Source organism: Alosa alosa, chromosome 3 (genome assembly GCF_017589495.1).
Source record: "Alosa alosa isolate M-15738 ecotype Scorff River chromosome 3, AALO_Geno_1.1, whole genome shotgun sequence".
Lineage (NCBI taxonomy): Eukaryota > Metazoa > Chordata > Actinopteri > Clupeiformes > Clupeidae > Alosa > Alosa alosa.
Genome location: NC_063191.1, coordinates 23,146,697 through 23,290,875, shown reverse-complemented (window position 1 = coordinate 23,290,875; position 144,179 = coordinate 23,146,697). Strand labels below are relative to the sequence as shown.

The 144,179-nt window shown below is 44.4% G+C and overlaps 5 protein-coding genes across 12 annotated transcripts; 1 reads left to right on the top strand and 4 right to left on the bottom strand.

Moving 5' to 3' along the window:
• Positions 1-30,830: 30,830 nt before the first annotated feature.
• Positions 30,831-34,720, bottom strand: cdca7a (cell division cycle associated 7a). Its single transcript, XM_048239501.1, has 10 exons — positions 34,624-34,720; positions 33,735-33,875; positions 33,496-33,618; positions 33,152-33,367; positions 32,962-33,039; positions 32,618-32,803; positions 32,209-32,343; positions 31,929-32,078; positions 31,684-31,820; positions 30,831-31,570 (listed from the first exon to the last, which is right to left on the bottom strand). The coding sequence occupies exons 1-10, from the start codon at positions 34,633-34,635 to the stop codon at positions 31,534-31,536; spliced, it is 1,215 nt and encodes a 404-aa protein (XP_048095458.1). The 5' UTR covers positions 34,636-34,720; the 3' UTR covers positions 30,831-31,533.
• Positions 34,721-34,846: 126 nt separating this feature from the next.
• map3k20a (mitogen-activated protein kinase kinase kinase 20a) lies at positions 34,847-59,844 on the bottom strand. The gene is made up of 20 exons (XM_048239376.1): positions 59,697-59,844; positions 56,636-56,846; positions 55,768-55,855; positions 52,820-52,921; positions 52,544-52,609; positions 52,332-52,360; positions 52,051-52,188; positions 50,714-50,809; positions 50,309-50,383; positions 49,717-49,823; positions 46,892-47,027; positions 40,876-40,920; positions 40,740-40,770; positions 40,491-40,630; positions 40,276-40,338; positions 40,092-40,187; positions 37,225-37,341; positions 36,954-37,028; positions 36,647-36,797; positions 34,847-36,301 (listed from the first exon to the last, which is right to left on the bottom strand). The coding sequence occupies exons 2-20, from the start codon at positions 56,792-56,794 to the stop codon at positions 35,598-35,600; spliced, it is 2,418 nt and encodes an 805-aa protein (XP_048095333.1). The 5' UTR covers positions 56,795-56,846; positions 59,697-59,844; the 3' UTR covers positions 34,847-35,597.
• A 316-nt stretch (positions 59,845-60,160) lies between these two features.
• On the bottom strand, positions 60,161-93,540 carry rapgef4a (Rap guanine nucleotide exchange factor 4a). 4 transcript variants are annotated; one of them, XM_048239384.1, is made up of 31 exons: positions 93,285-93,540; positions 89,782-89,924; positions 89,470-89,558; positions 88,517-88,663; positions 76,930-77,002; positions 75,717-75,781; positions 73,544-73,594; positions 73,294-73,400; positions 72,446-72,567; positions 71,662-71,845; positions 71,127-71,211; positions 70,965-71,025; positions 70,673-70,749; positions 70,025-70,171; positions 68,351-68,460; positions 66,860-66,945; positions 66,616-66,694; positions 66,094-66,244; positions 65,859-65,947; positions 65,740-65,770; positions 65,425-65,503; positions 65,181-65,327; positions 64,001-64,098; positions 63,539-63,664; positions 63,216-63,394; positions 62,702-62,792; positions 62,498-62,548; positions 62,039-62,126; positions 61,788-61,852; positions 61,515-61,569; positions 60,161-61,248 (listed from the first exon to the last, which is right to left on the bottom strand). In XM_048239384.1, exons 1-31 carry the CDS (start codon positions 93,365-93,367, stop codon positions 61,121-61,123), a joined length of 3,087 nt encoding a protein of 1,028 aa, XP_048095341.1. In that variant the 5' UTR covers positions 93,368-93,540; the 3' UTR covers positions 60,161-61,120. The 4 variants fall into 4 exon arrangements, with proteins under 4 accessions (XP_048095341.1, XP_048095342.1, XP_048095343.1 ...); XM_048239385.1 differs by lacking the exon at positions 73,544-73,594; XM_048239386.1 differs by lacking the exons at positions 88,517-88,663; positions 89,470-89,558; positions 89,782-89,924; positions 93,285-93,540 and adding an exon at positions 81,135-81,442.
• A 6,373-nt stretch (positions 93,541-99,913) lies between these two features.
• On the top strand, positions 99,914-124,698 carry ppp1r9ala (protein phosphatase 1 regulatory subunit 9A-like A). Of its 5 annotated transcripts, none has more exons than XM_048238697.1 (21): positions 99,914-100,209; positions 100,384-100,484; positions 100,773-102,770; positions 111,834-111,966; positions 112,165-112,285; positions 113,088-113,192; positions 113,679-113,805; positions 114,309-114,470; positions 114,705-114,758; positions 114,997-115,226; positions 115,424-115,520; positions 115,791-115,929; positions 116,360-116,508; positions 118,208-118,541; positions 118,755-118,812; positions 118,902-118,973; positions 119,368-119,578; positions 120,699-120,743; positions 121,568-121,684; positions 122,281-122,469; positions 123,003-124,698. In XM_048238697.1, exons 3-21 carry the CDS (start codon positions 100,938-100,940, stop codon positions 123,162-123,164), a joined length of 4,338 nt encoding a protein of 1,445 aa, XP_048094654.1. In that variant the 5' UTR covers positions 99,914-100,209; positions 100,384-100,484; positions 100,773-100,937; the 3' UTR covers positions 123,165-124,698. The 5 variants fall into 5 exon arrangements, with proteins under 5 accessions (XP_048094654.1, XP_048094653.1, XP_048094652.1 ...); XM_048238696.1 differs by having other exon boundaries at positions 100,384-100,493; XM_048238695.1 differs by lacking the exon at positions 100,384-100,484.
• Positions 124,699-124,798: 100 nt separating this feature from the next.
• Positions 124,799-129,248, bottom strand: pdk1 (pyruvate dehydrogenase kinase, isozyme 1). Its single transcript, XM_048238700.1, has 11 exons — positions 128,665-129,248; positions 128,438-128,579; positions 128,113-128,184; positions 127,841-128,025; positions 127,480-127,575; positions 127,253-127,330; positions 127,071-127,147; positions 126,843-126,941; positions 126,316-126,426; positions 125,891-126,004; positions 124,799-125,809 (listed from the first exon to the last, which is right to left on the bottom strand). The coding sequence occupies exons 1-11, from the start codon at positions 128,771-128,773 to the stop codon at positions 125,669-125,671; spliced, it is 1,224 nt and encodes a 407-aa protein (XP_048094657.1). The 5' UTR covers positions 128,774-129,248; the 3' UTR covers positions 124,799-125,668.
• Positions 129,249-144,179: the final 14,931 nt, after the last annotated feature.

Below are 144,179 nucleotides of genomic sequence, written 5' to 3'. Positions count from 1 at the left end.
TAATATGACCCTGCTTCCCTCTCCGTCTAAGAGTGTAAGAATGGCTCAGGCTGGCTGTGTGTTATCCAGGTATTGGGTGGAGTGAGAGTGATAGCAAGGGGGTGATGGTGGTGGTGTCCTTATGTCACATCAGTAGCCATCTCCTTCAGCCCTCACTTATATTCTATGTTTTTGGTGATGTGTGGTATGTTTGTATTGAGTGGTTTCTGCAGATCTCTGGTGAAGTGGCAGATTTCTGTATGTGTGAGTGTATTGATTCCGTCTACAAATTTGTTGGCCTTGGCTGTGCTGTGAGACTGATAAGTTGCGCTGCTTCAGCGCCGCTCAGGAGAGCTGGACATTTCTGCTGGACCTCCAAGAGATAAGCTGCCAATGCAGGCGCATCGCCTTCAGCAGGCCCTCCAGGATAGGGGAAGAAATGTGAGTATGATAGCATACAGACAGACAACATTTATATTTACATCAGACAACTCTACAATATGTGCTACAAAAGAACAAAATGAATTGGTGCCCAAAATATCACGTTTATTTTGTGCATCAGAATAGATTTTCAAATGGACGCAATTGAATGTTTTGTTCCACAGAGGTGATGAAGAGAAACCTAAGATCACATGTTCATGCATGGGCCTGAGTGAAAGCTATCTGACTACAACCAAAATCTCATAACTGAACGGTGTTTCTTTTCTCTTCTCTTATTGAAACAGTAAGAAGAGAAAAATACTCCTCTTTTTGGTCAAGCATGCAGTTACCCAAACCAAGTCACACAAACCATTTGTGATTAGGCCTGATTGAGTTGGATACGTCCTTTCATTATGTCTCTTCAACAACAACAAAAAAAAAACAGGATGTGTCTGTGGAGGGCAGGCTGATAGAAAAGGCATTTGCACTTGCTTAGCTGCACTCGTCTAAGTGTGTGGTTATTCTCTTCTCATTCAGTGTCTTGCTTTGTAGTTTGGGAGACGGCACCGATCCCCTGCAAAAGGATGCAGAGTGAGGATCTAAAAGCATGGAGGTCTCAGTGGATGCAATTTAGTCTCTGATTTGGGACAGAGAGGTATAATTCCATGTGTTCTCTAACATACTTTAGGTTGTTTGTGGTTTGTGGTCCGTAGACCCAAATGTGTGTTTTTTGTGTGGGCTGCAGAGCTTTCCTTTCCAGGCCTGCTCCTGGAGATTTGCCATGTAATTGCACTAGGTGTTTCCACTTTCTTTATTCCAATTCATGTGCAAAGCACACAAATAAGATAACTATGGAGATGCCGGGGGCCTGTCGACAACATGCACAGTAGCATAATAACATAAAGGCATTTTGAAGCTCTATTTCTGACACAATTTCAAAATACGTGTGTACCCAGGCCAATTTCACCAGAGTAATTTGAGATGACAGGCGATTTTTTTTTTTGTCATCATCTTCACCTGATGCAACAGTTCTACATGAAAGAGGTGGATTTCATCTCCATTGCTCATGCACAGTAAATGTTCTTATGTCAGACATTCAGCATTTAACAGAAAGTACAATTTCCATCTGCCATTTTGTGAGTATAAGCATGGAACCGACATTGCTTTTAAAAAACATTTCACAGTAGAAATTTCAGGTGTTGTTCTCTTTGTTAGGGTGCATCAAGCAGTTTTTCGCCCTTCACTATTGCGGACAGTTGTGTATATGGGAGTTTGGAGCGAGTTGGGAAGGACGGGAGCTCATGGATGTAAGTGCCTGTGGGCCCTCAGGCCGACTCCAAACACTCTGCGCCTCTCTCTGCTGTGAAGTAGCTGGCCTTGGCCTCTCTGCATTCCCAGCACACGTTTGCCCTTGATCAACTGCAGAAGGCAGACAATGAAGCAGATCATTTTCCCCAGGCATGAAAACACAGCATGGATCAACTCAATAACCTGATATTCCCTGTCTACTGAATATGGCCAATTTTGTAGCAGGTCAGTGATTATTTTTTTTAACTCCTCCTTTTTTTGTGAGTGTGTGTGCGTGTGGCAGAGACAATTTGGTGACCTCCCCGTGGAGTCCCAGCAGGGCAAGAGTGGAGTCAGAGCGTGCCAAAGTCTTTCTGTTGACATTGGGCTTTTTAAAGGGGGCCCCCTGCTCAAGGTGAACTGCATCCTGGGGTGGCTGAGGGTGCCCATTATGCAAACGGGGCAAGTGGGCGAGCAGCGAGCGAGCGAGAGAGAGCAGGCGAGCGGGAGCCACAGACAGGCTTGTTGTTTACCTCAAGTTTCCTGCCATTACTTGTCATCAGTGCTCAACAGAGGTGTCTGGGTGGGGTGTTAAAATGGAAAGGAGAGGAATTTACAGGCAGATAGAAAAGAAATGACCCAAACTGCGAATGTTTTTCTCATCCTGCTTTTCTCTCTCTCTCGCTCTCTATCTATCCCTCTCTCTCTCTCTCTGTCTCTCTGCAGAGAGAGATGTGTTATTTGTGAGGTCTAATTAGGTGTTTTCTTGTTTGGTGGAAATTGCCGGTTTGCATCACTGTTCACTTGCAGAGGAAAGCATTTGAATAGTGTTATTCTATGTCATTGTTGTTCATTTAAGATGTTAAGTGATGTTCCGATTGGTGCTGTCGACCTTTGCTCTCTTTTGTTTCATCTCAGCACATGAAATCAATTTGGATGAGGATTTTGGTACACTTCCGTTTGAAATATTTATTTATCCATTTGGATGAGGATTTTGGTATACTCGCATTTGAAATATTTACTGTGTGTATGCAGCCCTCTTTGTGTCTGACATGTTGACCAGTGAATTTTGAGTGAAGTTTCAGAAGACAAACCTCACCCATCACCAGATGCTTGTCTGCCTGAGTACAGACCTTTTTTTTCTCTCTCTATTTTTTCCCTTTAGAGACTGACAAGAACCATTCCAAGAAATGTTATTCAGTCAGTCATATAAAAGAAAAGTGAATTGAGCGGTGAAAGGAATAGTCTCCCTCTCTCCTTTTCTCCATCCCTAAAATGTGCATTAAACGGTGTCAGCTGAATCTCAGGGGGTCAGCGCAGAGTCCCCATGGATACGGCTGCCTGCTGTAGTGGAGGAGGCTAGTCCCCCCACACCACCCCCTACCCCACCGGGTGGCGTTGGGCTGATGGCTCTCCATATCCTGCCGTCATGTCGGTGGCAGCTTTGACACAGGTAATATGCATGCAGCCTGACAGTGCCTGAGACGTGCGGCGGCGACAATGATGTACATATCATTTTCCTCACTGACTGATTGAAGACTGTAATCTGCACAGGACTTTCTCTCTGATTACACACGTCTCACCGAGCAAAACAAGGGCCAGGGCGCCGCAGCTGGGCACCGCGATCTGCCGCCGGGCTCCGGCCCCCCGACGAGAGGACTGGCGCTCTGCCCCCAGGGGCGGGCACAATTTTCATCCCATTTCAGTGGCGCCGTCGCTCTCTTGCACGCAAGTGGCAGATGTGGTGGTGGTGGTGTGTGTGTGTGTGTGTGTGTGTGGGTGTGGAGGGGTGAGTGTGTGTGCACGGCGTGGACAGTTGGTCAAACAGTGTCTGTCGGGGCGGATGACACTAGGTGCGCCGATTGATTGCGACTCTCAAGGTCGCGCTTGTCTCACTGACAAGACGTACACATTTCCTCCAGGTAGAACGAGGGGGAAACTTTTTTATGAGCGAGGCAGCTCAGGGCTGCCGTCTCCAGAGGACAGAGGGGTGTGGACAGGGTCAGCGCCCTGTAAGCGGAGAGCCGGCTGCCACCGCACCGACCCCCACACCCCCTCCCCCACTGGGCTTCATCTCTGAGCCAGTCGCCCCCTCAGCGCCAACTCTCCTGACCACACCAAACTGCGCCGCTCCCACAGTTAACCTGCAGCCAGATGTCAAGCGGATCAGCAGGGACACTGCCGACTGATATACATGGACATCTCTCGTCAGAACAAAAGAGCAGAACTGACAGCCAGAGCAAGCCCATTCTGTCGTCTGGCACAGAGTACACGGTACCCACCTCCCTGTCCTTATAACCTTGTCTCCGGCATTAGTCTCTTCTTTTAAATGACAAAAGATATCTCTGCCGACAATGGGTCACTCTGTTACAGAGGGAACCTAGCACATTACACTGCGAGTCCCAGGAGAGTAGTAATGGGTTCTGGGCAATTGACCAACCTGACACAGTTTAGTGCACATCCTCTGACTTAGAGCTGTCATCATTACCACTTCCTTCAAGGTTCCCTCCACTGCCCTGCCTCTCTGCCTTTATGGGCATGCAGAGGAGGCCAGGTAAGGCGTGGAGGTAGCTGCTGGCAAAAACCTACCACCAGTCCCACTCTGCTTCCCAAGTCATTTTTTAGTGTGTTAGTGAACAGCAGGACTAGAGGAAGTATAATGTGATTTTTAAGGTCATGAATTTGCATTTTTGCTCCCTAATTATGTTTTTTCTAATTATTATTTGTTTGGAGCAATGAATAGCCTGGATATCGCAATATCAACTCATTTTCAGCTCTTGTCAATTCAGTCATATTTGGAGAGGATGCCTGCCAGTTTATACTTATTAATTATGATCACATTTGCACGTATGTACCCTATGTACTGAACAGGGATGATTGGAGCTCGCCAGGGAAGTACTGTAGAGTAGACATGCGATTATGTCTTTGACTCGAGGCTTTTTTTTATCCGTTTTCCTTGTCAAGTTTTGTCCTCCACCCACACTTGTCTTATGTTCTACATCCAAATGAGCAGCTTGAAATAAAGGAGAGGAACTTTACATTGTGCCAGAAACGGAATGGAAATTACGGGCAGTGTCAGATAATTGAGCTTGTCTTAAGAGACATGTTAATAACAGGCAGAGATGCGGAAGACATGTCACTCTATGCTCGGGGTGACAGACTCTATCCGCTGTTGATGAGCTGTTTAGAGGGGAGATTGTTCCCTGCAAACAGCATCGTTATTACGAGCTGGCAAGCTGCTTGCATGTGTACCCAATTCAGCTTGAACTGACAGAATCCAATTGACCAGGACATATTCATACACTTTATTTTCTTTATTCTCACCAACAATGTGCATAATTACTGCAGCTAGAAAAACTGAAAATAGAAATTCGTGGCGTGCAGTTCACAGGAGAACAATGCAGATGCTGTCACACTAAGCATTTCTGTGTATTGTCAAATTGCCCTCACTCCTATTTACACTTACTGGGATAATGCTCCTATCTCAGATCGTCTGCCTCAATAAAACAAGAGATGCAGTGCTAAACTTTATGCATTCTGTTTGTGTGGAAGCTGTCCAGCGATATGCCTACACACAAAAGGTGTTTTAGAATTTATTTTTCCCTTGTCATTTCTTTAATACCGAAATGGATTTTTTTTCTTCCATTTGCTCACTCATACAACTCCTGCTGCAGTTTGTCTTTAGAATAATTTGTTGGTATTTAGATTTTTAAAATATATATATTTTAGTTGGACAAGTGAGATCAGGTCAGCTTAGAGAAGGACTTATCTCCACTGTTCTGTCTTTAAGTGACCGCGTAGATGCCCTATATATCCTGTAGTATATGTCCCTCTCTAGCATCACTGTTAGAATGTGGCCAAGTCCAGTTGAATTCACAGAATTTCCCATGACTCCCTCCACACGGCGGAGGCATGCACTCTCCCCAGCGCTGGCCAACAAGGCCTCTGTTATCTGGGGGAAATGTGTCCGCTCTGAGGTGAGGCCGGCTTTGTGCTCTCATCCAGGCCACCTCTCTCCCTTTGTTGCGGTAACAAGCTCGGCTCAGGCTCCAGCGAAGCGAGAAATTGTAAACTCTCCAGAAAGGCCCAGCGAGAGATAACGCTGCAGTGTTTGCCACCAATGCGCTTGGGGATGGATCAGATAACAAGAGAGTCCCACGCCAGAATGGGAGTGATGATACCACCCCCTCTATGGAGAGTCATGTTTAATCCCCCCGCCTTTGTATTCACTTGCAAATACCCCTGTCACCATAAATATGTATTGAAGCTTTCTCAGACACTGTTCAATACGCATTTATCAGATTTGTCCCCTTTTTTTACCTGCTCATTTTCCACCGTCGGACCCACTACTGTGGGACCACTGAGCTTTAAGTGCCTTTTTAAGATTTGGCATAATAACTCCTGTCTCAGTTGTAGGCATGTGCTCCTTTTGTGGAGAGAAAGGTTCACCAGCCAGTTGAGTCAGCAAAGGTAGAAATACAAGTAGTGCCCACAGCTTCCTTTCACTCCAATTTCTACATCAGTGGTGGTGAGCGCTCTGGATAGATGTAGTGGGTCTGATTTAATAAAATAGACAATAGATGGTGCCTACTTGACTACCCAGTAAAATGCTCATAAATACATAGCTTTGTTGTTGCTGTTGATCAGTATGGTAAAGTATGGGTATGGTGATTGTGGTACTCCCTGAGATGTTTTAATGTATAGGCTTGGTTGTTTGGGGTGATATAGGATTTTGAGAAATATTATGTATGAGAAATATCTAAGATATAAGACAAACAGTGAAATGGGGATTGTGACACAACTCAACAGTGAAAACAAACACATAAATATTATGATATCCTCCTGAGACCGAATCCATAGACCCATGTCCTCTGTAGTGAACATAAGTTCTAGATGCATACCCCTTTACCCCTTCGAGCTATTCCATCAACTGTGGTATTTTAAAGAGGACATCCTGGGCTTTCTAATGATATATCATGTGATTAGCTGGGTTGCTGGGAACCTCCTCTTTCTTGTTCTCAAAAATGGTTGACAAAACAAGCACATTTTATGAAAGGAGGAGAGATGAGTCAAATAGTGTCTTATTAAGCATTCATTATGATGGCAATATATGGTCTTGTTAATAAAAATGTCAGGAATCATATGATTAATTTTGAGTTAAAGGAACCATATGTAAGATTGTGCCCAAAACTGGTACTGCAATTACTTTCAAATTACTGTAGAGCGTTGTGTATCCCCTCCCCCTCCCCGCTGACTCGAGGTTGCCAACCCAGATGCCGAAACACTACTGACTTTGTGATTAGTCGATAGGTAGAGGGTGGCGCATCAGGCCAAAACACAACATGACATGACAAAACACAAAATCAACATCAGTTGAGGGCTGCAACTTCACTTTTTAAATGACAATGTCTTGGCCGGACTACTGTTGTCAGTGATATAAGTATTTGAAATGAACATGATTTCTTAAAGTCTAGTGACATATCAGGGCCATTTAATGATTAATTGAAATACATTTCTTACATACGGTTCCTTTAAGTTATTTACATTTTGAAATAATAGTGACTTCGTGAATGTCCATTATAATGGACACCAGGACCAAAATATTTTGATTTTTTGGGAAATTTAGGAGATCATTTGTATAGGATGAATAAGGGGGGGTCAGATTTGGAGCTCTCAGGTGATGAGTGAGTGAAACAGATATGAGGACTATGAACCTGTGCCTCAAGAAGATAGCGAGGAAGAGTAAGACTAAAAAATGAAATATCGCAGATGAAAGAAAAACATATAAATGAAATGAACAATCCAGAAAAAAAAATACAACTGTCCAAAAAGGCAAATAAAGTAGTCTAGAAGGATAAATAACCTTTCCCCTTATATTTGGTTAAGTTTACCCTTAATTTAATACCACTAAAAGCATAATTTGTCCATTTTTGTCTATTTTTATGTCTACCTTTTCATACTAAAACGGTCCTTTTGTCCACCACAGGGGACATGCTATAAAATTTAAAATAAAAAAAAAAAAAAAAAATTGTAAGATGTTTTTTTTAATCCTAAATAGAAAGGAAATCACAACAAAAAAGAAATTGTTGGACACTTTTTTTTCTTGGTTCCCAGTATATAGGAGTATAGTAGTAGAAAGTAGTGGGGCAGGGCATCCGTGGCCCGTATGGATGAATTTCCCCTTGGGGATCAATAAAGTATCGATCTATCTATCGATCTATCGATCGATCTATCGATCTATCGATCGATCGATCGCCTGGGGGAAGATGGTCCTTCCTTTTCTCATTTCTGGCCTTGAGAGAATGGAGGTGCTTCCCATGTAGCCTTTGAAATGTAGTGAACATCCTACGTGATTCTATTTGTCCTAGAACGGCAGCGCCTGGTATATATGCTGTGTAACCCATCTTGTTCAGAGAGTTACTATTGCTGTAGGCTACCACATGTTTTCAGAAATAACAAACACTATTGTGGCAGTATTGAAGGTCTGCAGCTATGTAGGTAATATTTAGAATTGTCTCAGCCTACTGAGGTGAGATAGGTGCTGTGTTTGCTTTTTCACTAAGGTGGAGATATGTGATGTCCATGACAGATACTCAAAGATGTGAACTCCAAGGTATCTGAAACTACTCCCTCTCTCCACAGGGTCGCCTTAGATTTTTGGTGGTGTATAATGCATACTCTGCTTTTCCCTCCTGAGGTCCATCACCAACTCTTTGGTTTTGGAGACATTGAACTCTAAAATGTTTTCTTTACACCACGATGACAACATCTCAACTTCATTCAGATAGGTTGTGTCATTTTTGCTAGATACGAGTCCTACCTCCACCAAGTTGTCTGCACATTTAACAATTGAGTTGGAGCAGTGAGAGGTTATGCAGTGCATGTGGCTAAGAGTGACAGGTTTGGTTGCTGCCTAATCAATAGCACAAGTAATCATCTTCTCCTGTGTATTACTAAAAACTATACTGATGCAAGACACAAAATATTACAGGACTTTTACCCCATCTACAACATACACATACACACATACACACATATACATACTCATACACATACACACATACACATGTACACACACACACACACACACACACACACACACACACACACACACATACACACACACATACACACATACACATACACATACACATGATACACATACACAATAGCAAACACACACACATATAGATAGATGTAGCATATAGAATATATGGCAGTCTGTAATTAAGTGCATACAAATACGAGCACAAATACGACCATAGCATTTATCCAATTCAATAAAGCTCATTATGTGAGCACCTTTTTATTGCAATGTCTGGCTGGCAACAAGGCTCTCTGCTGTCTAATCGGAGCGTAGCCATCTGAAACTCATTATGCCCCGGAGCGGTGTGGTGCGGTGCAGAGAGGCCTTGTGCCGGAGCTGCTTCCATTAAAACGGTGGAGCAGGGCCTGTCAGCGCTCCGCCGCGGCCCGAATCAAGCTGTCAATTACACAACGTGTTTATGGAAATTACATGTTTGTTAACATGCTGGAAAAATGTGCTCTCAGCTCGAGCAGCATGAGAGCACGGAACAATTTCTCTCCCAAGTCACCTTTCAGACTGATGTGGGCGATCCTCATCAGATCACTGACAAGGTGGGCATTTTAATATCGGCCCCTTGAGAATGGCAGTGAAGAGAGGACTTGCAGAAAGACTTTGCTGCATATATGCTCTGAATCTGTAGGCAACAGAAGGCAGCTTGTTCTTTACCGTTTCTATTGTTCAGTCTCTTCAGCGCTTGCATGTGTGACAATGTCAGCCATTCAGCGGAGCACAAGGCTCCATCGGCGTCCTCTGAAAAATGGATCCTGACACTGTCCGATTGTGCAGGTATTTGAAACTGCTGCATGCGTGAGATCAGAGTAGATGATTTCTGTCAAGACATCCAACTCCATTTGAAGCGTGATGAGGTGGGCCGGCCTGGGCCAGGACTCCGCTAGAGAGGTGGGAGCGGGATGTCAGCCTCTGACATTGTGTGAGATAATTTAACCATGGCCTCTCCCTGCTTCTGCATGAGGGAGTGCCAATGAATTCATGAGGGGTGGTGGGAGTCATTTGCAACAGAAGGTGCTGTGACTGTTATCCCATCCTAAAGCACTTCATTTCAAATACCTGTCAAAACTGAGAAAACTATCCATATGTAATGGATAGAAACAATTGTCTTAAATATTGTGCATTGCATGTACAGAGAACAAACTGTACCGTTAAGGGTTGCCTGAACAGTGACCAGAGCTTTGTACTCCTATAGGGCATCTCTGATGTGTTTATTCATGTAGATTACTCAGCTGAACTGTTCCATTATTGTCTGCACACAGAGACCCTCATTTGGAGGCACCAGGAGATCGTGACATTGAGAGTATTGACAGGCCTGCCTGAGACATGCTTGGCCCAACTCATTGCTCAGAGGGTAATTGTGTTGGAGCAATTACCTCACTAATGCATTCTGAAAGCATCCAGGAAAAATAATTTCCTCGTTAAAAGGGCATTTTGTGCTACTTACAGTGACTTTGTGACAGCATATTTTGATTTTCCGGCACTTTTTTTCCCCCCGTTGCCCCTTGTTTGAGCTCTCGCGCGCCGTCCTCTTAGGCGAGACCCGCAACACCTGCGTACCAGTCCTCCTTACTATGGGAAACACGATGGATCTAATTTACACACACAACCTGGGTGCACGGCGAGTGAGGAGGCAGAGTTGTGCGAGATGTGTGCGAGATGTGTGCTCGGCGCCTGGTGTTTATGAGGACCAGGGGCCCCCACAGTAAGACATCCCGCGCCCCCTCAGGAGCCGTAGCACCTGTCAGGTATGATCACAATGCCCCTGGGCATGCGAGTGTTCAGTGAAATTGTCATCACACAATTATTCTCACCATTACTGCCCCGCGGGCGAGACTCCACACAACGCACCGCGCCGATCGGCGCCGCATGGCTCTGATACTCTCACACGCCGCTCAGATTGGGCTCCATCGTGGCCTTTTAAAATACGCGCACATCTCACTTATATATAGTGATAAAGTCATCTGGACATGATCTACTATAATTTAATCTCATTGAGAGAGACTTGCTAAAGCTTTCTGTTGCTGTGTGCCCTATAGATGCTGGCCCATACATTTGCACCTTTTTTTGACATTGACAGGCGGGTTTACTTCAGTATACTGCACGCCGGGGTGGGGACAGGCGGGTTTACTTCAGTATACTGCACGCTGGGGGGGTGAGTTTGAACATCAGCATGTGCATCACTGGTGTGTCCACTGGTGTGTGGTGTTGTCTGTGGTTGTGTCTCTCTTCCAGGTGGCTTTCAGGAGCAGAAGAAGGTATAATCCCATAACACCATGCCTGCAAAGTGCTACTTATAATCTGTGATGAGTGTATAAAAATGCCTTAGCCTGGCTAGCGCCACCACTTCTCAATGAGACGAGGTCTGGGAACCAAACGTTAATTTTCTCGTATTTGAAAAAAATGCCCAGATCCGTTTATTGGGTGCCACGGATGTCTATCAAATGCGTCTGTGCATAGCTCATCATCGTCTTGCTTTCCCCCTTGTTCTGTTATTGGTCCCCTATCTCAGGCGAAAATTTGCTCCATGGTCTCCAGGCTGCCTTAGCAGCGTGAATCAAATCGCGCGCAAGGCAGCATGGGAACACCCAGGCTAGAAATGCCTTGAAACACATTTGGAGTTCTGAAAAAAAATATATTTTCCATTTGTGAGGATGGTAAACATCCAGTTGACTAAGAACAGATTTATAATGGCATACTGATGAGTGTAGGTTATTTGCATGTTTTGATTATAAGAATGAATAATTGACCACCAACAAATTATTGTTGCTTATTATTTGTGTCTTTATTTATTCATTTAGCCCTTATTTACCTGGGTAAACCAATTGAGAGTCAATTAATAATTATTTGTGATTATTCTCCAGCTGCCAACAGCGGAAAGGATGTTGAGAAAACAGAGAGCATAACAAACTAAGCAGTGTTACAGGTGCTCACAGGTGACTTTCACCATCATACCTGCTTGCGCAGTTAGATGTATATGGGATAGGTGGGTACGCATATATTGCTATTTGGTCTTGGTTTGATTGGTTTGTCAAGACTATAATGACCTCATTTATTATACTCCTGATGCCATAGCACAACAGGAATGTGAAGCAACATCAGATGTTTTAAGCATACTCCAGATTCTAGACTTTCTCCAAATCAGTTTTCCGGTATATTTTTTATGTCAACCTATTCATTACACATTTGGATACAAGCTTGTACAAGATAAAAACAACCTTCATGTATACAAGGGCAAACCACTCTCTCTGGCCATAGAATCTACAGGCCCACCCTCCAAGCACAAATGGTATTTCAGTAAGGTATAGATAGCTCTATATATCTCCACCATATATGTCCCTGTCCACTACTGTGAGGACGGCTCAGTGGTTCTCCGGGCTGATTCCGGCACCCTGGGGCCCGTGTGAGTGGAGGTCGATAGCCAGTCACAGCTCAAAGCCTTCACTCAGAGATAACTCGCGCTGAGGCCTCAGAAGCCAGCCACCATCACATCAAGCCATCGCAACGTTTCAGCTGGCGCCTGTGCAGCCGACATGTCTCATGTCTCCCAAATAGCCTCTACTGGGCTGATTTCATTATACACAGCCATTCCACAACGGAGCCGCTATGCTAATTATTTATCTTGGCACAGTGCGGTTACCTTATTGTACCGTCATCCTCCAGATGCAAGATCACTGAGCACAAGTAACAGGGAGTGTGTGTTGTGTGGGTGTGTGTGTGTGTGTGTGGGGGGTTGTGTGTATGTATGTGTGTGTTCAGGTAAGGCTACCAGATTGAGTTTAACAAGCCAGATGGGTTGTAATTGTCTGATCAGTCCAATGTTTGCAGGTTTTTATGCCTTTTATTACGGCTTGTTTTCCTTACACGCAATTTAGCTTCCTGGTTTCTCTTACTCTGGGGAGGCCAGGTATGTCCTGACTGTGCCATGGCATGCACACACACACACACACACACACACACACACACACACACTCTCACACACACACCCACACACATCTCCCTCGAGGCAAACAGACGGATGTTATACATGCAAACACACATACACATACACACACGCGCACACACACACACACATATATACACATACGCTTACACACACATACACATACACGCACACACATCCTGCAGGGAGTGGAGCGTGACCTGGCGTGGGGCTGCTGGGTGGTTGACCTGACAGAAGCCCTGTCCTCCCCGGCCTCCTGCCACACTGCTGTGATTTCACCGCCCGCCACAGAGCCTGCCGCACGCCAGCATATGGCTCATGTGCCCTCCCTGAGCACCGCCGTGTGTGTGGACAGAATCGGAACATATTTTCCCTGTTTTCCTTTTTCCCCCCTACTTTTCCTCCTCCTCCATGCTTACATTTTCTTCTCGTCTTTTTTTTTCCCAGATAGCGTTTATTTTTCTCCCCTTTCCTCTCTCGCTCTGCACGACATCTACAGTGTGGTTATGTAGATGACAACACACAAACAGGGGTTTTAAAAAGCCACATTTATTTATTTATTGATGAGTTTCAATTAATTCCCTTCTTCTCTCTGTCACCTGTGAGGCTTGTGGTGTAAATATTGAAAATCTACATCAATGGACGTGAATATGTCAAATGTAGCTGAGGTTTATCTCCACAATGGAGCTGATGGATACGGTGAATATATATGAGTCTGAAATGCCAGTCCTGATGAAAGGCTGAATACTTGTCACGTTCCCCTCACCTGATGTCTCTCTTGGTTTTGTTACAATGTCTGCACAGCAGGGGCTGCTGGCACGAGGGGGGCTCCTGTGTTTGTCAAGAGCAGCGATAGGGAGGCAGGAGCATTGAGCGCCTCTGCAAAGGTGAGGTGGCAGAGAGGAGCCTGAATGCTCCTGAGAGGCAGAGCGATTTGGAGCTGCTTAAAGTTCAATAGCTCGCACAGGAGGAAATTTGGAATTTTGCCTGTTGTCATTAATCAATCTTAGAAAGGTGTAGCTTCTAGCATTTAGTCTGTAGGATATGCTATTATGAGCCTTGCACACTGGAAAGACTATGGGGGTGTACTACATTTTTGTGTGTGGTAAATTTTTGGTAGGTTACACTATATTTTTCTTTCTTCATTCTTTTCTGGGATATTAAATGACAGTAAAAGACAGTTCCAGAATAATTGTTCTCCCAAATAGAAAAAAATACATTAGTACCTTTTAAGTACAAAATGTATACTTGTCAAATGTAGCAGAGGCATGAATAGAATTGAAGCTGTTTTATGTTAAATGATGGATAGCTCACTCTCTCTTTCTCTCTCTCTCTCTCTCTCTCTCTCTCTCTCTCTCTCTCTCTCTCTCTCTGTATGATTGATTCTCCTCTCTGGCTTCTCGCCTGTCTGATTGAGTTCATGTTCTGAGGTAATGATATCCTGAGATGATCACTCACCTACCTGAAGCTGTGATGACATCCGAGTTTCAGACTGGATGGGTTACATACCAAGCGAAAACATGGCCACAGGTTACGCATACATTTCCTCTCACATATAAAACATGGCATGCCTTATGCATGCCTCAAAATAAATGATTAAAATGCTGTGCTTCTGCCTGAATCTGAAGTGTAAAGCATATAGTATTTTCCTCTGGCTTCATTGGTGAACAGCTGTCTTGCAAGCATGGCATTTCCTGCTCAATTTACACCAGTCTGCCTCTCTCTCTCTCTCTCTCTTCCTCTCTTTTTCTCTCACTCTCTCATTCTCTTTAAATTCTGAAGTGGTGTCAGAGATTGCTGTGTGAAAGGGTTAATGTCTCACTTTTAGAACCCACTGGCTGGCTTTGTCACTCTCCTCTTTATCACCGTAATTGAGTCACTTTAACAGTGCTTTTGTTTCTTTTCTTAGGTATGTAATGAGCTGGATAGATACTCAACATGCTCAATCAGAAAGAGCTAATCTGGCTATATTGTTTGACAAGTGTGTTCCTTACTGCTCAGAGCAAGTAAGATGTAATCTAAAAACAATTATGCCAATTCCTGAAAACAGTATGGTGCAGGTAAGTAGTGCTTTTTGCTGCCTTCGGGTTAAATTCAATGGCCTCTCGGTAGCCTGTACAGCAAATTCTTCTTTAAGGAGTTAGGGAAAGTTTTACAGACTTACGGAACTACTTCTCAATGCCGTTGTGGGAGAAGCTGTCATACCATGTGTTTTAAAGCGCTGCAGGCTACTGATGAGAATGCTTGTTATGGTTTTTTTTTTTTTTTGCCACAAAATTACTTTTGTCATTTAAATGTAAGGTATTGTTTTAACCATTATGTTGCACAATTTAAGACCTGTATCCACTCTCTCCTTCACAGTCCGTGTGGATGTGGTCTGTGTGGAGTGGCCTGTACTGGCTCCTGAGTTCATGGGCCTTTGTAGTGATGCTGTTTTAGTAGACAGTGAATGACTCTGCTACTTAATTACTGCTTATTTCTCTTTAACTATGGCATCACAAATTCCTTCTCCTGAAGTGGTTAAGACGCCTCCTTCTTTGAACTCCAGACCTCCATTAGCTGAGCTTCCTAATTCTGCCGCAGGTAAAGTGCCTCATTTTTTGAAAATGGCATGTGAATAGCCTTGAGAATGCGCTTTGGCATTTCAGTGGCACTGATGTCAGATTGGAGAGGAGCTCAAGGTTGCAGAGGACTACAGCTCATCTTACCCAGATTTAAACCCCAGGAGGGCCTTTAAATTTTATCACTCCTGATATTTGTTCTCAATGGCAAATTAACAGCCTTCCTTGTGCCATTCGGTTTCTTTTCTGAAGACAAGGTTCAAATTCTATCTAACTGCTTAGATTTACTACTTTTCTATTTTTCACACGACAGAATCAATACCAAGACTGAAGTGGAGGAGATAAAAATTTATGGCATCTTGCAATTTAATGGTTGAAAAGATGCAGTTTGAAAGATCATAAATTGTGAAGGAGTTTATGCTTCATTGCCCTTGATTCAGTGCTTGCTGTTAGAACTTGATTTGCGAGTGTCTGCAAAGTGTGATTAACGAGGCGATCAATGTGCACCGCGGCACACTACGGCACTCCTAATGCTCTTCATTAGAATAAATAAAATAAATTGACTGCGGCTCTATAAAAACTCTGTAATGGTTAAAAATCAAAAGAATGTCATCCGGCCAAGTCCGCGATTTGGCTGCTCCGGTAGCGGCGGCCACCCTCTGTCCGACCCATCACTCCTGACAGCCTCTTCCCCAAACCTGCAGGGGCCCTACGAGGCGCCTGGGGCCAGGCAAGTGGAAGTGGTGCTGGCGGGGGTGAGAGGGGATTGTTTAGTTGACTAGTAATCATATGGCACAGGGGCTTTTTGCTCTAAAAACGTTTGGGGAGGGTGCTGGGTGGCTGAGGGAGGGAGGGAGGGGGCTGTGCAGTTTGAGGAGTATTAATGCATAAAATTGTATTTCAAGCTGATAAACGGTTTGCGAAAGAGTCTCTGTGCAGATTGCTCTTCTGGTGGTGTTTTGTGTTTTTGTGTATGTGTTAGAATGAGGCCCCATTGTCTGTAATAACATTCACCAGGAGGATTTATTCCTCTTACTTGGCTCACCTACTTTCAGGAAATAGGCTTTAAAGTAGTCCCACAGACTCCAACAGCCAGAGCATATTGTTCCGTGGGGGACGCAATGTTTTACAGGTGTTTTTCCACCCAACTTTGATGATATTGTGTCTCCTGTGCTGTGATCTATTACTAATCCTGTCCTCTCCTGGGAATTGACTTCCTCTCTCCCATTCGATGGACTGACCTCATCTTCTTTGTTTGCTTTGAATTCTAGCGATTGACTTTTTGAATAAATTTTCCATTAGCCGGTTGGAATCAATGGGTAATGAGTCATTTGACATACAACACATTCTTATCGGAGGCCATATTGATATTTTCATTTTTCTTCATTAGCAGATCCTCACTGACAATGAGGTCTATAGGTCATGTTGTCAGTTGAATCTGCTGTCTGACTGCTGATGGAGTGTTAATTATTCAGACCTAAAGCCAATGCGCAATGCAGAATGATATTTTCAATGCTCTCAAAAATTAACTATTAAAAAAACAGTGAATTAATTACTTGTGAATCGATAAATGTGTTGTTGTTAGTACAATACCTCAGTCACGGCCCTTTCATTGAATCCCAAAACAGATCCACATTGTAAAACATATTCCTGAACACTCTTTTCCACAAGAATTCTTGATTGATAGCCATCATTGACGGCTAAACCGCACTAGCCTGCGTCATTCACAACACACTTCTATCCATTATGGCGTCCTCTCTGACCCTGGCCACCGCAGGCTAAAGGCTTTTGTTTTGTATGAGCTGAAAGGGTGCAATAAGCACATTGTGCCGTAGCCTGACGAGGCCGGCGGGCGGCGGGCGGCAGGCAGGCGGTGATGGCGGTGAGTGGCCCTCGGCGTCCTCGGCGTCTCACCGGGGGCTGCTGCGCGGGGTGACTCACCTCCCCTCCTGCTGGCCTACCAACCTTTATTAGCGGGCTGCCCATTAGAGCTGACCTGAGTGCTCGTTCTGCATGGAGACACCTAATTGCATGCTGCTGCAGAGCCTGTTCCCCATTGGCTGGCTAATAAGCGCAGGTTCCTGATGAGAATATGCATGAACTGTACATGAACTGCAAAAACTTTCTTTCCTCTGATTTTTTTCTTCTCTCCTTCCCATCTTCCCCCACTTTTAGTTCCGCTCATTATTTTAATCACATCAGATCTGGCGCTTCTCTGAATTAAACACACGTGCCGTCCGCAAGAACGACGCGGACCTGTGCAACTTTACAAATATGAATTAAAGATGAACCCCTTCCTTATTTCAAAATTATTCCATTAAGTGTATGTTAAATGGTTTACAAATAATCAGTAATTACTCAGATTTTCTTTTTCATAATTTGATAGTAAATCTTCATGCATGATAACACCTCCCTAGACCATCTCAAGAGATCTTTTAAAAAAAAAAAAAAGAAAGAAAAACATGTACCCCAAAAAATAACATTCTAACAAAACCAGACATGCCTCACTGCAACATTCATGAGCATGCATGAGAAAGACAACTCCAAAAAAAAACCCATCTGCCTGGTCATCCCCGAACAAGTCAATTCTGCTTTAAAAAGAAACAGAAACAAACAGAAGAGCCCTGCTTTGCAGGACTTGCCGAATCATAGTTATTGAAATTATTCACATCATTCATCAAATTCCTCTCGCCGCAGTGACTTGCCCTCCACGGCTGTTTTCATGTGGCGCTAGCTGTGGCGGGCCTGCCTGTCTGTGCTCAGTGTCAGCACCATGGCCGTGTGGGTGAGGGTGTGCTGTGGCTGGGGTTATTTGGCTGTGGCGCTCTGTGGCGTGGGGCCCCCAGGGGCCAGTTCGGCAGCCGGAGTGGCTAGGTGTCTATTCTCTCACTGTTTTTTTTTTTTCTCGTGGGCTCTCCCACATCATATTCACATCAGGAAAAAAAAAAAACCCTGAAAGCCAGACATGGCAGCCTCAGAAATATTTCATGGGAGAATTTTGGATACCCTGAAGTAATTACAGAAGAATCCATTTTAAATTTATGCTTCTTTTTGTTGTTGCTCCTTTGATGATTTCCCAGGACATTCCTTTTCTATTCGGAACAATGTGTCCAATGCTTTGGCTACGTGTGTTTTTCATCCTGGCTCAAAACACTGTAAATAAACTGTGTCCATCTTTTAATGCAGTTCTGAATAGTTAACAGTGGAACAGAACACAGACAACTGACACGGTCAGTGTTTGAAAGAAGAAATATCAGAATTGTCTTTCAAATTGTTTTTTTTATAACAAAGAGCATTTGTTTTTTGGCTAGGACACATGGACAATTGACTCAAAATGTTTTTTGTTTTTTAATGATTGAATGTTGAATGCCCAATCCTGCCCAAGTATGATAAACAGATGTTTCCAGCAAGGGAAAGCCACAAACGTCAAAAACATCTTTGGCACCCTGGTATATTGCAAACACAATACAGTGTGTGTGTAATTGGGAGTTGTTTTTACTCTCACTGAGCTCTCATTTTTAGCCCCTCACCAGTCAACCATAAAGTGAAACCTCTTCATATAGATAGTAGACATATTTTTTCCTACATCAAAGTCCTTGGAGGATACATTTAGTTCTAAGACAGTTAGAATATATGTTCAATAAGGAGTGAATTGACAATTAGAAAGTACATGGCAAACATGATACCGTATGTGCAGAACTGAGTAACAATGTTGATGCGCTACTGTATTTCTCCTGTGAGCAGTTTAACAACTTTCAAAAGGTTCTCTTTGGGCGAAAGGTTCCTATATCCATTAAGCCCTCGTTTCCTCTATACTGTGGCCCTCACCTCCACGGAGTCTGGATTGAATCATGCGGTGTCTGAGCCCTTCCACACTGATGGCCACTGCTGCTCGAGAGAACACTTGCCATTCTCCTCTCCTGCCTGGCTGCCGCAGGTGAGTGGGTGGAGGTGGTCGGAGGTGATGGTGGGATGTTAAGGGTTGAGGTGTGGGTGTGTGTGTGTGTGTGTGGGGGGGTCTGATATAATCACACCTCGCTTCAAACTTTCACAAACACACTCCTCATCACAGTGAAGTGGTGGGGGTAGGCAGGGGGTGCAGGTCAGTCGAGCTGTGAATAGGCCTCATCAGCGAGGGTAAGGGATCAAATCTTCATATTAGTTACACTGGAGTCACCTTCAGCGACCCAAGGAAAATAAGCAGCTTAAAGCAATTATTTGCAATCAGCAAATGTGCGATTCATTATAAAAGATTCCTTACCCTGATATAATTTGCTATTGTTCGTGTGGAAAAGCCACACAAAAGACTTTTAAAAAAAGTATTATTGTGGAGTGCAGAGCTTTTGCTTGTTTAAGATACTTTTAAACCAATGCAATGAAAGTCTGATTAAACTTTCATATTCTGAAACACACTGGCCTTGAAGTGTATTTGAATACCCCGGCTTTTCATCTGATTTGTAAATAGACCTGGACAGAAAATGGCAGGCAATCCACTTGTGGCACCGTGCAGAGATACTGTACATTGGACTGCTGCAATATAATTGCACCGAATTTGTAGAGAATAGCAGCATAGTTTTGAATCAGTCAATTGCAGCTGTTTATGTTCTTGCCATGCAGAGAACCATTCACAGGAAGTAAGCCTCTGATATATCATCTAAATGTTTTAAATCACAAAGAGGTTCAGCAATGTGTGCATTTCTGTACACCTGACTGATTTTCTGAAGTTTACATCATCCTCTCTCTGGTCTCCCTGGTTTCTGCAACTTGCTAATGAAGGAGAATTATCTCTCTAATCAGCATCTCCCCCATGATGCTATATGGTGACTGAATATGTCTGTCTTAAAGATAGTAATGTAATTAAGCCACACATTTAAAGTGCCCTTATTCTATGCAATTAACCAGCCAAACTAAACTAAAATAACTAAAAATATATAAAACTTAAATGCAAAGGTCCAATCAGGTGCTTTGATTTATCAAAACAAATACTTTCAGATTGCTTGACTTCCATTCAACCATCTAAGCCAAGACAACTATGATATTACATATGGCAGTTTTATCAAGGAGAGAGAGTCCCTCATATCTCTATATCATAAAATACATACATATACAAACATATATAGGTCTTTAAGATGGGAAAGCAGTACATAGACAGGATAGTTGTTCACGCAAGAATATAAAAATTGTCTGTTTCTCTTTAACAATAAGATAAACAATACCAGTTGGTATTTTCAGTTAAACTGTTAATGTCACACAAACTCTTCATATTGTAATCAGTGTTTGTAAACAACACTGGCAAAACATTTACTGGGGCACAGATTCACATGTGTTAATTTAGGGCTCTCTCTCTCTCTCTCTCTCTCTGTCAGAAACTGTGTTCATTGTGGAGAAAATTCCCCCATTCAGTTTTAAAAGCTTGTTGGCACCCCCTCTCCAGCTCTGGGCTGTGCTAAGCCAGTGAGGAAGACTTTATAAAAGTCGCGGCGGCAGCATGCGCAAATGTGAAAGCAACGTGCAGCAGGATGCGTTGCCATTGCCGGGCGACGGCTTACAATGGGGGATAAATAATTCATGAGGGAGGAAATGAGTCTAATTAGCAGCCAGTTTGGGTCCTTTGATAAGGCTGAGGCCTAATTCTAGCAGGGCTTCAGGAAGCTCTGTCATCAGTCAGCCCTGAACTGATGAGCATCTCCCCCACACTCCAGGACGAGCGCTGGTGCATCCGACTGTGTCCTGGAGACAAACTTAATAACCCCAGCAGTGGGGCAAACTTTTACCCTCCTCCCGCTTTCCCCCCATCACCCCGCTCAACCCCCCTCTCCTCCCCCAGTCCAGAGACAGGGTCCTGCAGGGCTATTGTGAGTTGCTAGATGTGTAACGATGGGGCAGGATCCCCTCCTTAGGCCTGTCCATCACTCTGACAGCTTGGGAGGATGGGTTCTCTCTGTTGTGTTTATGGTCATTTGTTTTTGTTTGTTTTGTTTGGGTTTTTTGCTGGTGGAAGCACTAGGGATCCTGCACCTGCATCAGAGAATACTCGCAAAGTTCTGTCCTTGATTAAGCTCAGTGGATGGAGATTTATTTTCTGTGTGAGGCACTTGGACTGCAGAGGTGATTTGCAGTCTTTGTTAGCATGAGCAATTCAGTCTCATTGAATCGGTGCAAAACAAAGAGGCAAATGGCATGTTGTGCAGGTATATATTTTCTAAGAGTGAGCTTGTGTCATTGAAGCATGTATCATATTTGGTGTGTGTGTGCGCGCGCGCACGTGTGTGTGTGTGTGTGTGTGTGTGTGTGTGTGTGTGTGTGTGTGTGTGTGTGTGTGTGTGCGTGTGTGTGTGTGTGTGTGTGTGTGTGTGTGTGTGTGTGTGTGTGGGCTTGTGCGCGACTGCGTGTGTGTGTGTGTGTGTGTATGCAGTGCTGAGGACCACTGAGGCCCACGGTGTCAGGGGTAGGCGGGGAGCGCCTGTCAGGAGTGCACTGGGAAAGATAACAATAAATGGCTAATAATGACACTTAATGAGCTTGATTAAGTTGATTTGTTATGGAAAAAATGAAGCAGCAAAGGGTGAATGTAGGCGATGTAATAAGAGAATCATTTTAATAGAAATAAATTCTGTGGGGTTTTGAAACACAATGGGACTGCTGGGAAATTAGCACAAAGAATTGCTAGATTAATTCTTCATAGACATTTCAGATTCTTAGACGAAAGAATTATGTTTCCCAGTCTACCTATCTTGCCTAGTTTGAACTTTGAGGAACTCTTTTTAGGGTGCATTTTTTCTTAGGTGCATACAATATTTAATCAAATTCATTTATCCCCCATTGGGTATATAAAAAAAGTTTACCTAGTTTCAGAAATTGCTTTACTGCATTTCTGTTTTCACGCTCGCTATGTAATTTTAGATAATCTACAGAGCTGATTCCATTTTCCCCATTTAATTTGATATATGTGGAGATGTGGCAGTTCTTTTATACTTTTGTGGCAGCTCACACCACCGCTGAAATATAGAAATTACCCCAGGCTTCCTTTCAGCTCCCAAAATGACTTGGTAAACAAAATGGAATATACGCTCAGGAACTTTCCGCTTCTTCATTCAGGAGTAAGCATACCCCCCTTTCCCCTCCTACTTTCTTTCAAAAGTGACAAAAGTCTGCTCCAAGTCTGATCAATGCACGTTCAATTAAAAGAGTACCTGTTGAGGCACATTTCCAATCACGCTCGTCGGAATGAGCGCATTCAGTGTATTCATCTCCAGGCGATATTCTCCCTTTATGCCAGCGTGTGCCGCGGCCTTCTCCAGAGGGACCCCAGTTAATTGAATACATTAAAGGGCTCAGAGCCAGGGGCCTTATTTATTTCCTGCTTTCCTCAGACTTGTTTAAATGAGACCCACTGCGGTTGATGACCCACCCTGCGCCAGAGTCCACAGGGTTTCCTACGGTGGGAGTTTGTTGTTTGGCAAGCGCAGGGAGTGCAAGCCCAGTGTTATCCACAATCTTATTTATGGATATTGCACCCTTGAGCAAAGACAAATTGCAGGCATCGGGCCATAATTCCGGTGACAATGTGTCAAAATAGAGTCGGAATTCGGCGGGAGGACCTCCGAGGGGCCGTAGAGGGGAAGAGCAGTCACTGGGGTGCTCTTTAAAAGATGTGCCAAATTCTGGATCTCCTCCGCCCGCGGTCTCACACTTACGCTTCGCTCTGTCCTCGTTGTGGAAGTGTGTAGCCGTCCTGTTTTAGTTCCTCCATGACCTGCCCTTTCTTAAAAAGCCTCCATTTCCCCAATCCGCCATGTCATCTGTCAGGTGCTGCAAACACCATCATTTGTCCTCTCTTGCTGTACCTCCACACCGCCCCATGTTTTTGGGCAGTTTAGGAGGAGGACTTCCTGATAATGCCTTTGAACAACTTCAGCCACTTATTTTCGTCCCCACCCCAAGCACTTTTTTTTCTGTGTGTGTGTGGGGGGTCCAAACCTATTTAACCAGTGACTGTAACGCCACCATTATCTCATTAGCAGCTGAGGTGAGCTGTAGCTCCAGCCTGCGAGTTCTGTCTGAGACGCTCGGAGAGGAGAGGAGATGGTGGATGTCATGTCATGTGTGAAATGCAGGCGTTGGCCCTCTCTCTCCCCAGAGGGCAGCAGCACCACTCCAGCACCACTGGTCATTACTCATTGTGCTCTCCTCCACCATCGTCACATTCATCACAGGTAAATAGGAAACGTACCCCTCAACGCCTGTGCATATTAATGCCATGACAAACAATTCATCTTTGCTGGGCAAAATTAATACCTGTTATGTGGCATAATTGTTCATTTTTGTCACTTTTCTGTGTTCAGTGTTTTTTTTTTTTCACTTTCCCAATAAATATTCTCTGATCCTGTGAAGCCCCTGTAGGTATAAGACAATGACGGTCCACAACTTTCAAGAAAGTTTAATACATTTCTCTGACCCGGTGGATTCACTGTCCTCTCTGAACACATACACACTGTATGGGTCACACTACTTGAGTATGTGCAGTGAACATATGCATGCACATAAAAAGCATGATGATATGCATATGTTTTGTTTTGTGTTGGTGAAGTTTCGGATGTCAGATGTTCAGATGCCAGTTCAGCAATAAGACACTGGAAATGTCAAACATCTTTAACATGTAGACATGTCATTGTTCAATTGTAAAATATGTTGGATAAAAAAAAAATAAAAAAATGTGCAAAAATAGCAAATATATACAGTGTAGTGCTTAGGTGGCACCCCAAAACATTTACCTGACATAAATTAAACGAAAAGCATCTCCTGCATAATCAACACAAAGCACTCTTTCCCCCGGTCTGCTACAAGAAGCCTTTGAACACCAGCAGAATTCTCCTCTGTTCCCTCCTCTGTGAATATGTAAAACACTGATTTGAGGAAGGGAATGCCTTTTAATGTAAGACTAAAGCAAGTTTTAAAATGAACATGGTGATTAACAGCAAATGTGCAGGGCATTTATACAGCAAGTCGGCAGGATAATGAATAAAGATCCATGCTTTAGACCCAAATTTTAATTTTGCTCAGAATGTGCCTGATGTAGCCAGTATTTAATCACCTTACTGACAGGAGTAACTGCTTTCATTTAACCTTGACTGAAGATCATGAATTCTAACGTGTTTAATTGGATACATCATTTAACAGAGTGAACAGAGCAAATTTCCCCCCAATTCAAAGACTCTGATTGACAGACAGTGGCGCAGGGGCCTGCCACAATTAAAGCTGATCTGTATCCGCTGGCCCTGTCACCCTGCAGCAGAAGCAACGGGACTCTGTTTGATCATTGCTGCCGAGCAACTTTGCCAACTTCACCTTGTTTTGAAAGGGTTGATGGCTGAAGAAAGCATTTAGAGGTGAGTGTGTGTGTGTGTGTGTGTGTGTGTGTGTGTGCGTGTGTGCGCGTGTGCACGCTAGGGGAGGGGGTTATGAAGATGGCACCACACCAAACGTGTCTCTTTGAATGCCCAGGCGGCCTGCCACCTCTGGCCTGCAGGCAGTTATCGCCCTGACAAGGACGAGCTGAAGACAACAGTGGAGGTCTTAACGCCATTATGTTTATTATCCTTATCACCGTCCTAATTGAAATGTTTCAAAATCGTGGAAATGACAATGCCGCCTTTTCCAAGGCATTGGAAATAATGACTTTGTCTCATATCCCTCTTTTCACACAATTGCCCCTATGATGTGTGAAACTGTGTCAAGAGGTACACTGTGAAATGTGTTTCAGACGCCTAATTGTTTTCTTGCGTCTGACTCTAGAGAGAGGGAGCGAGAGAGAGAGGGAGAGAATGGAGAAAAAATTAATCTGCATGCCAGACATTTCCTCTGTGTGGAGAGCTAACCAGCCAAAGCATGTTTGGTTAAGGAACCAAGCTCCAGGGTTTAATTTAATATTTTGCAATTACACTTTTTTGCACAAATGTTAATGTATTATTTAAATGATCATAGCTGTGGGAGATTTCAGGGCTTTTAAACAAGTCAATGCTCCTGAGATTTCCAGCAGTACATTGCTTTAAATATGTTGAGTGTTTGGCTGTGTTGTTCCCTGAGCTGATGTTGAGATGAGTGTTGCCATAGTTATAGATGTGTTTGTAAAGGATGGTGACACTCCATCTGGCCACAGGCAGAGACACTTGGGGGTCCCAGTAATAGAGCACCCAAAAACACTTTAGAGAGAAAAATCAATAGTATATGCCACCTGGATTGTACTGTCATCAGTCTTCTCTAAAATAGCATACAACAGTTAGTTTTTTTCTGCGAAATACCACTGTAGATTTCCAACATTTGCACTTACAGTGTTTCTGACTTAACTGCATTACAAGAATGGCGGTATTCACCGTTTGTTGTGTGTGTGTGTCATTGTTTTTCTTTTTCTTTTTTGTCTGTCTCGTTTCCTGGGATGTGAGTTTATACTAGTCTTCTTTTTAAATGAGTCTTTTAATCCCAAATTAGTCTGATTCACCATCTGGGAACAAAATTTGTTAAAAATTCCCACAATAGAAGGCAATGCTTATTTGATTAAGGAGCCATAATAAAAAACAGCAGCTCTTGTCTCCTCTGTTGTTTCACAATAACGGAGCTGAGCATGTGTAGTGTCTGAGTGGTGGGTGTAATCTGAAGATTACAAAGAGCTCTCCCATGCTAATTTTCCTTCAGCTCATCTTTTTCTTTTTCTTTTTTTTTGGTCTTTGTTTTACTTTGGAGTGGTCTCTTTAAACGTTTGAATAGCGTTTCTTGTCATCCATCCTCATTGTTGTGAGCCTCAATGACGTTGTTCTGCCGAACATAATTGTCACACTGCTTAAACAATTGGAAACATGTTCTGAAGCCTTAGTCTGAACGGTATTACATTCAGTTCTGTTTGTGTACCATCATAGAGAAAGCACGCAGGAGCATTTCTATGGCACTTTGTCCCACAACCACTGTTTCATTCTGCTGTTATTCCCTGCTACCGCTGTAGTAGATGTTAGTAGATCACTGATGTCATCTGTTACATGGTAGTTATTTAACATTTGATCTTTGTGACACCCATAGTTCACAGGTCAGGTTCAGTTATTCTGAGGATGAAGGACTAAGTCAAAGGTCACAGTTGGGTCATGGTCACAAAGGTGTGGAGAGAGAAGGAGAGAGAGTGCAGAGTAGTCTCTCTGACATACTGCAAGTGATAGGTAAGGTGATCCCACCTCCTGTAATAATGAATAGAATTAAGGTAGACAGATACTGGTGATTTGATTTCCTCCGCCCCACATTTCTGCTGAGTTGCTGAGAGAAAGCTGAGTCTCTTCTGGCAATACCACACTTGACTTGACCCTTTTTTGAAACAAAGGAAGCTGGGACAATTGAAGTACATTACACTGGATAACAATGACAGGGTCTTGCATTAAAAATGTATCTGCTGTTGTCAACAAAATGCAGCACTCGAAAACTGACACGTAACCACCTCATAAATTGAGCAAATTAACATGAATACCAAGTTAATTTTGCACATCAGGCAATGTATATAATATTTCTATGACTATATATATATAGTTATAGATTGAGTTTGTTGTTTTAGATACTGTGGGTATTTCAACCTCCTCTACCCTTACACTATTGTTCAAAAGCGTTGATTTCTTGGATTTCAAATATGTGTCCTCTATTGCCCATCTCATGGAGTGATTTCCATACAATTAGAAGGTATTCACTGTAATTAGTTACTGTCGATTGGTTTTAAAAATTGATATTAGGTTCAGATATATGACATTGGATGTCAACAAAGTTGCATCAGACTAGCTTACAGTGAAGGGCTCCTCAGTGAAGCCCAGAGATAACGAGCAGCGAGGAATTGTGTATTGTAGGTTCTGAGGAGAGAGTGCGAGAGTCCGTTAATGAGGTAAAAATTAATGAAGCACACAAGCACCACCACATCACTGCAGTTGGAGCTTCTCTTCTGTAATGTACCATCTCAATAAAAATCAATTCAATGTAGCAGTCCTCTCTTGTGGTGAGATTAAATGTACATATTAGAGCCTTGCCCTCCTCAGCATTGTAATTACCCTCCCCCACAACCACTCAGCGGGGTCAGGGAGTGTTGGGCACGCACTCCCATCTTCCTCTGCTGGGAGTCGGGCAGAGCCACAGAGTTTCTCACCGCCCTGAGCCTGCTGAAACACGCCAGCGATACTGTCATCATAGGCAGGCGCCAGTCTGTCTCTATCAGTAGCCCAGCCGCACACACACACACACACACACACACACATACACATACACACTGCCCGTCCTGCAACTCGCTTCCGACTACAACATCTGCCCAGTGAACAGGGCATGTAAATGGGCGGCTGATCTGAGTGATGAAGAGGCCATTGAGACGAGGAACAGTGAAGAGGCTGGGCTGGTCCACTCTCCCACTCATCACTCCTGCTGTTCTCTGCCCACGGACTCATCTGGATTTTAAAGGCCAACTGTGGAAAAAAAAAAAATGGTCAGAAATAAAATAATAATCATGAAATTACAATTATTATAGTAGCAAAACTGGGAAATTATTAGATCTGCTATTAGCCTGGGGTGTATTCTCATAAATTTGACAGTAAATAGGCTACACAGTCAATATAAGGGTAACGGTGCTTCATTTTAGCAAATCAATATTTTGCCTATAAATTAACACTGTCTGGCCATAACATCAACAAAACAAAAAAGGAGCATTAATAAAATGTATTAATAAGGTACAGCTAGTGTACACAATGTGCTTTTAAAATATAATATGTTAAATATAAATCATTTGAAAAATGAAATATCACAAGAAAGTGGAAGAGAAATGTGATACTGTTGACATGTCTTTGTATAGCCTTTTATGTGTACATTTAGACTGTAACACATTATGCTGGAATAGAGACGTAAGATCTTCGTACAAAGGACAGTAATATAGCAGTTTTCTTGTACATGAAATTCAGTACATCACAGGTTGTTGAAAATCTTCCAATCTTTTTATCAGTGCAGTTCAATAGACTTCAGCACAGTCTGTAGCTTATGGGCTGGTTCCAGTGTGCCGGCCTGCTTCTGACTGATCAGTGAATGCAGCCTTGGCACGGAGGAAGATGTCACAGAGAGAGAGAGAGAGACTGCCACTGCTGTCAAATGAGAATTCTTTACCCTATACATCTTTTTCTCCTGCTTCTTCGGGATGGACATGTAGAAGAGAGAGAGAGAGAGAGAGTGAGTGAGAGAGAGAGAGAGAGAGAGAGAGAGAGAGGGGGATGCTTTCAAAGGTTGGTATATAGTTTGCATTTAAAAAGTGACAAATAGTGCTTGCTTGAAACTTCATAGCCTTTGTGAGACAAGCTTGTTGATTTGTGGATTACTGCCTTGAGCTGCAGACTCTAAGCAACTGCTGGAGAAGTCGCCTGTATTAGAGCTCCCCCTTCAGGTCTCTTCCGGAGGGGGCAGTACAGTTTTGTGAAGTAGCAGCAGCATTCTCCAAAACAGAGTAAATAATCTATTGATAGTGCTTTGATGTTTTATGAAATCTAATAACAATGAGCTCATTCTTTTTTAAATTAACCATGTGTTGCTGATCATATAAAGTAATATTAGGCCTATTAGTTAGCCTATAATAGGCTAACTAATAGCAATGGGTCCATAGTCCAATACTGTGAACATCCTAGTGCGCATCTGGCTCTCCAATCCTGTAAGTGTTTCACAGATTCAAGGGAACAGATGCAGAAGCATACACACAAAACAGCAGTCTCGAGCTTAAATGCTTCATGTTCTCTGCCACTCTTGTGCAGAAATGTCACTATTTATAACGTCATCTTATCATGCACGCTCCTATTGACGGCCAGCAATGAGTGAGTGCACTTATGCCTTCCTTTGTTAGGGTGAGTTGGCAATTTCCTTGGAGATGGAACAACTGCGGGCAGCCTCTTTCTTTGATAATGCCCCTGACACCAGGACGAAGCCGTTCCCATCAGCCCTCAGAGCAGGTAAGGATCGTGTCATGAGACTCAATGCCACATAGGCCTACCTCCTGTGTGCAACATAGCAGGGTCAAGACCAGTGATTGTTTGTCTTCTGAAAACTTTTGAGTCTGATTTCAGAATAAAAAAAATGTTAGTACCCTTTTTGAAAAGTATAGCGCCCCCGCCTTTCAAATGTTTGACTAAGCCTATTTTGTGATAAAGAGCTGTTCAGTTATTTAGGTAGGCCTACAACATCAGTATTAGGCTCAATTCTGTATCACTAATGCATTGCTATTTCTATTAGGCTACGCAAAACCAGAACAAAGCAGAAAGGATAACAAACCACTGATGTTATATGCGCACCATCCCAATATACCTCCATCTTAAAAACATCCCGTTTCTGTGACAAAACACTCAGAGGGGTACTTCCAGTCACCTGAACAGTCCAGATGTGGGCGATAAGACCCTCCGCGTAGGCTGCAACGCGCTACTCGCACCTGCTCTTGTTTCTACTGGTGTTTCCCCGCAGCAGTGGGGCGACGCGAGCGGCAGCGGTCTAATTACAGCGTATCGGGATCAACGCTGGCTGGGCTGACCCACGGGCCCGGTGCTGCTCAGCCAGGCAGGGCTCGTCGAGCTCTCCAGCCCCAGTCCCTCCTAACAGGTACCCGGCCTCCCGTCGCCATGCGCTACTCATTTACTGCTACAGTGGTTTTCATAATTAGCGCCGCAAGGCCTCATTAAATCCGCTCTAATGAATAAATATTGTATTTCATAGCCTGATTACCAGATCAGCTCGATGCTTGAGCGTCGTAAACAATTATTTCCCTAAATATTCATCATCCCAAAGTGGATGATCATTGGTATTTAATACCAGTATTTTCAAGTGCATCTTTATTATGCAAATAATAGTTTTTGAAGCATTCGTTTCCCACAGAACTAAAAAGATTCACATTGCAAAATAATAGGAGTTAACTCTTTTTATCACCGTGCAGTCTGTCACAGGCATGAAGGGCAGATAACGTTGACAAGTATAAATTCACACCAACACACCAGGGGTAGACTGCAAATATGAATTCGACAATACCCTACCTCCATAGATATATAATAAAAATGCCAATAATTAAGACAGGCTACTTAGAAATAGAATATAGCCTAACCTAATAGGCATATTGAAAAAAACTGTATGTTGTCAATAAGATAAGCAATAATGAACATAATGTTGTGAGCCCATAATCGTGCTGTCGCGTTTAACCTTTAAGCATTATTACCGTGAGTCGTCATAACTTGACATGTTGTTTGATGCAGGGGCAGCTGTAATTACGCAGGTCAAACGCTGTGCATTTTCTCAAGGGTAAAACATCAATAAGAGCCAGGTATCCTCCATGACATCTGGTCTAGGTTGAGCACATTAACATGCAATCCCAACACCCAAATGGACATAATGTCCATACTTGAGCAAACCCTCTCTGAGGCAGTTTTGCCATTGGCACATGAGTGACACCTAGTTGAACAGGACTATTTGTGCTGAAAAGCACCACTGGAAATGGAAACAGGGAGAAATCAGAGCAGAGGAGGAGAGCAAAAGTGCTTTAATAGGAAAAAATGATTTACAGGTACGAGATTCCCATTAGAGAACTGCTAATTGTTTCCACACCATTAGTGACAGTTATCTAATGAAGGATTCAAGCAGGCGCTGTCGTATATCACGCGGCTCCTCTCGGCACTAGAAGGAAAGGGTAATGGTCCAGACTCACGATGCCCTCTCCACCCTGAGCACCTCAGGGGCAGCAGGAGGGGGGACTACTCAACAGAGGAACGTTGGCAACGAGAAATGTTTTATGAACAGAAAGAAGAAAAAAAACACAGTGAACCTGTGTTTTACAAGAACAGTACTAACATGTTAAAAATTTTTAAAAACATGTCCATATCAGATTGCTTTAAAAGTACAGTTTACGATCTCTTAGGTATTCTTTCTTTTTTAATGCTTGTATTGACAGTATTGTCAAAAGGGAATTAAAAAAGGTACAAAAGCAGACTGTTACCACTTTCCCTGGGGCTAGTCTTTTTCATTCTTTGACAACTTTATACATTTATAACAATGTAAGTTAAAAAACATTTCATGGTAGGCCATTTTCAACAGTCTACACTGTGCAACTTGCACACTGTTAAGACAAATCAGTGGGTGATTCTTTTAGTCTTCTCTAACTGAGCATGCAGAATGGTTAAGAACTGATAGAGAACTGTATCTAGACTCAGCAGGCAGACATCCATCATTTACTTGCTTTCCTCTTCCTCCAACTCTTTTCTCAGGCTGCAAGACAGAGATAAACGGTTCAAAAACATTGTCGACAACATTTTGTTTTTTAGAAAGTAAGTTCAAAGGAAGGTAAGCGTAAGTAATGTATCGATGACTAGTCACCTTACCTTTTCAAGTAGGCATGGACATTGTCATAGCCATGATACTTGGCCAGGTAGACCAGTACACCTGTGGCGCAGCGTCCCTCGCGCGCTCTGCAGAAACTGCAGTTGCAGATTCCTCTGCATGGCGGGCACAGCCACTCCTGTGATGGGAAAACCAGATAAGTCCGCATGCCCACAGTTCACATGGCAAGACTGATGGGAGACGCTAGCTAAAGAGGTTGTGACACTGCATGTGCTGTTGTACTCACTGGGTCCAACAGGGCATTACGAACTTCCTCCCCATAGCGGTTGCGGAGGCAAGGCCCACAGAACTGACCCCTCACACCCACGCACTCAGGGTTACGGCAGTTGGTCTTGGTGTCCGTAGTTTTCTGCCGACACTGGTGGCAAGTGGAACCCTGAGGAGGATTAGTGGGAAAATAATTTATGATTGGTCAAATAATCTTGGTCACATTTGGTTGTAATATCAATAACACTTTGAAGTCTACGATCAACAACGAGACACATAGCAGAGAGCAGAGGACCCACCATGGAGCTACTGTAGACCTTCTCCCGAACGTTGTTGCAGATATTGTCCAGCTCAGCCTCGGTGATCTCCTCCACCGGCCTGACCGTGTGTGGGATGGCCATGATTCCATTATAGCTTCTCCTCCGCGGCTCCCTCTGAAGACATCAAGCGTTTCAATTATTTAATCTGGCATACCTCACAAAAATGGAATTATTTAATCTAGCATACCTCACAAAAATGGAAATAATCAACAGCCCTGCATAACAGCTATCCAAATCCAAGACTTGACTTAAACAGGTAATGATCACGTCCAGCACAATTTCCCAACTATTACCACACTAGTACAGGCTACATGTTCGAAACTAGTAATGAGTGAGCGATTTATCAACTACACATTCACAAAGGGCAGAGTGGACAAAGATCACATACCGGCTCGTCCACCTCTTCGTAGTTGCGACTCTTGCGCACCAGGCTGAACTTGTCCTCGGGATCATCGTCAGACACAGGGCTGGGTGGGCCATCCACCTGTGACCGTGAGCGTGTGTGGATGCGTGAGGTCCGCTCAGGGTTCTTCCTGGTCGGCCCCCCCAAAGAGTGGCGTGGGACACGTCGAGGCTGAGGGGAGACGAGAACATTAGTCAGCAACAACTCATGGCAAGAACTTTTAGGCACAAACATGGATTAAGTGTGTATGGCTAAATGTGTATGAAAAATGGCTAAATGTGTATGATTTTGTGTATAATTTCAGAGGGTGCTATTAATATTCAACTTACCGTATTGGTCATGGGTAGGGAAGCTCTTTTGGGAAACAGCCCTGGGACTTTGTTGAGCTCAGCCATTAATTTTGCAAGCTTAGAGGGGACAATAAAAAAAAAATAAACATGTGAAAATCAGTCACAGCTCTTAATCACTTCAAAACTATACCGGTTTATCCACCGGTCAGTTAAAGCAGTCAGCACTTACCATGGCTTTGTTCTCCTTGACGTTCAGAGCTCTCTTGGTCAAGAAATCATCCTCAGCATCAGAGTCAGGGTCTTTGGTGGCTGGGCTGGGCCCAGACGCAGGCCGCTTCTGAGCACTCTTCCTTGGGGGGAACTTCAGGGCCACTTTCAGCGTGTGGGAGCGTCGGGATCGCCGCTCTGGCTCTGGCTCCACTGAGTCATTGTCAGAGTCCACATTCTGTCAAAGGAAAACGGTACCGAACCAACAGTTACGGCGTTATCGGTCAGCTCCTCACTATCTGACACTTTTGTCTAAAGATGAAGAAATCAAGCAGAGTTGCATGTTGTCAAGTTGCTACTGCTCACCATAGCGTTCATCTCCTCATTGAGGTTCTTGTCTTCAAAGCTGCTGCGTGTATCTTCCTCAGAGGTCACCTCAGATGCCTTAGCCCTCCGTGGAGAGAATCTGGTTGGTTTTAAGATCTTTCTCTGCACAAAATTAACCACAAAGATGGTAGTTGGTAGTTGGCAGATGGTAGATTAGACAGCCAAAATCAAAATGAGAGTAGTAATAAATGGTGCAATTTCACCAGTATGTTTATTACCGTATTTGCAAACCCATCAGAACCGAAACTGTCACAGCTGTCATCTGAGGAAGAGGATGAGGTTTCTATGGGTACAAGAGACATGTTCCTGTAGCTGCGGAGGTTCATCCTGGTGGCTGGGGGCTGAACAGTCTGTTGCTTCTGAAATGGCACATTTAAGAAGTTAGGGGTTACAACAAAGCTCCATGATTAGGGTGAAGCCCAACATCTTCTAAACTAACATATGCAAACGATAACAGAGCAGCGTTGTCACTAATGTCTAAGACTATCTTGATAAGAACTAACTGAATGTTAGTAATTCAGGTGTTATTATGTTACTATTAACATAACCTAACGTTATATCTGTTACAAGGTTTTAGTCCAACTTAAGTGCAAGTAAAAGTAATCGAGCCGCCAGATATATTATCGATAGGCCTGCTCTAAGTTACTTGTAATATCTTTATGATAGATTGTTTTGTCAATTCGATTTAAAAAGCGAGCGTCATGTGGTTGCCTTCCAACACAGTAACTTCAGACATCAGAATGAAATCAAACGTGAACGGACACAGAGGAAAATGATCCTTTAAATTTGTCACCAGCCATTTGTCATCATCCAAGGCTAACAAAGTGACCACAGTCCGTTTACAATAAATGACATAATGCATTATAACGTGACACCACGAAACTATTTGACACGTAATGACTTCAATCGTCGTAAGTGTGCAATACTTTCCAAGCTATATTAGTTGTTTTAAAAGGCAGCTAGCTGCTAACTTTAACGTTAACGTTAATCAGCGTAAATTTACAGACAACTTGGGCTAGTTACATTAATGTATGCAGACTCATTTGACGTTGTAAAATGCCAACTACGAAGTACAAAACTGTTTTCACACATTTAAAAAAAAATTACCTTTGATCGCATTTTCCTTTTAGCTGTTTTATTAACAAAAGAGAAGGAAGGATATGGGTCCAGGCTCCACCAGTGAACTCTTGAAGACTAACTAAGTTTCGCGGGAATGCCTGAAAGAGGTGTACCACTTTCCCGCGCCACGCTTACGTCCTGACAGTTATGTAAAATACTATTAAAACATTTTCATTACACAAACAGAAAAACTTATCATTTATGGGGGGAATGGGATTTTTATTGTTTATATTTGTATATGGACATTGAAAACACTTACAATTTTTTTTTTATTTCAGTGCACAATTATACATGTTGTGGTACGATTTCATTACATGTTTGGCCCTTTCGGTGGCGCCAAATTATCCTCGATAAATCTGCATAACAAACGACCCAGTAAATCTTTAACTCTGATCGACCTACATAACTAAAATATAAATAGCCTATTACATATTTCTTCATGAAATGCCCACCAAATGTGTCCAGAGAAAATCATTTTAAAATAATCATGTATAAAACGTCTGAATAAAATGAAGTTTGACAATGAAAAATATATCTACTAATTTTGATCTGGAAAAATAGGCCAGTATCCAATGCTGATCTTTTTCAGTGTCATATTAATCGCCTATGACTTAAAAGGATACATTTTTGAAAACATGACTATATTTAAAAAGGCAGAAAACATAATCAACAATTTAATTGATCACATATTAAAAGTCAGTCTTACAATGTACAAATGAACCTTCAATTTCCTGCGTTGATTGTAGCTATAAAGACCTGAGACATGGTTTCTAGAAAGTTTGTGTTTACAAATTAGCCATATGTAGCCAAAAGTTGACTTTGACACTGAATTATCTTCAGTTCAAAATAGCTGTTCACAACATTTTATCCCTATTCATATTGTTGGATGAATACTGAACAATGGCTTTCAAGTTTCTGTACAGTAGCCTTTGTTGATGCTGGTGAGGTAAACTTAGTTATTGTCAGTTCCGTCCACGCCCACCACCTCGGCCTCTCCTCCCTCCTCTGCCCCTGAATGGCTTACTTTCCAGCTGCCTCTGAGGCTTTTTCTGACGCTCCACTTTAATCCAACCCCCATCATTGGCCTTAACCTCTGGCTCCTCCTTTGGGTTGTTCGTTGGGGACATGCCAGGTATCATCCTTGGGATCTGACAGATTGCTCCAACACTAGAATTAGACCGTGGCCTCCATCCATGCTGAGCATTTCTTGATGCCTTGAGTTCAGGGGTGATGGATGACTTCTTGGGTCCAGGGGAGGTGGGTGACTTCCTTACATCTCGGCCCGACACGGGAATGAACGATGTGCCAAAATATGAATTTCTTGGCCTGTGCAGGGCACCAGCACTGAGGGGGCGCTCGCGCTCTGAAGCACTCTCTGACGTGGTGCTGGATGGGCTGCTGCCCTTTGACCCCAGGTGCAGGGTGGAGAGGCGGGACGAGAGGCCTGCTGTTGGAGATGAGCACCGTGAGTCGGACCTCCACGGGGACAGTGGGATGTGGTTGGGCGAGCGCCTCACCGCAGCCGCATACGAGGACTGGTTACCATAGGCAGACAGGAACTGAGGCAGAGTCATGGTGCTGGGGCAAGTAGGGGGAGTGACAACCGCTATCTGCCGGTTCCTTTGCTGCTTCATCCTCAGCCTGTAGATCCATTTAGGATCAACTCCTAGGGGGGGAGTGCAAATGGGTCATGAATTAATCCTACCATTACGCTAATGACAGCATCTGACAATTACAAAGTTATGAAACATTAATAATAGAACAGGAGGATGTGCTGGCTCAGGTCTTTGTCTAAGATACGTCTACTTGCCTGAGATTCTGTGGTGACAGAAGGAGTTTAATACTGTATGTTTTCGGTGACAATGATGAAGACTATTAGGGTCTTTTACCCTAATGCTAAGTGCACACCGAGCCGATTTCAAAAGCGCTAGTTTTGATGTTGACTGACTATTGAATCGACTTAAGTGTGGCCTATGTGTGGCAAACAAAGTTGCGCTGAAAGGCCAATTACCAGAGTCTGACCGGCTCCTTGGGTTCCCCTCTGCTTTCTGCTGCCCTGTCTCGATGACCAGCTCTACGGTTTTGATGAAATCCGTTCCACCCATGGGGCTCCAGCGCACTGCATGGCTGTGTTTGGTACACTTGGGACATCTCACATCATTCTGAGGGCACAAGGGATTAAAATGGGAAGCCATTTTGTAATGTGTTATGGTAACCTACCTTCAGCCTCTCTAAACCTACTTACTGATGCAGAGAGGAAAATGGTAGAACCTCAGAACTATTTGATGTGATTATAAGTGAACATTTAGCCTACTCACCTCATAATTCACAGTGCAGTCAACTATTTGGTTGTCAAAGAGTCCAATAACCCACTTATCCATTACAAATGGTGGCTGCAAAATATGTGATAAACATGGCAAGTCTGAATATGGAATGCAATGTAATGTTTGCCAAAATACTTCCAAAATTATCCCACTATTTTCCAAACTGAAATAGCCAGTATTAACTGAATTACCACAATTTCTAGTAATAACAACCTAGTTCTTGAATTAGCTTTATGGTATTTTGTTCCATGTTTTGACCTCATACCTTGGCCATTTTTAGGACATTCACATCTGATCTGTAAGAATTGAAGGTGACATCCTTGATATACGTCACTGCCACCTCATCTCCATCCAGCTCCATGTACATCTTCCATTTGCAGTCCTGAGGAGACACAAACCCATGAACAAGTGAACACATCACACATCAGTAGTTGTACGTGTTTGACAGCCCTGATGTCCTTCTGGCAGCTCTCTCAGAGTCTGGAGCCAGGATCCGACTCTGTCTCTCTGTCTGGCTGCCCTCAGCTCTGCTAAACCAACAGCACAACCTAGAGGTGGAGCTCAGGTAATGTTGAGCTTGAAGACAGGTTTCTCCTCTAAGGTCCCCAGCATCAGACCAGTGAAGAATTCAGTACAAGACATAAACACAACACATGAACACGTTCTGACGTACTGAATTATCTTGGAATAACGGTTAACGGTTCCTCTTCTCTTTCAATTTCGTCATATTTTGGAAATATAAATTCTATTGTTCAAGTGCATTATATGATTAAAAAAAGGAACAAGCAAGTTGAACTGTTGTGTAAACATGGCAGTATGCTATACTGCACCATCACAGAAGACTCTGTGCAGCTCACATCTGACTCAATGAGCCAAAATGAACACATGAGCTAGAGGGGATTAGAAAAATCTGCCACTCCTTCACCCACCACTGTGCTTGCTGACAAAGCAGTAATGATTGTCTCATTCTCACTAACCACCCGCCCGAGCCACAGGTCATGGCTTAACTACACAGGGACCGTGGAGCGGGCCAATCTATTGTGTGCTGGGATCACAGGGGGAGACATCAGAGGAGAGGTGCTAACACACTCGTCCACCGAGTCGCAGCCCACTCCTGCACGCTCCCCCGGGAGTGAGGTCGCGGAGGACGGGGAGGATGGTGGTGGTGATGGTGGTGGGGGGGTTGTTGTCCCTCAAAGCACCCAGCATCAGGCAGCTCCCCCTGGCTTAGAGATGGACTGGCAGCGCGGTGGCCAGTCCTGGCCCATCACACCAAGGGTCCGCGGTCCATCCAGGCCTAATCACTCCAGCAGAAACAATGTCTGGTAATGATGCCCAGGACCGCAGTGCGTCTAATGACAACTCATACATAATTCAGCACCTTTCACTTGGCTGCGCGGTGATATCCTCATTAGCAGGGGACCCTCGGTGCTTGTCAGATGGTGGCCGCACACTCGCAAGGCCCTCATTTTGTCTTTGAGAAGTGCAGCTGCTTCCATGACACCGCCAGCAAAGTGGGACGGGGTAGAAAGAAGAAAAAAAACGATAGAGAGCGGGTTTGTTTTATTTAGTGCAAAAAAACCTTCCAGTTTGTAAAAACAAGGCTGACATGGAACCTGACACCAGGCAGGGGAAAATAATTAGCTCTCATTTTCTCAGCCTCCTGTTTCCTTCTCCCCGCTGTGTTTTCTACCCACTAAACCACCACATGTCAGAAGAAATGGAGGCAATTAGCAGGCTCGTTTCAGCCCCGCCGAACGCACTGAAAGGGGACTATTTATGATGGGACAATGAACAGCTGAAAGATTAAATAACATTTGCCTTTTAAAAAGAAAATGACTTCTGACTAAATGGGCCATTTTTGATTAAATTCAAACAGCAAGTGGAGAAGCAGCCTTTCTCCAGCATTTGAGACTCTAACAAAAGACTGCTAGCATGTGGGGGTGGATGAGATACATCGCTTTAGATTAAAGATTTATTTATCTGTTGCTTTCTATTTGAAAAAAGAGGGGGAGAAATGTCTTCTGAGCGAAAAATGTGCTTAGCGTAACAGTGGTCAATATTTGACAGGGAAAATAATGGGCATCTTTGGTTAAGGAAAGGGCAACTTCAAGAGAAGAAGCATGGCGTTCTTGACACAGCAAAGCGTCCCAATTCAATGGCAATGACAACTTATCACAGTGTGACCATGCGAACAAAAGGAGACGTGTTGGAGAGCTGTTGCATGGATGATATTACAAAATAATGATTGGCAGAAAAACACACCAGCCTTAGGACAATTAATAGAAAAGCCAGCCTAATTATATGTTTCACGTTGAGAGTTTTTCACCAACATTTTAGTTTAAAGTGCAGGGTTACGTCTGGCTTGTAGCTGGGAGCACCTCCATAACCAAAGTGGTTGTTGACAGCCAGGCTGTCTGAATTTTCTGCCTTCATCTCCAGAAAATCAGAAAATAACTCACACGCTTTCATGATGGGTGACAGATAAAACAAGCAGCATATTTCAAAAACAAAAAACATTAAAAGTCGTCGTATCATTTCAGGGTCTGGCTACTTTGTAGGCAGGTCCCAACCATTCCCATGCTTTCAAAACAAGTGCCCCTAACACATTCCATGCACAAGGTCTGTGCATGATAGACTGGTTTGTTATTTTGTGAACTTCTGAACTGTTATATTATGTACAAGGGAACACACAAGTGTTTACATAATGTATCCGAGTGCACCAAGTGTTTATGCAAGAAGATGCATCTGTTTGCATTGTATATAGCATTTCATTTGTGCAGTGTGCATGGTAAATATCTTAATAATTCAACTGTTAATACCAGTTGCTTAATTAGCCCATAACTATTTTGTATAACTTTATAATGCAGATTTATTGTAGTAATATTTAAATAGCTTATTCTGGAAAAGCAAACAAACATCAATTTTCTCTGCTGTGAAGCCAGTTCTGAACCTCATAGTCTTAGTTTTCTGCACAGATATGAAAGGAAATAAAATATCCCTTTGGCAACATCATTCACCTTGATGAAACCAAAGATATGACCTGTACAATCACAAACATCAATTGTTCAACTGTGCAAATAAAGGACATATTGCAAAGTATGTATATTTTCAGCTTAACTGTGCACCTACCGACTGGCTTGTTCCTGCTTTCCAGTGGTAACCAAAGACCAACTCCAGACTGACAATCTTACTCTTTTCCTCCTCTTCCTCCTGGGCCCACTCATCCTTAGGATGGCAAATCACAAACATTATGTAAACAACACATCTGTTGTGTACGTGTCTCTGTTCTTGGAGTGGCAAAAAAACAACTTACCTTAACCAAAGGAGGAAAGTGGAAAAGCCCAAGGTAATCATTAGCCAACTTCTCAATTTCAGTCTAGCAGACAGGGAAAAAAAAACATCACCACAATCAACATCAAACACTTCACTTCTGTGGGGAGAGTTGTGCTCTAATGATCAACAAGAGTTGGCATCGGGTCGGGCAGTGTGTTTGTGTGATGGACTGAACATGGTGAGTGGCATGGCTACCTTGAGGTGGATGATGTGGCCTTTGGACGTGATTCCCATGTCCCTTATGTCCGTCTCGGAGAGCAGCAGCAGTCTCTTCCCTGTGATGTGGTTCTTCTTGAACATGTCGGCATACAGCAGCATTTCACAGCCCCCCTCACCTAGGAGAATAGGGAAGAAACATATTCACACACACACTCACAGTATTTGAAACGCATATTACATTACTCTAAAGCCTAACCAAACATGTAGCTTAGTACAGTAGCTTACCGGCACCAAATATCTGCTCCATCCAGAGGTGCTGTAAGTATAGTAATGAATCAAGTTCAACATATTTGGTATAGATCACTTAGACATTTAGAATACAAAAAGAATAGGAAGCAATGGCATGTCTAATGATACTAACCACATGATCTTCTGTCCAGGCATGTATCTCAAGGTTAGGGAGTAACTGCATGTGGAAAAGAGGAAGAGAGAGAAGGACATAACACCAGGAGCACAGATCTGAGACACATCTTAGGTCATGTCCACCACGTCCACGTGTGCACATCAGCAAATCGGATGAGTGCATTTAGAAATGGCCAACATTCACTGAGACTTCCCATTTAAAACCAAGAGCCAGCCATTAGTATGTGGGTCTAGTGTCCTGTCACATTCCTCACTGCTCATTTTGGTTAAATGGGGCTAAATGCTCGCCAGACAAAATAATAATTTCATTATTATAGCAACGAGGCTGCTGCTGCTGCATGTGGTGACAGGCATGCTTCTACATTTAAAAAAAAAACGGATAGAGGGGGAAGATACCAGAGATGAATATCTAATCTTTTCATTCCCACTGGCTTCACATCTGATATCTCAGCACCAGACGAGAGCCCACTGTCTATCTTGATGGCTGGCATTGAAAAGGGGCGCGTTTCGTAATCAATGCGAGCCTCGTCTGTCTGCTCCACTCTGCAGCGCGACCCTCCAGCCCAGCTGCATGCCATAGCCCGCTCCTCTTGCACGCACACACCCACATAAACACACACACACACACATACGTGCGCGCACACCCCGACGGAAGTAAACAAATTCAAAAAACTCTCTGCAGCTGCCAAAGTTCCATTACATTCCACATGGCTAATTAAAGTGACATAATATTGCATTTCGAGCTGCCATATTGTATTTCACAAATGACTTGCATCGCGTTTTATTAAAAATCTAACGCACAGTGTTGACGATGGGAAACAGATCTGTATGGAGAGTGGGGAGGGAGTTCTGTCGGCGCACATAGCTCAGTAATTGAGATTCCTTTCAGCGCATTGCAGAGCTTTAGCAGTTCCCATCCTTCAGCACCTAGTGACACAAGAGCAGAGCCTGCCTTCAAGCTGAAGGCTTCCAACCTTTCGTGGCCAGAATGTCACACATGCACAAATCAGGAGAGGAGCCTGAGGCCATCCCAGTGGTCTTCACAGTGTTTATCACACAAGTGTTTACTGTAAAATATGTGCACTATGGAGGGGTAAACTTTTGAAAAAGTAAGGAAAAGGCACAACACTGCTGCTTTACAGAGTCACCTACTCTGATAAAGGCCTAGCGGCCAAACGTCAGCACGCCAGCCAATAAAGTGGTGACTGTAAGGCAGCAGTGCTGCACTTTTCTTACTTTTTTCAAAAGTTTAACCCTTAAAAAGCTGCATCTGCAAAAAAAACTGCCAACGTGTGCAGGCCCTTTCTGACATTATGGAGGAGTAGCAACTATCAGTGTGCAGAGGGGGGGTAGAAAATATAAGTACAAACAGGTGTGCAGGACTGCAAGTGAAACAGATCAGGGATCTGTATACTTGATTTGGGAAACAGTGACTTATTTGATTTCATCTGATCAAAAACAGTATGTGGACATTCTCACATTCCCAACTTCATAGGGATTTACATGACTCAACATCTGATCAGGGATGGATTTCGAGTGAGACGGAACACAATATCTCTTAAACAAAGTGTTTATTGAAAATAACTTGTAATAAAGTGACAAAAAAGCTTTTGAATAAATATATGGGTAAGTGAAAAATCTTTTACATAGAAGAATAAACGGAAGGCACTGCAACTTAATATAAGAGTACAAAAGATCATACGAAAGTGGATCGGGTGTCCATTCAGTTATCAGGTGTATCAGATGAAAATACTACAGTTAAATAACAGCGGTAAGAGTCTTTCTCAGGAAAGTTAATAACAGATAATGGTAAAAGACATGGAAAAAACCTGTGTACCACAGTGTTATTACTAAAGCTAAAAAATAAAAAGCAAAAATGTGTGCAACAGAAACAAACAACAGAATAATAACCTCAGCATATACTACTTCACTACCTCACACAAAGTCTTTCTGTAAATCACAGAAAGAATCACACACATAATACTAGGCCTAGTTTCTATATGTTCTCATGATCTTTTGTTTGGCTTGTTCAACTTCTATGACATTAATGCAAAATCTATTGTGAATACAGTGTTTCTCAAATGTACCTTGCATTCCATTGCTGCAGTTGATTCCTTTTAAGAAACAGCTTTTTGGTAGGTACATATAAGCTGCACAAAAGGCAAAAACTACCTACAGCAAACTAAGCAAACTAAAGACAAACAATAATATGGATGGGACATGGGAGTATCTCTAGGGAGACTATTTTGTATCATGCCTTCAAAATAGCATTAATGTTGAAAGTTTAGAAGCATGCTTAATTTGCTTCACTACACCCTTAAGACAGCAAAATGAAATGGCGAGTGATGGAAGATGCTTATCACAAGGGCGTCGACCAAACTTTGGCCTGTGTTAAAACCACTGACAGACACCGAAGGACAGCACAAGACAAGGCAAGCCTTTTTTCTCTGCAAATGTCTAGATAAATACACAAATGACATCTCAAACATAATTTCTCTGGTAGGTCATTAAACCCTTAACAAAACATACATTCGTTTCATTTCAACATTGGTTTAATTTCAACATTGCCCAAATGTGACGGGGAGGAGATGTGACAGTATAGTGCGGTCACAGTAATCCTGTGCTGTTCCCTACTGATGCCTCTCTGAGTGCATTGTGACAAAGTGAGCTAAATCAACCGCCTCCTCACAAAGCACACTGTGATAGTCTCAGCACCAGAACCATGCACTCTTCTGATGGCCATTACAGTGGCAAATGGCTCATAGATGGTCCACAGAGGCTGTCTGACAGCCACGGAGCTCTGCATGTCAATAGGGCATGACACTTTCATGCTCGGTGAATGAAAGATTACAATGGAGGTGGGGGAGGAAAGAGGGGTGGGGGGATATGAGCACACAATCTCGCCAGGCAAGTGGGAAACTTTCTGTAACCGTCGTCGGCGGAAAATCTCTGGGAAATCTCGGCCTGTTGTCCTGGCGAGAGACTCCATCACACCGACCGCTCTCACAGCACAGCACAAATTGGCCAATCTTAATGTCAGCAAAATGTCACTTCATCATAAAAGCATCGCCTCGGCGTCGGAACGCACACACTGCTCTTTCTTCCCAGCATGCCGCTATGCATCCAGTTCATTTGGCAGCAATGACATCCATAAGGGACACGCGGACAGCGGGCGGCTCCAGTTGACACATAGCAACCAACATACGGCACAGCTGATGGCTAAAACGCCCTGCTAAGCCTCCTGACTTTCAATCGTTTATAAAAAAAATAATGACAAAGTCTTCAGATGAGATGAATTTAGAGGGTTTAGACAGGGTGAGTTAGACATCATGAAAAATAACTCAGTGTTCTTTTTTAAGGTGGAATGGACCTCTCCCCACCATATTAATATGAAGCAGTTTTAAGGCTTGCGCGTGTGAACGTGGAACATATAGCCCGACCAATATGGGATTTTAAAGACAGATACCGATTTTTGAGGATATTTCAAAAAACGATAAACGATAAATCGGCCGATATTCATTTTTAACAATGTAAAAATGTGTTCTAATATTTAGCATATTGAAAAGGTGTGATCAAGGTGGGACATTGTATTTAAATAGGCCCAACTATCTGTTATCCTAATGAAAAGCTCTTATACAATAAAATAACTATTATGAATAATAGTGTCAGGTCTTTGTTCTTATCTGTGATCAACACCACTGCCACAATAACTTTCAAGGTATTTTCTTTATGCTTTATGATGGCTTTTTACACACAGTTAACAGCATTAAACAGTGTGTAAAATCATAATCATTTAGAAATACATAAAAAAGATTAGTTGATAGTCATAGTTTGTGTTTAAAAGGGGAAGTGAAAGCTACATGTGTACTATAAAGTAGCAGAAATAGGGTGAGCCCCTACCAGACTCCAACCAACCAGAAGTTGAGTAGAAGTGAGGACAAACTGTCTAAAATGAGGGCACCCCCCTCTGACCCTATATATATATATACAGTATATATATATATATAAGTATAACCGTTTTTATGTTTCACAAATACACCATCAATCAAGTTAGCCTCATCACTCAACCAATGCTAACATTATTTTACTGTTGGATGAAATGTTAAGATGGAAAGACAATACTGGAAATTTAGATGGAGGATCATTATTTGGCTTTGCTTTAGGCCTACTTAATTTAAAAATAATCATCGTCCGATACTACCGATGGAGCGGCAAATAGCTGATATTGGCACACCGATTTATCGGTCAAGCTCTAGAACTCAATGCAAGAACACTGTTTTGACACAGGCCAAAGTGATTGATGTCCTGCACTCCAGTGGCTCCTGTCTGGACCCACCACAGATGTTACTGATGCCATTTTAATCACTGTCGTCTGACCAGCTGAAGTCCCCCAGGCCCACAGCCATGGTGATCTTGCGGCCCTGCCGGACCACGGTGGACCGTGTGGTTGAGTTCTGTTTGGCCTGCATGTTGACCTGCATGCCGGAGTGCAGCACTGGGCCAGCCACGTCCAGCGCAAACATGTCATCGAAGCCCCGCATCATGGACTGGAGGCTCAGCTGGTCAATCTGCCCATTGCTGGACGCAGAGAACTCACACAACATCTCCGAACTTTTCGACTCCTCCGTCTTAGACTCAAAAAATGACTCAGCGCTAATCTTTCTGGCCAGAGGTAGGAATTGCTGAGAGAGGACACAGGGAGGAAGAAAAGAACAGAGGGATGGAAAGACAGACAGACACAGGGACAGAAAGAGAGAAAAGTGGATTAGTGCCAAACCATATCACCCAGGAAGAAAGCACCCACATACAAGACAAAAGAATATTAGAGAACAAGAGACATTTTGAGAAACAAATAGGATAGAAACTAGAAGTAGATAAAAAGACAAGACGGTGAGGTAGTAGTGATAGCAGGGTGAAAGAACACTTAGATTTGGCTACAGTAAATGTATTCAGCATGGCAATCAACAGCCTCCGACACATGCACAGAGAGAGATCCAGTCCAGATATGTTGCTGCATGCAAATGCCATATCTACATTACAAGTGGCGTGATTAATGATTCAGGTCCCTGTGAGACAGAGAGAGTGTTCTGAGGTGTTGGGCTTGAAAATATCAAATCATACACACTCAAATCCTCCACAATGCAAAAAGGACACACAATAATGGCCATAATTAGCCCTTCCTTGCACATGCACTCCCAGCTGGTCTCTTTACGAAAGCTTGGGTACCAAACACATGATGCACACACACACACACACACACACACACACATGCACGCAAAAACACCCTGGTGTACATGTGCAAACTCATTCTCACAATCATGTGCATACACACACACACACAAACACAGAATCCCATCTCAGTGGACTGAAATGCCTTCTTCTGTGATACAGCCAAGCCGACCCTGAATCTGAATGGCTTTTTTCCATCCACGACACAATTCCCATGGTGCACCGCTGGCGGCTCATGCACTCTCTCTCTCTCATATCCAACAATGATGAATGCAACCGTGCCGCCCCCTCCTGCGTGTGCTTATTGTCTCAGTGATCAATGGTGTCCCACCAGGCCATTCCATCTCAAACTTTTCCACACACTCTAGGCTACTGACACACGTGTGACTGGTGCTCGGTGATCATGGGGAGTGTGGGATGACTGGCTATTGACTGCATGCATGGGTGTGTGACATGCATCAGTTTAAAAACATGTATCTATAACCACATGTGTGTGTGCTGTGGGGTTATGTTCTGCACAATGTGTGTGTGTGTGTGTGTGTGTGTGTGTGTGTGTGTGTGTGTGTGTGTGTGTGTGTGTGTGAGTATGTGTGTGTGTGTGGGGGTGTGTGTGTGTGTGTGGGTGTGTGTGTGTGTGTGTGTGTGTGTGTGTGTGTGGGGGTGTGTGTGTGTGTGAGAGGTGTGTGTGTGTGTGTGTGTGTGTGTGTGTGTGTGTGTGTGTGTGTGTGTGTGTGTGTGTGTGTGTGTGTGTGAGAGAGAGTGTGTGTGTGTGTATGTGTGCTCACCGGCGTGTTGGACTGCTCAACCAGCTGCCTCTCCCACAGTTTGAGGCGTCGCTCGCGCTCCTTCAGCTCCTGCTCCTTGGTGCTCAGGTCGCGCTCCAGCCTCTTCAGCCGCTCCAGCGTGGCCTCAATCTCACACCTGCACACACACACACACACAGAGACGCCGCACCATCAGCACCACAGTAGAATACATACGGCCTCACACACACACACACACACACACCCATACACACACACACCCATACACACACACAGAGACACCGCACCATCAGCACCACAGCAGAATACATACGGCACACACACACACACACACACACACACACACACACACACACACACACACACACACACACACACACCCATACACACACACACATACACACACACAGAGACACCGCACCATCAGCACCACAGCAGACTACGAACGGCCACACACACACACACACACACACACACACACACACCCATACACACACACAGAGACACCGCACCATCAGCACCACAGCAGACTACGAACGGCCACACACACACATACACACACACACACACACACACACACACACACAGACAAACACACACACAGACACACACACACACAGACACACACATACAGTACACACACACACACACACACACACACACACACACACACACACACACACACACACACAAACACGTCGGGCCAGAGGGGGATAATCCACAGAAAACTAAACTCTTCCTTTGAGCATTCTGCCCACCATCTGGATTTACTCATTAGCACAGTTCTTGAATGAGAAAACGAAACAGCAGGTGGCTGTGGTGCACATACTGAAAGAAAACAAAAGCAATATGCAAAGGACTACTTTATGTCTTCCAATACATACAAATTGCATCTTACATACTGCATATATTACGCTAAATATCACAACACGGAAAATGTATTGAGTATTGCTGAATGCTTTCCATAAAAGCAAAACACTGAATGTTGTCTGTAAAGCAAGTTATAAACAACTGTGTATAGTTTGCCACACAAGCCTTTCATATAATTCATTATAATACTTTTTTCAATATAATATGTCATGTTTTTATCAGTATGTTGTTTATACTGGTTTTGAATGTGGTCCAACATGTTGGGGTTCAGATTTGTCCACAAGGTGGGGCTGTAAGGGGCCCTCTGCACCAATTTGCTCTCCCACGCAATTATTTATAAAGCGCTGAGTGACGCAGGCTGGACGTCCCAGACCTGATGGCTCCACCCTGTTGCTGCTACAGTAGCCCCCTCCTCTCCTCTCCTCTCCTCTCCTCTCCTCTCCTCCCTCTTGTCTCCCCTGTCCTCCTCTTGTCTCCCCTGCCCTGCTCTCCCCTCCTCCTTTGGCTTTCTAGCCATGCTGCACACTTCAACCATGATTGATCTCCTTGCTTGTCACTTTCCCGGCAAGGGCTCTTGGTATTTCTCATCTGCCCTCGACCCTCCCTCTCTTGCTTGTGTGTGTGTTTTCAGGACAAATAATTCCCTGTCGCCTTTCCTCTCTTCTACTTCCTTCTCTTTGATCACTTCCTCATTCTTGGTCCCACCCCTCAACCCTCCACCCCCCTTCCTCCCTCCTGCTTCAAACAGCTGTGAGGGCCGCTGGGAAAGGAGTTCCCTCCTCATGCTCCCCTGGACCGTTTCCAGCCCCAGTGCCTTAATTTAGACGGCCACCAGAAACTTCAGAGCAGCAGAGTGACCAGGGGCAGTTTCCCAAAAGTCACCTGACTGAGCGCAAGCCAGAGATCAGCTGAAGAGATCATAGAACACCCCAGGGCTGCGACTAATAGACTCTAAGATAACAATACACAGGAATCCCATTCAAACACGGCAATAACAACAACACATCTGGGAAATGTCAGGAAAATATTCCTCGCTATGACAATAAATAAAAATGGGCGAAGGAAAATCATTTTGTTATTAACTATGCTATCTTTGTTGATTTTGAAAGTTGATTTTCCGCTCTGAGAGAGTGATAAATAAGCTGTTATTGCGCTTGCGAGGGAATGCCATGAGACTCATCAGATTAACCACATTTGTCCAAGCCAGCGACCCCAGGTCAGAGGTGGGGCCTGGGTCCGCTGCTAATCACCATGCAGGCCCACTGCCTCCACAGCTGCTGGGCACAGACGCTCGCAGTCCCATGAATCCCAATTAGCCGCAGTGCACTCATGTTCCGAGGCGCGCTGTCCCCCCCCCCCTTCCCTGGACGTCCGCTGGGACCCACGAGGCGCCCACTGCAGAGGCTCCGCCAGCGCTCGGGCATCTGCTGCCCGCTGGCTGCCCTAATGAGGAGGCACGACCGACTTGCGGCCGCCCGACAACACAACAAACACCTGGCTCCTCCAGGTGGACGAGGCCGCGGCAGAGCTCTCTCTGACAGCCCAATAAAACCCCAGTCCATTCAGATTTGAGAACCTGTGAATCCCGGGCAGCACACCTGTCGTCTCCTTTAGAGTTTGCTCATCCACCCGCGGCAGGACTCTGCCAGCCTGAAACGGCTCAGGAACCCATATGCGCTCCCACCCACACACACACAAGTGTCCCACTGTGGGATGGAGCTGAATACAAAACCACCAAGATGGGTGCTTCTCACATCTGGAATCTGGGAGCAGATGGTGTGTCCCTCACCTCCTCCCCCACCTCCACTTTATTAGCTATATACACTTAGCCACATTCTCTGACTCCTCTGTGTAGAGACTAGAGTGGTGCTTCTCAACTCATAGTGACCCCAGCAGGCCTGCGTCTGACCTGCTGCTGCCCAGTGTGTGTGTGTGTGTGTGTGTATGTGTGTGTGTGTGTGTGTGTGTGTGTGTACCTCCACTCTGCCTTGTTGTTGAGGAAGGAGTTGCACTGCTCGGGCAACTGACTGTCGTTCCACATGGCCTCCAGGGTCAGAAGGATGTGCTTGAACGCCGGCCTATCCTGCGTGCACACAAGACCCACCATCAGAGACGGGAGGTGAAGAGCGCTAGTCCATCAGCTTCCGTGACAGCACATCAATTTAGCTCTGACCTTTAACCACAACTCTATGCATGTAAAGGAAGTGGCCGTCTGACATGGCCAACACTGCTATTGCTGCTGAGTGATAGGGAGGCAGTGTATAGCGTTATTAAGACAACAGAGGAAGGAAGCCTGTTAGATCACTACTGTAATGAACATTGGCCAACCAAGCTGAAGTAATCTGCTAAAGATAGACTTCACCCCATACTTGTAATTAAACAACATATTGACGGAGTGAGAATTCTGTTTTGATAGTACATTGCATAAGCCTTTCTCTGGCCATCTGCCATTACTATTTCAGGTTATTTGATCAACAATAGAGCTAAATGAACCAACATGAATAAGCACAGTGGAGCACAGACTTCTGGTGTCAGCGTGTGCTGTCATGCGGCGTTTCCTGCCCGTACCTTTGGGTCAGTGATCCAGCAGTTCCTCATGAGGCGGGCGAAGCTGGCAGGGCAGCAGCTGGGGATGGTTAATCTCTGGAACAGGGCAGACAGAGTTGGGGGGTCACAGGCCAGTAACAGCACCGCAGCAGCAACACAACTTAGCCAACATGTCTGCTGCTGCGTCACGTCACCATGGCACTATTCGCTAAATACAGACAAACAGAACGTTTCTGTTCCCAAACTTAGCTGCATTTAATGGTCTGATAGCTGTGGCAAGACACTTTTTATGAAGTGCCCTTACATTGCATTGCACTCTCAATTCAGGGGAGAGCACTAAAACACTATAAGCACTATAAAATGCTGAGTTTTATGTAAAATATTTCTTGTAGGCCAATCTTGACTGTGCAAGTCATCAATAGTTACTAAGTTACCTCGTTTTTTTTCCACGACCAGCCAGGCCACTTGCAAGCCCTCCAGCCCTTTAAAGGGAATCTCCCGAGTGAGCATCTCCCATAAAACCTTGAAAAGGCACACCAAAAGATTAGATGAAGACTATACAGTCAGTCTGTCCTCTCTCTACTGTTAAAAAAACCTGGTGAGTAGACTGGCTCAGTGACAGTTCTCTATGTAGTCATACTGACTCACTCAGACATTCCCTGCCGTAACAAGTGCAGCCTGGGTGGACACACACACACACACACACACAACCACATACACCAACATCAACCACACACACACACACACACACACACACACACACACACACACACACACACACACACACACACACACACACATTCTTTGCATGCCCTGACACACCTTTAAAGCATACTTGCCAACACTCCCGTTTTTCCCGGGTTTCCTGGGTATTTCAAGGTCATCTCCCGGCGCCCTCCCATTTTGTTATTTCTCCCGGAAAACTCCCGTAATTTACATGACCATCAAACATAATTTTAAAATATGTATTAAATACACCCTACACATACACAATTACTTACTTTCAATTTAAACCTTTTTGTCGTAAAACCTGGCAACCCAAAACCCAAATAGGCAAGCGGGTGCAAACTGTGCAGCCACAGAGTCTTGCAAGCAAGCGGGCTAGTTGAATAGCCTACTTCACAACTAGCTGTTGTCAAATTGTTAGGGAAGAAATTTTGTGATTAACACATCACATAAACTGTTATTGGGTGTTGTTGATACACAAAAGGAAACTTGTGTCCTCGGAAGATAATCTCACAGCAGCTTTGGAGGTGGTGGATACATAACTGGCATGCGTATCTGTTTCGGTAAGGCTAAAAGCAAGCAAAATACAATGCTGCAAAGAGTGTATAAAACATGTTAAATATGCATACACTGATTCTGTGCAAACACCGGAAACCTTTTGGAAAGCTAAATGTTGGCAGGTATGCTTTAAAGGAATCACTTGAGCATACATACACACAAACATCAGGCATACACAGCAGACCATGCAGTGAATACACACCTATATTCATGTGACAAAAACATGTGTATGTGTATGTGTGTTTTTGTGGATTATTTCTTTTTACTGTAATTAGTGTTCATTTAATTAAAACTCCCTGATTTCCATGCTATTTATTGTATAAATAAACAATAAGTAAAAGAAAACAGCTAAGTGTCCTAATGTTTGACACACTGAGATTGAGGCTTTATATGGATGACACATATGAATCATTAGTGGCGATCATAAGAGTTGGGGACCAGTGACCTCCGAGATGACGAGGCAGGTCGTGCAGACTCACCACACCGTAGGAGTATGTGTCACACCTCTCACACACAGGGAGACTCTGGATCACCTCTGGGGCCATCCAAGGAAATGTCCCCACCAGGGACATGTGCGTGGTGTGGGACAAAAACCTGGAGGCGCCGAAGTCACAGATCTGGGATGTGGAGAAAAATAAAAGTGAGGAAACATTACACAGTGCACCATTCATTTCACCAGGCCATAAAATATTAGGTGGTTATACTATATCAGTGGCCAGAAACAGCAAAGGTATTCTACTCGGCTGTAGCCTCAGCTTACCTTAAGTACTTTATCTGGTGACATGACCACTGCAAATAAATACACAAAGTGCAGGTTAGGACCACAAGTCAGTGGGGAGGCAAGACATACACTTTTCCTCTGCAAACCAGGCTCTATTGAATTTTAGTTAGTTCACTAAGTCCAAATAAACATCTGCTGTCTGCACACAAACAGTGACTGTGGTTAGGGTCGCTGTGGCTCTGGAAACTCACCATTCCTGGACTTCAGGTCCCTGTGGATGACTTTCACTGGGGCCTCCGAGTGTAAATAGTGCATTCCTGGGACAGTAAAGAACATTTCGGCTGTCAGACCTCAGCCGTCGGGAAGAGCTTATGAACCCAAACCATGAGTCAGTTTCACAGATGCTGGGATTGTCTCTGATATAGTATATCACAAAGTCTATATAAAACTACTCAGATGAGAGTAAGGAGCCTGGGGTCACACAGAAACAGTGAATGATTGAGTGAAGGGATCAGCTGTGGCCTCACCTTTGGCTATGTCCATCGCCCAGGTCATGATCTGCTTCATGTCAATGGCCTCGCTCTCATCACTAGACAGGAACTCATAAAGAGACCCTCCGCTGGCATACTCTGACAGGAGACATGAAGGACAACACCAACCTCAGAGACAGCTTCTACACAAGACTCATTATGGGTAACAAAATACTTCTTAGTACTAATTTATTAAACAAAAAAAACATGGATCAAACATGAATTCATCTTAGCCCAACGACTTAACTTTGTAACTGAATACATTTTCTTGTTAACCTAAAAGGCACAGGGAAGGTTATGATGAGATAAATGTGCTCTGCTACTGCAGCTCCCCAACAGATGAGCTCATCTATCACTGTGCCCTGAGGAACCCAGTTCCCAAACCCAGTTTAGCAGCCTGTGGAGCGCCTCAGGCTGGAGATACAGACTCTCAGGGCAAACTGCTGTCAGTCAGTCAGACAGACAGATAGGTGAAGTACATGGTCAGAGTCTGACAAGGTATCAGCTATAACACTATAACACACTATAACAGCTCACAAGATCAAAACGGTATGAGCACCAAAGGGCTCTATCTTGGCGATATAAAACTCATTGTTATCACGACGCAAAGCGCATTCCTATCTTACACTCGAATTTTTCGCCATGCGCGTCTCATTTATTGAACAATGCGCTCAGGGGTGTGACAATTAACAACCTAAGGTGTGGTCTGACCGTCTGGCGCATTATCTAAAAATTGCTATCTTACACTATCTAAAAAGCATTACGCCACTGACCAAGAAAAATTTGGTCTATAGCGAAAGGCGCATATGAAGCACAGCTGAAGACTCACTGTCACAAGATGTAAGTAGCAACTCAGGATAAATGCAGGATAAATGTCCTTAGGTTTTTTATTCAGTCATTGAATATTATTGGGGTAAGTGTTGCTTTTTTCAGGCTATGTTTTCGATGGTAACCCATTGTCAGTAGTGAAAGTAATTAACTGTGTATAACTGCTTTGTCGTTGACTATGACACTACGGTGAAGTTAGTTTCACTTTGCCAGTGAGTTCAAATAATAGACGAGTGCAGATGCGTGGGTCTCTGCTAGGTTTTTGTAAAGCATGGTTTAGTGGAATAGATTCCATAGATTCCAAATGCGCCGCTGACTATCAAAATACCGATGCGCTGTTTAAAGTTGCGCTGCTTGCTGTTAAAGGGAATGACAGATGTCATGTTCATTGGTTTAAAGGATGTTACGCCCACAATACACCCATGACTGATTAAGAAACATAAAAACCGCCTTTTTGCGCCAGGCGCCCGACATTTGATAATGTTTGATAACAAAACCATCCCCAATGTAAACTGGACAAACCCCTAAACTATTTGCCAGTGACCATGCGTTTTAGATCGCCGAGATAGGACCCAAAAACTTTTATGACTGAATTCTACTGATACAACTGTCAGTTCACACAAATATGTTATATGACCCTAACCCTACACCTATGTCTTTGCAGTGACTCATATGAGTGTGTGTTTTGTACTTTGCACCCAGTACTGGTACTACAGTGCTGTATAGATGCAACATTTTTCTGCCCACGTGTTTGAAGATGAACAGGACAGGGAAGTATAACGTGCAAGTTAGCTTGACAGACGCACTGACAAGGAATTCAATATAGAACATGCACCTAAACAAGATCGGAAACCAATATAACTAGTTCTGCAATAAGTGCACAAGCATTGGCTGCAAACAGAATAGTTTCCATTTGGACTGCAATCACTGAGAATCCCTGGCATATTTCACCATATGCCATGCTGGTGAACTGCCATGCTCATTTGATTAATGTTCTCTCCAGATAGATATTGTTTGCTAGAAAGAAGAGCCACTGGCCTCTGAGATATGAGAAGACAGGCGAGATTTATAACCCTGCTGATGACTGTGGAAATGTGAGGGTCAGGCGAGTGGTAATAAACTTTTCTCCTTTACCTGGTGCTAATTAGATTTGTGCTTTGATAAATAGAGACGGCCGCTCCATGACGACCTAGGCTGGATCTCTCAGAGCCGCTGTCGCATTGGGGTTGCCAGACTCAACTCAAACCAAAATTGAGTGCAAGAGACTAACATTGTTTTCCTACTGCATCACATGTTAAGGAAAGCCGCATTCTTCAGACCCAGGAGACCAAGCAAAGAGGCCATCAAAGCCACATCTGTTTCCTTCACTGGCTAGCCTCTGATACTCAAATACGGGTTGTTGTTCTCCATGCACTCCTTTTGTTCTGGGCACACACATTATTAATGCTGTAATGTGATCTTGTCCAGGAGCTCTCAACAACACACTGTCTTCATGGCACAGCCTGGGTTGATAATTGGAGAAGAGCGTAGGCCTGTAGCATGGGGCAACCTGCTAGTTAGTCGTAGCCAACTGTGACCCAATGTGCATATCATCAAAGCTGTCTTTGGACACTGTCGAGATAATGGTATTTGCTGTATAACCCTCCCCCCACCCCCCTATCTAATAGGTCACTGTACATTCAGACAAACAGCGGGGGAATTCTATCTATGGCTTCATCAATGAAATTGTTTTGGTTGAAGATTTGCACGTAAACTACAGTGCAAAATAAACATGCAGTACACTATTAGCATAGCAACCCAAAACCATTACACTACATCAGATTTGAGCTATCATGCCAATGTGCTTCTTTTTCCCACTCCTAGTTTGATACACGCTTGATGTGTTGTTGAACTGTAGAGCCTCATTACATGCTGATGAGTCACTGTGACAGCATGTTTAATCATGTTTAGTCATAAATGGTGACCATCCTTTATGTGTATTAATTAAGTTTAGCAAACAAAAAGCATGTGACTATGTATTATACAACCAGTTGCTGAATTTATCATTGACCAGAGATACCACAGCCATGAAAGGGTCTTAGAAAGTCTTTGGACTGAACAAACGAAGATGAATTTACCAGTGACGATGCCATAATTAGGTGATTCAAGAACTGCCCCATAGAACTGAATGATGTTTCTGTGGCTGAGCACACTCAGGATTTCAGCCTAAGCAGGGAAAACAGGAAGAAGTCAGAACTAACGACACACAAAAGTGTACAGAAACAATAAGAAAACATCGGGAGCCAAGTTTAACTAACTTCTAGCATTGTATGTCATTTGCAAAGCAGACTTTTGCTGTACTTTGAACAGTGATAACAATGTCACTACCACCTGGGGATCATAGACTATGTCAGAGTAAAGACAAAGAAAGCTTGGCCTTATAAAACACCCATATACTGTGGCTCATCAGATTTCTTCACAAAAAAAGAAAACTGTACTGCTAAATACAAATATATTCAGGACATCTACGTATAACATTACTGATCTTCTGCACCCTAACATTTCATAAGACATGAACATATCAAAACTTAAATACACTGTAGCCCTTTGAGTTCTCACAGTGCTCTCTCTCTGAACTCACAAAAGGCAGATTTGTCTGAAATGTGTCCTTTTCCCCCCCTCTGCATTCCTAAAACAAGCTGTCGCTTTGAAAGTCATCCCAAGACTCTTGTGACAAACCAGTGGCTTAATTGAGACTAATATGATCTCATTTGGTTCTAATTTCCTCTGAAAGGAAGCAGTACATGGGTGTCTGTGTGCACAAAGAGGAGGCTCCTGGAGTTGAGCTCTCGGCCTCCTTCCACTGAGGGGGAGTATAATGACTGTGACTGATGGGTACAAAAGTCACTACAACCCACTAAATAGGGGGAGCAATTAAAATGATTATCATACTGACAATTAAAAAAACTATATGAAAAGGCAGCAGCAGGCAATTATGACTCCCACCTCGTTTTCGATCTTGAGGAGCTTTTTCACTGCCACCTCTTTGTCCTGCGAGATCCACCTGGCTCGGTAGACGCTGCCGAAACTGCCACCGCCGCAGTTCTCGTAGAAGTGGATGTCATCGAACTTGATTTGCACGAAGGAGGCGCTGAGAGACGACATCTCATAATGACACAGCGGGGAGAAAAACAGCCCCGCCGCACTTCTGGAGGACCTGGGAGAAAACAGAGGGAGAAGAAGTGAGGGAGGGAGAGAGGGAGAGAGGGAGAGTGGTGGGTTGAATTGAGAGAGGTCTCTCTGCAAGCTGCTGAGCCCAGCAGAAACTCCCAATATGTCCCTCACTCCCTTTCTTTTCATCCTCAGGAGCCAGTTCTCCTGTAACACATTACTTACCCTGAGGTGGCACACGCAGCGAGTGCTCAGGAAAGGGACGCTCTGTCTGAATACCTCAGAACAGAGACCCAGCGGCCCAACACTCCTGCTCCCTGACTCACCCTACGTGCTATTGGCTAGACCTGTGTCTTGGCCTTGTGCCTCCCCCTGATGTGTGTCTGTGCTTTACAGACCCTGTGGTTCCTGACCCGACACCTCTGTCACTAGTGACTCACGGCAGACCGTAAGCACTGAGTGGGTCAGGGCCCTCCACCACCTAGTATAGGGCCCATGGCATTCAAGGCATGCAGTGACACAGTGCTGCGACCATGCTTCCATGCTTGCATGCACGTTCACAGCCAGTGACGAGTGTCTGCGGCACAGTGCTGAGCTGTCTCTGCTTACCGTATCAGATTGAAGCCTGGAGTTTTTTAGAGGGGTTGCTGGAGGCCCCATGCGACTGAGTCCAAAATAACTCACAGCACCCTATGACTCGGAGCTGTGCAGTGTGCACCTGTATATATTTACTTCGGTGTCCAATTTTCAAATGGCGAATCAAGATGAGTGAGCGTGCTATGCATATCACATAATAACATAGTCCAGTGCACATCATCAAGTTAGAATGTGTAGAATTAACATGCAATTATCATTTTACGGGCGACACACAAAAGTACGCTTTTGTTTCTACTGTACATAAAAACCTAAATACATTTTATAAAAAAAGAGAGAATCCCCATATTACAGGAAATTGTTGCCCTGTTATTGTCCATGGGTTTCACATTTACTGTGAAGCAATTATGGCTTTTAAGAGGCTGTTACCTGGGCCAGAATGAGGATTGCTATCCAGCTCAGCAGGAAATGCTTCCATTGTCACAGAGGGGAGCCAATGCTTTCCAGTGATTTACAGCTATTCCATCTATATTTAGCCTCCCAACCAACCTGGTCCCTGAAGCTACAGCTCAGTGACTGCTCTCCAAACACCACCTCTTCAAACACCAGGGTTACTGAGGAAGCTAGAAAGCTCCAGTCCTACCAGGCAAACATTACACTGTAGTCCTTTGGCCCTGACATGTAGATATTCATTTGATCGTATGGTTTCCATTTCAGACGGATACTGAAACAGAAACCATGTGTTTGGGTCTGAAATAGCATATCACAGACACTAAAACTACAGTACACTTGGGGTGCTCTCTGTACAAGAATTCCTTGAGGAAAAGGACTAGGCATACTGCTACAATGACAGCGTCAAATATTCCCACCCATCCTAATGGTTTAAACTGCACCTGAATGGCAGTATGGTGCTTCCAGATGTCGTCACTGTACTGAGACTTTGAGACACAAGATACAACTGGAGGGTAAAAAGCAAATACTTTCTCACTTAATTTCCCTATTAATCAGCCGATTTTCGGATTAACAACTTGAAATGGGGATCTGCTACCAGCATGGAAAGAAAACAATGTTTTGACAGTCAACACAATTTCAAACTAAGCGTAGGCTACACTACAAATGCATACCTGTCAACACTCCCGTTTTTCCCGGGTTTCAAGGTCATCTCCCAGCACCCTCCCGTTTTGTTATTTCTCCCGGAAAACTCCCGTAATTTGTATGGCCATCAAACTTCATTTTAAAATCATTGATCCATTCAGGTTGCCAGATTGTGTATGAAATACACCCTACACATACACGATCACTTAGTTTCAATTTCAACCGTTTTGTCATAGGCTAAAACCTGGCAACCCAAAACCCAAATAAGGAAGCGGGTGCCAACTGCGCAGCCTGAGTCTCGTCGTAAGCAAGCGGGCTAGTTGAATGGCCTACTCCAGAACTAGCTGTTGTGAAATTGTTGGGAATTTAATTGATTAACACATCACATAAACTGTTATTGAGTGTTGTTGATACACTGAACTTGTTCCCTCGGAACCAAATCTGACAGCAAGCAGCTTTGGAGTTTTGGAAGTAGGCTGCAGGCAGGCAGCTGGTGGATACATAACTGGCACGCGTAAGGTAATGGTAAGGTAAAAGCAACGACCGAAATGCAGTGTTGAAACACGTGTATGAAACGTATTAAATATGCAAACACAGATCCGGTATAAACACTGACCCCCGAAAAAAAAAATCTCCCGTTTTTGGAAAGCTAAATGTTGACAGGTATGCAAATGTATGGCCTCAAAAATCTCAAGGCTCCAACATTGAGTCACAAGGTTACAGTCCACACGGCATCCGGATGATTGAGGAAGCTAAAGGAAGGTTTGGAAACATCTGATTTACACTCGTAATTCTTCAAAGTAAAGTTGCCACTCATGTGCTGTGACTATGAGGTCCTACATAGCTACTGCAGCGCACCTGTAAGGTTAGACTTGTTCCTATTCGTTGTGCAGTTTGACAGAACTGTAGGCTACTCCACCAGCGTGGGATATCTCAACTTTCCACAACAAATGACCTACGACTCACCTATAAGCATGTTCAGGAAGTGAATATGTACATTAATGTGAATATGTACATTAACTTAGCCTACGTGAAGCAAGTTGATAGACTATTGATACAACTTAAGATAGGCTACATTTGCGTGGTGTGTAGGCTTGCATAGCCAAGCAATTACCATTATGCATAGACATTAGGCTATTATGTAACCACCCCAAAACGATACGCAGATTTCATTTCTAGGATTAAACGATACAAGGGTGATACATACCAACTCGTCTCAGTAGGCTAGCTCTCTATCTCTGTATGTTCGACAGTGCAATGCCCGCTGATCGCAACCATGAAATCTCCCAGCTAATGACCAAACTTTCTCCGGTGCCGGGTAATTTCACGTATTGCTCAACTATTTCTTCCCACACACTGGAGTTGCCAAACAGGACTCATATCAATAACGCCAGCTCATTCTGATGACAACAGCTCCACTCGATGGCTAGAAGTGGCATATCCTTACACTACAGGTTTGGCAGGCCGACCCCTCTGGCTGTCATGACTAATGGCACATCATGTATCACTGAGAACAAGCTTTGTTTCCGATTATTGATTCTAATTACTGGTAATGTTTTGAGTGAAGAACTATATTCAAAATGTCAACCAAAACAGTGACAACATCACGTGACAGCTGAAGGTCTATTCAGTTGTAACAAAGTTTTAACAAAATTGTCCCCACAGGTCAAATGTCCGTAAATACTTTTAATAGGTTTACATTATTTACAGAATAGCCTAGGCTACATCTTGGTAAAAAGTTTGCAGACAGTTTTCCACAGATTTTTAAAATGTGCTCATATTTAATCTGTCTGATATTAAACTCATTACATGCAGAGGTCAAAATAAATAAATAAACATATTGTTTAAAAATGTGTGAGAAAACAACCACAAAATTAAAGTACTTACAAATATAACACCATTTACAAAACACATATAAGAGAGTTAAAAGGAAGGCTTAACACACCAAAAAAGATTGTACAGGAGCTAGAGCTCATCAGAGAATCAGTAAAGGTGAACAAGAGTTCACCTATGAAAGCCTGACAGCATTTTCACCAGCATCAGATCTGAAGGCCTCGGTAATCTGTGGAAGACGTTCTGCCAAGATTACCGAGGTTACGCTTTGCTGCCCCCACACTTACAGTAGATCGGACCAAACCCTGAGACTATAAAGTGTGCTCATATCTGATGCCAGTGGGCCACACAAACAGGAAACATCCACTCTCACAACTCTTTTTAACCAAAGCAGGGTCTGCCCGGGTGCCGTGCAAGAAGCAAGACTAGTTCAGCAAGTTTCATTACTCTTAAAAATGAAACAGTAGTGTTCATGGTGAATGTTTCACCACAGGAATGGAAAAACAATACATCAATATAAACAAACAGCCAAAATATGTCTTCATAATGACTTATAAAATATCATTAGCTTCTGCTAGCAAATCACATAGAGCTGATGCAATATGGCTGTCACCAGAATCACCCATGGTGACGCAAATGGGTCCCTTGAGAGCGGAAGAAGAAGAGGATGCTTGTCATGTGGCGTGTATACAGCCTGTTGTTTCTTATTGTTGTTGTTCTTATTGTTGTTGTTGTTGTTGTTTTGGCAGTAGAGGTGAAGCAGCATGGGTACAATGCTGGACGTAAGGCGGCCGCGCCTCAGGTCCTCCGGGGCTCCAGCTTATGGGAGAGTTGTGAGAGAGTCCTCTGGTTGTCGATCACGTTCAGCTGGTGCACGTAGCCCCGCACATCCTGGTGGTTCTTGTTGACCTGAGATGCGTCCAGACCTGAGGGGATGGAGGATGGAGAACACTGAAGGAGTGGAGTGCTGCTGGAATTGCACTGAAGACATTTGCATACCCCAAAATATACACATGAGCAGAAAATATAACTGATTTATCCCACAATGAAACTCAAAGTGTTTAAAAGTGTGCCAAACCCCATAAGAGTTCAATGTGCTCTTGGATTAAAAATGACTGTTTTTCTATTCAGGGCTTTTGTTCATTACCTTGGCCTTGAAAACAAAATTGGGCTGTGAGCTTTGGTCACTTACTGAATGGTTGGCTCCGGCAGTACCTCACTATCCGCACTGTGTTTGCAATCATGCGCTGGAACAAACACACAAATACATTATAAAATCACATCCTGTTAGAAAAAAGCACTTATAAAAAAGCACTTAAAATGCAACCTATTTTACTTGTGCTGCACTTTTCATACAGAAAATCATAGTGTGTTCCCACTGAAATTGTTTAAAAAGAAAAAGCCAACCAAAGTGAAACGGTTCATCAGCGTCAAACTAAATTCATCATGATCTTAAACGACTCACCATTTTCTCAAAATTAACCAAACTGTCAGTGTAAGTCTTGTTCCCTTCATGGGTGAATGTCATATCTGTTGGGAGGCAAAAAAACATGACACGTATTGCTTTCACCGTGCAGTTCTTGCCTTACAAACTAAGACTGATCATGCCGGACACCTGGGGCGAAATATGGTCGGTCCATTACAAATAGCCCCTGATGGACAGCCCCATGGGTGGTACGTGCGAGCCTGTTGTGCTTACGAGCCCACTGGCCTCACCTTTGATCAGGAGAGGCATGAAGGGGATGATGGGAGGGTCCAGCTTGGCCATGGTGAGGCGATAAGCTCGGTGGTTCCTGGACGGGTCCTGGTGGGAAAGAAAGGGGAAAAGAAGTCATCATGGGAGTGATACCCCGCTGGGGCCTCTCGCGCTCACTGGTTAGACACATCACACTGACAACTAAATGAGGCACAATTAGTCTCCATGAATACATCAATCACCCTTAATTACAGGGCTCTCCGGGAAGAATGTGCTGATTCAGAGCTTGCGTTATAAAGAGGGGTCCATTAATATGTGAGTGCGTTTCTGTGCCACGGTGGTCGGCGAATTGAGCCTATAGAAGCCGAGCACGTCCAAGGGCCCGTTCCCCACAATCTATTTAGAGTTCCCAGCTCTCGGCGCAAAACTAATGGAATTCACAACAATAGGAATGGAAATGAAACCTTCACTAGACTTACCATTAAGTTCTCAAACTCCCCATATAACTTCTTGAATTTGCTTGGCAGTTTCTGGCAACATGAAAAGCATTTAGGTGAGACATTACTGCGAGTCGGGAGTGATCTTCTGGCAACATGAAAAGCATTCAGGTGAGACATTACTGCGAGTCGGGAGTGATCTTCAACAGGTGGTGTCAGGAGGTGACGGGAGCCTGCGGTACCTACCTCCCACGTGTGACTGAGGCGGCTCACCGCTGGGTTACTCATGCCCATGATGATGGCAAAGAAGGAGTTGAGGTTCCGGTACTCCTTGCAGCTGAAAGAGTGAAGCACACTGGTCACATGACTGTTCATCAGCCATACGGGCCTAACGAGGTCCTCGCTAATGATCTCATCTCATGCACTGGATGTAGGCCTCTGTCAGATGTGTTCACTAATGAACCAGCCATTGAGAAACAATACATGATACTGTGAAACAGCTTTAGTGGACTTTTATTTGCAAGGCATGGATAAATGTTGGCATACAAATCCTGACATTTTTAGACGTCTGTTTTTGTCAGATGACATTACATCTGTAGGAAATCCAGTTCTGACCCAGTAATTTACAAAACTATACATCATGTTTCATAATGAATACCCATCCAAAATGTGACTTTCTGTGTAGTGCAAAAATGATCGACATTGGAAAAAAACACATCAACTACAGGAGGAAATGGAACAGAAGCACAGCACTACTCACTGAGCAGCGATCTTAATGAACTTCTTGAGGAGCTGCACCCGCTTGCTGAGCTGTGCACACAGACACATCTCCGTAATAACCCAGAGCTGGATCTCATTGAACCTCCGCAGAAACAGGTCCAGGTTGGCCGTGGTCTTCTTGAAGTGCTGCCTTCCCAACGTGTGGTACACCAGCTCAAGCTGCAATGTCCATTTTATGCATGCAGTCACTTAATTCAGTAAGGTAACACAACTGTGACAAGTAAAATACATGCATATAGGAATGAGCTACTAGTGGATGACAGACTACAAGTGGAGAGTGGTGAAAGTGAGCTAGTGCTGCACCTCATGCACACAGTTGAAGAGCTCCCAGTCACAGAGGGTCATCTGGTAGGCCAGGTCCTTGGAGCTCATCAACTCAAATGTTGGTAAGGAGCCAGTGGAAGGACCTTCCTGTTCTGGCAGAGGTGTCTTTAGGTAACACACGCAGAGAGGGAGAGAGAGAGAGAGACGAGAAAAATATAGAGAGAATATTTACAGATAATCTCCTCTTCAGTGTATTTATTAACAGAGCATGTAGTTTAAAAGATGATATTTCTAAAAATAAAATGTAATTCTACACATTTACTGTTACTAGGGGCGCACACTGGAATAAATATTGAAGGTTGGGTGGTTTGAAGCCTTTGTTCCATTCTCCATTTAGGTGCAGGCTATTTTATTTGCTAATGCGTTAGATCCGTTGAGTAAATGTCAGCTAATGTATTTTTTTTGTTCCTTCCCCAGTGCCCCTTCGGGTAGCCTACGCACCAATGAATCGAGCTGGTCCCGAGGGCACGCAAACAGACGTCCATTAACGCTGAGCGCGGAGAAGACTGACACATCACTGGGCTTCAGCACAACCTTATCTGTCCAAATAAATTACAGATCAAAGACAGAAACAGACTCAACTATTATGTTCAGGGTTAAAACACCATTAAAGCTATCTATATCAATTGTTGTAATAAATCCTGACTCAGGAAACATAGAAAGCCTAACAGTGCATTTAAACAGTTCATTTGTAGTGCTCTAATGTTGAACGTATAAACAGTGGGATAGCACAGTTTGGTCATTCCTGAAAAATGAGGTCAACTCAGATGATGAAAGCTGGTTGCCATAACACATTTGTTGACATTGGACCCAGTGATCCCTCATGTTAGATCACCAGTATACTGTATGCATGTTAAAAGAGATGCATTAAAGCCATGCATTAGCTAGACATGTGGACATTCATTTTCATCTGATGGCAAAATAGCTCTGCGAAGATAAGCTTCAGAACACTTGTCATGAAAAACCACGATGATGTGCCACAAAACACACACAGAGACATAGAGCGCGCGCACACACACACACACACACACACACACACACACACACACACAGATGGACAAAGCACAGCAAAGATAAGCATCAGAACACTTGTCATGAAAAACCATGATGAAGTGCCACAAAACACACAGAGATGTAGATATGTGCGCGCACACACACACACACACACTCACGCTCGCGCACGCACACACACACACCCTCTTAAGGGCATGATACTGTTACAGTAAGGGCTTGCATAGTCTCTGCTGTTGGTGGGGGCAGTACAGTGAAGGGGTCACAGGCAGGCCTTTGTGAGGTAGATGAATGAGCTCTGGCACCAGTAAGCGCAACGCTGCTAGTAGCAGCCAGTGGCGAGAGCCTGTAGAATTTTATAAGTTGCAGCAAGTACAGCAATGTTGTGCTGTGATCCTCTCCTCACAGCCATCATGGGGTCAAGTCCCCAACTTCAGCATACACCGGTAATTAAAACAGATGGGACCAGGGTCAGTGGCCAGGTCAGTCCCAAGCTGATGACCGCAGCACCATCCAGGGCCATCTTTAAATAGACGCATCCTTCCCGGAAAGCTCTCGGCGCTGTGTCTGTGCGTTTGATTAGTGGGAGGGTGGCGGTGCCCGTTCTCACCTCCGGCCGAACTCAGGCTGACCAGCAGAAGGTCCTCCGCTGACCCCAGCTTGTCAGCCACGGCGCTGATGACCTCCCTGACCGAGGCGGACACCGAGACCCGGATGGTGGTGTAGGTGTGGTCAATGCAGTAGACTTTGAACAAGACTGCAGACGGTAAAGCAAGCAGGTGCATTAGTGGGGTGCAGTTTGGCCACAACTGTGGTGAAGTTCACATGAATAAAACTGGACTGTGAAAGCGTACTCTCATCATTGCTCTTGATGGGCTGCCTCTTCTGGTGTTTCTCGTCGCCCATGCTGAACTGTCTCAGGAGGACCTTGTGCTGAGAAAACAAACTTTCATTACACAACTGAAATGGTTTGGCAAAGATAACAATATCAATCCTCAGCAGCCAATGCAGATAAAAACTCTTGCAACTGGCATCTTGAATCAATAGTACGCCCTTTATACAAAATATTTACTTTCTCAAGAACTAAACGAGTTCCTATCTGTCTGTATTTCCTCAACATGTTTTACAGAGACAGTTTATTAGGCTCATGCCTGTGAGGTTTTACTAACCTTCTTTTGTGATGATCTGGAGTCATCTGAACTGAAAACACAATTGATATTTGTAAGAACTGAGTAACATGGAGGGGAGTTGTTAATACAAAAAGCCATAACCAGATCTGTCTACCTACTTGTTTTTGACCATCTTCTCCAGCACAGGGAGCTGTTCATGAAGTGCAGGGAAGAGCCTGCCATCATCCGACACAGCTATATACAGCTCCTGCATGGAAAGAGAAAGGGAGAGAGAAACAAGAGAGAGAGAGAGAAAAGAGAGAGAGAGAGAGAGAGAGAGAGAGAACATGAGAATAACCACAGAGGGCAACACTCCCTTGTTGCACTCTAACCCAAATGACAATGACCTCTGACCTCCAGGAAGGCCAGGGAGGCCTCCTCTTCCTGGAGCTGGTCGGCGTGGAAGGTGGCCCACTGTAGGGCGAGGCGGACCACACGGCGCTTGTTGTTGAGGGCGAAGTCCAGCTTCTCTTGCTCGGAGCCCTGGGAGGCCTGGGCATGGTAGGTGCCAGGCAGTCAAGGTGATAATAACTAATGCCAGTGGGTGGGAGGATGCCTTGTGGGTGAGATCTGCGCACACCAGCTGGTGTGAATGGAGGAGCAGCAGCACGCACTACAGACACACTAATGTCCCATTACACCCAGACCTAAGTCTACATGTCGGTAGGCAATAGGATGCACCAATTCACTGAAAAGGGGCCAAACAAGTATTCTAGTGTTGAAGGAGCTATTAGGGAGAAATTCAGAGATTCAGATTCAGAGATTGACTTGTCACACACACACAGTTAGAACAGTATACAACTAGTAGTGAAATGTAAACCTGGTTAACTCCATGACTGTGCAAAATGAGATAAGAAGAGAGTACTGAAAGGATATTGGGCCATGAGCAGGGGACAGAGCTGACCGTTGGGAAGGAAGACAGAGTGCATGAGGACAAAGTCGTCCAGGGCTGGGTCTGTGAGGACAGGAAAGACAGGGAGATAGATGGACACAAAGACAAAGCAGTTACTAAAGCTGGTCCTGGCCCTTATTTCAAGTATATACTTTGTGAACTGTTGCTAATTTTCAGCCCTCACCTGAGGACAGAAACAAACCCACCCGTTTGAATCTTTATTTATACCTGTCTCAGTGAATTGTGAGTCTAGCCTCATAGTCTCCAGGAAGTGCTCCAGGATCTTCTCAGGTGTGCCTGCCATAACAGTGTATCTGCAATGAAGTGGAATGGGCATTTTGAGATTTCAAACACCACCAGCGTGTGTCTTTCCATAGTCTCCAGAAGTACCTGATGTTGTTTGTTATTATGATGTGCTTGGAGAGAGCCTAGCTGTGATCAGAGAAACATGTCTTAGAGTCCAATTAAAGAATTCCTTTCAACTGCTCTGGTTTATAAACCCTATTGCAACTGCAGTCATCTGCCAAGGGATAAGAGAGAAACAAAAATGAGAACCTTATGCCGGATAAAAGAGCAGAAATATTTTGTCACGCTCCCACTTCCAAACCCCGTGTGGCTGTGCTGTTTTGATCCTGTTACATTAAAAGCCAAAAGCATGTGGGACATAATGCCATTTAAACAGACCCCATGAGTCCCTGTGAATTCATTAATGACCGTGTCTGCTGGATAATGCCATGTCAGTGGCTCCATTAGGCAGGCGGGCGCGCTACTCCCAGCAGCAGCAGATCAGTGGGCCAGCGTTGAGGTGGCACTCTGATTACCAGCCAGCCAGCAGCCTAACGAGACAGACGGGGGCGCGTTAGGTGACCAGACGCAAGTTGGGCTCCTCCAGCGGGAAGGAGCAGCCCTTGACACGCCGGCCCCTCTTGCCACCTCGCCTGCCACGCCGCGGCTGATTAGAGGGCGACCCTGACCGAGTGGATGTACCCCCTGAAGGGCCTGCCCCCTCCCCGGGAGCCCGTCTGTCATTAGCGCTAATGCGCCTCTCGCCATCACTGCAGCTCCGCTGGTCGGCCATCAGCCGCCTCCATTAAGCCTGAGTTCAGGCCACACACACGGCGGGCTCCGACAGCCAGGGTCCAGGGGCTTCCTGTCCACCGTCTGAGCCACTGGAGTGTTCCGACACTCTCGCACATGTACGCTTGCCCCCGCAATAATAGCCACACAAATGGAGAGTCCAACGAGAACTCTCTAGAAAAGAAAATCAAATTATATATTACAGTAGAGAAGAGACCACACCTGGATATTGCCCCCCCCCCTCCCCTCAATCCTCTCTGGCTCTGTGTACAGATGCAGGTGCTTCCTGTATCTGATGTGCCCCACGTCTCCTGCTGCCCCCGTTCACCTCTGTCTCCATCATATGCCATACCTGGACCATTAACAGGTCAAGGAGTTTTTCTACATCCATCAGAGGCCAGATGCCTTCCATAAACCCTGAGCCTACTGTAACCACTTGATTCTCAAGGTAAACATTGGAAAATTGCTCATTTAAATTAAATGAATTTAAATGTATGAATTTGTGAGTGTGTGTGTGTGTGTGTGTGTGTGTGTGTGTATGTGTGTGCACATGCATGAGTGAATTAATTGTCTCTGTGTGTGTGTGTGTGTGTGTGTGTGTGTGGTGTGTGTGTGTGTGTGTGTGTGTGTGTGCCTTCGTACTTGTGGTGGGATGAGAAGGCTCCATGGCTAGAGGTGCGGCCAATGGCCTTCTCCAGCACCAACACATCCTGCTCATGCTCCTTCAGACGAACTGTGTTAGCTTCTACATCCTGAGAGAGTATAGACACACACACACACACACACACACACACACACACACACACACACACACAGTAGAATAGCTATTGTACTATTGTACTATTGTACAGCAGACAATAACAGTCATACAGAACAGTCATAGACCATATGCACTGAAAAAACCTGAGGACTTTTTTTTTATTTTATGATTTATTCTAAAGATCTACATTTATAGGCTTATACTAACAATATAATTATATGATAGTGATTATATAATTGTCACAAATAATTATAGTTATTAATAGTAGTAGTAATAGTAGTAGTAGCAGCAATAAAGCAAGGGAACCACTTTACAGAGATAAATAAAACAAATGGCAAAAGGGTATAGTAGCAGTACAGCAAGACACATGTGGTGCTTAAACCCAGAAAATCTTTTGTCATGCGGTATCAAAACATCACCAGCACACAACTCCTCCATCGGCAGATTGGGAGAAAGAGAAAGAGAGATGGAGGGAGAGAGAGAGAGAGAGAGAGAGAGAGAGAGAGAGAGAGAGAGAGAGAGAGAGAGAGAGAGAGAGAGAGAGAGAGAGAGAGAGAGAGAGAGAGCACTGTGATTACACGAGAGTGCACCGTAAGCATACTGGATTAGTCACCTTCTAAACAGTGGTGGAGAGCGAGTAAAAGAGTGAGAGTGTGCGGGGGTCAGCATTCTGACTGTTGCCGGGCGGCCGGGGGGTGGGTCAGCGCCAAGTGCAGATTTAGAGAGGATAAGGAGGACTCAGTGAGCCTCACACACACAGGGGGCAGCCCTCTGACCGGCCCCACCCTCCTCCGCCTCGCAACCCAGACATCCCCAGCACACTACCCCAGGCACTGTGCACTACAACCAGTACAGAGAGAGGATTGTGCTGTTCTTTTTACTTTATGTATTTAACAATCTTTTCAACTGTGACGAATGTCCTTTTTCCTAGGAGGCATTGTATAGTAGTGGGCTGACAACTGTGCAATTCTACGTCATGGCCAGAAGAGGGAGATCAACACCAATCACAGAGCAGTCATTCCTGAAGATGCACTAAATAAAAGCATTCACCTAAAATATTCAACAGAAAATCTCACTTTGAGTAACACATACTGGCACATATTTGAGTATCACATGCTGACACATCTTTGAAAGCACCACATAAGTTCATTTAGCCTTTACTGTGTCATGGGCCAATGGAGTACGTCCCCAAAACTAATCTTATTCATTGTATGCTCTGTGTACAACATACTGCAGTTTAAATAGACCATAATGATCCATGTCTCAGTTTAGAGATTTAGCACATTGAAACAGGCATTAAACACATTACAAATCTGTACTTAATTGTCAAAATAATTTTATAACTGGAAACTGGACACAGATCCACTCCAAAGTGCTGTGTGGGGTTTGCCTCTGCCCTGGCAATCCTGCATGCTTGAGCTATTGTGTGGGGCAGATCAAGTGGGATTTTCCTGAGCTCACGGAATCAAGTTGGTAGGATTACGCAGGTTGACAGCCAGGAGGTGGAGGACCTCCCAGAGCAACAACAACAATAACACTGCTAAACATCCACTCACCCTCAGGATCCGGTTGAAATCCTCCTTGTCCACACGCAAGAAGTGGCAGTTGTCCTCGCGCAGGACAATGGAGGCCGCCCTGGGCGCATCGTTCACCAGAGCGAGCTTCCCGAAATCATCGCCCTCGTGCAGAGTGCACACAACGCCCTGCGTGAGACACAGCATGGCACGGGCTGATGAGGGCCAGGCTCCCACTGCCCACAAGAGGCACAGCATGGGCACACGACATACACTGCACATGAATCCATTATGCAGTAATGATCCATGTAGAGACTTCATACTGCTACTACTACTGCTTTCTAAATATATCTGTAGGGAATTAGCACAAGAAATAGCAAACCTAGTCTAGTATTGAGGGGAACAATATCTTGGAGAAAAATGGCTGTGTCACTGACAATCACATATCAGAAAATTGTTAAGAAGGGTTCCACAAAAAAGGTCTTTGCCAAGAGCTAATTTGCTGCAATGAGAATGAACTGCAATTAGCACCCGATGAACACCTAGTAGTTGGCAAACTGTGCCTAATAAATTACTGGGGAGCACTGAGCAGTGTGCAGATATCTGATCAGTTCCTGCTGTTTTCATTCAAAACCATTAGGAATGGATGGAATAGGGGGGGTGATCATTAGAAAACCTGGAAAGTCTCACCTTCCCATAGATGACAACATTTACAGAACCCTTCAGGATGATGTACCAGGAAGTGCCTTCTTCACCTTGATTAAACACTGGAAGACAGAGAACACCAGGTCAATCACTACAATGCATTATACTTCAGTTTTTGTGAGGTTTGGTAGAACACTGATAATTGTCAGAATGTTATAACCCAGCTGACCATGTAATCCTTTGCTTCTATACACTTCTCCTGGTCTAACAGCACACCACAGTATTATCATGATGTCAACTGTCAAACTAATGTGGCTAATTTGCAGGATCTACTTACGCACAGTTCCAGCCTTAGCATGAGACTCAAAGATGAGCACACCGGCCAATTCCCTTTTGACCTGTAGGAAACGGAGGACCACAGGGGAGAGGATCGTTACACGGGACGAGACAGGACTTATGGCTATGGATGCGCAGCGTCCGTAACAGAAGCCGCACTCACGGTGGTGGAGAGGTGAGATAAGGCCTTGATGTGCAGCAGCTCCTCATAAATGATCTCCAAATCATCCGCTGTCCTCTGGCCCGGCCTGCAAGGGAGGAAGTGAGCGGCAATTTCAACAGGATGATACTGTATCTAATCAATTGGCGGTTTGGAAGGAGGAAAGGAACATTCAATGGCGAGCAGGATAGAGAGAAAGAGAGAGAGAGAGAGAGAGAGAGAGAAAGAGAGAGAGAGAGAGAGAAGGAGGGGGAGTGGATGTGACTAGTTATGTCCATTGACAGAGGACTCCAGAATGCTGCCATACAAACAGTAATATGCACTAGCTTTTTAATATGAAACAACATTGCAAGTACTCCAGGCGATTTGTATTAGCATGTGGTCTGGGAGAGGGGATGTGTGTGTGTGTGTGTGTGTGTGTATGTGTGTGTGTGTGTGTGTGTGTGTGTGCGTGAGTGTGTGTGTGTGTGTGTGTGTGTGTGTGTGTGTGTGTGTGTGTGTTTGTGTGTGTGCATGCGTGTGTGTGCGGGGCCCTTACGGCTTGCGGAGGATCATGCGCATGTGGGCGTCGGGGCCCATCTGGGACAGCAGCAGCAGTGTGTCCTGCAGCTCGTCCTCGCTCTCCTTCATCTCCTCCTCGCTCGGCGGCACGGCGCCGTCCTGCTCGTCGTCCAGGAAACGGTAAAACAGGTACTTGTCCTGGAAGTTCAGCTCCTGGTCCACTGCAGCATAAATCAACAGAGAGGGAGAGGTGTCTGACACACTTTTGTGTTTTAAAAAAGACACACCTCTGCACCCCCGACCCCCCCCACACCCCCACTTCCCGAGAGAGACACCATTTGGAACAGTCTCTGACAGTCTGCGCCAGTATGACACAGAGCCAACTGACAAGCAGTCCACTGGTGTAGGGGAAGCAGGATTTGAGCAGGAACAGGATTTCAGATTTAAGTGTTTTCACCTGCAAATGAAGTACCTGGGGACTGAGGACTGAGCTGACAGGCTTTGGTAGCAAATGACTGTAAACCTTGTGAACAATGTGCCCATGTGTTCTACTAGTGAGGTTAGGCCAATCAGAGCTACAGTCCAGAGAAGAGTTTGTAAGGTGAGTGTGGTGAGGCACATCAGTGTATCTGTGTTTATTCCTGGGAGCTCAGGATGAACTAATGCTATGACAGTATTAACATTGTATGCAAATGTGGATGTTTGTTGGAGTGCTGGGGTGACTGTGCAAAGTACATCTGTGTCCTTTGTGTGTATGAATTTGGGAGTATATGGATTACTTCCGGTGTGTGTGTGTGTGTGTGTGTGTGTGTGTGTGTTACCGTGGTTGAGGACCCCCTCCTCCAGCAGCACCTGCCACATGCCCACTGCTTGGACACGGGAATGCACACAGGAGCTCTGCTGAATCTGCCAGTCCACCAGCTCTGTGCCCACACAGCACTGCCTATGGGCACATACACACACACACACACACACACACACACCACAGACACACACACACACACATCGCAGACACACACACACACACACACACACACACACACACACACACACACACAGACACGCACGCACACCGCAGACACAGACAATGGTGAAGATAGATTGAGCAGCACTGTATGTACACACACACAGCCGGGCAGAAGCAGCATTTTCTCTCAGTGGCATGCGACATGGTAACTCACACTACACATCACATGTGATTACTGTGCTCATACTGTACGTTTGACTGCTCACACTCTTGATAGCTTTTCAGACATGCCACAAATGATCAGACAAATCAGATCAGACTACAGCTAAAACATGGATTGTTACATCTTCTTTCTGAGCCTGCTCAAGTGACATGACAAATCGAATGCGACTGATTCAGGGCTGAAATCGCAGTGTCAGCTTGGGACCACACCTGTCCTTCTAGAATATATTACCGGTGTGCATGTTTTATATCCTATAGAAATGAAATGAACTCTTACATGCTAACATGTTGGACAGCATGGTAATCATGGTGACGGACACACTTGCTGTAACCCACTGTGTGCTAACATGTAACTGGCTTTATCCTACATCTGGTCTATTTGACAGAAACAAGGAGTAGGTCTGCATACAGTATATATCCAATACATCTACAGGGCTGGTGGCTGTGCCCTATGACCCTGTGGCTGTGCCACTGACTCACTTGTATGTCATCAGATGGTACTTCCTGTCTCTGATCATATGAGGAGCCCTGGACAGGATGATATTGCGTAGGACCTTCCCTGCCCGCAAGATCTTTTCTGAAGGAACCTGCGGGAAAAACAAAGACAGGAAGAACCGTTTTAGCTATCTTTAAGGATGTGTGAGTAAATGAGGATGGCAAGATGATGATGATGATGATGATGATGGTGATGGTGGGTGAGGAGAAGGCCTCTGTGTCTGTTTGTAAGTACCTGGTAAATGGATTTAGGATGGGGTTTGGCCTGGGTTTCAATGTGTGATGTCTGAAAAATACAATTTAATGGACATTGACCAAACATAAGGGACCACAAACGATAATGGATTCTCTAAAGAAAACACAGTACAATCACAATGGAAATCTGGCATGGGCAAAATGTGGGAATTCTGCATTACTGAATGCAGAATTCCCACATTACTGGCAAAATGTTGATTATTTAATCTTTTCCTAGTTTTTTTTTTTCTCCCTAGATAGACAAAACAGGTCTGTCCCCCACACAGAACCACACGTATTGATTTTTCACAGCTGGTTGGGCAACACTCTTAGTTCATGTGAGCTTGACGCCCAGCCTTACTGAATTATTGATATTATTGATGCAGACACAGAATATAACCCACATAGGACATGATGTGAAGTTTGTGCACAGACTAGAATATAAAGCCAACAGAATATTAAATATATCAGGGTGAGAAATGATTCTGTATTCATACTACAGCATTCCATGAAGTGATGAACTGAATAATACACTGTGACATCTTCACTGGATTCTCTAATTGTTTAGAGAGCACATGTGCCTACAAGTATATAATGGGGACAAACAGCATTCAAATGCACAAGTCAGCATTCAATTAACAGCAAAGAGGACTTCCAGGCATTGCTGGAGGACATCACCCCCTTCTGTTTCAGTTGTTTTCACTGTAAGTGGGCAATGTATTTCCTTCAGGCTGCCATGTCACAACGTAATGCATATTTAATTGCAGTGTTAATCATTTATTGTCTTTGCTTCACCCTCAATATATTTACATTAAAAAATCCATAGTATAGTTCCACACACATCTCTAGTGCTGGACATTTTAAGCGGTGCATATTGATTAAAATGTTGTTAACCACTGTGGTCTGTGTGCAGTGGTACCTGCCAAGATGATAATGATCTGGTTTGAGATATAGCCCATGACAAAGAGCAACAGTGGCATTAAAGCAGCATTTTACATGCATCAGTGATCAATGAGTCTCGCCAGGGGAGGATTTACAGTATGTACCTTTAAAACACCCCCAGTCACAGCTGAGTCCCCCCAAGCCACTCTGACCATCACACAATCTGTATGCATTATTATTTTATATAGCTCTGCTTGCACTTATGGTCAAACATAAACATACTGTATGACTGCATTACGTAACAAAAAGCTTTGGGGTGGGTAGGATGTTTCTCTGCCATTTGCCGGTAAGTATGGTCTGCACGTCTTCTCTGTTGCTGATATTTATAGTTTGAATGTTTTGGCAAAAAGCCCTCTCTGGAACAAAGTGCACTGGGCAGTAAATAAAGGCCTCTCCCTGGTAAGTGACATGTTGTCTGTGGAAAGGTCAGGAAGCGCCACAGAGCGGGGCAGGACAGGAACCCCTGAGGACGAACACGCCGCGCTCGACCACGACCGCCCTGCTTATATTTAGACGAGCTTTTAAACAAACTTTGCATTCCTGTCTTATTTTTGACCTCCGCTTTTCACTCGGACGGACACTGCCGACTACAGAGGATGTGGCTGCATGTGACCACGCATGGGGGAGGTGTGTGAGCATCGCTTCACGTCGGAGGACAGAGGTCGGGACCTTCCTAACAGTGCTGTTTCATGAGGATGGTGATGGTCATGGTGACTGGACAGAATGCAAAACAGACTAAACAGAGAAACAGGCGGTCAAAAAAATTATTATTTCTGGTTGTTTAAATTATGATGTACTCTGCATAACTGACCAACCTGTATCTTATCCGAACCTTATTCCTATCAGTTGTTTACAACTTGTTAGATAAATTGACAAATTCTACACACATTTCTCTCTTATGCTGTAACTTAAAACCAATACTGCTTCTTGTTCCTATTGTTAGTTAGGCAGGAGTAGATCATTCATAGATTCTTCAAATTAGACCTTATTTGTCTTTCATTTGACTTGAGTAACAATAGGGAAAAAAATGCCATTGTTTAGTGGTATGCATGTGTCATATCATGCTGTATCCAAAATTGCATAGGCCTATACAAACTGTTTTGCTGGTATTGTAACTTACAACTATAAAGTAATACTGTACATTAGCCTCCTGCATATATTTAACTATAGCTACAGGTATTCTGTTCAGTTCACAGACTTCATAGACAGAGTAACTTTAAATTGTATCATACCTTGCTAAGATGTTTAGACATGGATCCCAAAGTGTTGTTGTTTAAGTTCTCTTTGTCTGGCATTCCTGTAGGGATGGATGTACACACACAATAGGCAACACACATCTCTACATACACACATAGATAACATTTGGCTTACTTCAGTCTGTTTCAAACACAATGTCTGACTGTTGCAATGTACTTAACACACTAATTATAGATAGTTGCAGAACGCGGCGGCGCGCCTGGTCTACAACCAACCCAAAAGGGCACATGTTACCCCGCTGCTCATCCAGCTACACTGGCTACCTATGGCGGCCCGCATCAAATTCAAGTCTCTAACGCTTGCCTACAAAGTAGTCTCGGTTCTGCTCCCACCTACTTGAATGCCCTCTTACAGACTTACACTACCTCCAGACCGCTGCGCCTCTGGCCTAACGACGTCTAGCTCTACCACCCGATGCGCTCAAGCCAATCCAAACTTTTTTCTCATCTGTTGTTTCTCGTTGGTGGAACACACTTCCAGTTCCTACAAGGGCAGGGACATCCTTTTCCACTTTCAAAAAACTCCTGAAGACCCAGCTCTTTAGAGAACATCTACTCTCATAGCAACACTTACAACAAGTCTTACTGATCCTAGCACTCACCAGCCGTTTTAAACTGACAAGTAACTGTTAAAAACAGCACTCACCGACGCACTTATTCTTACTGTACTCTAATGTTCTTTTAAACTGTCCTAAAATTGTGAGAATTGTTCTAAAACTTACTGTTTACCATGTTGTTAGTCGCTTTGGTTAAAAAGCGTCAGCCAAATGTAATGTAATGTAATGTAATGTAGTTGCTAGAAGGCTCTGTTATCATTTAAATATAGAGGAGTTGCTTCAGGGCCATGACAACATTTAAATTCATCTGCCTTTTAACAATAGCATCTTTGTGGAAAAGGCATCGCTGACATTAAAGTTCACCAGCAACATGGACTGAAATGCCTGAACAGTATGAACTAGACTCTCCATGAATTGCCAAAGAGACAGCTACTGAATTCATCATAGTGAATGCTGCTTCCACTAAGGGCCTACTCTTTCATTCCCTTTCATTCTGCTCTTTTCTCCACACACTGCCATATGAATTATTCCCGTCTTGTCTGTGAGGGGGTTGAAAGGCAGTGGCGGGGTTACGCCAGGCTGTGCATTTCTGAGGAGCCCTGAGGGTCTGAGAGAAGAGAAGCTGAACTCACTGTCACTGCTGGGTCCACTTTCCATAACACCATAGGGTGGGGCGAGAAGGCCAGCCATGCACTGACGGTACTTCTGCAAAGAGCGCGAGAGACACAAAACAATCAACACACCACAAATAGAACACTCTCACTCAACACTAGTCCAAATCCACAGCCTGAGGTGAAATAAAACAAGAAATAAAAAGATATGTTCGTCTTTGTTTACTTCTCTATGAGGCTAACAGCATTTTAAAATGGAGCATATGGAGGTGGCAAAAATGTCTTACTGTATGTTTTTATTTACCACAAACACAGTTCTGGCACCTTACACAACAGCTGGACACAGCTGGCGGTACCAAGCACTCAGCAAAATTCACAGCCCCGGCATCCTTTTAACAAGGCCCTTGCATAAGACACCCTCTTTTAGGAGGCTGCTCTCGGTCTCCTCCGGACAAAGCTGCGACATACACACACACACACACACACACACACACACATCCCATCACACAAATAAACATACATATACACATCCTTTCATGTCCAATTGGGCTCATGTATCCATTTGGGCTGGCGGTCCTGTAATCGGGGCATACGGTAAGGGCTTACGGGCCGGGGCTTAGAGCCCACTGAGGACCTAGCGGACCGTACGGCTGCCATGCCCCGAACAGCGCGCGGGCGTCTTAGGGGTCACCATGACTCAGAGCAGATGGAGTCATGGGAGGAAAAGCGGTTCCCTTCGACCCGCCTTGATCAAATCCGCTCAATCTGCGGACTCCACAGATGAGATGGAATTACACCGGATTACATCCTTCAGGAACAAACTGGTGTCGAGAAACCATCAATGGTCAAACCCACCTAAAATGCATATACATACACACACAAGCATGCAAACAAAGATACAGACACACACACACACACAATGCTAATAGATATCTACGCTTCTGAAAATTTGTCTCAGAATTTGTGCCTTTTTTTACCAGCAGTGGCGTCATGTTCTCCATGACATCATGCTTTCCCAAAAGCAAAAAAAAAAACCGTAAACATATGCCCATGTTCCATTAGAGGTCCAACCCCAAATCTAATTGGAAGGCACTGACATGACTTAATCACTTTAGGTGTCCCTTTAAAGGCATACGTAAACAGCTTTTTAATTCAATTCAACTCATGTCTTAATGGACACTTACTTTCTAAAAGAGTCCCTGTACTCGTGTGATTCCATTGCTACAAAACATTCCTTTCGCCAACACTGCCCATCTCTCAATGGGACAGGGACAGTAAATGACAGGGAAAGGCTTTGACAAATGTAATCTGTGCGACTAAATACTCAGTTTCCACACACTGCTGCCTGACTCTGATGTCTGACAGTCCATGAGACATAGAGCTTTTGAGCAATGTTACGGTACAAGTGAGTACCACTGTATGTTCGGGTACCAGGGGCAAGGAATCAGTAGAATATTAGGCATATCTGGCAGATGCTCGTTCAGTACTCTTCAGTAATTACGGTCACTTGTCTCCATTTAAGCATCAGCCTGAGTGTCTGACCTAATCATCGCTGCAGTCAACGCCCATTAGGGCAGACACGACTCCACTATGATGATTAGAACTCAACACAGCTAGCCTCCATTCACCCACACATGTCCCTCAATTACTCCCCATTACTGCACACATCACACTGTCTGTCTGGCCCTGTTTCACACATTATATATGGCAGTTAGGCCTATGCACGAGTCAGAACAAAAGCTCTACCTTGCTAAAACATATTATGCTCTTGCAGTTCACCATTCAGCTCAGGTTTAACAGTCCTTGACTGCTTGGGTAGAGAGTGAATAACTATTTGAGAATTAGCCTCCAGTAGAGGCTAAAGATCCTCCATCACTTTCAAAAGATGAGCAAATACGCACTGTCAGACCCCCAGCGATGATTACGTATCAAGCATATGTCAGCATGCAGACAGCTCTATAGAGAATCCTAATGCTGATTAGAAAAACAACCACTGGTCGTGGGCAGCGTTCTGACTGGTGAGCATGCCAGCGGCCAGAGGCACTCTGCTGGGGGCAGACACACCTCACACGGCATCCCGCGAGGCGTCTTCATCATGGTGTCAGGTCTGCTAAGCTGGCCTGTCATCTCCGAGAGGCTCCCTGCTTAGGAGGGGCAATTACTCAGAATTAGCTGGAGCGTCAAATGGGGTTTTGGTGGGAGGAGGGAGAGAGTGGGAGAGAGAGACAAAGAGAGAGAGAGAGAGAGAGAGAGAGAAAGAGAGAGAGAGAGAGAGAGAGAGAGAGAGAGAGAGAGAGAGAGAGAGAGAGAGAGACGCCAGGTCACAAGACCACGTGTAAAATCACAGCTTGTACAAACGCCAGCTCGTGCTCACTCCAATGCATTATTACGATTTCACACTCATGCCCAGCACACACACCCCCAACACTAAGATCTACACACATACACACACACACACACACACACACACACACACACACACACACACACAAACACACACACACACACACACACAGCGCTGTCCAGTGTGGAGAGGAAATGGAACATGACAGACTGCCTCTCTATTCCGTGACAAGCGTCTCCGTCGATCTAAGAAGTAATCAACCGTTGATCATCTGGTGTCATGCCGAAAGACAGCAAATATCTCTGACACGGCTTTGTTATATAATCTGCATCTAGGATGTCGCTCCCACAACCACTGTCGCTCCCACAACCACTTTGGACTGCCATCTCCCTGTAAACTAAAAGGCAAGGCATGCCACATACTTCTACATGTTCACATGGTAAAGTCCATTAGAAAAATGTTCAAACTTTATATTGTGTGTACATAAACTGTATTGAAATACCAACTCGAACAACAATACACTGTAGTCTGTTTTTGGATGCCAACATAACTGTGCCAACTAGTTTACCATGGAAATACTGTAAATAATCAAATTCCACTTGGTTTAAGTCTGGATAATGAAATCTTATACTTGTAATCCCATCATTATGGGTGGCTTAAGGGGTTATCATTCATGACTGTTTGACTGGATTTTCTTTGAATTAATGTGGGAATTAGAACTGGAAATGCAACACACAATGTTCTGTCCCCAGGGTCATGATCAGAGTGTACTACCTGCAATTGCGTTTGTATCTTAAAGGGATGTGTTAATTGTGTTTGTGTCTTAAAGGGATGTGTTAATTGTCTTTTAAGAGGAGGGTCTGTCCCTTGCCACTGTGGATTAGTACAGAGTGCTAAAAGAAGACGTAAGCCTACTAAAACCTTCACACTGCCGTACCTGGAAGTCTAAGGGCCTGGCATAGTAGGCACCATGTGTTGTAGAGCTAATCTAGAATGTCGATTTTCCACAGTGTGGCAAATCCACCACACACCTCACAGAGCATTTGCAGGTCCGCATGAGTACACACAAACAACTCTGGGACCACTGCATCTCTATGACAACCCACCGTCTGCCAATCACTCAAGAAAATTTCACCTCATTCAATTTGGGCTCCATCCTCAACCTTTAGATCAGGGACTCTGTGTTTCTATGAGACGTGACAGCTGAGTCTCTCTAGCCCCTCTTTGGGGAGTTACGTGGAGACCACATGAGAACTGACCCGCGCAGACCCAGCACACAGCCAAACGCTCATCACTTACACTACACAGACATCAACGCCCTTAGCCTCACAGCACTCTCTGGTTATTGTCCGACATGTGGTCAGTTTGGGATACACATTTGCTTTCATGAGGAGCTGTGTTTGCCTTCTATTTACAGCCCTAATGATGGCAGGCTTCAGAGAGATTGCATTAAAAGGGGCCAAATATATTCATTTTAAATGTGCCTTAAGGCTACAGTGAAAGAAACATGTATCTCCGATGGTTTCACTTGTTTTGCAATGACTCCAAATATCTGCTCTGAACAGCCCAAATTGCTCTGTTTTACACACATGACTACACAGGACTCTATACATCACTGTGCATGGCTGCACAATTAGTCTCAAAGTTGAATTATTCATTCAAATTACATCATTGACATGCTGTACACTTGCAAACCACTTCTTCCAAAACCAGGTTACTCCCAAACGAGTTTATCTTTCAATTGGAAAAGAGAGTGTGGGTCTCTGAGCTTCTCTCATGAAAAGTCCAGTGCACTACTGAACTCCAGTGAAACAGTTCACAGACACACATTTTAAAAGTACTCATCCACAACACATTTGATGGGTGACTAAACAGGACTCACCTAGACAAGTGAGTGGCTCATGATGAGACAGCTGGGTTGTAATAATTCTGTCTGCTCCTCAGATCCTCAGATGAAATCCAGTCAACCTTTCTGAAGTCTGCATCAGAGTGCTGCTTTATGCGTCCAGCATCCAACGTCTCTCTCGTTCAGCTGGGTAAGGATGTGAGTATCCCAGTCCCAGTCACTCTCTCTCTCTCTCTCCCTCCTCCCTCCCTCTCTCTCTCTCACGCTGAGTGCAGGGGAAACAGAGCTGGAGTTTCCTTGCCCAGCAGAGGGGCACCAAACAGTTGACTTCCCTTCATAGGGCAGTTGCTAGGCGATTACGCTACTCAAATCATTGTGCACTGATGAATGCACCTCTCTCTCTCTCTACCTCTCTCTCTCTCTCCCTCCCACCCTATTTCTCTCTCTGTCTCTTTCTGCCTCTCTCCCTCCCTCCCTCTTTCTCTCTCTCTCCATCTCACTCACTACCTCTCTCTTTAGTTTTGAGCTAATAGCTGACAGTAGTCAGCAGGTCCCATAAGGCAGGGGTTCCTTCAATTATTCAAACTATTAAGCAGTATTTAGACCAAACACACAGACGTGCACCATAAGTGGTCTCAAGCCAACACCATTATATTTAATGCATAAGCCTAAGCCACCATTTTCACAGAGCACTCATTATTGGAGAAAAAGCAGGTTCAGAGAAAAAAAAAAGACTCTTTTTGAAAAATGGCCATTTAAAACTGGCTGAGATTTGTGGGAATTACTTTTATCTCCTTCAGACACTGCAGAGAGAGAGAGAGAGAGAATCTACTTTCAACACATAGTAAGCACTTTTAGACATACGTGTAAGACCGGAGGTTCTGCCGATGTTAAACGGTGGGGCCGTATATCTGAACGACATAGCCTAACCGGTCATATGGAAGTCCGAATTTAGCCGGTTGTTCTACTACTCCCCTCCTAGTATTTCCTATTCCTAGTATTACATTATGTAAATGTGCTGTGTCTGAACGAGGCATAGAACATGCGGTTAAAATTCACACCTAGTGAGAGAGGCGTGTTGGTGACGTTTCTTTCGTGCATCCATGCGGTTAGATCTGACTTAAATGCCAGTGTTATGATGGAGTGCAAAGTGCTGTCCAGAAAATCTCCTATCTCTGTTAGTATTTTGTTTGTTGCTTAAAAACGTTGTGCATTAGTGGCATTAGTATGTCAGAGATACTGCTTGAACTGAATTTGACCCTCACTTACAAGTACGGTAAGAACAATGTGTATGTCACCATTTGGATTAAAGGCTTTAGGCAGAATATGAATGTTGAGGGAACACTGTGCTCTTCCCCTAGTCACGTGATTGAGCTTCCAGGAGAAAGATGGAGGCAGATAAAATCTCAGCTCTGACCTTCCAGCTGATTAAAGCCCAGCGTTGCTGCCTCGCCTGTGGCCAGAAGGGCTGCACAACAAACAGACCAGCAGCATATCAAAAGGAGAACTTCCAATTGATATCAAAACCATAGTGCCGCTGTTTTGGTGGCCGCTTTGAAATAATAAATGAGTTATTTCCTCTGAACTGCATGTGGGCTTTTCAGAGAGGATGTTGTCTAGCCTCTGTCCTTTCTAGAGAGAGCGGAGGGGTGTAGCTACAGGGCCATCATCTCCTCCTCCCATTCCGCCCTGACACGATGAGTTAATACAGACATAAAAAATGCCCATCGATTGATGTCACAGTGTGGACAAACTGCCCAGGGGCCACAGCAACGTTTTACTCATTACATAACTGCTGCTGCATCTCTGTCAACTTGACTGGGCATTATCTCAGTGCTTCTGCGCCTGAGTGTGTGTGTGTGTGTGGGTGTGTGTGTGTGTGCGTGTGCGCGCGTGTATGGGTGTGTGTGTGTGTGTGCGTGCGTGCGTGCGCGTGCGTGCGTGTGAGCGGGCGCATTCGTGGGTGTTTGGGCAGGAATTAGGTAATTCTTAGGGAATGAGAGCAGGTGCTGGAGTATGTAAGGTAGGCCTGAAAATGAACATCTAAAAATGACACCACACAGCCTATGATGGTTAACTGTTCCAACAAACCTACCTCATACCTCAAGACAAATTGCAATGTAAAAAGTGAATGTACATGCCATCCATCAACCAGAGTAAGCATGAATAAAGTTAACAGAATAGTGAAATTATTCAGTCAAGAACAGCTCTGTTTATATGCCAAAGCAATTACACAAGAGCAGAAATGCAATTACAGAAGATCATGGTTATTTCCTCTGGAAGCGGGAATCAGACTTCTGTGATTGAGATGGCCTTTGCATCTCCAAAAGGCCAACCCAACTACATTTAAAGGCATTCACTTAGCAGACGCTGTTATCCACACTAGATTTCTGGTATGGGATATCAATAACTGTGAAGATGACGTTATAAAGATGACTTTATATAAAGATGTATATCGGGGGAATGCATGTTTAGCAGTGTGTATGCTTTCTGGGAATCAGACCCACAGACCTGGTCTGGGTGGCACCTTATTATGCTCTAGAAAGCCACACCACTGTAGTAGTAAGTACAATTAGTGTGGCTGCAGTGGAGCAAGAATAGCATCAATGCCTGCAATCGGTCAGCCTGTTAGGAGTCTGTGCTAAATACTTCACTTTACTTTAATGAGCATTCAGCACTGTGTATTAGGCTATGTCTTACCATAAAACACAGTTCATTGAACAATGAATGAATGAAGAAGCTCCCCAAAAAGTGATCTGAAGGAGGACTGGGCTTTCCATGACAGTCACTTCCAACCCTAGCCAACGTTTCACGCGGTTTTAGTGCATGCAAATGAATCCCTCAGAGGCACTAACTGAAAATCAATTAGACAAAAGGCAACAAGCTGAGAGAAATTCTGTTTGTGCCAGAAGATGGATCTCATAGAGTAGAGAAAGACTTTTAGTGCACGCACAACTCTGTGTGTGTGTGTGTGTGTGTGTGTGTGTGCGTGCGTGCCTGCGTGCGTGACTGTGTGTATGGGTGGGGGCTGAGTGATGATATAATATCACTTTCATTTCTTGTCTTTCCATCTTTCCATTGCATATCAAATGCTGCAAAGGTTAAGACAAAAACTTGGAGAGAATTAAAAGGCATCATCTGACATCTGAGTGATAAGATGTCTAGAGCAACATAAACCTAGCTGGAAGCCAACAATTCACAACAGAAGTTAGATTAACTCCTTTCCATCCAAAATGTTCCTCAACCAAACACACTATAAGCACACGAAAACAAAACAATAAATAAATGAGCTATTTTCTGTCTTTTCCGATCTCTGTGGGGTGGCGCCGGTATTTTGGAAAGGGGTTAAGAGTGAAACCGCAGACCCAGTCTTGACCCCTCCCTCCCCATTTCCCTCTGTCGCTCGCCGACTTAGAGCACACACCAAGTCTGTGTCACTTCCTGTTAATCAGGTCTCCGTGCTGACACAGCAAACCGCCGGGCCGGCCCATAGGCTGAAGCCTCAGTCGTCGTCCCTGCCCACCTCAGCAGCTGTGTGTAGCCACACGTCACCATACATAAACACACACACACACACACAGCACTATATATATATATATATATATATATATATTTTATATATACACACACACACACACACACACACAGCACATGTCACCATATACAAACACACACACACACATTTTTTTATACACACACACACACACACACACATACACAACACATGTCACTATACACACACACATATAACACACAGCACCATACACAAAACACAAATTACGATATATAAACACACAATGTGTATTACATTACATACATATAACATATAACACATACATTAATAGACAACACTCACATATAACCAACAGAATCATACACAAACTGACACAAAAAACACACTTCAGCACACACATCATGTACTACACTCATACAACCTTCAGTATACTACAGACACATTCAGCTCCCAGTCAAACAAGTAACCATCCCTTCAACATTTGTAGTGATCTATCTGGATGGTGTTTCCAGGATTGTCAGAGAGGGTATCCAACAAGTAAAACAAAATGTATTAGTGTATGTGTATGTGTAAGTGTATGTGTGTGTGTGTGTCTGTGTGTGTGTGTGCCTGTGTGTGTGTGTGCCTGTGTGTGTGTGAAGGGGATTCCTCTGTGCCTACTCTGTTGAATAAACATTCTCACAACTGCCTCTTTGAATAACTGTGACATGTGCAGGGAGGCAGCCATGCCTGGCGGTTCTCAGTGCGGTGGGTGCTGATGTCAGGGGAATGCCCAGAATACAACAGACCTCCAACCGCCACTCATGTTCCAGGGAACATATTCGCCAGAGCTGAGAGATAAATGTCACAATAAAGTCCTAAAGAATTCCATCCCTACTTATAGGAGTCGATTTAAAAATACATCTTCTATGTTCAGAGTGTTTAAGGACCACAAAGGAAACCCATCTCCCATGGAACACCTTTGAGGGCCCCATTAAACACCACTGAGCATCTCGTTACAGACAGGGCTTTTGATGTGGAGGAACCCGGAACAGATGAGAAGAGAGATGTCAGAAAAACAGGGAAAGCCCATCATGTCTACTGTATAAATGAAATCCGCTCCGCTCCGCTCTGCTCCGTCTGGCCCTGCTCCGTCAGCACGCGCCGCCACAGGCGTTCTGCAAGGCCAAGACACATGCGTGGGTGGAGGACAGGAGGTCTGTTCCGGGGGACGCCCTGATGCCCAGGGGCCTGGCGTCTCCAGAGGACAGGATGCCCACGTGCCCTCGGAGAGGAGTGGGGTCCGCAGAGCATCCGTGTGACCCAGTTGAGTAAGAAGCTCACAGCATGTCAGCTGTCGTTAACAACAATGAAGTGGGCCAAGCTGCCTCACAAACCATGGGGGGTGGGGGCTGATTTACAAGTGATGATCTTGCAGGCAGGGGAGAGTCATGCAACTTTTGATTTAAGAACTCAAAATCTCTCCAGGTGGCTCCAGTTTATAAATAATTTACATTCCCTAAACATACCTGCAGCAAATACCAAACCAATAAACATTCTCAGGTTTATTTTGGCTTCAAGAAGAAATGGGAATTACATTTCATGTGAAACTCATTCTACCCTTGTTAGATATTCTCTGCCGTAAGCTACTCGTGTTATCCTTGTAGGAAGTAAGTGAGTAATGATTTACAAGTGATTTACAAGTGATTAAGTGAGGTGGCAACTAAAAGGGATGTGGTATATGGGAGTGAAGAAGTACACAAGAGTAAAGGGAAGTTGGAAAGGCCCTATAGACTCACACATGTATGTTTGCATATGGCTCTACAGTCACCAAAACAGCAGGCCCTGCAATGCCAACTGCAAAGGTTTGAGGCACATTGCTGTCATTATGGATTATGTGTGCACTTCAGCTTCAGCTAAGTCCACTTTAGAAACCACTCCACGACTGTGCCAGTAACTGTCAAAGGACACAATCAGTTGGGCGAGTAGCACACAACACAAAGTCAAGCACCAACTTTTTATGTGTAAAAGTAGTATCTTAAATGTTATGTGTACATTACATATATTATAGACCAATTAAAACATTGAGGAAAAAGTCAAGACAGACTCTAATACAGTACAGAAATATATAATAACACTCCTTTCTCTGAAGCTCCTATTCCATTAGCGAATGAGTTCAGACAGGATTCACAGCCATTTTTCCCCCACCTCACCCAAATAAAAACCTATCGCAGGGTCCATGGGACAGAGAAGCTTTCCAGAGGCTCCAGGCAGACAGATGCTTAAAAGCAGTCCACCAAACAAAAAAAACAAGCCTACTTATAAAAGCTCACACACAAACACACACACACACACACAAACACAGCATAACCCAGCACTGAATGGAAAGTAACCATTTCAGATCAACCTTTCAGGTCTAATGGTCTGTTGGTTGCAGGCAGTATTCCATGCTACGCTCTCAGTACACACAACCAACAAGCAAAACACAAACCACAAACCACATATAAGCCACATACAAACACACAACCCACATACACATTTGAATAGTGCCTCCCTGTCTGGGAGAGGATACACGACTGATACACAAAACCTTAAGCACAACTCGCCCAATTCTCTTCCCCGCATCCACCTCCACATCCCAGAGGAAATAGATTCTCCCACTCAGGAAACCGCAGTGTTGTCTCCATCAGGGCGGCAGGATTCTCCAGACACTCTGTCACCTCCTGGCCATTCTGTGCCTTCCTGGTACAGGCGGGCGGAATATTCCCATTCCACTTGACCCCAAATGAACCCCAACGCAAATCTCTCTGCAATTAACCATTTCCTAGTTTATGTAAATACCCCAATACCATGAAATAGCGAGCATACAATGACAATACTGGCCAGCGGAAAGGGCTTAGTAATGTTGAAACCACAATCCATGTTTTCCAGGAAAATATTTATCTGCCTTTTCCTCATGCAAACACAAGTGGTGTGTTTGTCATATAGAAATATCATTGGCCACATCAATATGAGAGCATCACACTGTTGTTCAAATGGACTCCATTACTTCTAATCATCTAAACATCTAAAACAATCTACAGTTAAACAACAAACCAAAATAACCACACATATGGGAAACGTGAGAATAAGTCACAGAAGACATGCCAGTTTCAGCAACCAACCAACATGCCATGCTGTGTAGACTGACTGAGACTTCAGAGTTCACTTTTACGTCACACCACCCTCTAGTGGACGAATTTGATTAGGTATGCATTTTGAAGAACACCACTGGATGGAACAGTATTTCACTGCAAAGTTCTTCTGCCTTAACACTTTCTGAAAGACTTGAATATGAGGTGTGTGAGAAAGAGTACTGTGTGCACATCCTTTGTACTTTGTACTGTGGTGATTGCTTTTGTTGTTGTTGATGTACACTAGGAAATAATATTTTTCCCTTTTGCATGAGAAAAAAAAGAAAATATTAACTGAAACTCATTAACTGAACTGAAAACTACTATTGAATACCTTAGTTATCAAGACTGAGTATACTCTATAACAATCATAACAATATAGTCAATCTGTACAATATAGTCTGCCTTACAGTAATTCAAAAGACGAACAAAGTGCAGTCTAACTAAAGCTAATTTAATAATGACGCAAATGAGCAAGATCCTAAGCTCAACGTGCTTGCAAACTGTGTGGAATCATATCATGTTCTATCTTCATGACTGCACATCAGTACAATATATCAAGGTCCACTGAGTACAAGTCCTGTCTACATGAACACACCTTTGGCCCACATCTTGGCCCAAATAAACACACAACCCAATGAGCAAATATATATACTGAGTGGTAAGCCCTTGAGCCACCGGTCCACATCATTCTAGGAAGAGAGAGGGCCAGAGCTGCTCTCTGAGTGCCCTGCCTGTGTCGCTGGCCTCACCTCCCACAGGGCCTTGAACTCTCTCTGCTCGATGCGCAGGAGCTCGCTCACTTCCCGCGTCACAATGGTGGCGTGCCGGGGGGTGTTATCCAAGATGGACTCCCCAAACGCCGTGCCAATTCCCAGAGTGCAGATTGTGACTGCATCCTTTGAAGGAGAGAGAAAGACAGAGAGAGAGAGAGAGAGAGAGAGAGAGAGAGAGAGAGAGAAATGGGTAGAATTGAGGGCAGAGAAGAGAGGAGAGGAGGGGAGAGGAGAAGGAGGACGAAGATGAGGAGGGGGACGATGTTGAGGACAAATTTAATCAGGTTACATTCACTCAATTTAAAATGTGCCTAAGAGAGTGGATCTTGCAGTGTTGTGGTTCCATCCACTGCCTGATATGGAAAGCAATTTAACACTTGGACACACACACACACACACACACACACACACACACACACACACACACACACACACACACAACACACACACAACACACACAACACACACAAGACTCTTAAAGGCTCTCAAATCCCAGTACTCTGCACCAGGAGGGGTGCGAGTGATGGCCCCAATAACACTAAAAGGTCTCTTTGGTCTCCAAGGTTAGACATCACTGTCAGGAAGCTCTTCAAGCACACATTTCAAATGAGCTTAGGAACAAATCTGTATTACGTAACACATCAATCATGACTAGTCACATTAGGTAAGGTTGTTTTGTATTACAGGTCAAAACAGTGAATGTTGAGCAGACTTAACAAATAGCTAGTTTTGAGATCATAGTGTACTGATGATACAGCTATAAAGTGAGGTTAAAGATATGCACCATTATCATCCTGACAATCAAATAAAGTATATTTTTGTCACAGTTCAAATGTGCAATAAAACACTTTATTTGAGAGCATAATATGGTCTCTCTAGAGAGGCTTGTATATACAAATGAGTTATAGTATGACAGTGATGGCGTGTACCTGGTGATTGGCAGTCTCTGAGATTTTGACATCCAGAGATCCAGACAAAACAGCATACCAGCTGGTCCCAATGTCCCCCTGTCGGTACACTGGGGAAAACAGAGGCAAAGCTTAGCCCTGAGAAACTGCCTTATGCCCAAAACCATATATACAATAAAGTGACAGCTCTTGGTGAAATACTGTTGTTCTGTGTTGACACAGCAGAAAATTCTATGTGGAAATTAACTACAGACATTTTGTTATTTATTTCAGTCTGGTAAAAATGTTCCGTCCGTGTCATTTTTAGTGAAACTAGTTTAATTTGCAACCTACATGTGATCCCTTTCTCCAGACATTCATAAAATCCGCACAGGCATATCTCATGTAGGAGCCTGGGGTTGAACCTCTCGAAGGCCTTCACATTTTTCAGCCGGGCCAGTATGATGTCCACATCCTCCCCTGATCGTTCGGTTGGCCTGGACAAAGTAAGCACATTTAGTTCACCATCAGTTGTTTACCAAACCGTCCTTTACAACAGCCAGAGAGAATGTGAATGTGTCCTTTCATCCCGTTCTCTTGTTTGATGTAAGCTCGGTTGCTACAGCAACACCTAGCAAATCAGGGTTTGCTGGCCAGCAACACTGATAAGAGCAGATTTTCTCTTTTGAACATGTGTGAATGCATAAAAGAGTGATTGTACAAATGAGTAGAGTGCCTAACAGACTATGAGGTCTGTTTTCTCAAACTATGTGCTGAAGGGACTCAGTCTTAAATGTACACCATAAGCAGCTGGGTTCCACTTATCTGCTTTTACTTTAATTTGTCTGTAATGTTTTTTCTTTGCATTCAGTGAGTCATTGTTTTCATTAGTATTTTTGTTGAGGTCTTTTACTTCCTGCTTCCATTTGTCTGGAGAAATCTGATCTGGTATCTGATGATACTTCTGCATCACACCTACCTTATTATATGACCTTACTTACACCATATAGAGCATATGAAGCATATCACCACTTCTATATATTTCTGAAAAGCTTAACCACTGGTATGTCAACCATGTTTCAGCATCATCCATTTTAATTCTTGCACTTGTTCTCCATCACTGCAATATTTCACATGCACTCTCAACGAATCCTATTACTGTCTAGCAAAATACTTGCAAATAAAACATTTAATCAAAAACCAGCTCCTAAATACACCATAAAGACTTACTCGGACAAAGACCCCACATGTTCTGATGTAACGTTGATGTGATAGACTGGTGCTTTTGCTACCTGGAGCTGCAGGGTTCTAGTGGCACAGGGGCAATAGACTGTAATTACCTATTACACAACAGGCACAGAACAACAGCCAGACTGGTACGAGAACATATCCACTTCAGCTACATTAGTAGACTAAATTGAAAGCAGACGATCTAGTGGGACACTTTGTTGACATTTGTAATAGTGCATCTACAGGGCATACAGAGGCACATTCATCTAGAGATAAGAGACTCTGTTTTGAGTCTGGGGCATATATTCTCGAGTATTCTTTGATGCTGTACATAGAAACACAATATCCTAATTTTTAGAGAGGCTTACTCATCAGGTATAGAGGTTGTACTTAATATTTCATGCAGCCAGCCTATTTTTACCACACTGGATCAGATATGACAAAATGACGTGTAATGACAAATCGCCTGCTTAACACCACAGGGCTTGTTCCCTGACATAAGCCCCCCTCCCTACTGCAGCAAGGTCTGATTATTTACAGGTAAGTCCCTCCAGAACCCACCATTTTATCCTGCGCTAGGTAAACATGGAACACTGTGTAAACACATCTGTCGAGACTGCGGCACAAAGCTCTCGAGCTCAAGCAGTCTGTCAGAGTGCACTTTGAACCTTTCCTCAGATCAGCCTCTTCAAAGTCCTCTCTCTTTCTCTCTGTGTAACTATATCTCTCTTTCTCCCTCTCATGTTAATATAGTCCCCTGGTACTGTTTTCCTCTGGTACAGTCTCACTATTTCTGAGTCACTCTGGCTCTTGTTCCCTTTCTTCTTTTTCACTCCCTCCCTCCACTGTGTCAGCTGTCCCCTCCACGCCCTGCCCTGCCTCTCTCTCTCTCTGTATTTCTCTCTCTCTCTCTCTGTATTTCTCTCTCTCTCTCTCTCTCTCTCTCTCTCTCTCTCTCTCTCTCTCTCTGCCCCTGTGTACTTTGAGGGGACTGCAGAGGCAGTGCTCTCCTGGAGCACTGGACCGTCTCCCTCTGCAGTCCTGTCCGCTGCTCAGCTCGGCTGTGTCCGGCCAGAGGGCCTTCAGCAGAGGCAGCCAAAACCAGAGCTGCTGGCCTCCTTTCATCTCAGAGTTTGGTCCTAATCTCTCAGACAGGTCACAGCTCTCTGTATTCTCTCTCTCTCTCTCTCTCTCTTTCCTTCTCTCTCTCTCCAAAGCAGGACTGGCAAGTGTGCATAAACACTGGTGATAAAACAACAAGCCTCCCACCTGTGTCATCCAAGGTGTCGGTGATTCAGTTTTGCTTTCATTACAAAGGTAGGATCTCCATGCACTTTAGTGGATAAAGAGTAATACTGCCAGTTTTGACAGCATTCAGGATGAGTGTCCGGTAGATACAACTGTTTTTTTGTGAAAAATCAATTGATTTGATCAATTGACAAACTACTATAGTGGGTATATGTGCTGTATGTGAGTGAGTGATTCAATTGAGCACCCCTAAATTAACATCACTTAGTATGCCACTACTTCTGAACTGTGCACACAATTAACATGGCTAATTTTGACAGTCCACCAATGCTTGGCTATGCAAAGACTGGTAATAAATGTGCAAAGTTATTGATCCAGAGGGAGAAGATCCCATTAATCCTTGATGTGCATGGCTCTATGAGTCCATTAAGTCATCAGTGTGAACCCTGTATGTATCATTAACACATTATGAGGAACACTGTTGGCCCCTAGCTTTGACATTCACTAAATAATTTTCTTCTAGTTTAATCTCTAAGGTGATGAACTGCAGATGTCTAATTGCGAAGCTGGGACAGCCGTTCAGCTAGGTTGGCTTTAACTGTGCTTTTTATGCACAACTGTTCGGTTGTTGGTTTGGCATCTCAGTCCCTTGCAGCAGTCTCAGCGTCTGTTTTCAACACCACGATATGCCCAGTTCAGTTGGCAGACAGGACAGAGAAGACTACACATACCTTGGAATCAAAGCCAGAGTCGTTAGAAAGAAGACCTAATCTGCCTGATGACGACCTGATCGGGATGCCAAACTCACCCCCTCACAAAACTGCACCGCCTCGTGTTTGGTGGGACACTGCGATTCTCTATGAAAACAAATGGGGGGATCTCCTGTGGCTGTGACTGCGCTGTACTGGGCTGCGGTATAGAGGTTGTGCTTCGGTCTCTCTCCTCCAGGTGACATTCGCCCTTTATCTAGTATCGCCTTTCCTGTCCCGTTTATTTCACCTCGTAGCCTAAATGGTTGCCAGCATTAATGCCATTGCAAAGAAGCTGCGACCACAGCTTATGTTTCGTAGGTGCAATTATCTGTTTGATAACGGAACAGTAGCTACACCGAGGGAAACGAATAATGTGTCCCTCCTGCCAAATTACCTAAAATAATAAAACCGTAGTCGCAAATCATCATCTCTGATTGAATAAGGCAACCCATACTACGAGTTTCCCAGCGAAATGTATGCTGACGCTAGGTGCGATGGGGTGCTGTCCACAACACAAAAAATAACTTAAATCTCTAAAAAAAAAAAATCAGACACTTCAGTCGCAAGCAGAAGATGCAGAAGACCACTGACTTTCAATCGAAGGAAAGAAATAGTGCACTAACTTACCTTTTATCGAGACAAACGATCCATTCTGCAGAGGCAGAAGAATGAGTAGAAGTATGCGCTGCTACCATTTTTGGCGAGATCATGGACACAGAGACTTATAGGCACGATTTACATCACTCGTTAATGAGCTGCTCCTCTCTTAGATTGAACTTCCAACACATGGTTGTCACCTGACCCATGCTTCAAGAGGTGCACCTCCCATGCTGGCCACAGCCTATAGGCTAACATGTAAAGCGACCAAATGTAATCTAGCCAGTCCAGTGGGTGTTCAAATATGCGTAAATTAATGATAGCATAGTATGAAACTATGTATTTTGTCATCATATTTGCATTGCTTTTCTGTGAATGAATATGAAGTTTAGGATATGAGATAGACTATAGACTAATACACTAGTCTACCATGTATTTTCATAATAGCCTAATTAATTGGGTAGCCAATACTAATCATAATTAGAATATTGGGGGCGGGGGGACATGGATCTCAATACAAATTTCAAGTTTTTGCCTGAAATTGCACTGTGCCTATTTACAAGGGCATTGTTCCCACCTCTTTTGGGGCCAACCATCAAATGCTGGACCTCTATAGAAAGCTCAGAACCTGTAGTTTTCGTAGGAAACAGTCAAAATAACTGTTTGATGTACCGACAAAGAATTACAGAGGCTAGAATATAGTTTTTTCTTTCTGCCGGAATACAAGCATCTCTGAACTGACCACATTTCAGCCCTCTAGGTCACTTGATATCCCTTAGAAACACAACTGAGCCCTAGCACCAGGTCTTGTGAAGCTGTGTGCAAAAGTAGATCAAAATAGAATAAAAATATGAGTGCTTTAGACTATTATTTGCCAAGGTATGCTCATGCGTTTTGTAAAGTGCCTATGGAAACTCCCCATAGGACTTGTTCTTATCCAAAATGCATACTGACATCAAATGCTTACTGCACATGAACCCCTTTGTGTAGAAGCATAATCCTGGTCTCAAATGAAAGGTAACACTTTGAGGTTTCTTGTGGACTATTTAGATTGTGTCAGGTGTTCGGATTTAGACTGACTACACAAAATATGGAATAATTACAAAAAAGTCTCTATTTTTGCATTTACTTTGTCGGTTCAATGAGTGTGTGATAGAGTATACATCTGTACAACTAATATTGGATAAATCAACATGAAGATTCAATTTCTATGGATTCTTATATAAAGCACTATACAGATTGTGCATGAAAAAAGTCAAAGCTTTGAAATGGTGTTTAACATTACTATGCTACATAGCAATATGGTGCATATAATTGATTTAGAATGTTGGGGGGAGGTGGGGGAGGGGGTAACCGTCCCGCCGGCGGGACACTGAAAGTTATTTGGTTGCTTTGGGCATTTTAAGTGTGTTGGAGAGGTTGTCAACACAACGTAGAACACAAATAATTAGCCCACAAATAAACTCAAATTCTCTTTGGATTTGTAGCATAGTCTACGTGGCGGATTCCCTCTGAGACAGCATAAATGCAGTGTGAATTAAGGATCAAGCACCAGGCGCCACTGTGACAGCTGAGTGGGTGGGAAAGATGCAAGAAAGATTTTTTTTCAGTCTTTTGTTGTGCCGCAGCCTATGAGCGGTGGGTTCAGCATAATTTCGCTCTTTTGATTTCCAGTGTATCCACGGAATGGGTTCGGGCCAGATTCAGTTGAGAAAAATGGTCATGAAGTTTGGAACCTCTTGAAGTGGATGGTTAATTAATTGGCATGCCCTTCAGGATGGTGTCAGTGATGAGCAGTTTACAGATCAGTAGGCCTAAACATACATTTTTAATGTCCATTGTGAGGGACTCTACAGGGGTCCCTCTTATTAGGCAGCTATGCATTACTCTATTGAGGCCCATGGTTTCCTGTCTTCCCTGTCTTGACACTTTTACACAAAACAGACACATAGTACAGTAGAATACAGTTGCCATAACAACCATAAGGACACCCCATGACTATTTTGAATGCTATAAACTGGGTTGCTAAGACTGCCTGTGAAAACAGTAGTCGTTGGTGCAGAGTAGCCTTTAGCCATCCATATGCTTGTAATGATGGTGCTGTGATGATTCTACCTTTACAATCTCCAAGTACCTATGATCACTAGTCTATCAGATTGCAGGGGAAACTGCAACTCTTGCAAACACAGAGGGCAGAGATGGATACGGTGTAAAGAGCAGATGTGTAGAGTCACATAATTAAAATGTCCACTCAGCACCCCAGAGCAACTGAGTACTGCAGGATATTAGCATACAAAGCCAACAGACTTTCTCCGTCTCTGCCACACACAGAGACACACACACACACACACACACACACACACACACACACACACACACACACACACACACACACACACACACACTCACTCACACACACACACACACACACACACATACACACACACTCACACACACACTCACACACACACATGTGCTGAAGTAAAAATATGGAGCATTTACTGTTGTTTCTTAACACTAGCCTGCATAATCACAACATTCTGTTCACCCACTTAAAGTTCCATTAATGTGAGCTACAATCAGTTAGCTGGATCTCAGTGAGGGAATGAAAATCAGTCAGAGCCAGTAAACTAACTGGATTGATTATAGGCTGTTTCAGTTCCCTGGTGTCTGTCTACAGTCCATTATCAGACCATAATGAATGTAGTTGCAACTTTATTGAAAGACTGAAAAGGCATAAGGGACTTATCTAATGGGGCAGCTGTGGCCTACTGGTTAGTGCTTCGGACTTGTAACCAGAGGGTTGCTAGTTTGAACCCCGACCAGAAGGCATGGCTGAAGTGCCCTTGAGCAAGGCACCTAACCCCTCACTGCTCCCCGAGCGCCGCTGTTGTTGCAGGCAGCTCACTGCGCCGGGATTAGTGTGTGCTTCACCTCACTGTGTGTTCACTGTGTGCTGAGTGTGTTTCACTAATGCACACAGGTTATCAACATTCTTATATTGTTGGAAGTTCTGAACTGGAAGCCTTCATAATGGCTGTATTCAGTGATCCAGCACCCCCACCCCCCACCCCAACCCGATTGATATATGATGACAGCAATACAAGCTTAAATTGTATTATATTTGACACACAACCTGAATATCAACTTGGAGTGCTCCACTGGCACACCTTAACACAATTTCCTGTTTGAGCTGTGCAATTTTTGACCAGAAGGTGGCAGCATATACAACATGTACGCTATAAAAAATACCTCCTAGGCATAGAGGCCTACTGAATGATCACTAATCTCAGTGGGTTGATGCAGAGTTGAGCTTTAAGAAGCTGGGGGCATTGCCTAGACTAATCTGGAGCCTCTGTCACAAAAAAAGAAAGAATATGTGGATCAACTATCAGTTTTACAATATGCATCATTGCAATGTTATATTAGACTTTGGATCGAAATTATGACCATACTTGGCCAGGGCTTTCTTGAACATACATCACACATTCTACACACTGGGCTCAGCTGCTAGCTGCAGTCTCTAATCCACTGCCACCACCCTACGCCACTCCCAAATTCTGCAAACATTTACAGCTCTCCTCATCGCCATCATGAAATCTGATCTGCTCAGTCAGCCGAATGCCTCACACACCACTAACTCTCCCACTCCATCACTTACACTGCACACATTATAAAAATGCATTCAATAACTGGCTGTTGATAAGTCCTGTTCAGAGTCTGCTAGTTGAATGTTATTCCTCATATAGTTGTGAGTGTTGTAAATACTGATTATATGGTACACTAAAGGTTTCCATGAAAAGTGATTTTATCACCAAAATTGCAAATAACAGAAGATTTTCTATCTGTCTCTCATAGCTGTGGCCTGCCAGGTCAGGATATTGTGTCGTAGACACCATACCTTCTCCTGCAGAGTGGAGGTGAATAGCCCCTGACCCCTGTGGGTTTGAGCCAAACATCTCTGACAGAGGGAGGGAATAGTTGAGGGGTTGTTATGGGAACAGTGATCCTGACAATGCCTCCTGAGAGGGAGAAGATGGCTCAACGGTTGCTCACGTGCCTGCATTGCAGCACCCTGCTGTGGTTGCCAGGTGATAATCCAATGAACCTGCAATAGTCAACTCATGTAAACAAACATCCTGGGCGCTAGCTTCCACTATTTCAATTCCAGCTGGTGACAGGCACTAGAGAGAATGTTTGTGCTGTACGGATAGCAATCCCTTTCTTCACGGCACTGTTTACTATGTCAGAGGCCATGCCCCTGCTTTCACACGTGACACTGATCATTTATCTCAGTGATAAATTTGTTGTACATTATTGTGATGCATACACAATATCAGAGGAATTTCCTCAAAGGAATTGCCATGCTATGTGCTTTCTCTGAGAAAATCACAGAATTTAAACATGTAAACTAACACAACCTATTGTAACCTACAGTTAAAACTGCACTCCATTGCAGAACTACTGGTTCAACCATTACTGAGCCAAGGGCATTATGGACCACAACAACGGCGTGAGATGTTGCTTATCAGATAACAGCTCCTCACATTTGAATTGCAAGGCAGATAAGTCCAGGAAATGCCTCTGGAATAAACTTTCAAATAAGATCACAAAACACTTCTACTTCCCTCCAAGGCCCGGAATAAATAATGTCTGACTCAGTAAAAGACGTGACCCTGATCTGGTGCTGATATGATGGGTGTGGGCCAGCGCTGGGCCAAACTCGCTCCACTCTGTGGCACAGTTAGGATGAGAACTACTGTAAAGACGATTTGCTTGCCAGTGCTGTAAAAGTAAAAAATTAAGAGACATATGGAAAAGGTTATCTAATTGCCATCACTTGAAAATAACAGAGTTTCTCTCTCTCTCACACACACTCTCTCTAGACTCACTGGTGTCACTGTGGGTTAATTTTTCATGTTTGTCACAATTAAATATGAATATTGGGTGGTCCCCAGGGCATTTACAAAAACGGCATACACAAGAGGGAGAAATAGACCACCATCTGTGGGAGCTCTGTCTGCCAAGTCAAATTCATCCTCTGAGAAGACATGATTTTTTTATTAGTTGGGGCCTTTAGCTTGTGTGAAATTTCCTCCGGGAAACAGGTAGGTGATATAATGTCTTTCTTTTCTTTCAGACAGGTTGTGTTATCAAAACATATTGGCAAGCTCTTTAGACTTTAGACAACATTTTTCTAAAGCTAGACTCTTCTACCTCAGTATTCATCATTTTAAAAAGAGAAGGGTAAAGGGTCAAGCTGCAAGCATTATCCGGCTGCAGGTAAAACGGGTTCAAAATCTAGAGTTGCCCTGTTACATTTCCTCCCTTATTCTCCACAGAACAAACCTCTTCAAGCACAAGCAAGCCACCTTGCACTCTCCACCCTTTCCCTGAACATTTCCCAGGGGAGATTACAATAGACTCATCCGCACAAATTATCAAATGATAGCACAGTAAAATTACATTTACATGCCTCATTTTTTTATGCATATTTGACTCCATAACACCCTAAAAAGATACACCTATAGAAATTCTTCAATTGCTCTGGGAAGTTGTTAACTATCACCTCCATATTACAGTGCACAGCTGATACTGGTGCATCCAATCCAATGCATCCAATGTGCTCTCTGTATTTTTCCAGTCTCATTAGGACTGGCCCGGAGCACCAGCGCATTCACAATTAAAGCCAGCAGAGTTCTGAATGGAACACACCACATGGCTCCCGAAATGTGTGCATCTTCCCTTGATTGCTCCAGAGCTTTGTGACCTAGTTTGAAAGAGAGATCTGGACGCCATTGTGCTGTACAAAGGCAATGGTTTCTCATTGCTGTAAAAACTGGGTAGCAGTCTGCAGGGACAAAACTACATGCCACCCATATGTTTAAATTGCATTGAACAGCCTGATCCTGTGACATATGAGACTGTCATAGCCAAAGAGGCAGATCCTGCAATCGTCTCAGAAATGTGAAGTATAAGACATGATGCCACTGTAAATCATATAAACAGTAAGCCTTTGTACAATCAAAGTCACCAGGCTAAGCTTGATCAGGATCATGCAATTCTGTGAGGGATTAATTTCATAATCTAGAGTTTTTGTATTAATTTCCTTATTACACAGGATTATCATGCCTATGTTTTTATCATGCCTATGAATTTATCTTACTGATAATATGTGTTTTAGTACTTTACAGTGTGATGTGAAGATTTAAAAAAAAAAAAAGAAATTAGGTTTAATATGCATGTTTTAATTGTCATTTACTTCAGAGGATGTGTGTCAGAGGGTGTGTGTGTGTGTGTGTGTGTGTGTTGGCAACATTTAGGCGTAGGCTACTCCACCACATAATACTAAGAACATAAGAAAAGACAGATTTTGCATCAGCTAAAACCTATGACATAAATAAGCAAAGCCAAACAAAAACTGATGTAATTATGTAAAACCATGAAGGGAAAACTAACGTGGCTGGTTTGCATTGTGTCATGCACTGGCATGAGTAGCCTATTCCAGCCACACAATCAAAATAACATTTAACATAGAAACACATCGTTTCCAATGCGATAGAGTTCCAATAATTTCTTTACGTTTGCAAACCTAAATCACTGGAAGAGAACTCTTTCCCACGCCATTTCCAGATTCTCTGGAGTGGCGGCGCAGCCATGCAGTCATGAAGGGGGTTGGGGTTAGCAGCCCTGGAATGTGTTCGTGTGCGCGTGCTCGACCTTGTCTGATCGTGTTGCGCGCCAGATAGGAGCGGTTACGCGCAGCGGTACGACAGGTTTGAGTGTGTGTGTGTGTGTGTGTGTGTGTGTGCGTTTGGGTTGGTTTGTTTGGACTCCGAGAGAGCTCGTTTGAGAGATCATGATGGCGGTGAAGAAATGACAAATTTGCAAGGATAACTTTCAGGGAGTAGGAAGGACTCAGTCGACTTACAGCGACAATGAAACTGAAGTAAAGGTAATCTTATCAAGTTGCCTCGATGCTGTTAGTTTACCATCGCTAAAACTTATGTGCACACACTTGAGGCTACCAAGTTAAACATGTGTGTTCACTGAATTAAACTTTTTTTATCCACTGTGTGGGTAATATAGAAACCAATGTTAAAGCGGTTGTGATTTTTTTGCGTTCAAGTCTACGGAGGGATTCTGATCTTCAGAGACAGACTACTAAACCTTGAAAACACAAAGGTATCTCACCCGCAGACGGAAGGATAGAACAATACACTTTGAATAGTGAGTAAGGTAATGAAATAGGCCTACTGTATAATATGCTGTCCGCGGCGATGAGTAGCCTAGTGTTGGGATAGGTCCAACTTTCAAATACGGAAAATCAGTTACTCGAACCATGCTAACTTACTTTCTATCACAATGAGCTGATTTGTAATCTCTGCTTTGTTGAGTCGCCTGAATCGTGGTGGTTTGGAAAACGTGACAAAACCACTGTTGTTGGCAGACTGACTTTGTATCAAAGTTGACTCTTGGTAAACTAACATCTTTTTTATATATATTTTTTCTTTGTAGATGACTGCCGTCTGACTGACTGCCGTTTGAAATTGGGGCTATGCGCAAAGCTATCCAACCACATTCATGGCGCTGAATGATTAGAGAGGAAGAAAAGACGGCAGCGGGAGCCACGGTGCAGGATAACATTCGGACTCATTCATTTCCAACCTGCAAAGCTTTAAAATGATGAAGGCAGAGAGCAAAGGGGAGCGGAGTCTTCGAAGTGCTTCCCCACACAGAAATGCCTATAAATCGGACTTCCATGCAATTAAATGCTCCTTTGATGGTTCAAAATCCGACGGCGCCTCTAAATCATATGCAAATGGATCCAGCGAGTCCCGGGAGGACACCAGGGGGAGGCCCTTCGGTAACAGAGTTAACAAAATCAAGAATATTTTCCTGCAGATGGATGGTCAGCAACAAGATAGCCCGGAGACAAACAAAAGTCTTTTGAAAAGTGACGCATCCCCAGTCTCTCCAACAAAATATGCAGGCAGTAGCACACCTAAAACCAGCACAAGCAGTACCACTACGAGTCCAGAATCTCACAGTTCTGACAAAACTCCCAAAGGGGAAGATGACAAAGAGCTAGACAAAGAGATAGACAAAGTGGCTTTGGCAGAGAAATTCTCGGTGACTAGGAAACTTTTTGAAAGGGGCCTTAAAGAGCCATCTGCTGAAAGGACAACCCCAGGTAAAACGTTTGCCCGACTGTCCCAGGGTGGCATTTCTGATGAACCCAAAGGTGGCAGGAAATCAACAGGCTCTGCTGAGAGCAAATCTGAAAACAGTCCAACTTCGCTGGCAAGGACGCCAACAGACGAGAAGAAAGACGGTGAAGAGGCGAAACAGGCACACCGGCTGTCATTGAATGCAGGCCCCATATCCAGGAGACTGGAGAACTTCATGGCTGATAGTGATGGTGAAGAAGCTGTGAGAGGATCTAGCAAAAGCACAGAGAGCGCTGTGAAAATCCGAAGTCCACTTCAGTGTTCAACCCCCATTTCGTCTACAAGGGATCACTCCAACAAGCCCACTTCTCCCACTGGTGATGCCATTAGCAAGCCTACTTCCCCAGTTGCTGATGCAGGTCAAAAAGCAGCATCTCCTGTTACCAACGTGTCATGCAAGGCCTCGTCTTCAGTTGCTGGAGGGTCCATTAATAAAGCAGTCTCAGCCAGAAGTGGTTCAAGTGAGCCCACATCCCCCAGTGGCCATAGTTCTTATAAGCGATCTTCAACAGGTGAGGGCATTACCAAACCATCTATAGGCAGTGATGGAATCAAGGCTTCCAGCCCACCCTTAAGGGAACAGAGACCGTATGGGAGTAGCGTGTACAACTCTAACCGGGCCAAGGGTGAGACTGCAAAAAATGAGGGGCATGTGGTACAGAGTCCTTCCAGGGATAAGTTGCCTGACCAGGCCCCAACACTGGACCCAGCAGGCGCTTCGGTGGTCCGCGCCGAACTCGTGGTGGTCCAGAACGAGTCGTCGGAGAGCGATGAGAATGAGGAGGTGTGCTTGGATGACAGAGTGTTTACAGAGTGCAAAGTGCAAAAAGAGATTAAAGCGGCGGGACCAACAGAAAGTCAGACTGAAGCACCGAAAGACCTGCCCTCTCCAAAGGAGACAGAGGCCACAAAAGGGTCTGAGGTGGGCAGCAGAGCAGAGATCCAACATGCAGAGAGAGAGGAGTCAAGAGAGGGGACAGGGACAGCGAGGCACACTGCTAATCATCGTGAGGAAGAGGATGAGGAGGAGGAGGAGGGAAGTGAGCACGAAGAACGAGTGAATAAGGGAAGCCCGGATAAGAGCTCACCTGTGGTATATGGGATTGAGAATGCAGCTTTTGTGGATGATAAGGATGCGGAGCAGCTTGAGGAAGAGGATGAGGATGAAGAGCAGGAGCAGGAGGAGGAAGAAGCATATGAGGAGTATGAGGATGCCCCCGGCCTCTCTGATGAGGAGGACCCCCCTCCGCGGGGGGGAGTTCACTTCTCTACTGAGCCAATAAAGGTAAGCAGAAACATTTGTTGAATTTGGCAGCACAGTAGGCCTTGCAGTCAGCCCTGGGTTGAGGTATTGTTTTAATTTCAGGAAATGCCTAATGTCTTACCCATTTATTATGTTATATGTTTTGTAACTAAACAAATGTCACATCTGTACTTTAATAGTGATTTACAACTGCAAGGGGCAAATATGCATGGTGACTGTCTTCACAGCACGAGATGCAGAAGTGGTCATTTCCTGTGGCGTCTTTCAGCTGTTACAAGCTCTGCAAAGCGTAAAGAAAGTTGAGGGAATCTGTTATCAAGATGTGCCTTCCAAATTAATTAACAGACTGATTGCCTCTCGTCTCACTAGAGTAGGCATGCGATGCATACCACCTCTTTAAGGGGGTCCTGTAAGCCTGTGTTTGGGTTATGTATTGGATGGATGCCCCTGTTATGGCTCTGGCACAGTCAAATATTGTCTCAAGAGTTTGGAAGCTTAATGTGTGGCATGCCTGAGGAGATTCTTACAAACCAAAATAGTCCCATGAGTCTGAAGTCTTAGGCCACATCTTTATCATATTTACTACAGGAATGTTCACGTCAGGGAGACGTGTTTATGGGGTGTTTGTCTGGAATGGCCAGTGAAGTATTTTTGGAATTGTTGTTGACATTGCTTTGGGCCTCGCATGGACGGCAGCAGGCCGTGAGGACAGTGGAGGACCGTGGAGAGTGAGAAGACAACGCTGGTATGAGGAAATGGGCCTCAGAATCATGTGGGTATTATCAGCCCTTCACAATGCAGAGCTTCATGTAACAAAAGCCCCCCTAGCTCAACAAGTGATTATGTCTTCATACAGTGTCGACATACCGCAGGGCTGCCGGTCAAGTTTTCTGTTGTTGTTGTTATTGCCTGTGTGTTTGGAGTGTTGGAGCAAGTTTAAGAGTTAGCAAGTTGTAAAACACATAAACAAATGCTTCCCAATCCTGGGATATGGATTTATTTATATATCTTTTGCTCTGTTGGCAATCAAACATACAATAGCTGCTCTTAACTAAAGGCCAAGGCAGAGCCCATAACTGTAGCACAATGCTGTTTACTGTCACTTTTTGGTGTGTAGGCGCTGGTCGTCCCACATAAACCCCTACGGAGGCGTGAGGGGTGTGGAGGAAGAGGCTCACACCTCGCTCTGTCATTACATCCAATCATCAGAGCAGATAGCAGGCAAGCTGGGAAAAACAAAGCCCTTTAGGGGCCCTCGGCGGGGCCCATCAGCAGCCTGTGTTTACCCAGGCCCTCAAACGTGTCCGGTGTCACCTCATGGCCCTGCAGCAGGCGGCCGATGCCCTAGTGACCACCTGGCAGGGGGCTGAGAGAGAGCTGGACGGGGGAAGGGGGATGGCATTGCTGTGGAAGTTGTAGTCATGATGACGAAACAAGTGAGTAAGTATGGGGTGGACAGTGGAAAATGCTATTCGCTGCCCTGACTACATGGACCTACAGCTTGAGCAAGAGGCAGTAGGCTAGACAGTGGTTATGGGAGGGCAGGGGGGCCCTAATGGCTGAGGTGGGTAAGACGTAGAGAGGCATCATCACCTTTGATATGAACAGGCCTGAAGGGATTATAGACAACTCCTGAAGGATGAGTGTAATGAAAAACAGTGAGTGAGGCTTTCATGTTGGCCCAGCCCTCCTCAGTAGTGATGCAACACATCTTCTGTGCGTTGTGTGTTTCTTCTTGTCTTGTTGAGAAATGTGGTTGTAAACATGGCAGTCTTGTCCCGGCATGTGCCTGGGCCTAAGGCCTTTGTGCAATAGTTCCCTCTTTTCTATCCTCCATGGTACCAGCAGGGAGTTTACACTTGACTTGTCTGGTGCATGCCATGGTCATTGAGCACTGGCGTGCTGGGAGACGTCAAAATAGTAGGGTATGTTAGTGCTCCCGAAACTTGATCACATGTGCTTACAGTTCTGGTTTCACCATCACAAGCCTGGTATTTAAATCTGACATGACCTTTTGGATGTTTTTTTTTACTTTTGTTTTTACTCAGAATGTGAGGCATTAAAAACCACATTCTGCACTGTATATCTTTAAAAAGTCTAAGACTTTGGCACTGGTCTGTACAGGAACAAATTCCCAAATGTCAGAGATCAGCTCAAGTTCAGTTTTTCTCACCAGTTTTGTGCCAGACCGAAGTGTTTTATACACACCAGCCAAGTACAATGACCACGGAGGATGCTCCAGGCTCCAGACACAGTGAGTGCCCCTATTTGAGAATGACATCCAGCAGTGGAGGGTTCTAGTCCTCCTCGGCCAAAGCCCTGTCCCTGTCCCACTCCTAGAGAGGAAGTGCCTTGTGCTCCAGGTCACATAGGCAACTCCGACAGGATTAGGTCTCCCAGTAACCTGAGATTTCGCTGTGGCGAAAGGCGCTGTCCTCGGAGAAAGAAAGCTCCTCTTTGTCAGGCTAGCCTCCGAGCCCAGCCTCTGAATGTGTCCCTTGATCACCGCTTGCATCTGCATGCCTTCTACACATCCAGACATAGGGGAAGCCAAGCGATACTAAAATTCAGGAAGTGCCAGCTTACAGTATGGATTTAGGATTTAGTTTTGAAACACACATATACACACACACATACACTCCCCTTTTTACACGGTTTTATCTGCTTATTGCTGTCCCTGGATATTTACTGTGGTTATCGAGGTTAAGAACCTTACTTCAGGAAATCCCAGCTGGATTTTACTCTATCGCCTGGGTTATCAACGCACAGATATAACATGACCTTAAGGATTTCTCCTGTGTCTCGTGTGCAGTGACTTTGTAGCCAGAAGCAGTGGACTGGTTTGCATGTACTCATCAATCTTCTTTTGTAATTCTTTGTCGTCACCTGCATGTTGGGAGTTGTACAAGTTGCCCTTATTGTGTTTTAGAAAATGCTGTGCAGAGACAGATTTACTGTCTCTGCATTATTTTTTCTTTTTCATCTTTTTACTGTAGACTTAATGGATTCCCACTATAACTGCACAATTTAGTGGGTCAGTTGCAATACTATGGGGCGATGACAGCTGCCCAACTGTTACTGTTGGGTCTGGATAGAGCCCTCAAATCTGTTTGAAGCTTTGCAACACGTCCAAATATTTGCCTTCTAAATGATACGGCTTATTATGCTTTTTCAGTGAAGCATGCATTCAGGGCACCCGGCTGCTATACACTGAGGCGTGTAATGGCTGAAGAACTGTATAAAGGGTTAAAGGTTGTTCTATGGAACTGGAATTGTTTTTCTAGGTGTGTCCTAATCTGAGAAGAATCAGCAGTGCAGCATGGCACTCCAAATATGCCCCAACCTTCAACCACAAGCCTCACTAACCACTGTGTGTTGTGTGTAGTGTAGTGTAGTGTAGTGTAGTGTAGTGTAGTGCAGCGTTACCCATACATTGACTTATTTGTGGCGGCCCACCACAATATCAACATTGACCACCACACAACATTTTTTACAGGTTCTACTAAATTGTGCTTAAATCTGGTTAGCATCAAAACCACGCTGCGCTAATGTGTTAAAAACTGTTGCATTCAAGTTAATTCTGCAAACCTACCACCACAAATATAATTCAATTCTGTGGGAAACACTGTAGTGTAGTGTTGTGTGTGTGTGTGTGTGTGTGTGTGTCTGTCTGTGCGCGCTTCTGAATATACTGAAATTCTTATTCATCCCATTCACCTTGAGACATATTTTGGGCGTCCGAAACTATATTGGGTGCAGACGCCGTACAAGGTGTACTCTTCCTGTTTACAAAGTCTCTGCTGTGTTCGTGTTTATGGGTGCGTGTCTGCTTGTGTGCCGTGCGGCTCATTAGTTTACTGTCAGCAGAAGTAGGCCATTGTTGTGGCTCCTTTTCTGGTGTGTGGGTGGGTGGGTGTGTGCGCGATCGGGAGAGGGACGGCCGCCCAACTCCAGCAGGACACAAAATGGCAGGAGTCGTGGCCCTGCACCTGCCACATGGATCCTTCCTTCCCCTCCGACCGCCACCAGGAAGTAGCACGCCCTCCTCAGGGTTGGACAAACACAAATGACTCCAAATCGCAATATGTGGGGGCGTGGCAGTGGAGGTTATCTGAAAGGGCAAAGCTACTGCACCTCTGTGTGTGTTTGTGTGACACACACAAAGAGAGAGAGGATGTCTGTTGGTTTTGCATCAAACAGGCGTCATGTTTCAGATGGCTAGATGAGTGCACAGGTTTTGTCTGTCATTGTCTGCACTTTTTTATTTTTTTACTGAAAGCACACACACAAGTCCAGACTGGGGACAGTAATCTTGAAGTCTATGTGAAGTGAAGTGCATTGAGGTGTAAGGGAGAGAGAGGGGCCCCCCTCCTGTGAGCCCTCGTTTGCCCCCCCAATCATCTGTCCCTCTGGGGCCCATTGGCCTAAGCTTCATGCCCAGAAAATGAATTCAGCAGACCAGATTCCTGAGCCGTCTGATTACTCATGTAAGTGGTCCAACCAGGAAGGAGAAGAGTCTGTTAGTCATGCACTCATGCTGTAGCTTTCTCTCACTCCTCTGTCCCATTCACCACACTACTTTCTTTTCTCTTTCTCTTTTTCCTCTATTTCTCCCTTCCACTCTTCCCCTCTCCCTCTCTTTCCCTTTCTCCCTCCCTTGTTTTCTCTCTCTCTCCCTCACTCTCTCCCCCTCTCTCCCGGCTGTGTTTCCTCTGAAGAGTGGAAACAGGAGAGGCCTCAGTCTGCTGTTGGCCAGTAGAGCAGACCTGGCCCACTCCTCCTCCTCCTCCTCCTGTGCTGTTATGCTTTCCATTTCCTATCTCTGCTCTTTCTTATGGAGCCCAGAGGAATGTGTCAGACTCACTCCAACCCCTCCCACGCTAACTGGCAGCGGGCACAGGGACTGGTCCAGCCCCATATGGTATGGGCAGAGACCCGCCTCTCACTAGGCTGCCCGTTGGTGTGGCATCAACTGCCACAGCGAGGAGAAGAGGCTCGTTTGTGTGGTGTTTCACGTCACCATTGTAAGAATGGAAGTGATTTTCATACCATACCACAAATTGCATATATTTGGGTAGCAAACTGACGCTAGCCATAGTACTGGCTGTGAGTGCAGCATTGGACCACATGACAAACCAGCCTGACCAGTATAGCCATTAATAGATAACTAGGTTTCAGCCTCCAGAGTATTTTAATGTCACGTCCATTCATGTCTAACTTGAGGATTGTTAGATGACCGTGTTGGTTTGTTATGAAGACAAAGTCCTTGTCTGCCCTGTGGTGTCCTCAGAGGAAGTGCAGGGACTACGGAGGGCTCTGTTTACTCAGGCCTGAGCTGGATGGAAGTGTGCTGCCTCTGTCTTTCTCTCCTGCACTCTTTCTCTCTGTCTCTCTCTCCCACTCTCCTGCACTCTTTCTCTCTGTCTCTCTCTCACACTCTCCTGCACTCTCTCTCTCTCTCTCTGTCTCTCTCTCCCACTCTCCTGGCCTCTTTCTCTCTGTCTCTCTCTCCCACTCTCCTGGCCTCCTTCCCCTCCTCTCACTTTCCCTTTCCCTTCCTCTATGCCCCTCTCTCTTCCTCACTGTAGCCAAATCAAGATTCTCTCTCTCTCTCTCCCCCCCCCCTCTCTCTCTCTCTCTCTCTCTCTCTCTCTCTCTCTCTCTCTCTCTCTCTCTCTCTCTCTCTCTCTCTCTCTCTCTCTCTCTATCTCTATCTCTCTCCCACAGCATGTTTTGATTTGGTGTCTTTGTGGAGCTGCTTACATTACGAGCCTCCCCACCGCCCCCAGTCCAATTCTGCGTTCTGCGCTCGCGCTGCTTTCCTGGCTTGCGATCCTTTGGTTAGCCTCACTCTCAGCTGCTGACTCATTTCCCACTGCGCTTTTTTCACAGGGCAGGGGCAGAGAGGGAAGAGATGGGGGCGAAAACTGTATTAATGATGTATTAATTGTGTGTGTGTGTGTGTGTCTGCCTGCCTGTGCGTGCAGGCATGTATACATACGACCCACATGCGCATACACGCACACACACACAGAACCACACTTTGGAGTGGTTGAAGGTGGACCAAAAGCAATCTCCATTCCAGAAACCTTGGGAAAGGGGGGTGTCTCACCATCACACACTCGTGCATACACATACACACACAAAAACACACACCAGCCATGGAGAAAATGAAAATAAGAAGCAGATGGAACTGTGGTTTGCCTGCCCACATCACAGATTGCACTGAAGCAGTAAAGAAACTGCAGTGGAACTCAGATGGAGAGAGTGTGTGCGCCGCTCACTCACTCACTCACTCACACACAGACAGACCCTCCTAAGGCAGAGGAAAGGGATGCAGGTCTTAGGGGGATCCCCCTCTCCTGATCCATGGTAACAGCACCACGGTTGTCTCCCTGTAGCGTTTGACGTCACCTACCTGGCAGAGCCGGCCTGCAGCCAGAGATAAGTAAACAGCTGGTCCACAGCATAACTGGAGGTGGTGATAACAACAGTGGCCGGGGTTGTGTTTTCTCTGGCCTTTAGTGAAGAGAGGGAGAGAGCGCGAGGGAGATTTCTGAGCCTCTATTCTTGTGATGAAGACAGCGACGTGGTGATTGGGTTTCAGCGAAGAAAAGGGACATTGTTCAAAATTGACAGAGTATTCCATGGCAACGGGAGAGTTGAAGTAAGAAAAAAAGAGAGAGAGAGAGAGAGAGAGAAAGAAAAAACTACACACAGAAGTGTAAGCGCAGAAGCCTTGTGAGGAGCAAGCGGCCCTGACTCTGGGACACAGTAGAGCTCCTCTGCACACTCACACTATATTAATGCAAACCGCAGTCTTTTTTCCCCCAACTTAATGACATTTCTCCCATCCAATGTCTGTTTTTTAATAGTCTTTTTCATTATTTTGCACTGGTGACCCAAAGTCAAACAATCTGTTGTCTCTCTAATGGGTCGACCTCACCAAACCCAAAACGAAAAGCAATAAATGTGGCGCTTTCGGAGCCACATTTACAGTATTTCTCAGCCGTAAAATGGGAGAATGGGGCTGGTGTTTAATGATCCTGTCAGCTGAGACTGCCTGGGCCCCGCTGGACGAGGGGCTCAGACGGGACAACCAGGAGCTGCCTGAAAGGGAGAGCACTGGACCATTGTCCCATAGCGAGAGACAAAAGGGGCCCCCTTCAGGAGGTAGGAAGACCAGCAAGGGGAAGTGACGGACATGGCTGAGCCGCGAGCACAAAGGATTGTGGGATTGTGTGCTGTGAGGTTCCGGCTGAAGTCACTTTCCGGTCAGGGGGAGGAGGGGGAAGAGAAGGAGGAGGTGCAGACCCGTCCCTGGGGAGAAGAGCCCGTGCTGTGATGTGGCTGTGACACTCCCTTCCTCCCACTGCGCTTCAGAGAGAAGACAAATTTCTGCGTTGCCTGCGTGTTATCTGATTTACACTGTAGGAGTGGACTATCTCTGCGCATGACTGTTTGCCAGAACAGAGGGAGGTGGGTGGGTGGGACATCGCCTTTGGTCGCTCAGGTCCTGACATGCTCCAGGATGTAGAACCCTAGACGGTGTGGCTCAGAGTGGAAATGTTTACACAATTACATCATGCCTCCCTCTGGGCTTCCAAATCAGCACTACATGCTCACCCGCTCTCGCTCTCTCATCTGCCCATCTGCCCAGAGCAAGCGATTCCAAGATGCAGTACCATCTGGGAAGCACTTGGATAGCCACAGCTTCAGTGGTCTTAAGTGTACAGATGCTAGGACTCTAAACCTCACTGTGGTGTTGAGGTACTACTAGTGTGCTTGGTCTAGGAGAAGAGAAATTGGAGGGAAGCACACGAGGTGTCTCCGTTCAGGTTTGCTGAAACACTCCCAAGCTGAGCTTTTTTGGGTGGTAACATAAACACAGGGTGGGGATTGAGCAAGGTTCCCATCTGGCTAGATGGATGAGGTCACATTGGCTCAATGTGTGGCATGAGTACTGTTACTTTAACGGCTCCTCCAGCTTGACACTGTGCCTCGTAAACAAGACAAAGCTGTGTAAACGCCAGTCAGGAGTTTGTATCCTGGGTTTTGACCTGGAGAGAGCAGGCATCCATTCATTCAAATCTGTGTAACCAAGGACCTTCTAGTACTTTCTCTCTCTCTCCCCTGTCTATTCCCCTCTCTCTGCACAGAGAGGAATTTGCTAATCATCACACCATCTACAGCTCTGACCTCCGCCTAGACCCGGTTATCTGCTTTATTAGGTCAGGACCGTGCAGTGAGGTCACCACACCTCTCTGGGTGTGTCTGCATGACAAATGACCTGTAGGTAGTGAGGAGGCTGAGAACTCATTCACACGTGGCGATGAGCCGCGATTGCTCCCTCTCTGTATAATGTGTTACCCATATGACTGAGCGAGCACTCTCCTGTAGAGAAAGAAATGAACCAAAGGACTCCCATTTTTTCCCCCTGCATGGAAACAAATGTATTTTAGGCGACTGCTTAATTGCATTTCTTAGCTTTAAAGTTAATAAACTGAAATGGCTCTTTGTTGTACCGGCGGGGATGTATCACCTGTCGTCGCCTCAGTGTATCGATCCTCCGCGTCCTCTTGGCCGGACTCCTCCCCCAGCTGTGGCCTAGTTTCCACTGTGGGAGCCCCCAGTGCCAGGGAAAGCAATTCCGAGCTGGTCCGGGAAACGGAGCTCTGTCCGCTCCAAAAGGGAATCGGAGCCTTGGCGGCCCCAGACGTCTCTGTCGGGTCACGTGAACCCGTAGCTCCTTTAAACGTTTAATGAAACCACTCTTGGGCCCATTCGAACAGTGCGCCTTTTGTCCACTGACCGGTTCCAGGCACTGCCGGTTCTGTTTGCAGTCAACTTTTATAGAGACTTCAGAGCTCATTTCTGGCCCCAGACAACAAACTCTTGGATGATGATGTGGGCATAGGACACTGACTTAGATTAATTCAGGGTTTTGCTCATCAAACTTTAATAACATTGGGTCAGTCCAAATATGCAAGGATTTGTTGATGCTGGACCTCAGGTCTGTGGGGCCACAGTGAAGGCGCACACGTTTCCAGGAAGTGGCTCAGCAGCTGTGTGTCTGTTGTGCAGGTGTTTAGCACGTACTCCAACGAGGAGTACGACCGACGCAACGACGATGTGGACCCTGTGGCCGCCTCAGCAGAGTACGAGCTGGAGAAGCGCGTGGAGAAGATGGACGTGTTCCCCGTGGAGATGGAGAAAGGTGAGGATCTCACACTCTCACAAGGGCAGCAGTAATTAATTGAAATAAGCTTCAGATTCATAGTCCTCCAGAATTTAGCGCCAGGTTTTGATATCCACAGAGACCATATATCCGCATGTTATCATCAGTAGCCAGCCTTGTAAGATGAAAATAATACATTTTAATTGATTCCCGCTTTGTTTCATATTCCCCGTCCAGGAGACAACGGCCTGGGCATCAGCATAATTGGAATGGGAGTGGGGGCGGATCAGGGTCTGGAAAAGCTTGGAATTTTTGTGAAGACCATAACAGAAGGAGGAGCAGCTGAAAGAGACGGGCGGTAAGATGCTTAGTTGAGGCATCTGTGGTCTCCAGAAGCAGGGGGCCCTATCCTCCCACGTGTCTCCCTGTCTTTCTCTCTTTCATCCTGTCTCTCTGTCACTCTATCCTTCTTTCTCTCTCTGTGTCTCTGTCTTTCTATCCCAGTAGCTAACAGGGAGTACCCAGATGCAGCAATCATGGCACACATTAACCTCCACTGTCACTCAGGAGCAGCTCATTGTAGTCAGCTGTTGGGTGCAACACACGCCTTATCTCCCCCAGAGAAGCCATTTCCAAACAGCCAGCTGTATTTATAACCTTCAGAAGCAGCACAAGAAAATAGCAGTTTCCTCTTCACAGGGAAAACCTCTCTCTCGCTCTCTCTGTTGTGCTGCCAATAGTAGAGGAGTGCTTTTCTTCCCCCAACACCAGTCCTCACAAGCCCAGTAGAGATACTACACAAGATAATCATTAGCATACACTCTAGTATCACATATATAGAAAGGACGCATCCACTCACGGCACAGTTCTTACATGGACTATAACCTTCTGGCCTGACTGATCCATGAAGACGTGTTTTAATGTCTGGAGCTCCTTAGGACCGTTCACCTCAATATCATGAGCAGCATGCGTGGAAGAAGTGCAGACATTAGCCATTTCCTCCATTGGGAAGGTCCTCTGTCCGTCTGTTGTGCTGCCAAGCATTCTGCTGCAACCCCCTGTACAGATCCCATCTACACGTGTTTACTGTCCATGTTACTGCACTATGCGGTGTAGGGCTGCATTTGAGGTCACTCATCTTGATTCACCTTCACGTTCAGGATCCAGGTGAACGACCAGATTGTGGAGGTGGACGGCATCAGTCTGGTGGGGGTCACACAGCTCTTCGCTGCCACCGTCCTGAAGAACACCAAGGGCTCTGTCAAGTGAGTCACCTGATCAGCTGATCTCAGACCTGCCTAAAGAGGAGTCTTTTGGGTCTGACGCACATCACTGTAATCATGTGTGTGGCGTTAATAACATGCTACAGTCAGACTTAAATTAGCACCAGCTAATTGTATCCTTGCAGTTGTATGTTTTGACATGGGGATTGTGTATAATCATTGTTTTGTACACCACAGCCTTACAGAGAAGCTAACACACACATAGAGCAGGTTTATATGTTAATGATTTACTGCATGCAAATTAACTATGCACATTTCTGCCCACTCACACTGATAGAAACAAGCAGCGCTTGTTAACTCTCTGAGTCTGCCATGTTAGTGTGGAGGAAGCCGTAGCTTTAGTCACTCTATGATGTGATATGGTGTCATAACCAGGAAGGAAATGGAGAGGAGGAAATTCTGTTAATCCCCCCTCTAGAAGCCCATCACCTTTTCTCACCTAACCTGTCAATCAATGACTGGATCCAGGTTCCTGATTGGGCGAGAGAAGCCGGGCACGCAGAGCGAGGTGGCCCGGCTGATCAGCGAGACCCTGGAGCAGGAGAGGAACCAGCAGCAGCAGCTGGACGATCCCTATGAGCAGTCCACCGAGGAGGTGAGTCAGCCAGGCTGGGCCCTGCTGGACACACCTTGCAGTTAGCCATTTACACATATTCAGCAACACTCAGACACTAAAGTTTGAGTAACCGTGAGCTCACAACACCACTCTAACCAAAGGAAGACAGCTGCTTTACAGAATTTGAAGGTTTGGGAGGTAATGTTTTTATCATTTGGTTTAACAGAGATTAGTCTATTTGAAGGACCCTGGACATGAGCAATATTCTAGGGGGGAAAAGGATGGGGGGGCAAAAAATTCCCTTCTGTGTGGGTATGCAAACGACCACAAGGTGTGTGTGTGTGTATGTACATGTACACACACACACCTCACTGCTTGTTTTTCCCTGATCACTGGCCATGTTTGTGCCGGTGGAACACGCTAATAAGGCACGCGTTTCCTCCCGCTGGGGGACGGCCGGGCAGCCCCCGCGCAGGGCACACCGCACTACCAGGATCCCGCTGGCACCAGACGTGACTTTAATTCATTTGTTTATCTTCCAGGACGAGCACTACGAGGACGAGGAAGGGGAGGACGAGGACGGGATCCTGGGGTCCAGCTTTGGTGGACGGAGCACAGTGGAGGTGTTTGACCTGCCGGAAAACGAGGCCATGTTCCTGCCCACCAACATGGACGCTGCACAACTAGGCTTCAAGTTCAAAGAGGTAGTTTAGCACGTGGGAGGCCACCGAGAGAGATCACTAGTCTTAGGCTACCTGAACTATCAGATGATGACTATCTGTTCAGAGGAATGAGTTACTCAATGTATTATCATTGGAATGAAACAATTGCTTTGATTGGCAACAGTGTCTGTATTCAATGCATATTGTTAAATTATTTAATTATTGTAAGGTAAATGATGTGACCTGCTTGAATGTAGTATTCTTTCTTGTCCACAGCTGCAGATAAAGCACAGCATGGCAACAGTTGAGCTGAGCCAGATAAAGGAAAAGGTAAGTCTGTCCTGGGATGAATCCTTATTTGAGTTTTCACTTGGAGTCTTTATTAAGTCTTCTCCCAGGCCGCTGCTGTCCATTTCAGTTGATTTGTCAGTCATCTCTACCCAAATATGACCCATAAATGTAGTCAGCTCAAGCACTGGTAGACAGTGGACTGAATGCACTCAGTGGTTTGGCAGTTACAGCCACAGCTGTAATAGTATCTGGATCGACCCTATTGTGTGCTTGGCAGCTGCGCGACATGGAGGAGGAGAGGGGCTCATGGGAACAACGAGAGGCCGAGCTCCAGGAGAGCATCGCCGGCAACAGCGACAAGATCCAGCAGCTGGAGACGTTCTGGCTAGAGTCGCAGACCCTCTGCAAGGCTGTCAACGAGCAGCTCGCCGAGTCCCAGAGCCAGTACGATGCGCTGGACAAGAAGTATAACAAGGCCAAGAAGCTGCTCAAGGACTACCAGCAGAAGTGAGAACCACTGAACACTTCAATCCCTCGGACTTGGGGTGTAAGGGGGGTGGGGGGTGTCGTGTGTGCAGATGTTTGTTTTTGCTGTTCCCTGTGATAAATGCGAGGGGGGACGCTGAATGAGCCGGCGTTGTGCTGGCTCTGTGAGGGCCCTTTGAAAGCGCGCTTCACTCGGGCCCTGTTTCATCTCCTTCCAGAGAGATCGACTTTGTGAAGCGGGAGGAGGAGCTCAAGCGAGCGCTGGATGAGAGGGAGGCCTGGTACAAAGCCCAGCTGGAGAGCCTGCAGGAGAGGGTGAGCAGGGGATGGAGTCTCTCTGTGTGTGTGTGTGTGTATTTTCTCTCTCTCTCTCTCTCTCTCTCTCTCTCTCTCTCTCTCTCTCTCTCTCTGTGTGTCTGTGTCTGTGTGTGTATCTATCTTTGTGTCTGTAGCCTGCCAAGAGTAGCTCTCTGTAGCTGAACACTCCTTAATCATTCCTTATTCTCTCCTCTGTTCACCCCCCCCTTCTCTCTCTCTCTCTCTCTCTCTCTCTCTCTCTCTCTCTCTCTCTCTCTCTCTCTCTAGTTATCAGTGTTGGAGTCCAAGGCTTTCCCCACCGACGGCTCTGCTCCCCAGCTCTTGGCGGCGGGGGACAGCCAGTGGAGCGGCCAGGAGGCCGCGGGACCTGTGGAGAACTCGTGCTCCACAGACTCACTGCTGCTGGGTAGGAGCCTCCTCTCACCGCAGCCCTTAATGAGCTAGAGCTGGAGCCGGGCCCAGTGTGGTTCTCCCGTGGTTCTCCTGGATCACCAGCCGTATGGTGATGAGCCACACGAGCCAGCACCACCAGCCACTACATATAATGAGGCATACATTAACATACACCCAACAGGGATCTGAGCTAGTGTGGCTGCACTGTTTTAAATCCAATTACTTGTACATAGATGAGTGCCAGGTGTCTGGTGTTACTCTGTGTCATGGATCATGTGTCTTAGAAGAGGAACTAGGAACTACTGTTACTAGAGAGCACAAATGTGTTGACTTCATCATAATCTTATTACATTGTTGGCTATGGAAAGAGAAGTAGTGGGGCATACGTTAGTGTGCCGGAGGTCTATCATGTGTCACTGTTTTGATGAGTAAATTATGCATAGATGCCGACTGGTCCGAGTTGGTGCCTGAGACGGAGCGTCTTGACACCAGTGCCCACCGTGCCAAGGGGCAGCTCGCCCAGAAAGCCAAGAGGCAGCCGCCATCACGCAGCAAACTCCGAAAGATTGGGGCCTCACCGTGCCAACCAGAGGTCAGTCCAGGTCTTCCTTTTGGTCCTCTAGGTTTTCACACACAGTTCTCTCATACACTACTGTTTGTCTAGTTCAACAACATTTTTGCATACTGAATTTGACCTCACTGGAACATCTTGGTATGAGCCATTAGGTTGCAGAATTATATTTGAGAAATGAATCGTGGAGAAACATTAAGATCACTACAAATTGTATTGGCTTTATTGATGGTGTTTGATGGTCCTTGTCAATCGTTCACACAGTCAGCCGTCTGCTGCTGTGTCTGGCCCCCCGAAACCTCCTCCTGGGGATAGAGCCTTTGTGGTTCTCTCTGGCACTCCAGAAATTGGCTTCTCGCTCGGCCTCCTTACTGTCTCCAACCTCTGACCTCAAGACACTCTCCTTTTCTCCTTTGTCTTTCAGTCCTTCTGACGCTAAACACAATGGGGGAACAATTTATTAAAATTCAATGCTGAACCATTTTGATGTTTTAAATGTGAGCATACTTTTTACGTAGCCCACTTATTGCTCCGAGCTGAAGTCGGTTCTGGTGATGCAAGGCTACTTCTTCCACTCAATAAGAGCAGATGTCTTCTACTCACCCAGAGTCGAGTCCACTTTATGTAGGAGACTGTCGAGCACAGCTTTCACATAGTCATCCCTCTGTTCATTTCTCTCACAGTCTTCCAACTCTTTGTCCAAGAATGCATCAAGATCATTAAGAACATTTAAGACGTCTTCTGGGATCTCCATGGGCAGTTAGTCCTTCTGCCCTCTCCCTAGCCCTCTTGTCCAGGCCAGTTCTGCCATCCTCGATCCGTTTCAGCTCATTTATTAGGAGCTTTTGGAGTTCCTTTTTGGTCTTTTTGTTTTTATTTTTATTTTCATCCATGTCTTGTCCATGTCCATCAACGTTAACCCCCAAAGCCTCCAGCTCTCTATTTAGTTCCTCCAGTCTGTATTTTTTCACGCGCTTCTTAATGGCTCTACCTGAACTGTGCTCATCCTGCCGTGCTGCTAGGCAGCAGGCTAAGAACCAGCAGAACCACATTAAAATCAGATAACCAGAAATCAAAGTCCGAAAATGAATTTATCAACAAATCTGAAACCAGCCAACTTCTACACAAACTCAAGAAAGAATGAATAAAAATTCCAATTTACCCTGTGTTATGTGTGACATTCTGATGTTGCCTAGCCACCTTTGTGATCCTAAACGGAATGGTATGATACAAGACTATTGTTCCCAGTTAAATGTATCATTCAATGGAATCTTTGTGAAAGGTGGTAAATAATAACAAAAAAAGTTATTATTTTCAGTTACACGCTCAGCTTAAATTTAGATTTTGACATTAATAAATGAGTCAGCTATCCAAAATATATTTATATGTTGTGCTGATATGTGGCCGCACACATCTAGACCAAGATGAGCTGAAAAAGTTCTACTCAAAATATCTGTTTTGGGTTGGGAGGTCTGAATTTGTGTAATTATTGGAGGTCTAGAAGCATTAGTGATAATAAAAAAAAACTGAGTTACATACTGCAGCTTTGTATGTAGTTTGTATAGCCCGCTGTAGGCTATATCAAAGTCAAATCCCTTTCACTGAGAAGATTTGAATGTCTTAAATCCAAGGCCATTCAAACCTGCGCCGTACCTCACCATAGCTGTTGAGCTGTTAGTGAGCTGTAGCTGAGGCCTGACTGGTTCCTTTCTGTCTCCAGGACGATGAGGAGGACGAGCCCCCGAGCCCTGAGGTGCCGCGGAGACGCCGCTCCATCCAAGAGAGCCTCTCCCTGCCCATGCCCTTCTGCGGCCATCCTGGGAACGGCCAGAGGGAGGAGGGCGCGGAGGACGCTGCCGTGAGCGTAAGCTCCAGGGCCACGGCCGATCTGTCCAGCTCCCCGTCCCCATCGGCCAACCAGCGGGCCAGCATGGAGAGCGGAGACAGCGGCAGTCTGTCCCCGCCCAAGGACACGACCTCCCCCAGCTCACCCTCCGGGTTCCTGAGGAACGTCAAGAAGAGGGAGTCCAAGGGCAAGGGCAAAGAGCCCCGAGGTAAGAGGAGACGCTCCCCAACGCTCAGCCTCTACTGCTCATACACTGCCTCTAGTGTAGGAATCAACCCGGAATGATCCCTGTTTATTTTGGAACTCTGATTATGGTCTGGGAATTGGAGTCATAAATAGAGAGACAGGCTTATGTGTAACCGTTTGGTGTCTCTTGGCTGGTGTCATGACCCCTTGTGAAATGTGTACGTCTTCATTTCAGATGAGTCAAACAACGGCTCATCAGCGGGGAAACCAAAAAGGCGATTTCCTGACTTTGGGTATGTTGTGGTCAGTCATGACTCATTTCACATTCCTCAGACTGGTGTAGTATAACACAGCTGAACAAGCTCTTATCCACCCCACACAGAGGCCTACGGAAATCTGGGGGCAAAGGGAAGAAACATGACAAGGACTCAGTGAGGGTGTCACTGGACAGCAGGTAGCCAGTCTGTTCACTCACCTACTGTACATGTTTTCACAATTTTAAAGTTTTAGTACATATTATCACATTCTTCTATTATAGTTTTAGTAAATATTAGTACATTATTTTATTAAAGTTTTAGTACATATTAGCACATTCTTTTATGCACGTCTGCAACATTTCTCAATAGAGTGTGTACTTTTTAGTACAAGTTTTAGTTTTAAAATGTTGTTTAACTGATCTCAGATCTCCCATTGAGTACACTTGTCATGCAGGATTTCTTTGGAATTACGGGTGCACTTTTCTGCAGGATTTCCACAGAATTGGAACTCTCACATGGCTGCTCTAGTGTGATTCCTAATGTAGCTATTGTGTTGCACTCAGACATGCTGCACTCTTCTTCCATCCCCAGGGGTTCAGCTGAGTTGCTGGAGGAGTCGGGGGGCAACGTGTCCCCCACGGAGTCCATGTCCTCCGTCCCCGCCTCCTGCATGCCCTTCTCCTGGTTCGGCGATAAGGACAAGGAGCGTGACCGAGAGAGGGACCCACTGTCGTCCAGCAGCAGCTTGCCCTACTCCACCACGGAGACCAGCAGCGTGCAGAGCCAGGACCGCAAAAACAAGGTGAGAGGAGCTGCACGCACACACACACACACACACACACACACACACACACACTGCTCCACAACCAAATCCATAACCAGTCTTTTTTCATTTAGGGATAAATCAGTATTTTTATCAAAAGGAATAGAAGTTCAGAAGAACTCTAAAGTAGTGTCATAGGGATTTTGCTGCGAGTGAAACCGGGTTCAAAAACCCAGTGTTGCCTTTGGCAAGCGGTTACACTGGTGGAATTACTTTGGAGTAAGAAAAATGATCATTCTTGCTGTCGGTCGGCCATAGCGCTCTGTGCCATGTCCAGGGAAGCATAAAGAAAATTTGAGAGAGGCCGAGGTGAGGAGAGCCAGAAGTGCTCGGGGCCGTGCTGTCCTGCTGAGCTGACCCGTCGCAGCCTTTTTTTCTGGCTCGCTCTACCATGACTTGGCTAGAAATGAAGACGGTGAGTCACTGTTCAGTAATCCACAGTTCAAGGAGTACTTTCGGCTGCTTGATGGAAACGGCGAATAAAGCAGAAATAAGTGGCGTGGCGGGCAGCTGGTGTCGGGGCCTCGCCGCATATAAGAGCACCGACAGACTGACGCTGGCCAGAACAGGACCAGAGCCGGACGGTGTCCCAGGCAAACAGTCAGACCCCTTCGAAGCACATGGAGGCTCTCATTAATCAGAGAACAGAGAGTGAGGGGGCACTGTGAGGGGAGCAGAGGACAGGGGAAGTGGGGGAAGGGAGGGAGGGAGGGATGGAGGGAGAGAGAGGAGGATGGGGGTGGGTAGAGGGAGGGATGGAGGGGGAGGGAGAGAGAGGAGGATGGGGGTGGGTAGAGGAGGACTCATTGGCTCTCCAGTAGCTTAGCAGGCACACAATTATCCCCCCTTTAAATGCAACTGCTCCGATAGGCCCGACTAACACAGCTGGCACCAACGCGTAGGCCAAAGCCCCACAGGCCATCATGTCCAGTGGGAGGTCACAGAGACTCCCTCTCGTAAAATGGACGCGCAGCCCCTGATGAACATCTGATTAATCTGGAGAACATCATGTGATCTTGTCTCTTTTTTTAATATCCTTGTCCACAGTGATTTGCGAAGGCCCAGTCTCGTCACTAACACTGTCCCTCTCTCAAAACAGACAAATCTCTCCTGGTCCTCTTTATTCAGTCGCTCCTTAGATTTGGTACAGTATCACTTCTGTCTCTCTAAACTCTGTGTGTAGTGCGCTGGAGTGTGGCTTGCCTAGTTTGCACTAGAGTGATGTAATCCTGTAGCAGCCAGTAGTGCTAATCACAAGGCCACGTGGCTGGAGGTTCTGGTGGGCTCATCAGTGTGAACGGTGAAGTGCTGTCATCTAAAAGGAGCATCCTCTTGATAAATTCAATTCATCTTTTGAATAAAAGTCTTTTACTTTTATTTTATTTTTCATTACACTTTATTGTCAAGTGTATGCTTCTTTAAGTGTGAAGGCCCCATAGTTTTGGAGAGCCACCTCATCAACAGATGTTTTGTTTTTTCCATCACTTTTTGCATCACTGGTGCCATCACTCTGAATGCTGCTTGGGATTTGCAATGAGCATATGTGCTGCATAGTCCTGTAGTTTTAGGAGCTTGTGTGCTGCAGTGTGTGTTGTGTGTTTTGTGATTTCTGTTGCTGTAATGTCCGATAAAGTTCCCATGCAAATCAAGTTGGCCCTGTTAATCAGGATATTCCATTAGAGGGATCAAATTACCAGGAATAACACCATTTTTGTTGTTGTTGTTTTCAATGACTGCAATTTTCCAAAACCCAAACACAGAATGTTGGCTTATGCTATGGTGTCATGTGATTGCCATAACTATTTGTAAAGAACAACAGGGCCGGCATGAATGGGTAACTGCTGTTTGTCAGTGTTTCGTACACATACCAGTCTGTCCATTTGAATGGATGGCTCATGGGAAAGCTGTCTCCCACATGATGATTGTCCCTGTCATAGTTAATGAATGCCTTATCTCCACTTGTTCCAGAGTTTGTCTGTTTTAGACGATTCAAACCCTGAAAGTCCCAGTTCAGACTTGACAGGGTTAGTTGCCGAGCCCAATCTCTCTGGGCGCTCGCACACTCTAGCCTTCTCGTCCAATGAGGTGAGTGGCATCCAGAACTGCATCGATTGCTTCCCCTGTCAGTCTGCGTGTGTCCCGAGTAGAAAGGCGTCCGGGGTGGTCTAACCTGGGATGAAAGCCTCTTAGTGCATGTTGAGTGTCTGCCATTGCCTTGTTAGGCTGTGACCATAGAGTTTGAGTGACTGGTGTTGCATGTTGGCTGACTTGCCTGTTCCACATCCATCTCTTTACCCGGAAATCAACTTCTTGAGAGTATTAGATATTGTCATATCTTCTATTCTCAGGGTTATTTCTTTATTGGTGTGTAAAGTAGTGTAAGCGTGTCCCAGGAGTCATTCTGCTGCATATCCGTGTGCATGACAAGACTAGCCTGAAGTAAAATAGTTAGTGAATAGTGGGTCAGAAGACAAAAGATACCTTAGTTAGATATTCTGTGTGCTTGCTCTACATTCCAGACTGCTATGAATGAAGTGAGTGTTTAGTAATAAGGATAAATACATTGCTAAGGCATAGCTGCATGTCAGTTGCTGCTCAAACTCCTTCCTTGTGGGTGTCATGTGAACATGGAGAGTGGGCTTTGTGTTTGTTTGTTCACAGCATGTTCTTTTCATCCCCAGACTCTAGACGACGAGCCGTTCCCCGTGGGGAAGGACTACCAGTGGCAGAACCGCCCTGTGACTGAGTGGACCACCCAGCAGGTCTGCCACTGGCTGATGGGTATGAACATGGACCAGTACACGCCGGAGTTCACCACCAAGGGTGTGGACGGCCAGCAGCTCATCAACCTGGACAGCGATAGACTCAAGGTGAAAACAAGGGGAAATTAAAGGGGAGGTCCAATCTCTCCTCCAACCCCATACGTTTTTGTCAAATTGAGTAAATTGCTGTGCAGTCCTCAGGCTGTCCTTTCAGTGTTTGCATTCAAAAAAGTACTTCAACATTCGTACACAGCTCTAGCTCAGTAAATTTGAAACAAGCATAGTGGCTCAGACTGAGCCATTAACAATCCTAGTGGATAAACACCGTACTTCAGGAGCATAGCATGGAGGGGTGCAGTTTGATTGCCTGTCGAGCTAGAATATCAACATTTCATGAAACCAAACCCAATTACAAATGGCATCTTTTAAAGGATTACATCTGCAGTGGCCTGAAGTTACCGTCCCAGGAAGTACTGACATTAATCTTTCGAGTGCAGAGATTAGTGCTGTGTCATATTTCCAAATGATCTCGGTCTCAGAGTTTCTGTCATGCCTTGACTGCCACCTTATGGGCATCTGAGAACATGCATATCAGACCAGTGTCACGTCCACCACATCACGCATGTGCTTTCCCTCCACAGGCCCTGGGTGTTGCGAGCCAGAGTGACCGGGCCACCATCAAGAAGAAGCTGAAGGACATGAAGAAGACCCAGGAGAAGCTGGAGAAGCAGCGGGAGAAGCGGGAGAAGGAGGTGCGCCGCAGCGGGAAGCTGCCCGCCTCCAACACCGACTCCGTCTGCTGAGCTCCATCTGATTCTGGACTTGACCCACGGGACCGGACTTTCCCTCGACTGCTGCTGCTGCTGCTGCTGCTGCTGCTGTTGCTGCACGCGAAGAACACTGACCACCCTGATGACCAGTTCCCGACCACCTGGATGAGGGCCACTTGTGGCGAGTGGGAGTGAATGACAGCACAGACAATCAACCACTTTGGCACATGCAATGCCACAGTTCACACAGATATGCAACTAGCATAGGGTTAGCGGTGCTCCTACCGGCATACCAATGTTACGAGCCAGCTATTAGCCTCAATTCCACAGGGTGTTTTAGTCCAGTCTCGCAGTGCCAAGCAAGTGCTTCTGCCCAACCTCTCATTTTTTTCTATTCCTTGATTCCCAAGTTACCCAACAGACAAGTGTGCTTTTAAATGAGTCAATTCTGTTCCACTTCACATTTCAAATTCCAACACAAATGAAATGTGATGTACCTCATGAAAATATCGTTCATCCTGACCAGTGGAAGCTAATTATTGTATTGGAGAGAAACTGTATGTAAAGAGCAAGTTGAATGTGTGTTTGAGAGAGAGAGAGAGAGAGAGTAGTGAAGAGCGGTCTTCCAGAACCATGCCTGGCTGCCAAGGCAAATGTTTTTTTGACAGGTTAAGGGACGTTTTAGGGGGATTTGTAGGTGTAGATGATTGTTATATAGATAATGTGTTGACTAGTGGACCAAACAGAGATGCATGTATTTTACCTAACCACTGTAGCCGAGGGCTTACCAGGAAGAAGCAGGTCTTCCTTACTGAAAATATTACAGATACAGAGTTCCATAATTGTGCACAGAGCCCCTGATTGTTTCCTGCCTTTAAATGTTTTTATACATTATTTTTGCTAGAACAACTTGCCTGTGTCCATGTACAGATCATTTTTGTTGCTGGAACCTTTGTACAGTCGATGAGGAAAAGCACTATATTGTCTTTTTAAGATACAAATGGGGAACATGATTTTAAATGTGTAAATGGATGGTTTTATATTATGAGCATATTAACTGCATACCTTTAAAAAAGCAAATTACTGATCAAGTTTCTACATTTTCTACTAAGTAGAATAGCCTGTTGTGTGAAACCTTTTTTAAAAATGGCTAATCAAAAAAGGGTAGTCAGAGATGGTCCATCATCTTCCCTTGTTGACGGTGCCTGCTTTGCCTTGTTTGACCCTGTGCAGCTAACTAGAGTTTGTATCATCCAAAAGGGTACCAGACTATATCACTGTATCGCATCAGTCTTTTACATGCATAACAGCACTGTGAGAAGGCCAGGAGATGTGGCTGTTAGGTGTAATAGGTGGATGGTTTCTTTGCCAGTGTACTCCTAAATGCTATATAGTTAGCTTGTCTGCACTCATACTTATTTGCTATTCTGTTTACTACTTAGATGCTTTGATATCTGTATTTTGATGAAACTGACAATGGGATGATGCCCTTCAGACCACAACAGGCACCCAGTTACTCCTCTGGTACAAACAGTACAAGCTGTGCAAATTAAACACTTTATTTGAAGTCTGGGCAGTTTGTGCTTTGTCTTGTGTAGCGTTCATTCGCTCTTGTTCAGCAGACTTAAATGGAGTCAGTATACTAAAAATGAGATGTGACCACTTTATATTTACACACTGACTTTATTTAGCTGGCAGCGTTGAAAATATTCTCAATTCACATATGAAATTGCAACTGATGGTCTAAACCACAAAAAAATCTTCCATATGGAATTGGTCAAAGCACTTTCAGTCGCTTACACTCACAAACTCCAAACACAAACAACAAAAAAGAAACAAATAATTAAATGAACCATAAACACATTTAGAAGCTCCTCATGGAATGTGCTGTTGGGTGATTCTGTTCAGTCTGTCTATTGTAGACAATTATATTTACTTGTTACACACAGGAGCTGTTAATGTGGGCAGTTGTCTGATAAGTTCATTTTAAACTATAGCAACTTGTGCACATCATTTGCATTCAAACGTAACAAACTAATATCATGTTTCCTATGAGTACATAGGAAATAGATTTGGGTCTTAGAATATTTTAGCTGCCCTATAACCTAAAAAAACATGAAGTCCTAGACTGAATACCCCAAGAATTGTGGATATTGTCCTATGCTTCACGTTATCGTATTGTATATCAAGGTATCAGATCCTGTAATTCTTCTCCATTTTTCACTGAAAAAAAGAGTCGATTTTCCTCAGATCTCTGTAGTGCAACAACATTGTAACTCACTCATTTGTAGAAAGACAAAAAATATACAGGGGCTAAGCAACATGCAGTTTTCCAAAGAAAGTATGGCACTAGGCTCCTGTCTGTTATGACTGGCTATTTTTATTACATCCACTGAATATGAGCTGATGTTTGACCTTTCATCGGCGGCGATCACACCCTCATATCTTCCTCTCCTCAGCAAGCAATGGAAAAACAACTCGTCAAAACTTGGAAATAATCTAGATGAGCCCACCCAGTCAGCGAGTGCGGTCTCAATCTAGAAACTGCGGAAGGTAGTCATGTCCTTGGGCTCCTTGCTGGGGACACACCAGTCGTCTGCCTCGTGAATGGTTTTGTAGTGCTTCCAGGCCGACTTGTTGTAAACAGGAAGCCTCTCTATGGACTCTGTGGACAAGGCCTGCAGAAAAGAGCATTTAGCATTTAAAGGTCCAAGTCGTTGACCTGAGTCTTGGTAAAGGTCTTTAGTTGGATAACTCACCCTGATGTATATAACAGCATCTGTACCGAAACCCTCCAGCGAGTACAACTTCAAATCGCCTTGGAAATATCTTGCATATAATCGTGAAATGGGCAACCCATATCCAAAGCCAGCCTGTATGAGTTAAAGTACTTTTTTAAAAACCAATCAGTTGGACACCATCCCAGCAGCAGGCATGCATGATAAAGTCTGATGGTACTAACGAACCACTGACACTGTCAGAGACACTAGAATCTACAGATAGTAACAACAAGTGCTAGTTGAATGACAATGACATACTCCCAAGTCATTTCTTAGAAACTTTTATCCATAGTGATGGTGTCAATCTTCCCCCCTCATTTCATATTCAGAAGTTGATTCCACCTTTGCATCATGTTCATTAGAACTGTATGACTTGCGTGCTGATGAGGCTGATGGTCTCTTACCAAAGGTGTGGCTCGTGCCGAGTCCATAGGCGGCACAGGGGCCGTAGAGTATGTGTAGGTGAATAACCGGTCAATCTTCCTTAAGGGAACTCCTCCGCCACGATCACTGACCTGCCAAGGCCAACCACAAAGCAAAACACAACACATCCTATAAAGGGGAACGTATTACTGCATACTGCAACACACCGTCCTAACCGGATCTGAGTGAGTGACTATCTTGTAGGTGTTACCTGTCTACACTGAATCAGTTAAATATGCCCTTCTATTGTGTCATATTTCGCATTTAAAATAGCAGAGCAACGCGAGCAACAGAAAGAAAATAGACACGGGGCGTCCGACAAAAGTTCTCTCAAAACGTCGCATTGCAACACGCTGCTCACGTCGCTTGCAGTCAGGACACTCCAATTGAAAACAGTGTATTTTAATGGGTTCTATTGCTAATGTTCGCTCGCATCACGTCCGTTTAAGACATGCCGTCAGGACACCTCAAGTCCTTATGTCACTGAGCTGATGGGATGGGACGGTACCTTTATAGTGAGATCCTCATGGCCCAAGGCCACCTGGGCCTGGACCGGGGGGTACTCGAGAGCATCCCCATACAGTTCCATGGTTGCACGCATGGCATTCTGAAAAAAAACACACTTACTCAGATCCTCACATACATTACACACATTACAACACTCAGCAAAGAATGTACTCTAGAGTGATGAAGTGCATTGTGACACGATGATTGATAAATAAACAGAAACAATTACCTTAAATAGTTCAAACAGCATATGGTAGAGATGTGATGGTACATATACCATTGTTACAGGATTTCCACTTCCTTTAACTGGGAGGAAAAAAACTACTTCAACTTGTGTTTACTTTAAATTTGTATACAGATGGGTAAATGAATAAATATCAAGAATGTCTGTGTAAGTGTTCTGTGGGTTACCACTGAATTCTTCTAAAATCAAGCCAGGAGAGTTCATGTAATATCGATCACAAAGGTTTCTCGCATTTTCATATGCATCTGAAATATCCCAAAAAAGCTTTACGTGAACAAGTCAATCAAAGACATCATATCCCACTGATACACTGGCACAGCTACAGCTACACAAGTCCAACATCCACAGTCAGTCGGACACAGACAAGTGAGACAGGCATAAAAAGGACCCCTACCTCTGACAACATCAGTGACCTCACAGTGAGGATCAATGCTGCCAATCTGTTTGGGATGGGCTGGGTTTACTCTCACTTTACCACCAAACAACAAAGCTACACCGCAATCAGACAAGAATATGTCATTCAACACCTACAAAATGCTCCAAATGTCTCCCATGAAACCCCCAAAGAGTGGTTCAAATGTGCTTTGTGTGCTGCACGAGTAGTGTGAGGGTAGAAAACATCTAGGCCTACGTGGCAACAAACCAAATAGCAAAGGTAAACAAATCTTTATGTCTACCTGTATGTACTTACAATACACACTAAGAACATTGATCACGTTTGCTCAAAGCATGACAATAACAAAAGTATAACGCACTATGTTGGTTAAGAAGCATCCTGATGGATATGCGGCTCATATAGAAGCGGTCCAGAAAGTATTGCATGTTCTGGCTGGTGATGGGGTCTGTGCCATAGGCCTCTTTGTACTCCACAACACCTTGGGCCATGGTAGGCACGACATCATTGTGCCTGTTACGAATCTTTATAACAGCATCTGTGAACCTGACAAAGGAAAACCGTGTCAAAAGCAGGTCTCCGGATGGGACAGAACGCAAATGTGACAGCTTTATGGAAATACAGATTACTTACGCATATGTGACTTTCTCATCATCTGCATTTTTGTCCTTGAACTCCAGAATGTCTTGAAAACTTTGCATATACCTGGGATGCCACAGGGACAACAACCCGTTAGCTGACAAAGAGAAGTGGAGCAGCCAAATATTTCAGTAAAAGTAAATGATACACAGGCCAATAGGAGAACCGGTCTCACAGTAACATTGGAACCCTCAAATTTGGTCAAAAATGAAAATGAAAAATAAGAGAATCAAGGCAGAATTTGCCTGAAAAGAACAGTTGCATGTCCGTTTTTACTGATCCCATAGGGACCATTCCCAGCTGAGTAGAAGGAACTTACCAGCTTTGTACCAGACGTACAGAGGGGGTCCTAAGAAGATTATCTGGTAACAGATTGATTTCTTTCATTATGTTTGCCAGTCTCACCGGCAGCTCTTGTCTTAGGAAGACGAATGATGTCTTCTCGCATGCATTTTCCGATCCTGAGAATTGAAATGCAGACATCAACACCACTACAACATGATATTTAACAAAAGACCTTGGTTATGAGAAGTTAACGTCACTCACCAAAATCCAGAAATTGTTTCATTGACAGTGGCGATGGAGAAAATCTGGAGAAATAATCTATTTGTTTTCCGGTTGCGGCATTTTTCATCAAAGCTCTTAAAATCCTCATAATGACTGTTGTTTACGTGACTATCCTCACGGAGGTAAAACGTGTACTTATTCTTCAAAAGTGCTGCACACGCTAACTATCAAGTGGTAAGCTGTGTGGGGCAGCTAGCAAGCTTGATAGCTAGCGCCGTGTTTAGTTAGCAAAGCTGTCAAACTGCTTGGTTCTTATTCACAATGATAATTGCCTGTGGTCATTGAATCCAATTCTGTAAAACCAAGAAACACTCAAAATCTTCCTATGTCAACGCAAGCTGACAGTTCGCTAGCTAATATGAGAATGAACGCAATGTTGTCAAATGCCGAGTAGGATACCGCTCCTTCATACAAACTTGAAATGTATTGATTAGTAATTAACTAAATTTAACTTCAGACCATTGCACGAAGAACTCGATTACATGTCACTGCAATAGTGACATTTAATGTGATAACGTTATACATTCTCACGGTTTACATTTGATTACTCGATTGCATACAAGGACAGCTCTGATTCTGATTGGTTGCATAGCTGGAAACATGGCCCCTCTGGCCCTTAAGGCTACGTCATAACTATTAGTACGCTTGAGAAAATGCCTGACAGAATATACAGCAAAGAAAGCGCTGAGGTGAGGTTGTAAGACTTTAAATAAGAAAAACGTTAAGGTAATATACGGTTTTGATATACCAAAAATGTCTCTTGTGGGTGTTTTTTAGAGGCCCGCCATTGCATTTCAGACATTAGTAGGTCCACTGAAAGTATAATAGCCCAGCATAAAGAACACCTGAAAAATGAAAGGGTTAAATAGTGAACTAGCCAGCTGGCCCACACACACTAGTGGATTTATATTGAAAGTGCCACCTAGTGGTCAAATTCTACACTGGGCAGCTTTGCTGCCTCAACTTCTCTAGCTGACTTATGGCCTCCTTACACCAAACAACTTTGACAAGATTTGGGAAAGATTCTTGAAAGATTGGAGTCTTTTGAGGAAAGCTTGAATGGGGGGCATAGTTTAAAAGACTACAATCTTTCAAGAATCTTTCCCAAATCTTGTCAAAGGTGTTTGGTGTAAGATGGCCATTAGTGACCTGGCTGACTGAACCAGAGACTTTCTAATGACACAGGACTCAAAATATCCTTCATAGAAATGCATGGGGTTAAGTTTGTAACGCCAATATGGCAGTTGTCTACACATATCCCACCCCTTCCGCAGCAAAAAGTCGACATGTGAATACATTGTAGCCTACCAATCATGTGGTGTGTGAAGACATCGTGCCAATCGTGTGTTGTGATCTCGCTGCTGGAGCAAGGTTGGTGTCGTGAAGCCTTGCACACGTGCATTTCTGCGAAATAGATGCCCAAAAAGTGCCCAAAAAGCGTTGCAACATGGCCGCCTAAATCTAGTGAGCCATAACTCATTTTGAACAATTTAGAATATTTTCTGGGAAACATCAAAAACATGTAAAGGCCACAGGATAAAATTGAACAGTTCCTTGAGCAGTTACTTGAGGCATATTGTTTAGTAAAGAGCATATTGCCAAGTGCCGCATGGTGCAGGAATAGTTGTGTTATTACTGTTGAAATCATCATATGCTGGAAGGTGATGTTATGGTTATGGTATTTAGCAGACGCTTTTATCCAAAGCGACATACAAATAACAACAATAGTTAAATTTAAGAGTAGGCATAGACCCTAAACAATTTAATAAATAATCAAGCAATAATAAACAACTATGTAAATTCAATCAATAGCCTAATTTAAAAAAAATACTATAATATAAAACATAGTGTTGTAGCCTAGTAGATAATCCACTGCAGGGCTATCAGAGATTTAACACGTATTCTGACTTTTGTGCTGCTGAATATAAAATATGTGCGCGATCCCAACTGCAAGAACAAAATCCCAATTTGCCCCCCTTGTAATTAAACCCACAATAAACATTGGGGCCCCACTGGGCTGTGTTTTGTCTCCCATACTGCATACACTCTGCACAAACGAATGTTGGCTCTCACTCCCACACACACCTATATATATGCAGATGACACTGCCCTGCAGGGGTGGACTGGGACCAAAAGTCGGCCCTGGCATATTTGGCCCAAGCGGCCCTCAAATCGGTCGGGCACACCTTATTAAATACAAAATCTTTGTATTACCCCTAAATATACATATATTTTCAACTGTCATAGTCATGAAGCACTGAACGTGATGTAGGCCTCATTGCCCATCACTCTGACTGGTAGCCATGGGGCACATGATCTCCATATTCAAGTAGGCTATATAAGCAATTATGAAAGAAGGGTTTCTGCTTGAATTCAAAGTATCATTTCAAATTATTATATAGGCTACATTTAAACTATACAATGCTCAATTGACAGCAGTACCAAAAAAATACTGAAGCCTATGTGTAAAGAGCTAAATTACCTAGATTGTCATGGACATTAATGTAATTTATGCCAGTTATCCCTGTAGGACAACTGAAACAACACAAAATAAACAAGGCTGTTGCTGGAAATATTTTATTCCTGTAGGCTATACTACCTATTGCTGGTACATTTTGGAACAGTATAGCTATCCTATTAATTAATTATCTTTAATGTCTTCCAGCCTATCGTATAGGTTATATAGCAGTTGGCTTGTGCATGAATATGACTTGACGTTTTGTAGCCTACATTTCCGTCAGTCTACAGAGTTTTAGCCCATCTTTACCTTGATAACCATTCCAAGATAGAACCCTTTCGACGCTTAAAAGAGCAACCACCACTCATGCCATCAATGTTGAATTTTGGGCGTCTGACGGAAACTGATCAATCTGACCAACAATTAACGTCGATTTGACACTTTGCTGTCCAGGTTTGCAAATCATTCAGTTAGAAAATGTAATTTGCCCTTTTTGTTATTATAATCACAGCACGGCCTTACTATGTTATCATTACATTATCCAGTGCATTATCGCAGTTAATAAGTCATCATAATCATCATCGTCAGCATGGCATGTCACACATAGCCTACCTGCTCCACCACTGAGTTCTTATCAGAAGAGAGATGCTGAGCGTCTGAACATGCTGGTAAGAAAAGTTGGCTCTGTTGTTGGCATTGAGCTAGAGTCACTTACAACAACTGCAGAGAAACGGACCATGATGCTGGTGATCATGGACAATGACCGCCACCCACTACACAGCACGTATATTAAACAGAGGAGCATGTTCAGTGGCAGACTTTTATCACTGTTACTCAACAGACAGGTTGAGGAGGTCCTTTGTACCCAGGGCCATCCAACTCTTCAATACCACACAAAAGGGCAACCTTAGGGGTGAAATGGACTTTTCAGCATGAGCCTGTCTCTCTCAGCCCATACATTATCACTTTGTCTGCTGTACTCCTGACTGTCTTATAGGCACAATCCTACACAATCTGTATGTGGTCATAACATCTACATCTTATAACTTATTTCCTGCTATAAATTCTTCTTAAAGTATATATGTTTTTCCTTTCTTGTTTGTCAAGCAATTGTATTATGCTTACATTTTTGTATTTTCATAGTCATAGTTAATATTTAATAATAAGCAAGCTATTGCACTGTTCACTTTTGCTCTACCACCATTGCACACACTCCATCTTATAATGGTCATTGCATCACTTGGTCAGTCCATATCAGACCTTTGTAATCACTTTACAATTGGTTAACTCTACATTTCTATGAGTGATGTTTATGTATGTGAGATATATGTGTGTTTGTTGTGTTGGTTGTCTAAGCTACTGGATGCCTAAAATTTCCCTCGGGATGAATAAAGTATCTATCTATCTCTATGTATTTATATTTCCAAAAATAAATCTTTCATATACAGCGGGGAAAATAAGTATTGATCACGTGAACAATTATTATGACCGCCGCCGCAAGCTTGCCGGGCATATAGTCATATAGGTTTAGTCATATTTTTTTTTTTTTTTTTTTTTTTTTTTTTCGATGCCCAAATTTCCGTCCAATGATTCCCGACACTGAAAGACCGGGTACACGAAACTTGGTGGGCATGTAACCCCACATGGATAGCATGGAACCATCGTTTTTCGTTTTGATCTGTAGCCCCCTGCTGGACTGGACCCCCGAAAGGAGGGTAGGGCAAACACAGTTTTCTGTGAATATCTCGAAAACTGTAGGGTTTAGAGGACCATTTTTTTTTTGTATGTTGATCTCAAGGCCATGTCAACCCATTCCATAACCACTCATTTCATGTATAGCGCCACCTAGTTAAACACAAAAAAAGTAAAAATGAGGTGTTGTAATTGAAGGTATCTGTGACCTAACATAGTCAAAACTGCACGAAATTGGAATTGTAGGGTCATTATGACACCCTCTGTATGCACGCCAAGTTTTGTGGAATTCCGTTCATGGGGGGGCCACACAATAAATTAATTTATGTTACTATACACCAACTGGCCTGTAGGTGGCCGGAGACAGTTTTCTGTGAATATCTCGATAACCGTGAGGGCCTAGGAGGTCCACCTTTTTTATGTATGTTGGTCTTAAGGGGCATGTCAACCCATCCCATTACCACTTATTTCATGTATAGCGCCACCTAGTTAAAAATTAAAAAAGCAAAAATTAGGTGTTTTTCATCACAATATCTCTGGCTGACAAGGTCAAAACTGCACGAAATTAAAAGTGTAGGATCATTATGACACCCTCCGAATGCATGCCAAGTTTTGTGTACTTTCGTTCATGGGGGGGTTACAATAAAATAATTTATGTGTACATTTAGTGACGCACACCAACAAGGATTCCCGACACTGAAAGACCGGGTACACAAAACTTGGTGGGCATGTACCCCCACATGGATAGCATGGAACCGTCATTCTTCGTTTTGATCTGTAGCCCCCCCCCTGGACTGGACCCCCCGAAAGGAGGGTAGGGCAGACACAGTTCTCTGTGAATATCTTGAGAACTGTAGGGCCTAGGATGACCAATTTTTTCCGTATGTTTGCCTCCAGGGGTCATGTTAACCCATTCCATGTGCACACATGTGCATAAACAGATACACACGCTATCACATACATTTACAGTAATCATATGTATGACACATACTCACACAGTAGACATATGTACGCATGCATGCACATGCACAAACACACATACGCAGGCAAACACACAAGCACGCACATACACACACACACACACACACCCACACACATAAACATAAATTTGTACACGCACACATGCACATAATTCAAGAATTTTACCGTCATCTACTCCCCTGAATTTTTGGTCATTGATACCCGGACAATCAACCACCGGGTACATGAAATTTGGTGGGTATGTAGCCCCACTAGACTTTTACGAAAAATTTCATTTCGTCCCCTGGTACCACCACCAGCCCCTGGCTGGGCCCCGAACTGCAAAAAACAAACAGTTTTTCCTAAATAACTACCTGAACCGTGGCACTGAGGATGAAGAATCTTTTATGGTATGTTGGTCTCAAGGGCCCACATCAACCTGGCTCATAATCACTCATTTGTGATTTGCACCCCCCCCCCGTAAAAAATGAAAATGCAATATTATTCTGCTTTAATTGCCCCTATCTTCAGTTAAGATGTTCAGAACTGCAACCAAATTTTATGTGTATGATTGACCTGGCATTCTCTGGGGTATGCCAAGTTTCGTAGAATTTCATCCATGGGGGTCTAAAAAATTAGGTTATGTGTACATTTAGTGACTGTACACTCATTGGCCTGTAAATGGCGGTGCACACATATACACATGCACACACACAGGCACCCACATACTATCGGGTATTAGAACGGGCCGATACATAATTACAAATTCAGTAGGATTAAAAAGAAAGCCAAAATAAATATTCATCATCATCATCATGGCTGCATTTTCAGTATTGGCGATAAGTAGTCGCTTGTCCACTAGATGGCGATCGTTGCAGTGAGACGTAATTTTGTTGGAAGTTAAAAAGTGGGTTGGAAAAAACAATGGACGCCCTACAAGGACTGTAATTTACCTCTCAAATGACATCTAATAAGGATAGGACGATGTTCACATGAAGTGTAATTCCCATTTCTTCTTGAAGTTGAAATAAATCTGAGGATGTTTATCGACATGCTTGGTTTTACTGCAGGTACGTTAATCTTGTAATATCAATAAGGACCTAGGTAATGTTACCGTTTGCTTAGTTGAGTGATGGAGGCATTTGATTGATTGCATTTGTAGAAAACTATAAATGCGGTTATACCAAGCAAATTGATAGCAGCACTGTTTGTATCTTTCGACTGTCATTTATTGCACGTGGCTACTACAAAATCATTCTGTGCAATGGAAGATTTACCAACGCTACAATCGGGTCTGATACAGTTTTGCCTATACATGCGTGAGACTGAGACGCCTGTTTATTTTGTTTTAAGTGCGTGCATGGTGTGAGAGGGGAATCGATGTGCTTTGATTACAGCTTGGTAGTTGTAGTCTTGTGAAATTAAAAAGCACGTGTGTGAAGTATCCAAACAATGACACCTTCATTTCATTATGGCTGCTTTAGCAACACACCTTAAGCTACTGTGTAGTGGGTCCCATCTAGAAGTGGCTACTTCATTCGCTTTCCTTGACTCATGGAGCTGCTTGAATGTTATTAAAAATTTTCGCCCACGATATGGCAGTTTAAGTCCGCTTGATACTGTAAGGCGAAGCCATTGGTTTCCAAAGGAGATTTTATTAGTGTCAGCATAGCCTATTGACAATTTATGTTGTAAATAGGCCTACCTTATAATCCTACCTGTAGCTTAGGGAAGCTAACAGCTTTCTATTAGGATCTAGTTTGTTAGTTACCGTTTTGTCATAACTCCCTGATGCCTTTTGCATTTAGAATAGCCAGAGCGTGTATATCTCAATCGGAAAATTAAACTATATCGGGTGCCTATGGACTAGGCTGGGTGAACCCAGCCTGATCTGCCCGCTATTTATTTTTGATTTCTTAAAAGATTGAGCTTGGTCTGATGAAAGCCAGACTAGCCATGGACCTCAGTTACACAATGCAAGGGAACATGAATCAGCCTATATTTGCAATCGAACAATAACGGACAAAAGCTCTTCAACTTTGGCCCGTTAAAATGTGTATGAACAGTCTAGCGACGCATTTCATCAAGGCCCATTTGGACATGTCAGTTATTTGCACCACTGGTTAGATGTAAAACAGCATTTCGTTTCAGACTAGGCTACTGTTACTTAATTTGTGCATTAACAATAACGTTTCAGACTACTGTTACTTAATTTGTGCATTGACAATAAAGTATTACATGAACTAAAGATGACTAAAATCTTATGTAGAAGAAGAAACATTCACAAAAATCCATCCATCCAAAAATGACCTTTGTTTTTGATAGCTGTCGAAAAAACGCATGGAACTGACAGAGATGTTTTACACAATAAATAAATAAATAAATAAATAAATAAATAAATAAATAACATTATGCTGATACCTTTTGCTTTTCCCAAATACAATGTAGCCTACAGGTGTAAGTGACCTTTCATCAATCCAGTTGCAATGGATGAACTGTGATTAACTGCCCTACTTGTGATTGTTTAGAGATTTTAAAGGTTTTATAACAATGCTATATCTTCTTTGGCTATTCTACAATCTATTCACCTTTTCAGCACCAGTAGGCTACTTTCTGTGCAGCCGCACACACACACGCAGGCATGCCAAACAAGCATACACAAAAGTTTCAAGAGTGGGGGATGGAGTAAAATATGGAGACAAATTGAAGTGTGATTTATTTTCGCGGAACGGATGTACAGGACTGAGCGGCGGTCATATTTTGTACCGCTATGCGGTACATCTAGTTTCAGTAAGTATACTTCCAGTGAGGCTATTCACATGGAATTTTCAATGGACATTAGTATTAACTTAGGTAATCCACACATATAAAAAAAACCAAACATTAATGCCTAAAAGTAGAGTTATGAGTAAACAAGTAGAATGACACAGGGAAAAAGTATTGAACACGCTAAGAAAAAGCACAAAGGCAAAGAATGGCAAGGAACCGACTGGAATATAAGTAGTTAGAGAAATTATCCGTGCAAACTGATAGAAGCTGGGTTACTGGTGGGCTATAAAAAGGTATAGGCCTATAGTATATACTCTTTTGATCCCGTGAGGGAAATTTGGTCTCTGTATTTATCCCAATCCGTGAATTAGTGAAGCACACTAAGCACACAGTGAACACACAGTGAGGTGAAGCACACACTAATCCCGGCGCAGTTGAATTTGGTAATGGTAAGTCATGCTTGGCATGCTTTTTGTCCATGCCCTGATGTTGTGTTAGCCTTTCGTGGTAGAGGCAAATGGACTGCCTGGCAATCCTGAGAAGTGTGCCCTGAAGTGTCTAATGTCTTTGAGAACTGAACGCAACACATTTTTTTAATAAAGAACTTGAACGTGAATTAGTTCACATTATGTGTCATGAACGGCAGACATCACTGTAAATGAACGTTGGAATTTGTTTTCCATTGAAAACTGAGTGACATCTGTTTTCTCTTTTGAAACGCAACGAGAGAAAGTTCCTCCCTCCTGTATTCTCGCTGGTGCCGCTTAAATCACGTATCACCAGACAGAAATGGTTTTGACATTGTGTGCGCAATGCATTGCGGGCAACGTAGTGTCCGGCTGAGAATAGTTGAATAGCATAGCTTCTACTGGCTTCCGCAAAACGTTACCCGTGATGAATTGCAGCAGAGCGGGGTAGGCATAGCAACGCAGGCAACGACGAGAGCGCGGAGGGCTGGAGGAGCGAGAGAGAGAGAGAGACAGACCAATGACGAGAGTGAGAGAAAGCGCTGCAATTTTAAAAAAAAATGGCTAGTGGAAGTGATGGCACGGAGACTGGTCTACCTTGTCTGTACTGCTGCAAGTTTCATCACCTGGTAAGAAACCCACAATTGCAGTGTCATGAGCAAATGTCTACAATGAGCAGCTTCAAAGAACATATAGAGATTTCTAGCTCGTAGTGTGAAAAAAGTATTTATTTGAATATCTCACGAAAAAAGTAAAATTAACTGAACTTTGAACTAGTTCAGAATTAAAATGGTGAACTTTGAACGTGAACTGTTCACTTTGAGCATGTATGAACTGAACTTGAACTAGTTCAGAAAAGCTGTGAACTGGCACAACACTGAGAACAGCACTGCTGATGAAGTTGATGAAACAAGACTTGACCTGTTTGCACGGAAGCAGAGGTCCTATGATGCCATTCCACCAACAAGGGCATCTCTTGCTAAGCATGTGAAGTGTGCAACCTATCAAGCTGCCTGTATCTGGGGTCGGGCAAGTATATATCAAATGAATATGGAGAGTCCTGCCAACTGGAGTTGGAGGAAAGAAGGTGACATTTGGCAAGAGCTGTCAACAATTGACTAAATGTGTCAAGATTGAATGTCTGGGAAGATGTAAATGCTACCACATTAGTCTTGAGTGTACTCTATTGTGTGCCTGCAAATGCAATAAATAAATTAATTTGTAATGCAGACATTCTGATATGACTAGCTACAGAGCAGAGGCGTCACTAGACGGAAAGTCCAGAACGGAATTGGAAAGTCCAGACCCTTATACCTATATTTAGATATCTGATATAGCCTACCTATATTTAGATAGCTGCAAGATCATCAAAATGTGATTATCCAATCCCAATCCAAGTCAAAAACCAAGTATAATGGCTTTCAATGGTGGCCATCTTGGAAAATGGCGGCCATATTGGATTTTTTGCGTGTCTAATGTGCTTTTTGGATAAAGTGGGTCCCAACGAATATTTGTGCCAAGTTTGATGCTTGTATCACAAAGTGAACGATTGTTTCACTAATCTGCCGCACTATCATAGGCAATGCACTCCACTGCCATGGCCTCTATGCACGCTCATCCCGCATGACTCTATTGCTGAAGAAAAACATGTCAAAGCTCGTTGAAGCTCGCATAGCATGGACCTGTGATGGCGGCGCGTACACACGCAGCGACCTCTCTCTGTCCCAACCGTACAGTGTTTTGTTCGTTTAAAAAGTGTTTGTCCGAAAGTTTTACGTGTCCGTCTCGTCTTACTACGTCGTACTACAAGTACAGCAGGCAGTTTTTAATTGACATCTGCAAAAGCAAGTTTTGCAGCGTTCTGGACTTTGCAACAGAGACGCTAAAGGAACTCGGACTACTCCGGCCTGCAACAACACCGGACTCGCCTGCTACTCCTCCCCGAAAAAAAGCGCCGGAAGCGGTGTGCGAGGAAGCAGAAGAGGGGCAAGCGCTGAGGCGTCCGGGCCAGGCTAGCGGCCAGCCCAACTCGCCCCAGCCATACCATCCATTCTCCTGGCAAATGTACGATCACTGGACAACAAAATGGATCACATACGACTGCTGAGATCAACGAACCGACAGTAAGTAACTGCTGTGTGCTCGTCTTCACTGAGACTTGGTTAAATGACAACATTCCGGACTCTGCTGTACAACTGGAGCAGCTAGCATGCTATCGAGCAGACAGGGCCATTGTAAAGGGAGGTAAATCAATGAGGAGGAGGAATCTGTGTTTACATCCGTGGCGAATGGTGCCGGACACTGTAGTAGTATGCCAACACTGCTCACCACTGGCAGAGTTTATGATCATAAAGTGCCGCCCTTTTACCTGCCAAGGGAAATTACTGCGATTCTGCTAGTCGTAGTATACATCCCGCCTACCAACAACAACAGCGATAAGAACGCGGCTCTTAGTGAACTGTACCAGGCTGTCAGTGAACAACAGACGGCACACCCAGACGGTTTCACCATCTTCACTGGAGATTTTAACCATGCTGATCTCAAAACTGTACTTCCAAAGCTACACCAGCATGTTGATTTTCCAACAAGAGGAGATAACATCCTGGACCTGGTCTACACTACACACAAAGGAGCATACAAAGCCACCCCCCTCCCCCACATTGGACTTTCAGACCATATCACTGTTATGCTAATGCCCGCATACAGACAAAGGGTAAAAGCGAACAAACCGGTTCGTAAGCAGGTAAAAGTGTGGCCTGAGGGAGCCTCCGATGCTCTTCAAGACTGCTTTGACACAACAGACTGGGAAATGTTTAAGCAGGCAGCCACTTACAACAACCGACAGACATAGAGGAGTATACAGACACTGTAACCTCTTACATCACCAAGTGCATCGATGATGTGACCCACACAAAAAGACATCATCACTGGGCTAACTGGAAGCCATGGCTGACAGGGGATGTCCTCAGGTTGCTGAGGGCCAGAGACAAAGCCTACAGAGCTGGGGATGAAGCTGGCATGAAAACAGAGAGAGCCAACCTGTCCCGTGGCATCAAGGAAGCAAAAAAGGAATACACTCACAAGATAACCACCCACTTCAAAGACAGCAGGAACGCACAAAGCCTATGGCAGGGCATTCAGGCCCTCACGGACTACAAGCCCGCGCCACAGAGCTGTGAGAGCAACATCCCTCTGCTCAACAACCTGAACCGCTTCTTTGCTCGCTTTGAAGCACAAAACAGCACCTGCCCACAGAAGACCCATCCCCCTCTACATGAGCAGCCCCTGTGCCTCTCTGCCGACAGCGTGAAGAGGACACTTGCTGCTATCAACACCAGAAAGGCAACAGGTCCAGACAACATCCCAGGTCGTGGCGCTGAAGGACTGCGCAGGGAGCTTAAGGATGTCTTCACAGACATCTTTAACACTTCCCTGAAGCAAGCCATCGTCCCATCATGTTTCAAAGCTGCCACCATCATACCTGTGCCAAGAAAACTGCTCCATCCTGCTTCAATGACTACCGCCCTGTGGCACTGACACCCATCATCATGAAGTGCTTTGAGCGGCTTGTCATGTCACATATCAAAGCCATTCTCCCCCCCACCCTGGACCCCTTCCAGTTTGCATACCGAGCCAAGCGGTCTACAGAGGATGCAATCTGCTCTGCCCTCCACCCAGCCCTCACCCACCTGGAAAAAAAGAGACTCATATGTGAGATTGCTGTTTATAGACTTCAGTTCTGCATTCAACACCATAATACCACAACAACTCATCTGCAAACTTGACAAACTGGGACTCAGTACCTACCTCTGCAACTGGCTACTGGACTTCCTCTGTCAGAGGCCCCAAGTAGTATGTGTTGGCAACAATACCTCAAGCAGCATCACACTGAGCACAGGGGCCCCCCAAGGCTGCGTGCTCAGTCCGCTGCTCTTCACCCTGCTGACGATGACTGCACTGCAACCTACAGCAACAATCACATAGTGAAATTTGCTGACGACACAACTTGGTGGGTCTCATCACCAAGGGCTTACGAGACTCAATACAGGTTGGAGGTCGACCATCTGACCACGTGGTGCAGGGACAACAACCTCCTGCTGAGCGTCAGCAAGACCAAAGAGATTGTTGTTGACTTCCGGAGAGGTCACACCCAACACCTGCCACTGACCATCGACGGTGCTGTGGTGGAGAGAGCGAGCAGCACCAAATTCCTGGGGGTGCACATCAGTGAAGACCTCTCCTGGACCACCAACACTGCATCACTGGCGAAGAGCTCAGCGCCGCCTGTACTTCCCTAAGAAACTCAGGCGAGCAAGTGCTCCACCAGCCATCATGACCACATTCTACCGAGGCACCATTGAGAGCATCCTCTCCAGCTGTATCGCTGTGTGGGGCGGAAGCTGCACTGGATACAACAGGAAAGCCCTGCAGCGCATAGTGAACACAGCTGGAAGGATCATTGGTGCTTCACTCCCCTCCCTGAAGGACATTTACACCACCCACCTCACCCGCAAGGCGACCAAAATTGTGAGTGATGCAAGTCACCCCGCTCACAATCTGTTTGATCTACTGCCCTCTGGGAAGAGGTACAGAAGCCTGCGCGGCCCCGACTACCAGACTCACCAACAGCTTCATACACCAAGCTGTAAGGATGCTGAACTCTCTCCCTCCTCTCCCCCCCTCCACCCTCAGCTACATAACATCCTGGACATTGAACCCACAATGGCCGCCTGCACTACTCCACTTGCACACTTGAACACTTGCACACTTGTACACTTTACAACTTGGTGTTGTTGTCCTGAAAACACAACACTTCTGCTGCTCTTACATAACTTGCACCACTATGCCACTTTCTTTATTACTTAGGTCAAACAGAACTACCCAAGCCTTTTATTGGCCTGACTTTGCACTAGTATTTTATTGACTGTCTATGCACAATTTCAACCAAATTTTGCTGCTCTTATTTTTTCATTATTATATGTGCCCTCTTATTTACTTATTTACTTACTTTTTTGTTTACTTGAATGTTATGTTTGTCTGTGGACTTAAATTGGTAAAATATGTCTTGTCTTCACCGTGGGATAGTGAGAAACGTAATTTCGATCTCTTTGTATGTCTGGAACATGTGAAGAAATTGACAATAAAGCTGACTTTGACTTTGACTTTGACTTTGAAAGTTTGCTACACAACATTTGGACAACCCTATGAATTACTGAGAATGTATTCTGGTTAGGCAAGAGCAAAATTTAAAACTTTTCGGATGTCATACTACACACCATATTTGGAGGAGAAAAGGCACTGTGCATCACCCTAAAAATACCCCACCAACAATGAGGTTTGGAGGTGGTGGCATCATGGTGTGGGCTGTTTTTCATCTCATGGTACTAGCAGACTTCATACAGTTGAAGGAATGATGAATGGAGTGATTTTGTTCCGGGATAAACTTTACATCCACTAGGATGATGAGGATGAGACATGGCTAGACCATCCAGTAGGACAATGATCCAAACCATTTTGCAAAGGAAACTCAATTGGTTTCAGAGAAAGGAAATCAAGGCCCTGACTTCTATCCAATTGAACAGTTTTTGAAGTTAACTAAAGATCAGGATTCACAAGAGGGACCCCTGGAATCTTCAATATTAAAGTACTATCTGTTAGTGATGGGGACGAGACCGCCTATGCCGAGTCCGAGTCAAGACCGAGTCTTTGAAGGGTCGAGACCGAGTCTGTTGGTTTTCAAATACAGTCGAGTCCGAGTCAAGACCGAGTCTTTGAGGAAGCAAGTCCGAGTCGAGACCGAGTCCTTTAGAAATCGAGACCGAGTCGAGACCAAGACCATAAAAAAATGTCAGTTTTAATATTCATAATTTAATATCACCCCAGTTAATAATCAACAGTTAGGCCTACAGACTAAGCTAGATTGGGAATTGTTTAGAGGAGCAGTCTTAACGTCTTAATATGGACTATGCTGACCTACAGACACTCACCGGCAGCAGAGCCAGAGATAAATAAACGGCTCTGACGGCAGTATCTTTGCATTGCACCATGGGATGTCATTTTCAAATAATGCCGGTCAACATTGCATTTTATTATTATTATTATTATTGTTGTTATGTGTTGTCTGTTTTTTTATATGAACATAAAAAATGTGTTGGTCTCGAGGACTCGGTCTGAAATTACGAGTCCTTCTCCTCCCACTGTGGTCCGAGACCGAGTCAAGACAGAGTCTTTGAAGGAACGAGTCCGAGACGAGACCGAGAAAGCAGAAATTGGTCTCGAGACCGGACTCGAGTCCGAGACCGGACTCGAGTACTACATCACTACTATCTGTTTAAAAGAATGGGCCAAACTCACACCAGAATACTGTGACTGATTAGTTTCGTCATACAGGAAATGCTTTGAAGCTGTCATTACGAATAAAGGCTTTTCCACAAAGTATTTAAGACATTTCAGCAGACATGTTTAAAACCTTTTTCCCGTCATTCCACTTTATTACACATAACTCTACCTATGGACTTTAATGTTTGAATTTTTTTATATGGGTGGATTATCTGAGTTAATACTAATGTCTGGTGAAAATGTCATGCAAATAGCCTCATTGGAAGTATACTTACTGAAAAAAATGTTGACGTGTTCAATACTTATTTTCCCTGCTGTATTCTAGATTCATTAGATATAAAGGGAAACATTTCAAGCCATTTTTAATTAGTTTTAATCTTAATGATTATGGCTTACTTGAAAACCAAAAATCAGTATCTCAAAATATTAGAATAGAGTTATAACACTGAAATGTCAACCTTTTGAAAATAAATGAACTCATCTGACTAATCTAAAATAGTTAATTTATACATTCAATACTTGATTGGGCTGCTTTTGCACAAATTGCTGAATCAGTGTGGCATGGTATGGATGCAGTCAGCCTGTGGCACTGCTGAGGTGTTATGGAAGCTCAGGTTGCTTAGGGTTGTCTGTATTGTTGGGTCTGGTGTCTCATTTTCCTCTTGACAATACCCCATAGATTCTCATGGGGTTCAGGTCAGACAAGCTGTCTTGCCAATCAAGCACAGTAATACCATGGTAAGCAAACAGTTACTAGCAGTTTTGGCACTGTGAGCAGGTACGGAGTCCTGCTGGAAAAGGAAATCAGC

Coding starts and splice junctions, on each gene's coding strand:
- pdk1 (XM_048238700.1), bottom strand. CDS start 128,773: ATGAGGATTTTAAGAGCTTTGATGAAAAATGCCGCAACCGGAAAACAA. Junction 126,942..127,070: donor TGCTGTTTGAACTATTTAAG/GTAATTGTTTCT, acceptor GTTTTTTTTCAG/AATGCCATGCGTGCAACCAT. Junction 126,427..126,842: donor ATGAGGATCTCACTATAAAG/GTACCGTCCCAT, acceptor TGGCCTTGGCAG/GTCAGTGATCGTGGCGGAGG.
- cdca7a (XM_048239501.1), bottom strand. Junction 32,804..32,961: donor CCCTACCCATGACCAATACG/GTAAGTTGAATA, acceptor GTCTCCCCTCAG/CCTCGACGTGTCCCACGCCA. Junction 32,344..32,617: donor ACGAAGAGGTGGACGAGCCG/GTATGTGATCTT, acceptor TGATGTCTTCAG/AGGGAGCCGCGGAGGAGAAG.
- ppp1r9ala (XM_048238695.1), top strand. CDS start 100,938: ATGATGAAGGCAGAGAGCAAAGGGGAGCGGAGTCTTCGAAGTGCTTCC. Junction 116,509..118,207: donor CCTCACCGTGCCAACCAGAG/GTCAGTCCAGGT, acceptor TTCTGTCTCCAG/GACGATGAGGAGGACGAGCC. Junction 119,579..120,698: donor GCCAGGACCGCAAAAACAAG/GTGAGAGGAGCT, acceptor CTCTCAAAACAG/ACAAATCTCTCCTGGTCCTC.
- rapgef4a (XM_048239384.1), bottom strand. CDS start 93,367: ATGATCTCGCCAAAAATGGTAGCAGCGCATACTTCTACTCATTCTTCT. Junction 73,401..73,543: donor ATCCTAAATCCATTTACCAG/GTACTTACAAAC, acceptor TTTTTCCCGCAG/GTTCCTTCAGAAAAGATCTT. Junction 65,948..66,093: donor CCTCCCTGGCCTTCCTGGAG/GTCAGAGGTCAT, acceptor CTTTCCATGCAG/GAGCTGTATATAGCTGTGTC.
- map3k20a (XM_048239376.1), bottom strand. CDS start 56,794: ATGTCGTCTCTCAGCGCCTCCTTCGTGCAAATCAAGTTCGATGACATC. Junction 55,856..56,635: donor TCCTCAAGATCGAAAACGAG/GTGGGAGTCATA, acceptor TTCCCTGCTTAG/GCTGAAATCCTGAGTGTGCT. Junction 40,631..40,739: donor GGAGCAGATATTTGGTGCCG/GTAAGCTACTGT, acceptor CTATTCTCCTAG/GTGAGGGGGGCTGTGAAATG.